This window comes from Melospiza melodia, chromosome 30 (assembly GCF_035770615.1).
Source record: "Melospiza melodia melodia isolate bMelMel2 chromosome 30, bMelMel2.pri, whole genome shotgun sequence".
Classification (NCBI taxonomy): domain Eukaryota; kingdom Metazoa; phylum Chordata; class Aves; order Passeriformes; family Passerellidae; genus Melospiza; species Melospiza melodia.
In genome coordinates, this window is record NC_086223.1 from 11,078 (window position 1) to 112,459 (window position 101,382).

At 53.2% G+C, this 101,382-nt stretch overlaps 7 protein-coding genes, 1 long non-coding RNA gene and 5 other non-coding genes across 15 annotated transcripts; 7 read left to right on the top strand and 6 right to left on the bottom strand.

Moving 5' to 3' along the window:
• Positions 1–9,013: 9,013 nt before the first annotated feature.
• Positions 9,014–14,458, bottom strand: LOC134430928 (uncharacterized). The gene is made up of 3 exons (XR_010030919.1): positions 14,159–14,458; positions 9,357–9,475; positions 9,014–9,093 (listed from the first exon to the last, which is right to left on the bottom strand). It is a non-coding gene; the product is annotated as an uncharacterized LOC134430928 (long non-coding RNA).
• Positions 10,683–10,754, top strand: TRNAC-GCA (transfer RNA cysteine (anticodon GCA)). The gene has a single exon. It is a non-coding gene; the product is annotated as a tRNA-Cys (tRNA).
• On the top strand, positions 11,153–11,224 carry TRNAC-GCA (transfer RNA cysteine (anticodon GCA)). Its single transcript has one exon. It is a non-coding gene; the product is annotated as a tRNA-Cys (tRNA).
• On the top strand, positions 12,110–12,181 carry TRNAC-GCA (transfer RNA cysteine (anticodon GCA)). The gene has a single exon. It is a non-coding gene; the product is annotated as a tRNA-Cys (tRNA).
• TRNAC-GCA (transfer RNA cysteine (anticodon GCA)) lies at positions 13,088–13,159 on the top strand. The gene has a single exon. It is a non-coding gene; the product is annotated as a tRNA-Cys (tRNA).
• A 48-nt stretch (positions 14,459–14,506) lies between the features above and the next one.
• On the top strand, positions 14,507–21,795 carry CWC25 (CWC25 spliceosome associated protein homolog). The gene is made up of 10 exons (XM_063178893.1): positions 14,507–14,568; positions 15,218–15,390; positions 16,219–16,449; positions 17,168–17,237; positions 17,755–17,882; positions 18,090–18,159; positions 18,589–18,716; positions 19,444–19,530; positions 20,575–20,736; positions 21,103–21,795. Exons 1-10 carry the CDS (start codon positions 14,551–14,553, stop codon positions 21,215–21,217), a joined length of 1,182 nt encoding a protein of 393 aa, XP_063034963.1. The 5' UTR covers positions 14,507–14,550; the 3' UTR covers positions 21,218–21,795.
• A 766-nt stretch (positions 21,796–22,561) lies between these two features.
• Positions 22,562–43,775, top strand: PIP4K2B (phosphatidylinositol-5-phosphate 4-kinase type 2 beta). The gene is made up of 10 exons (XM_063178937.1): positions 22,562–22,751; positions 30,259–30,356; positions 31,535–31,631; positions 34,037–34,189; positions 34,989–35,135; positions 35,529–35,567; positions 36,704–36,817; positions 37,593–37,851; positions 38,303–38,406; positions 39,205–43,775. Exons 1-10 carry the CDS (start codon positions 22,572–22,574, stop codon positions 39,283–39,285), a joined length of 1,272 nt encoding a protein of 423 aa, XP_063035007.1. The 5' UTR covers positions 22,562–22,571; the 3' UTR covers positions 39,286–43,775.
• Positions 43,776–44,195: 420 nt separating this feature from the next.
• Positions 44,196–47,365, bottom strand: PSMB3 (proteasome 20S subunit beta 3). The gene is made up of 6 exons (XM_063178938.1): positions 47,219–47,365; positions 46,647–46,831; positions 46,018–46,125; positions 45,280–45,457; positions 44,889–44,983; positions 44,196–44,301 (listed from the first exon to the last, which is right to left on the bottom strand). The coding sequence occupies exons 1-6, from the start codon at positions 47,219–47,221 to the stop codon at positions 44,253–44,255; spliced, it is 618 nt and encodes a 205-aa protein (XP_063035008.1). The 5' UTR covers positions 47,222–47,365; the 3' UTR covers positions 44,196–44,252.
• Positions 47,366–48,622: 1,257 nt separating this feature from the next.
• Positions 48,623–48,696, bottom strand: TRNAN-GUU (transfer RNA asparagine (anticodon GUU)). Its single transcript has one exon. It is a non-coding gene; the product is annotated as a tRNA-Asn (tRNA).
• Positions 48,697–50,642: 1,946 nt separating this feature from the next.
• On the top strand, positions 50,643–58,794 carry PCGF2 (polycomb group ring finger 2). 2 transcript variants are annotated; one of them, XM_063178774.1, is made up of 10 exons: positions 50,643–50,698; positions 53,160–53,346; positions 53,541–53,637; positions 54,456–54,511; positions 54,923–54,973; positions 55,186–55,294; positions 55,466–55,514; positions 56,064–56,180; positions 56,753–56,833; positions 57,198–58,793. In XM_063178774.1, the coding sequence occupies exons 2-10, from the start codon at positions 53,235–53,237 to the stop codon at positions 57,522–57,524; spliced, it is 999 nt and encodes a 332-aa protein (XP_063034844.1). In that variant the 5' UTR covers positions 50,643–50,698; positions 53,160–53,234; the 3' UTR covers positions 57,525–58,793. The 2 variants fall into 2 exon arrangements, with proteins under 2 accessions (XP_063034844.1, XP_063034845.1); XM_063178775.1 differs by lacking the exon at positions 50,643–50,698 and having other exon boundaries at positions 53,227–53,346; positions 57,198–58,794.
• Positions 58,795–59,163: 369 nt separating this feature from the next.
• CISD3 (CDGSH iron sulfur domain 3) lies at positions 59,164–60,542 on the bottom strand. The gene is made up of 2 exons (XM_063178776.1): positions 60,288–60,542; positions 59,164–59,915 (listed from the first exon to the last, which is right to left on the bottom strand). Exons 1-2 carry the CDS (start codon positions 60,498–60,500, stop codon positions 59,736–59,738), a joined length of 393 nt encoding a protein of 130 aa, XP_063034846.1. The 5' UTR covers positions 60,501–60,542; the 3' UTR covers positions 59,164–59,735.
• Positions 60,543–61,523: 981 nt separating this feature from the next.
• MLLT6 (MLLT6, PHD finger containing) lies at positions 61,524–81,936 on the bottom strand. Of its 2 annotated transcripts, none has more exons than XM_063179131.1 (20): positions 81,785–81,936; positions 79,223–79,302; positions 78,265–78,319; positions 77,588–77,697; positions 76,797–76,900; positions 76,308–76,401; positions 75,644–75,748; positions 75,368–75,466; positions 73,793–73,967; positions 72,737–73,327; positions 72,254–72,432; positions 71,565–71,682; positions 68,953–69,019; positions 68,493–68,635; positions 68,046–68,234; positions 67,815–67,903; positions 67,153–67,490; positions 66,622–66,730; positions 64,974–65,291; positions 61,524–64,777 (listed from the first exon to the last, which is right to left on the bottom strand). In XM_063179131.1, exons 1-20 carry the CDS (start codon positions 81,891–81,893, stop codon positions 64,733–64,735), a joined length of 3,117 nt encoding a protein of 1,038 aa, XP_063035201.1. In that variant the 5' UTR covers positions 81,894–81,936; the 3' UTR covers positions 61,524–64,732. The 2 variants fall into 2 exon arrangements, with proteins under 2 accessions (XP_063035201.1, XP_063035200.1); XM_063179130.1 differs by having other exon boundaries at positions 75,644–75,751.
• A 4,027-nt stretch (positions 81,937–85,963) lies between these two features.
• On the bottom strand, positions 85,964–92,005 carry EPOP (elongin BC and polycomb repressive complex 2 associated protein). Its single transcript, XM_063178655.1, has 2 exons — positions 90,000–92,005; positions 85,964–87,093 (listed from the first exon to the last, which is right to left on the bottom strand). The coding sequence occupies exon 1, from the start codon at positions 92,003–92,005 to the stop codon at positions 90,032–90,034; it is 1,974 nt and encodes a 657-aa protein (XP_063034725.1). The 3' UTR covers positions 85,964–87,093; positions 90,000–90,031.
• Positions 92,006–101,382: the final 9,377 nt, after the last annotated feature.

The window sequence follows — 101,382 nt, forward strand, 5'->3', positions numbered from 1 at the left end:
GTGAGGAGCAAAAGGAAGAGACAGAGAGGAAAGAAATTACAAAACCACACCAAAAAAGACAGGAGCCATGGGGGGGGAAATGTTAGGGAAGGGTAGGGGGTATCTTTATTAGGGGTGATTCAACTTTATTACATGACTGTTGCTATTTAGAAACCAGCAAAAGACATAGAAACAGTGCATACAAATGCAAGCGCACATACAAGCCATAGCCACACTGGTGAAACCTAATCAAGGCAATACAAGGCAATACAAGGCAATACAAGGCAATACAAGGCAATACAAGGCAATACAAGGCAATACAAGGCAATACAAGGCAATACAAGGCAATACAAGGCAATACAAGGCAATACAAGGCAATACAAGGCAATACAAGGCAATACAAGGCAATACAAGGCAATACAAGGCAATACAAGGCAATACAAGGCAATACAAGGCAATACAAGGCAATACAAGGCAATACAAGGCAATACAAGGCAATACAAGGCAATACAAGGCAATACAAGGCAATACAAGGCAATACAAGGCAATACAAGGCAATACAAGGCAATACAAGGCAATACAAGGCAATACAAGGCAATACAAGGCAATACAAGGCAATACAAGGCAATACAAGGCAATACAAGGCAATACAAGGCAATACAAGGCAATACAAGGCAATACAAGGCAATACAAGGCAATACAAGGCAATACAAGGCAATACAAGGCAATACAAGGCAATACAAGGCAATACAAGGCAATACAAGGCAATACAAGGCAATACAAGGCAATACAAGGCAATACAAGGCAATACAAGGCAATACAAGGCAATACAAGGCAATACAAGGCAATACAAGGCAATACAAGGCAATACAAGGCAATACAAGGCAATACAAGGCAATACAAGGCAATACAAGGCAATACAAGGCAATACAAGGCAATACAAGGCAATACAAGGCAATACAAGGCAATACAAGGCAATACAAGGCAATACAAGGCAATACAAGGCAATACAAGGCAATACAAGGCAATACAAGGCAATACAAGGCAATACAAGGCAATACAAGGCAATACAAGGCAATACAAGGCAATACAAGGCAATACAAGGCAATACAAGGCAATACAAGGCAATACAAGGCAATACAAGGCAATACAAGGCAATACAAGGCAATACAAGGCAATACAAGGCAATACAAGGCAATACAAGGCAATACAAGGCAATACAAGGCAATACAAGGCAATACAAGGCAATACAAGGCAATACAAGGCAATACAAGGCAATACAAGGCAATACAAGGCAATACAAGGCAATACAAGGCAATACAAGGCAATACAAGGCAATACAAGGCAATACAAGGCAATACAAGGCAATACAAGGCAATACAAGGCAATACAAGGCAATACAAGGCAATACAAGGCAATACAAGGCAATACAAGGCAATACAAGGCAATACAAGGCAATACAAGGCAATACAAGGCAATACAAGGCAATACAAGGCAATACAAGGCAATACAAGGCAATACAAGGCAATACAAGGCAATACAAGGCAATACAAGGCAATACAAGGCAATACAAGGCAATACAAGGCAATACAAGGCAATACAAGGCAATACAAGGCAATACAAGGCAATACAAGGCAATACAAGGCAATACAAGGCAATACAAGGCAATACAAGGCAATACAAGGCAATACAAGGCAATACAAGGCAATACAAGGCAATACAAGGCAATACAAGGCAATACAAGGCAATACAAGGCAATACAAGGCAATACAAGGCAATACAAGGCAATACAAGGCAATACAAGGCAATACAAGGCAATACAAGGCAATACAAGGCAATACAAGGCAATACAAGGCAATACAAGGCAATACAAGGCAATACAAGGCAATACAAGGCAATACAAGGCAATACAAGGCAATACAAGGCAATACAAGGCAATACAAGGCAATACAAGGCAATACAAGGCAATACAAGGCAATACAAGGCAATACAAGGCAATACAAGGCAATACAAGGCAATACAAGGCAATACAAGGCAATACAAGGCAATACAAGGCAATACAAGGCAATACAAGGCAATACAAGGCAATACAAGGCAATACAAGGCAATACAAGGCAATACAAGGCAATACAAGGCAATACAAGGCAATACAAGGCAATACAAGGCAATACAAGGCAATACAAGGCAATACAAGGCAATACAAGGCAATACAAGGCAATACAAGGCAATACAAGGCAATACAAGGCAATACAAGGCAATACAAGGCAATACAAGGCAATACAAGGCAATACAAGGCAATACAAGGCAATACAAGGCAATACAAGGCAATACAAGGCAATACAAGGCAATACAAGGCAATACAAGGCAATACAAGGCAATACAAGGCAATACAAGGCAATACAAGGCAATACAAGGCAATACAAGGCAATACAAGGCAATACAAGGCAATACAAGGCAATACAAGGCAATACAAGGCAATACAAGGCAATACAAGGCAATACAAGGCAATACAAGGCAATACAAGGCAATACAAGGCAATACAAGGCAATACAAGGCAATACAAGGCAATACAAGGCAATACAAGGCAATACAAGGCAATACAAGGCAATACAAGGCAATACAAGGCAATACAAGGCAATACAAGGCAATACAAGGCAATACAAGGCAATACAAGGCAATACAAGGCAATACAAGGCAATACAAGGCAATACAAGGCAATACAAGGCAATACAAGGCAATACAAGGCAATACAAGGCAATACAAGGCAATACAAGGCAATACAAGGCAATACAAGGCAATACAAGGCAATACAAGGCAATACAAGGCAATACAAGGCAATACAAGGCAATACAAGGCAATACAAGGCAATACAAGGCAATACAAGGCAATACAAGGCAATACAAGGCAATACAAGGCAATACAAGGCAATACAAGGCAATACAAGGCAATACAAGGCAATACAAGGCAATACAAGGCAATACAAGGCAATACAAGGCAATACAAGGCAATACAAGGCAATACAAGGCAATACAAGGCAATACAAGGCAATACAAGGCAATACAAGGCAATACAAGGCAATACAAGGCAATACAAGGCAATACAAGGCAATACAAGGCAATACAAGGCAATACAAGGCAATACAAGGCAATACAAGGCAATACAAGGCAATACAAGGCAATACAAGGCAATACAAGGCAATACAAGGCAATACAAGGCAATACAAGGCAATACAAGGCAATACAAGGCAATACAAGGCAATACAAGGCAATACAAGGCAATACAAGGCAATACAAGGCAATACAAGGCAATACAAGGCAATACAAGGCAATACAAGGCAATACAAGGCAATACAAGGCAATACAAGGCAATACAAGGCAATACAAGGCAATACAAGGCAATACAAGGCAATACAAGGCAATACAAGGCAATACAAGGCAATACAAGGCAATACAAGGCAATACAAGGCAATACAAGGCAATACAAGGCAATACAAGGCAATACAAGGCAATACAAGGCAATACAAGGCAATACAAGGCAATACAAGGCAATACAAGGCAATACAAGGCAATACAAGGCAATACAAGGCAATACAAGGCAATACAAGGCAATACAAGGCAATACAAGGCAATACAAGGCAATACAAGGCAATACAAGGCAATACAAGGCAATACAAGGCAATACAAGGCAATACAAGGCAATACAAGGCAATACAAGGCAATACAAGGCAATACAAGGCAATACAAGGCAATACAAGGCAATACAAGGCAATACAAGGCAATACAAGGCAATACAAGGCAATACAAGGCAATACAAGGCAATACAAGGCAATACAAGGCAATACAAGGCAATACAAGGCAATACAAGGCAATACAAGGCAATACAAGGCAATACAAGGCAATACAAGGCAATACAAGGCAATACAAGGCAATACAAGGCAATACAAGGCAATACAAGGCAATACAAGGCAATACAAGGCAATACAAGGCAATACAAGGCAATACAAGGCAATACAAGGCAATACAAGGCAATACAAGGCAATACAAGGCAATACAAGGCAATACAAGGCAATACAAGGCAATACAAGGCAATACAAGGCAATACAAGGCAATACAAGGCAATACAAGGCAATACAAGGCAATACAAGGCAATACAAGGCAATACAAGGCAATACAAGGCAATACAAGGCAATACAAGGCAATACAAGGCAATACAAGGCAATACAAGGCAATACAAGGCAATACAAGGCAATACAAGGCAATACAAGGCAATACAAGGCAATACAAGGCAATACAAGGCAATACAAGGCAATACAAGGCAATACAAGGCAATACAAGGCAATACAAGGCAATACAAGGCAATACAAGGCAATACAAGGCAATACAAGGCAATACAAGGCAATACAAGGCAATACAAGGCAATACAAGGCAATACAAGGCAATACAAGGCAATACAAGGCAATACAAGGCAATACAAGGCAATACAAGGCAATACAAGGCAATACAAGGCAATACAAGGCAATACAAGGCAATACAAGGCAATACAAGGCAATACAAGGCAATACAAGGCAATACAAGGCAATACAAGGCAATACAAGGCAATACAAGGCAATACAAGGCAATACAAGGCAATACAAGGCAATACAAGGCAATACAAGGCAATACAAGGCAATACAAGGCAATACAAGGCAATACAAGGCAATACAAGGCAATACAAGGCAATACAAGGCAATACAAGGCAATACAAGGCAATACAAGGCAATACAAGGCAATACAAGGCAATACAAGGCAATACAAGGCAATACAAGGCAATACAAGGCAATACAAGGCAATACAAGGCAATACAAGGCAATACAAGGCAATACAAGGCAATACAAGGCAATACAAGGCAATACAAGGCAATACAAGGCAATACAAGGCAATACAAGGCAATACAAGGCAATACAAGGCAATACAAGGCAATACAAGGCAATACAAGGCAATACAAGGCAATACAAGGCAATACAAGGCAATACAAGGCAATACAAGGCAATACAAGGCAATACAAGGCAATACAAGGCAATACAAGGCAATACAAGGCAATACAAGGCAATACAAGGCAATACAAGGCAATACAAGGCAATACAAGGCAATACAAGGCAATACAAGGCAATACAAGGCAATACAAGGCAATACAAGGCAATACAAGGCAATACAAGGCAATACAAGGCAATACAAGGCAATACAAGGCAATACAAGGCAATACAAGGCAATACAAGGCAATACAAGGCAATACAAGGCAATACAAAAATTAACACAAACTGATAACCTTTTGCTATTTCCACTACATGTTAATTTATGGTTACAGGAAACCCAAAACAACAAAACCACAGAGAAAACAACACTCACCCACCACATACACTGGCTTCAAATAGCACACAAACCCACCAGCCCTCTCACCAAAACTACTAAATTAAACCCCAGCAATCATTGGTCCTCGGAAACGTGGTTCCCGGGAGCCTCCAAAAAAATCCTCCTGCCTGACGAAAACCCCGGTCCCTGACCGTTTCGTGCCCAAACTTTGGCGATGAACGTCGCCTCGCGGACCAACCGGGACCGAGGAAAAAAAAACCCAGCCGGGGGAGAAAAAAAAAAAAAACCCGGCTGGGGATTTTTTATTCTAAATTTAAAAATGAGTTGAAAACCTGAAAAGCAAAAGTCACACACACAAGGTTAAATCCACTCACCCTGTGCTCACACACACAGAGACGAGCAGACACAGACAAACACAGCCACAGGCTCTCACACATGCTCACACACTCTTCCCTCTTACACGCTCGCTGCGGCCCTTACCTGAGACGCTGAAGAACATGCTTCGACACATCTTCTGGCTGCCCCTCCCTGACATCAAACGCTAGATTAGGGAAATCGGTAGCCTCGGGGACCTGTGAGACAACAGAAAGTGGTCAACGAGTGCCCATCTGACAGCCCGGAATTGTCCCCTCTCTGAACCGATAAGTTTTCTACCCAAAATCCCACAAAACACAGATCGACAGGAAAATTTCTATACCTGTTCCACCTAACTGTGACTAGCTGCCAGGGCAGGGCAGCTCCGACCATAAGTGGTACAACATAAGTACACACAATGTAAGCCAATGCATACAGTGCAAGTACAGACAACATAAGGCAATGCACTTATATACATTATAAGTACATGCAAGATAAGCCAACACAGGTACATGCAAGATAAGCCAACACAGGTACATGCAAGATAAGCCAACACAGGTACATGCAAGATAAGTACATACAGTAGAAGCCAACACAGGTACATGCAACATAAGTACATACAGTAGAAGCCAACACAGGTACATGCAACATAAGTACATACAGTAGAAGCCAACACAGGTACATACAGTATAAGCCAACACAGGTACATGCAACATAAGTACATACAGTAGAAGCCAACACAGGTACATACAGTACAAGCCAACACAGGTACATGCAACATAAGTACATACAGTAGAAGCCAACACAGGTACATACAGTATAAGTACATACAGTATAAGCCAACACAGGTCCATGCAGTATAAGCCAACACAGGTACATGCAACCTAAGTACATACAGTATAAGCCAACACAGGTACATGGAAGATAAGTGCATACAGTATAAGCCAACACAGGTACACACAATATAGGTACATAGATACAATATAAAACAGGACTTAAGATAACTCCGCAAGATGAATTCCTGAGACCTATACCCTTTCAGAAGATGGAACCTATAGAACTACTGCAGTCACGTGAGGAGGGTATAAGACACCCCTCTAGAAGTCCAAGAAAACCTCATGGGGAAAAAAGGCACTACCAAAGCTGGTAGTGAGAAGGAAGACCGATGAGAACATCTTCTGTAATCCTACCTGGCTCAAAGAGTAAAAATATAAAGAGGGCAGAATAAGGAAGATCCAGAAAGGCACATGAGTAGATTATAGGCAATATGGCACAGAATAGTGCCGACAAAGCGTCGAGATGTAAGAAAGACAATGGACACAGACTACGTAACACAGACACGGACAACATAACACAGACGCGGATGACCTAACACAAAGACAGGCGGGAACTTTCCCCTTAGGGATCTGAGATTGCAAATGCAAGATGAGCCACAGGCTGATAATGCCAAAGGAAAGGAAGCCCTATGATCATGGCACGTGATGATGAAATGTAGCTCGCAAAAAGAAGTTAGTGTCAAAGCAGTTAGGAAGACGCTCGAGACGCTCGGCAAGACTAGAGAAGGAAGCGGATGGCCGGATGACCGTGGCGATAGCTCCGGACCCGAAGACGAGCCCCTCGGGGGAAAGAGCCGTGACGATGCCGAGTAGAGGAAGGCTGACGACGCAAAGTCCACGAGAACGTGGAGATGGGTCGGAACTGCCCTGCCCAGCAAAGGCTCTGGTGAGGCTGAGGACAAACCCTCTCTAATTCCAGAGAACCCGGCCCGCTACAGACCTCTCCGCTAAGCTGACGTGAAACTGCCCCCTGTGATAGTAAAGGCTTTTCCCCTTCTCCCGGCCGCTGACCCCGACACTTAGCTTTTGAAAGACGAGCGGACAAAATCCGTCCTCGGTCGGACGTGCGCGTTGAGATGTTCTCTGTGTGTGCTTCGGTGCTATCGCTTCCGAGCTGCGGCTACGAGCCTCCTCAGGGTACCTAAGACGCAACAGAAAACATGACTTGCCCTCAACAACAGTAATCCCCGGGACTCCTCCACACCGCTGCCCCAGCTCACCTCAGAACTTGATTTGACTCTGGAGGCTGCCCAGAAGACACCTGCAAAAAGAAAATGTACACGCTTAGCGTGCTGCTGCGTAACGCTCCCCTATGAGTCAGCCTGCCTAAACACCGACTCACCTGCCCTCCTCTGTTCTTTGGTCATGCTTAGGGCAGCGAGAGCACCTGCAAAGAAACAAAGCAAAAAAGCATGCTGAGATACTGTGAAAACACAACCTCCCTGCCGTGACAAGTATGCCACACAGATACCTTAAGCTTGCACCCACCTGGCATGAGCATGCTCGGCCAGGATAGATCGCAAGTGGACCACCTAAAATAATAAAAAAAAAAAAAAAAAAAACAAGAGGAACTAGTTAGAGCTGCACCAGAAACTGAGACCTCAACAATAAGACTGCTTGTGTACGGTACACAATGCTCACCTTGCCCACTGGCCTGGACTGCAGCTCTCTGCCTTGACTTCCTAAAAGGAAAGGCAACAGAGCTGTGACAGCCATCATTTATGCTTCCTCTACCAAGGAAAACAGTGACTGACCTGCTTGGGCGAATCCCCTCACCCGGGATGGGGGCCTCTGCGCTGGATTCTATCCTTCTGCATCTGAAAGAGAGTTAGGATAAAATTGAAAGGGCTGCAGGATAACTTATGGGCTCCAGGTATCTCGTGTCCATCTACAAATCCCACCTAGAGTCCAACTACACCCCACATTACAAATTACAAGCCCCCGAGACGCCTCCGATTGCACCAGGCCATGCGGCAGGGCAGAACAGCTCCGGCACAAATGAGTGCACACACCCGTGACACAGAACGTGACAAACAGGGGGACGTTAAACACGACACATCATGCTTGTGGTGAGGGGAGAAGGCAAAAGGAACCCCAAAGACACACTAGGGAACACAGAACACTGGACAACAGGACACAGACCGGAGCTGTTCTGCACTGCCCGCCTAACATCTGCCATCAAAAGTAGAGCCGCTCCCTTTAGCTGTCCTAAGAGGCCCTTGGAGAAGATTGCTTTTCCTTCTGCTGATTTTTAAATATATCTCAAGAACTCCCAATCTGCTACTCTCCCATCATCCCATCTCCAGGCCGTGGCCCCCAATTTATCTTTTGGATGATCAGTGATGTGAATCCATGTTGCACCTAAAATGAGTCTGCCTCAGAGGGCCCTGTGATTGATTGCCTGTTAGCCTCTTGGTCAGCTACAATTAAAAAAACCAAAACCAAAGTATGAGTTCAGACTTACGTGGGCCAAATCCTAGCAAGTCAGCTACTTGCCCTCTCCTGAGTGTGCCTGGCTCCTTCAGGCTCCAGCTTCATCCTGATTCCAAGGCTGAGGCCTTCATTAGTGGCGGCACCTGGGTTAGAGAAAGGCAAAGTTAAATGGCATTCCTGTGAGTGCAGTGGATGACCTTGTGTGCTGTAAGACATGGCAATGCCTCTGCTAGACTTCTGAGAAGCCTTGGTGGGGGGGGGGGGGGGGGGGGGGCGGGGGGGAGTGTCCTCAAATAAACACCCTTTCCCAACCTGCTGTCTTCAAACCTCCCTCCCCCTGCCCACAATTAACTCCTAACTGTATACCTGCTCACCCTCCCTCTCTTAATCGCAATCCTCAACTCACCTGAAGCCACAATCTCAAATATCTTTGACACTGGGCAGATCCCTCTTGTTACACAATGAATCTGCTGAAAAAAGTGTTATTCTTAACACAACCTGAAGTCTCTGGAAGCTGTGCTCCTCCTAAAAAAAAAAAAAAAAAGACAAAACAAAATAAGAACGAACCCAAAAAGACAAATGTGCTTTATCACCCCTAAACACAAACCCCAAAGTTATGAACCTAAGTACTCCCTGCATTCCATGGTGTTCTCTTCACAGAATCTTCCAAGCCTCTGTTGCTTTAGATGCCCAGAAACCCCTACTGAAAACAAGCTGAAATAGCCTCTTCACTGAAATGAGAGGAGAGCTCTTACCCCAGCACATCCCAGAGAGGGAATAAAGCCCCTCAGCCACGGCTGGGGTTAATATATCCCTGATGATGCCCGCCTCTCGTTCCCATGGCACCCAGGAAAAGGGAGGGGGCAAATCCCACCGGGTATAAAAGCCCTCAGAGCAGCTGCAGCTGTTTGGCCTCTCTGACTTGAATTCAAGGGGTGTAAGGGGCTTGTTATAGAAGAAAGCTCTTCAGAAAAATAGCAGTGCTTTCTTTTTACATTGACTGCTTGGAGCAGAAGAACAGGAAACTGGTAAGACATAAAACCTTTTTTAAAAGTTCCTAAAAATACCCTGAGTAGTCTTAAAGGGCCTCTGAAATTACCCTAAAAATCCTCAAAGTGCCCTGATGAGACCCTAAAAATACTCTACTGTATCTGGGCTGGAATGCAGAATTGGGAAGATCCGGGACAGGATTAGAGGCAGGATCCCAAAACCCAGACTGGATCGGGGTCAGGAAATGGAAAAGAGGAACGCCTGGACAGGATTTGGATGTGATAGGAATGGAAGAAAACCCAGACTGGATCGGGGCGGAGACCTGGAAAACCTGCACTGGATCATGCCTGGAATATGGATTTTTTGATGAAAACCTGGACTGAATTGCAGCCGATAGATAGAATGGGTGAAAACCTGGATTAGATCAGGGTGGGATGTGGTCGGGAGGAAAACCCGGAGGGGAAAATAGCCAGTATACAGAATGGGAGGAAACCTGAGCTGGATCCAGGCAGGAGATGGAATGGGGGAAATCCTGGACTGGATCAGGAATGGGAAATGGAATGAAAGCAAACACTCTTGCCATCTTTTATCCCATTTAACTCCCTGTACCTTCACCAGGGACATTGGGCTGCACAGGAGCTGTCAAGGACAGGGATCCAACCTACATAAGGAAGGAGTTTCTCTCTTTTCCAGGAAATGCTTTTTAATCTTTCTAGTGAGCCCCCCACCTCTCCTAACAACAGGGGGCATAGCTCAGTGGTAGAGCATTTGACTGCAGATCAAGAGGTCCCTGGTTCAACTCCAGGTGCTCCCTCTTCTTTTCCTTCTTTCCACCTGCCTTTTGCCAAAAATTTGCCACGGGAAAAATCGATGGAGAGCTCTGAACTTGTGCTGTGCTCTCTGAGTTGGTTCTGAGCTCCAGCATGTAAGGAAGGAGGGCCGGAGTGTTGGGTGAGTGCAGGGGTTGTTGTATGTCTGAGTGACCACTCGCTGTCTGTGTGAGCTTTGCTGGTCTTTAATTCTCTACAGACACCAGATCTACCAGAATTTCTCATTTTTACCCCCATTTAGCACATTTAACTCCATGTACGGCTTTTGGTAGGTACATTAAGGTGCACAGGGGGGTGTCAAGGAAAGAAATCCAGTTTGTGGGCAACAGATTTTTCTTTCATAAGAAACATTTTCCAATCTCCCAGCGGCAGTTGCTGTGTTGGGGGTATAGCTCAGTGGTAGAGCATTTGACTGCAGATCAAGAGGTCCCTGGTTCGACTCCAGGTGCCCCCTCTTCTTCTTGCTGCTTTTCCCTGGGGATTTTGGGGGTGTGGTTGCTGGAATGGCAGCTCAGCGTCTTCTGCTCATTCTTTTCCCTGTTGCAGACTGAGATGAAATCTGGGGGAAAATGTCAGGGACTCCAAGGTTCAGAGCACTCAGGGGACAGACTGGGACGGTATTGGAATAAACCACTCAGGACTCCATTTTCTTCATGATGGAAAATGCCCATTCTTCATTCACGTAACTAATAAAGTTATGTTTTTATAAATTTTATACATTTTTATACTACTTTATATATTTAATACAGTTTTTATACAGTTTTACAGACCTCATGTGTGACTAACTGGTCAGCAGCTCTTTTGCCAATTATTGGTTAGTATCAAGTTGTTATTCTGTATTGATTGGTAACTTAAACCCCCAGTGGGTACATGCAGGAAAAGTTGTTTGTGAGACATAATTTTCATTTTTCTAACAGTGTAAAAACAGTTTATTCAGGTGTAGGTTGTTTTTTCACCCAGGAATAGGTTGTTATGGTAACCAACTGCTCACAGAGGATTGCTTTGACATGGGAACCTGCAAGGCGTAGGCTTTCCTCGGAAGAAATTACAACATAACAGAGCAGACCTGATTTTATGAGGCCTTTTTCTTATAACTTTTCCACTTTTTTTCTACTACTTATATTTTTTGCCCTTATTTTTCATTGTTTCTTATGTTTTTTCCCAGGAAGGGAAGGAGCTAGGAAGGAACTGGGCCAAGGACCTATGCTGGAGTGCAGTGACTCTGTGGCTGCTGCTGCCCCACAGGTTCTGCAGCACAAACCAAATCCTCAGGCACAGAAAACTCAGGGATTTGGGGAAAAACATCCTTGGAGTGTTTTATTTTGCTAAGCACAGAGGAGGGGGTATAGCTCAGTGGTAGAGCATTTGACTGCAGATCAAGAGGTCCCTGGCTCAACTCCAGGTACCCCCTCTTTTTTTCCTTCTTTCCACCTGCCTTTTGCCAAAAATCTGCCACAGGAAAAATCAATGGAGAGCTCTGAGCTTGTGGGGAGCTGGTTCTGAGCTCCAGCATCCAAGGAACAGAAGTTCAGCTGGAAAAGTTTTGGGATTCTGCTCTAACCACTCACTGTGTGTGCTCTTCTCTGTCCTTAATTCTCTGTAATCACCAACAGAACTACTTTTTTATCTTATTTATTATTTGATTTTATTTCTTAATCATTTATTTTATTTATTAAATTGTAAGTAAAATTTCGTTTTTACCATCATTTATCACATTTAACTCCATGTAGCTTTATCAGGCGCTCCCTGGAGCTGTCAAGGAAAGAAATCCAATTCATGGACAAACGAAGATTTTTCCTTCCCAAGAAATGTTTTCCAGTCTCCCAGGTGTAATAGCTGTGTCAGGGGGTATAGCTCACTGGTAGAGCATTTGATGGCAAATGAAGAGGTCCCTGGTTCAACTCCAGGTGCCCCCTCTTCTTTTCCTCTTTCCACCTGCCTTTTGCCCAAATCTTTCCCAGAAAACACGTGGAGAGTTCTAGTAGGAGCCGTAAGCTGGCTCTGTGCACTCGGAATTGGTTCTGAGCTTCAGAATGCAATCCCTGAGTGTTGGGGAAATGCAGGGGTTGTGCCATGTGTGAGAACGACTCCCTGCCTGTGTGAGCTTTTCTGTGTTTGAAATTCACTGCAGGCATCAGATCTACCAGAATTTCTCATTTTTACCACCATTTAGCACATTTAACTCCCTGTAGCTTTACGAGGCACTCCCTGATCTGCACAGGGGAGTGTGAAGGAAAGAAATCCAATTTGTGGACAGCAAAAGATTTTTCTTTCCCAAGAAACATTTTCCAATCTCCCAGGTGCAATAGCTGTGTCAGGGGGTACAGCTCAGTGATAGAGCATTAGACTGCAGATCAAGAGGTCCCTGGTTCAACTCCAGGTGCCCCCTTATCTTTTGCTGCCTTTTCCCCCTTTTTTCTTCCGCAAATTTCTCATTCACAAAGCACAGAGAGCTTTTCTTGCCCCACTCCTCTGAAGTGTTGGAAATCATTTGGCAATGTTTTGCCAAACCTGAACTCCCATTTTTCCATTCTGTTTGCCTGAGTTGTGCAGGAAACACACAAACCCAACAGCTGCAGCTCGAGTTTTTCCTGTAGGAGTAATTGCCCTTAATTTACACAGTGAATGATGCGCATAACGCGTTCCCTCCAGGCTCTGAACTCCAGGCCGGTTGGGTGGCTACGATGCCACAGCTCGCCATCTAGGCAGCCCCGGGGCTCGAACCTCCGACCCTCCGCCCCGCAGACGGTGGCGCTGCCCCTGAGCCACGCCCCGGCCGCGGAGATGGGGGCGTGGCGGGGGCGCGCCGGGAGGACGGCGCAGGGACAGCGCTCTGGGCCGGGAACCTCAGAGTTAGAGGTTCGAGCCCCGCCTGGCTCCAAAAGGGTAAATGGCAATTCTGTCGCAGGAGATCACAAACTCCAAACTGGGAGATCACGGCTGTCACCCCAGGGAATCAGTGCTGTTGTCCTGGGGCTTACTGTTGTTATTCCAGGCGATCACAAGTTCCAAACTGGGAGATCACAGCTGTTATCCCGAGAGAATACTGCCGGTATCCTGGGGGATCACTGGCTCTATCTAGAGAGGTTCGCCAGCTCTGTCCCGCGAAATCGCCAGCTCTGACCCGCCCCGGCACAGGAAATCCTTCCTTGCGCCCGACGACGGACTGGGAGGTGCCAGATTCTGACCCAGCCGGGCACCACCGCAGTTGACGGCACCGGCCGGGCTCTGCCCCGGGCCAAGCTGTGCGTAACTGGACTCGGGGCCGGAACGCTTCGACCCTCAAGATCTGACCCAAAGGCGCTGCCCCCCCGCTCCGCGCGTCGCCGTGATGGGCACAGCCGGACAGACTCGTCCCGTGGCTTTAAGTGCTTTTGTAATTACTCACTTCATCATTTCCAGGCGTTTGTTTGGTATTGCTGTAACCAGCCCCATTTGAAACAGGCTCAGATCTTGTCTGAATTCCCTGGCAGCGTCCAAGGCCAGATAGATGGGGCAACCTGGGACATTGGAAGGTGTCCCGTCCCTAACTATGGCAGGGATGGAACTGGAGAGCTTTGGGGTCCCTTCCCACCCAAACCATTCTGGATTCCATACACGGAATGAAAACACCTCTCAGGCTCGGCACCGAGGGGCATCTCCGCCGCTTCTTTCTCTTCCTCCCCCTCCACCCGTGACGCACTGAGGAGGAAGCGGCGCAGAAACCCGAGCGGCGGCGCGTGTCGGTGACGTATTTCCTGTCCCGGTAGCGGCGGGGGTCGCGCTCGCCCGGCGGCCGCGATGGGGGGGGGAGACCTGGTGAGGGGAACCGGGGAGAATCGGACGGAACCTGGGGAGGCAGAGGGAAAAATGAGGGGAGACGAGGGAGCTGAGAGGGGCCGGGGGATGTGAGGGGGAATGAGGGAACCGGGGGGGGTTCACAGGGGCCGGGGGAGCGTGAAGGGGGTCGAGGGGCTGACAGAAGGCGGGCGGTGAGAGGGCACTGAGGACACAGGGGCACAGGGGTCCGGGGGGGCTTACAGGGTTCGGGTGGCCTGAGGGGAACTAGGGTGGGGCGGGTGAGAGCGGGCGGGCGAGCCTGAAGGGGGTTGGGCCGGTGACGGGGAGGGAGAGGGCCTGGAAGGGCTGAGAGGAGCTGGGGAGGGGAGAGGGGTCGGGAGGAGGGCGTGGGGCTTCTGAGGGGGGGAGACTGAGAGGGGTCAGTGGGTGCTGAAGGGGCCGGGGCTGTAGCAGGGGTCGGGGGGGGGGGGTTTGGAGGCGTCCTGGGGGGCTAAGGAGGGGCTGCAGGGCCAGGATGTGCCGCTGCCCCGGGACTGAGGCCACTTGCGGGGCCAGTGGGAGCCGCGGGTCCGTTCTCTGGACCCAGCTGCCGGCATTGCTGGGCTGCCCTGGCCCCTCGGTGCCGGTCCTGGTACCAATCCCCTGTGCCAATCCCCTCTTTCCGCAGAACCTGAAAAAGAGCTGGCACCCACAGACACTGCGCAATGTGGAGAAGGTGTGGAAGGCAGAGCAGAAGCATGAGGCTGAGAGGAGGAAGATCGAGGAGCTGCAGCGGGAGCTGCAGGAGGAGCGGGCACGGGAGGAGATGCAGCGCTATGCTGAGGACATGGGCACCGTGCGGTGAGGGCACAGGGACAGGGGCACCGACCGTGTGGTGAGGGTGCAGGGATATGGGCTCAGGGACAGGGGCACCGTGCGGTGAGGGCACGAGTACAGAAGCACCATGTGGTGAGAGCATGGGGACACAGGCACAGGGACATGGGCACCATGTGGTGAGGGCACGGGGACACGGCCACCGTGCAGTGAGCAGGGACACAGGGACATTGGCATGGGGACGTGGGCACTGTGTGTGACAGCACAGGGACTTGGGCATAGGGACACGGGCACTGTGTGTGACAGCACAGGGACACAGGCACTGTGCTGTGAGCTAGGGGACAGCATAGGGACTGCATGGGGACAGTACAGGGACAGCGTGGGGAGAGCATGAGGACAGCACAAAGGTGGAAGGGATGGGTGGGTGGGGGTGGAAGGGACAACAAAGCCCCCCCAGTGCCTCCCCTGCCATGGCAGGGACATCTCCCAGTGTCCCAGTGCTCCAAGCCCCAGTGTCCAGCCTGGCCTTGGGCACTGCTAGGAATCCAGGGGCAGCCACAGCTGCTCTGGTGTTTCTGTTCCATCCCCTCCCCTCCTTGCCAGGGAGGAATTCCTTCCTAAAATGTTATCCCACCCTGCCCTCTGTCAATTCAAATCCATTCCCCTGGTCCCAAATCCTTTTCCAGTTCTCCTGGAGCCCCAGTCAGGCACTGAACAACCCCAAAACTTTCCCAGGCTGAACAATCCCATCCTTGGGGCCATGTCCCACAGTCCAACCCCAAACTGTCCCTGCTCACCTTCCAGCCAAGCCCTGGAGGCAGCAGGAGGAGGAATGAAACTTTCTTTTTGGCACAGGAAGCGTGAGGAGAAGCTGGAGTGGATGTACCAGGGCCCCGGGGGGATGGTGAACAGGGACGAGTACCTGCTGGGTCGCCCTGTGGACAAGTTCATCCTGGACAAGGTTGGGGACAAGGACAGCACTGGGGACACGGGGCTGCTGCCCGGCTCCATCTTCGCCAGGGCAGGGGCCAGCTCCGTGCTGGACATGGCCACCAAGATCCGTGAGGACCCCCTCTTCATGATCAGGTGTGCAGAGACAAGGGCACTCAAAAACTACAAATTAGCCTGTATCAAAAGCACTTAAATTGATATTATGTATTATATTATCCTTTTATATATATATATATCCTTTGATATATATGTCCTATTAATATATATACTGTCCTGTATCAAAAACAGTTGAATTGATTAGAAATATCATATCCTGTATATGTATATATATCTTTTAATATATATATCTATCTTATAAATGTTTTAATATAAATGTCTCCTATGTATCCTATAAATATATATATTATCCTGTATGAAAAACAGTCAATTATAAATATTATACTGTCCTATACATATATATCCTATAATCTATAAATATCCTAATATATGTATCCTATAAATACATATATTATCCTATATCAAAAGCAATCCAATTTATTATAAATATTATATTATCCTATAAATATATATCCGATTTTATATATATCCTATAAATATCCCTATATATATATATCTTATATACCCTATAAATATACGTATTTTCCTATATCAGTAGCAGTTGAATTGATTAGAAATGTTCCTATATCAAAAGCAGTTCAATTGATTATAAGAAAAGGGGCAACTCCTCTTCAGTTTTGCTAAATACACAACATTTCTCTTTGTTCCTGCTTTCTCTGTTCTTAGAGCTTGCACTTGCTGGATCCTCTTTGTGCAAATGTGATTGAAAAAACTGATTTTCTTTTTCCTGCTTTAGGAAGAGGGAGGAGGAAAAGAAAAGAGAAGTTTTAAACAACCCGGTGAAAATGAAGAAAATCAAAGCCTTGGTAGGTGTGAGGCAGGGGAGGAGCAAAAATCAGAATTTTTATTGTCCAGGACAAGGAGCCAAGCTCTGTTTGCTCCTTACACTCCTCAATTCTGAGAGAAAATCTCATGAAACGAGATTTATATGCCTATTAATTTAAATTTATATATCCATACATTTAAATTTATGTATCTGTAGATTGCAATTTATAAATGGCTATAAAGATGAGTTTCCCCTTTTCTTATAATCAAAAATTCCCATTTATAAATTGCTGTAAATTTATAAATCTCATTAAATGAGATTTTCTGGCTTGAAATCTATAAATGGCTGTAAGTTTTTAGAAGCATCTCTACATTTCTATAAAGATATTTCTCTTGTAAATACTGCAAAAACATTTTTGCACCTTTAAATATGAAAAAATAATTTTTAGAGTTTTGTTTGGCTTCAGGTTTTGTGCTTTTCCACACATTGGAAATGTGTGGAAAATGTGGAATTGTGGTGTTTTCTGTGTGGTCCTGAGGGAGTTTTTGGCTTTGCAGCTGCAGAACAGTTTGGATAAAAAGGAGAGGAAGAAGAAGAAGGAGAAGAAGAAGAAGCACAAGAAGCACCGGCGGCACAGCTCCAGCGTGTCCAGCTCCAGCTCTGAGGAGGAGAGGCCCAGAAATAAGTGAGTTTTATTTTATTTTTTTTTTCTAAGACTGCCCCCATTCCTGCTGGTTTTTCACCTGCTCTCAGATTTTTCTATCTAATTAATGCTTTTAATTAAGTATTTCATTAAATTGTTGCTTCATTGGTTTTGCATCATTAATGAGTGGTAAAAATGGATTTATTCTTTCCATTTGCTTGCTTCAAAAGGGCTTTATTTTCTTTCTAGGTCTCAGAAGAGGGTGGATAGTTCCTCCTGGAAGGCTGCTCCTTCCAAAATCCCGGGTTATGGCTTACAGGTACACCCGGGGGAGGGGGGAGAACCAGGGGTTTTGGGAATAGCTGCAGCAGCTGGAACAGGAATGAATAAATTTTAAATTCAATTTGAGGCCATCTGAGCCTTGCAATTCAAATTATTCCAAGCTCAGCCAGACTTTTACTTGGAATTTGGGATAAGGAATTCAGGATGAGGTTGTTCAGATGCTCCTCATTATCCATGGAATGGGTGGGAAGGGACACCAAAACCCATCCTGTCCCATGGGCTCCCACTGTCCCAGGCTGCTCCAGCCTGTCCTGGGCCACTTCCAGGCATTCAGGAGCAGCCACAGCTCGTCTGAGAATGCCACCCCAGGGAGGAATTCCCTCCCTCAGCTGTGCCAGCCACAAACTTCACCCCCTGTGCCCTGTGTGGGAGCTGCTTCCACCCCTGTGTTCCCTCTGGATTCCAGGTGAGGGACCCCGAGGCGGGGCCGCGCCCCCGGGAGCGCTCCCGGAGCCCATCCCGCTCTCCCCAGAGCCATTCCAGCAGGAGGAACCCCCAGAGGAGCTCAGCATCCCCCTCCAGGCACAGCAAACAGTGAGTGGGTGAAAGCACGGGAGTTCCCTGCAATCCTGTGGGGTCTCTGCTTCCCTTTTCTGACTCTGTCGGGATTGAAGGCACTTGAGACAATGGTTCACGTTCAGACTCAGGGGTTTATTGTTTATTATCAATGTTACAGTCTCACAGCAGGGAGCTCTGCAGTCTCTCATTAACTAGGCACAAAATGGCCAACTATCTCTTGTTACAAGGTCTTTTAAGGCTAAACTATCCAATTAAGAAATTACGCCTAGATTATTTTCACTCCTAACCCAATAACTGGTCACTCGAAGCCGGCAGTGTGGACGTTTCTGTCCAATTACAAAATACCACCCAAACCCACGAAGAAAGAAAAAGGTGAAGAATAGCTTGCTTCTGCCCTAAAACAGCCATCTTGCTTCATACTGATTACTATATTCTAAAACCCCAAACTCTAATTTTTCACCCTGTGATGTTACACACTTCTAACCAACTCCACACCCATAATCCCAGTGCTATCTATCAGTTTTGGAAGCCTTCACAGCCTCAGGTCAAATGCAGTGCTCTCTTGGGAGTCAGAGTCTGTCAGTTTAGGATTGTTCCTAGAGTGGCCAGGTAACAGCCCTGCAGCTGTGGGAGCCACCTCAGCCTCAGGATGTGTTAAAACCCCCAGGAATGTTTATAAATGTGATCACGATCTAGTCAAATGTGGATTTTGGTGTTAATGAGGGTAATTCTGGGGTTGCAGGCACAGCAGCCGTGAGGAGAAGGGCAGAGCCAGGAGCCCTTCCCCCAAAAAGAGCTTCCGGCGCCAGCACCCCCCGGGCTACACCAGGTCAGTGGCACCCTGTCCTGTCCCCTGTCCCTGTACTGGAGGACAGACCCCTGGGAGGCACCTGGGCACCAGATTTCCTCTGGTGGTTGGAGGGGACAGGTGAAATGCCCAGAAAATCACACACAGGGGCCTCATGGCTCACCTGGTGCTGCTGGCTGGTGGGTGGCACCTTCCCACAGCAGTGCTCGTGGTGCTGCTTCTCCTGCAGGGCGGGAATGGGAATTGGTTAATTGGTGGAGTCACCATCCCTGGAAGTGTTTAACAAAGCCTGGATGTGGCACTGGATGCCAGGGTTTATTGAGGTGTTGGGGCTGGGTTGGACTCAATGATCTTGAAGGTCTCTTCCAACCCAGTGTTTCTGTGAATTCTCTAATTAGGAGGTTCTGTTCTGTCAGGCGAAAAAAGGATCCTGACAGCATCATCTTGGAATTAAAACCAATTAGGAGATCAATTAAATCAAAGAGGGATTAAAATTAAATCCAAGAGAGAGAAAAGAGCCTCCTGCTGGGATGTGGGGAGGTGGAATATTTTAAAAAAGAGGGAAATTTTTAAAATGTCCTCAAAAGCTCGGCTGCCAAAGGCAAACCTGTGTTAAATCCCCCTCATCTGGGGAATGTGAACCAGCCTTGGTTGATCTGAGCCTTTTCCAACATGAACAATTCCACCATCCCAAAGTGAGGAAGATGAGGTGCCTGGGGTGCTGCTACTTCACAGAAAAATATCTCCAGAAATGTTTTCCTGTATAGATTATGTCCTATAACCTTTGACCTCTCTTGTGGCTACCGTCAATTACTCTTTTATTTTGATATTTGCATCAAAATAAATCCCGTTCTCATTAGGATATTAAAGGGTGGTGGAAATTCTCTATGTGATGGTTCTGTTCCCTCTCAGAATCTAACTAAACAATCGCTGATTTTCCTTTTTTAATTAATCTTACTCCTGCAGGTGCCTTACTTCAATTTATAGCTTGGCAGAATTTTGTCTCTGCCAAACTCTGGTCGTTGTGAAAATGGTTTTATGAAGTGTGTCTCTCTCTCCAAACAGAAAGATCTCTCCTGAGGAGCTGGAGCGAAAACGTCAGGAAATGATGGAAAATGCCAAGTGGAGGGAAGAGGAGAGAGCCAACAACCTCAGGAAGCACCGCAAGGAGGAGGAGCTGGAGAAGGAGCTGGAGAAACTCGACTCCAGGGATGGGAAATTCTTCCAGTGAGTCTTTTACCCCCTCCTCATCCAAGGGGAATTCAGCTTCTGAGGGATGGCCTCAGTGTTCAGATCATGGGATTGCATATCTCCCCTGTGGCTGACAGAGCTGCTGTTCCCGAATTTTCCCCTCTGCCCAAAAAATGGCTCTTGCTGATTGGGAGTCAGACCCAAGCTGGGCATTGCTGATGTTCTGCCACTCTGGGAGTGTTTTATATGCAGATAATAATTCAGAAATAATATAAAATGATATATTATATTTATTTAAATATATTTATTATTATATTTATAAATTATTAAGAATAATGTAGAAATTGTGTGCTCTCCTTCAGTCAGGGTTGTGATTTCTGTCTCTGCTCCTGTTCCCTGCAGCCGTTTGAAGCTGGAGAGTGCCTCCACCTCCAGCCTGGAGGATCGGGTCAAGCGCAACATCCACTCCCTGCAGAGGACTCCTGCTGCCCTGGAAAAGAACTTTATGCAGAGGTGAAGCCTGTCCTGGTCCTACCCTGGGCAGGAGCTCAGTGGATGTTTGTTCCCAGAGGTGAGAGCTCTCCAGGAACAATTCCAGCTCCCTCAGAGGATCCCGGAGCTGAGCCCTTGGAGCCCTCTGCATTTGGGGCCTTTGTGTTACATTTCTAACCTATTGCCAGACCTTCTCCTCCTCTCCCCATCCCGACTGATGTCACTTTTGTACATCATTACCAAGCTCTGCTTCCTCCTGTGCCAGAGCTGAAGATCTACTTTTGCTAATCCTTAAAATCCAGAGCAGAACCGATGCACACGTGAGGTAATGCCATGGAATTTGACAGAACTACACCAACCCTGTTCCACACTCTCACCCTTTGCACCCACACTTCACAGTGGGGTGTCTGTGGCTGGCATTTGGTGGCTCACAGATTTATTTCATTGATCTCTGACCCAAAGGAAGCAGTTTCTGAGGGGGAAAAAGGGAATGAGCAGAGCGTAGCTGACACAGCAAACATTTCTCTGGGATTTTGTAATGTAAGTAATATGTACAGCAGTGTAGATTTATTTTACCTTTTTGATTAAGAAACTTCACTGTCATTTGTTAAATGTCCTTTGTGGTCTGGGGGAGATGGGAGGGGCAGGGGTGGATTGGCTGTGGGAGGGAAGGGTCGGTGAGGGTTCGGGAGGCCGCAGTAGCCCCTTCCCGGGTATGTCCAGCCCGCAGGCCGCGCCCCGGGGCCGGGGGTGTCCCCGTTGTCCCCCCGAGGGTCCCGGCGGGGACCCCAAGCGGCTGCGGGCCCTTTAAACGGCGGCGCATGACGTTGTAACTGCCCATTCATAATTCCAGCCGCCTCGCTGCTGAGTGGTCCGTTCCCAGAGGGGCGTGGCGTTGGCCGTCGCGTCACGCCGACTGGGCGAGACCATCTCCGGGAGCAGGAGGAGGAAATAGGGCTTTTTCCCCTCTGTCTCCTCCGTCCGCTATCCCTCTCCGTTGTTCCCTCTCATAGCCCAGTGCGTGCCGCGTCTCTCCCCGCTCCTGCCGCAGCCCAAGCCGAGGCTCTCCCGCCGCCAGCGCCCGCCGTTCCCCCGGCTCGGGCGGGACATGGCACCTTCCGCTCCCCACCCCCTCAGCCCGCCGCCATCTTGGCGCCTCCTCGGCGCGAGGCCGGAGCGAACCAGAGCGGGGGGGGGGGGGGGGGGGGGCAAGGACCAAACCACCGTGGCAGCGGCGGGGGGGGCGGGGGCAGAGCCGGCGAGGGGAAAGCTTAAGGGGCCGGGCGGTACCACTGCGGGAGGGGGGGCGAGCCGGGCCGGGCGGAACCATGTGGAGGCGCTGGTAGGGGGGCGCGGGGAGGGGGTCGGTCGGGTCCGCCATGGCCGCGAACTGCGCGGGGGCCGCGGGGACGGCGGCGGGAGCCGTCGCCGCCGTGGGCTCGGCCCTGAGCGCCAGCAAGACTAAGACCAAGAAGAAACACTTCGTGTGCCAGAAGGTGAAGCTGTTCCGGGCCTCGGAGCCGCTGCTCAGCGTCCTTATGTGGGGGGCGAACCACACGGTGAGAGCGGGCGGCGCGGCCCCCCAGCCCACCCCAAACCCCCGCCCCGCAGAGCACCCCGGGAGCGGGGCCTCGCTCCCTCATCCCCCTTAGCAATGCTCGACTCCCTCAGATCCGACCCTTCCCCGCTCCCCCTCGGTCTGGGCCTTTTCCCTCTCAACCCCGCTGAATCCCAGCCTGCCTTCCCTTTGCATCCCAGCCCTGATCCAGCCCTCCTTGGGCTCTGTGGTCCCTTTTTGCTGGTTCTGTGTCTCCAGGCGGTTTGGGGATCCCCAGGTCGGGGTGTCCCTGCCAGGCACGTCCCTGTGTCCCCACCCCGACACCTTCTCCACACCCATTTTCCCGGACTGGGCAGGGGGACTGATACCTTTTTGTGTGATATTGCTGTGGCACAGTCTCCCCTCTGGCACTGGGGTGGACGCGAATTTGGCACCCACAGCCCTGTCCCCCTGCTCCAACCCCCGGGTGTCCACCAGGACTGTCCCTATGGCTGTCCCAGTGAGGGATTCCCCTGTGTCACAGCCCAGAGGACATTGGACAATGTGTCTCCCATCTCCATCCCCCAAAATGAGGGGTTTGGCCCCTTTGATTGTAGGACTCGGGCCATGCGTGTCCTCTTGGCCTCAGTTCCTCTGGGACCTAGTTGTGAGAGGATCCCTTGGGAATGTCTGTGATGGCTCAGTTCTGATCCACCTCCTTTGGGAATTCCTAAGACCATCCCTGTCTTTTCTCTGGAAACTTCTCCCGGGTTTATGATGGCAGGCACGAGGATTGATCTTCGGATGTGGCTGCTGGGTGCCGTTCTTGGACAAAGAAGCCAGAAGCCTCATCCCTTCCTCAATTAATCCACTTTTAGGGCTCAGACACACCTATTTCTCCAGTGGATTAGTGAATGTTTCCTAGAGAGTGAAAGGATTCAGGCTCATTTTTTTTTCCCCAAAACAAATAACACATCAAGAATAAAAAAAAAAAAAAAATCCTCCTGGCCTGCCTGGCTGGAGTGAAAACTTGCAAATGTGGTTCAGCACCGTGCTGGCTTTGAGGCAAAGGATGTTCCAAGTGCTCCCAGCCTTGCCCAGGAAGCAGGATAATGACTTTAATCGGCCTTTGATCAGTGGTGCCATTAGCAGCCCTGAAGAAATGGAAATTGTGGGATTTTTCCGAGTTTAATTTGTGGCCTCATTGTGACGGTTTACTTGCTGGTAATTGGCCTTTTGGGGGGGGGCTGGGGGTGTGTTTTTCTTTGTTGTAGCTGTCTGGGCAGTAGGAGCCTGGCAGGAATTTGAGGCCCCGGATAAGGACAGAGTAACTTTGGGAGCATTTGGCTGTGAGATATTTGGGCAAAGGGAGGAAGGCAAGCTGACACTAAGCTGGTAATGAGATTATATCGGATGTGTATTAGGAAGAAATTGCTGCCAGGAAGGAGCTGAGGGGCTGGGAAGGGGGGTGAGAAAAGTTCAGCTGTGACCTCCTGACTTTTGGGAAGGCGTTTAGGATTTCCCAGTAAATCCCTCCACCTCTCTGCCACATTGGGGTGAGAGTTTGGTGGCAGCTGTGGATGGGAGATGATTCCAGTGCCTTGCTTAGGTGGGAATTGGAATTAGGTGCCTCCAGCTAAGGGGTTTGGAATACCTTTAAGCTTTGCTGGAAATCCTTGAATTTGTTTAATATTTGGCTGCTTTGGACAAGGAGGGGTGGGTGAGTGAGGAGACTGTAGGCTGTGTCCGTGGAGTTCTGCCCTGGGATCCTTGCAGTGGGAGGAGGGGAAAACAGTTCTCAGCACAAGCCCGGGGCTGTGCCAGGAGGATCCTGTCAGAATTGTTTGGATATGGGGTGAACTTTTTCACGGAGAAATCAAACAAACAACCGTTTTGTGCAATGTGCTGCAGAAATCCCCATGGGCCCTTCTCCCAGTCTGGAACAGCCTTAAAGAGGCTGCTGAGCACAGGCAGGGCTGGCTCTGGAGAGGATCCAGGAGTACCCCGAGAGCAGGAGCTGCCTTCTGGAATACCACTTTGGAGCGTTTCAGTAACTGGGTCCTGGTGGTCCCAGCCAGGGGTGGGATTTGGATTGGGGTGGGGCTGCTGTGAGCAGGGCCAGACAGGGGTAGTATGATGCAAACAATTTGAATTTTGGACCAGAAAACCACGGAGGGGAGGGGAGAACTTGTGTAATAGTGGAGCCACCATGGCTCAGCCTCGATTTCTGAGTTTTCTGTTAGACCCTTAATCCAGCAGATGTAGGGATGGTTCCTGGGGAAGCTTCTCCTGCTGTTGTCATGGCACTGGGAGAGGAGCTGCAGCTCCTGGGGGTAGGGTCTGTGTGTGGTGCTCCAGGTGTGTTTTCCATGCCCTGGATGGATCCATGTGCACAGGATGGGAAAGTTGGGACGGTTCTGGAAGGGAGCAGCCACCTCCCAGCCAGAGAGATGAACAGAGTGTTGTGTGATGCTCTGGGAACCATGGAAACAGTTGTAAGGTGCTGCTGATGAAAGGCTGTGGGATCCCAGGGAGGAAATTGAGGATCTGTGTCTGTAGGGATGGAAGGCTCTGGGATCCCAAAGAGGTATTTGGGATCTGTGTCTGTAGGGCTGCCAGTTCCTAACCTGGAAAAGATTCCAGTGGCTCTGGCAGGGGAAAGGCACAAACGTCCCGTTCTTGTGGGAACGGGGAGATCTGTTGGCTGCATGGATCTTGCTCGAGGCAGCTCCAGAGGCTCTAGTTCCTGGCTGGAGCAGCAGCCATCTCCCAGGCCCTCAGGAGCACTGCCAGCAGGAGCAGAGCTCGTTAGTATTCCAGGGAAACAGCAGTGCTGGGAGTGGAGCATGGCGCTCCCTGCTTTGCAGCCTTGCCTTCCGTGCTGCCAGAGCAGCATCTGCCACATATCAAACACTCAGATCCCAGAAATTGCTCCTGGCATGGTGGGAACAGCCTGGATCTCTCCCTTCCCAGCCTAGCTCTAATTGACCTCTGGAAAGAGCAGCATATGGCCAGGGCTGTGCCAGCCCCTGGAATGACCGAGGGCCTGGCTGCCAACTGCTCATTCAGGAGCCCTTTCCTGTTCAAATCCCCATTGCAGGAGCCCTTTTCCTTTTTGGGGGACAAAGGAGGATTTTCCTGGGTTGTTCAGTGAGGAGAACAGGGCTCATTTCTGCTGACTGCCATGACCATGGGTTGGTTGTTGAATTTTCCCATTTCTCAGCTTTTTTGGACCGAGGGATGCATCAGCTCTGCTCACCTGTGAGAGAACTGGGAGCATGGATAACATGCTCCCACAACAGGGAGAACAGTGACCCTGAGGCTGACAGGACTGGGGACAGGAGAGTGGCACTGCCTGGTCCCTGTTATGCAGCCCGGAATCCTTTCCAGCAGCTTTCCGAGTACTTTTTTTTTCAGGAATACATGGGTTTGCTCTCACCAGGGGATGCTTTTTTTTTTCCATCTTAAAGCATCCTGGTGTCCCCAGAGGAATTATTGACTGCAAGATTCACTCTTCCCTCACTTTGCACAGGGGGTTGTTAGCATGGATACTGATTAATCATGCTCTAATTCATGGAAAACAGGTTTTTTTTGCTCTGTGCTAAGCAGCAGTGAAGTTTTGCCACAGCTGTGGGTTTGTCTCCATGCTAAAGTGATTTTCCCATGTGTCTTTCACCTCCTTCCACAGTGCATAATAAAGTTTAACTAATACTTACCGAGATGCCTAATAGGAAAGCTTTGAGGGGAACAAAGTATCTTTATTTTCCTGAACAAATTCCTGTTGCTGAGAATCCCTGAGAGTGGGCTCACACACTCCATCAGCTGCATCTTGTTAGTAAACAAATCGCATTTTCCCATCAATTTACTAATGCTAATTGCCACTTTGAGGCTACAGTCAGGTTTTGAAACAAAATTATGCCTGGCCCATTCCTCCCAACAGCTGTCCCTGAATGACACAGAATATTGATGTGGCTTTTATTGGGAAAGGAATAGGCTTTGGTGGTGAAGAGAAATCTTCAGCCTAGAATCCTGAGTGGTGCTGCTGGGCCACAAAGTGAAGTGGGTTTAAGAGCAGATCAGGACCACAGATCAGATTCTGTCCACACTTTGGGGACCTGTGATGTGGTAGAGGTGTGGCACAGCCTGCTGCTCCTGCGCCTTGCAGTGTCTGTGATGCCCAATACAGCCTGTCAGGGTCCATATATGTTTGTGGTGCTGCTGCATCTCTGCCCTCTGTCCCTGTCTCCTCCAGAACCACACCCAGCATCTCCCTGGTACCCACAGCCCCAGAGATCCTGCTCCAGGCAGAGTTCCTCCTCTTTTTGGGCACAGATCCCTGGGAATGTGCTCCCCAGGAGCTCAGCACCTCCCTGCCATGCACCTTGCTGTGACCTTGCCTCCTGGAGCATAAATACCCCGGGACACACACTCACACACACTCTGCTATATATAATTTGCTGCTCCACGCCTCTCTCTGGGGAGAAGGTGAGAGAGCAAACATGTGCCTGGTGTTTGTCACGTTGCTCCCTCCAGGAGGCTGCTCAGATTCCCCCAGGATGAGCCTGAGGAGAGGATCCCTCTGGAGAGGTGATAGGTGCTGCTGGCCAGGCTTTCCTTTGGGAAGGACCCCTGGTGTTTCAGGATTTGGCTGGATAATCCTTGGGAAGGGGGCTGGATGCTGAGGCTTGTGCTGTGAGAAGGGAGGGGTTGGGATATCCCTTTCCCGAGGTGTGTGGGGGCTTTTTGTTCCTCTCTCTTGGGAAAGTGTCAGGCATGGGTGTTGCTGTGGGAGCACACAGTGCTGAAACAACAAAAAATTTAAATTTAAAAAACCTGATGGAGCAACAAAACTAAACTAAATAAATCTGTGTTTTCTTCCAGACTGGTGCCAGGAGCAGAGGCCCAGTGACCACTGGCCCAGAGCTAACATGGGGGAGGGTAGGTGGGGAGTGCTGGGTCTAAAAATGAGCAGTCCAGCCCTTCATCCACATCTTGGTGCCCAGCACACCCCCCCTTCCTTTTCCCTGTCTCCTCCAAAGCCGGATCCCAAAGCATCCAGCCAGCTCTGCTGGAAAGGGGGAAAGGCTTCCACAGGGAGGATTTTTTGGGCTCTTTTATCTTGTGAGGAGTGATAGCGCTTCTGAAACGATTCAGAGCTATCCTGGTGCACCATTTCTGCCACTCAGGAGCCTCGCAACAGGTCCCACACTCGCTTTGAGGTTTGTGCCGTTGCAGAAACGAGGGCACCCAGCGAGGCCTCAGGACATTTGTGTCGGAATTGCTGCCAGCGAGGAGGCAGCCTCCGAATCGCTGTTCCCTCTCAGCCGTCAGCACCCTTCCTCCGCTTGGCAAGGAGCTGATAATGGCTTGTTTGTGCCTTCCCCACGGCGGGAAGAGGGCTGGGAGCAGGCTGGGATGGGAGCAGGCGTGTGGCAGGAGCTGTCAGGCTTCCCCTCCTGGCAGACAGCAATAATTAGTGGCTGGAGGCAGCACCTCTGTCTCAGTGCAGAATGAGCTGTTTTCTCCTCTCCCCGAGGGGAAATCTCTGCGTGGGACTCTGATGCAGCTCCCTGCAGTGGCTGCGAGCTGGGAGATCCCTTCCTCACCTGGAGTCTGTTCCCTTTTCCCTCCCCTCTGGCTCAGGGGTTGGCTCCGTGCAGGATTGAGCCAAACCCGGGGAGGCGTCGGGCTCTCCCTGCTCGGGGATGCTGCCGGTGGGGGATATGTGCCGTTATTTATTCATTCGTTCGTCTGTGCATCCTTTTCCATACATCCCACAGGGTTTGTGGCAGCGCTGTGATGCCTTGGGCTGGATACCTAGAACAGAGGCTAGACAGAGTTGGAGAATAAAGTAGGTATTTATTAAAGGCTTTTACAGATATACCTTGGGCAGTGCAGAGGCTACACCTGAGATGGATGACAGTCAGGAGTTTTTCGGGATATCAGGGGTTAATTGTCCAATTACAGCTTCAGGTAATGAAGTCACAGTTTGCTCTCCCCCTCTCCCATTAATTCCTGTTCATACTTTTCAGGCCTGAGGCTGTGATGGTGGCTTTGGTTCTCAGGCCTGGAAGGATTGTTTTATCTGATCAAACTGTGATGAGAGCTTACACTCTGTATGGAGTTCAGAATCATACCCCAATCTAGCACAGGATCTGAAAAATATAAAAGCTAAACCTTAAGGCATCAGCTGTGTGCTACAGAGCAGGGCTTTGCAGAGCAGGGCTCTGCAGAGCTGCAGCTCCGCTCCCTCCAGGAGCCGCGACCGCTTTGCTTCCCGCTTCTGTCTGTTGCGTGGGATGGCTGGCTCTGAAAATAGCCACCTTCCCTCCTGTCACTGGGATGTGTCTTTCTTCCCAGTCTGACGTGTGTTAAATCTGGTCTGGATTTTCGTGGTAACGATGGAGAAAGGGTGGGATAAATATGGGCTGCATGGAATTGGCTCATGGCACGTCCCCAGGGCTGAACCCTGTGGAGCCCAGCAGGGATGTGGCAGCACTTTGGGCAGTGCTGTGTGTCCTGCTGCACGCAGGGAGCAGGGAATCCCAGAGCTGGATCCTTTTCCTGAGCCTGGCCCCTGCTCCCAGCCAGCAGGGAAGTTTTCCAGCAGCTTTCCCAGTGTGCTGGGAGTCACTTGACCTGCTGGAGGTTTTGGTGCTGGGAACAGCCCCCAGAGCTGACTGGGAGCCAACCCCCGCTGGTGCCAGCGTTGTCCGCCTCCCTCTCCTGCACTACCTGCTTGGCACAGCAGTCATGGGAACAGAGCTGGAATGAAATTGTTTCCTGAATCCAGGCTGTTAACAGGAGTTCAATGAGATGGGGCTGTGGGGAGTCCCTGGGGGAGGTGGCACTAGGCCATCTTCAGAAAAGGCAGCTCAGAAACTTCTTGATTCTGGCATAGTCTTCTCAGTGACTGGAGCAGGGCAGCCAGACACAGTCCAGAGGTGGATCTTTATTATTATTATGTTGTTATTATTATTATTATTAATGCTGGCACTGGGCCCACCTGTACAATAGTAGCTGAGCATTCATTCTTCTGCTACCCCGTGTTCCTGTGGCTGCCCCACATGACTAAGGAGCAAAAACAATCTAGTGAGTGACTCATCCCTCCAGAGAGGGTGGGATGGGAGCAACAGGAGACAGCCAGCATGGAAACAGCATCCACGGGGAGCTGTGCAGGGCTGCAGCAAAGGCTTTGGTCATCCTGGTTTGTAGCAGGAATAATTAAAATTGGAACATTTTCTCAGTGAGGTGGTTAGAACATGAAATATGCTGGTTCTTAGCCTATGGGTTTGTCTGGGTTCTCAGCTGTGTCTTGGATGGTCAGTGGAGGGGGAAAGGTTGTCTCAGGAGGATTGACCATGTTGTGGAACAAGGTGCTGCTGTGGCTTGTCACCACAGTGTTCCCCAGCTGTTTCTGTCTGATGGGTCACGGTGCCCCAAACCCATCCCCTGAGGTGTTGGACATCCCTGCAGGTCCCCAGGGCAGTGGGACGTGGGTTTGAGTCTCCCTTTCCTCTCTCTTGCAGATCAATGAGCTCAGCAATGTTCCCGTCCCCGTCATGCTAATGCCCGATGACTTTAAAGCCTACAGTAAGATTAAGGTGGACAATCATCTATTCAACAAGTAAGTAGGAGCTTCCCAACCTCTCTGTGGTCAGAGCTCTGTGCTGTGAGGCAAACTGGCCTCGGGGAGGCCTTCTGGGTTGTTCCCAGCTCTACGGCCAGGAGGATCCATGCCCTGTACCCTGCCCAGACCCTGGACAGGCCATGGTGTGGTCAGTCTGTCACTGAGATACTCTGTGGTGGTTGGTTTGCATCCTTTGAGGGATTAAACTGTTCACAGGAGGCAGCTCTGTAGATGTGCTGTGCTCATGGAGTCTCTCTGGAGTTGCCCCTGTCTCCTTTTCCCAAAAAATCCATTTTTGGAAGCTTTTTTGAAGTCGTGGTTGTGGCTGGTGCTCAGAGCTGTGTTCTCTCTCCATCCCTGCTCTGCAGGGCTGCAGTGTTCCCTGATTAATCCTTCGTTTTCCCCAAGCTTCACAGGGATCAGCTTTGCAGAGTGGGAGGTGATTGGGAAGTTTGTCTCTCCTGGCACGTCCAACATGCAGGATCTGCTGTCTCCCTTCTCCTCCAGAGAAGATCTGAGCTCCCCACCTGTCACTGCCTGGGTTTCTCATTGAGAAGGAGCTGCCAAATTCTCCCACTGTGTCCAAGCAGGACCAAACTCTGCTTCTCTCCCTGTGCAGGTTCAGGGCTGTGGGAGGAGCAGATGCAGCTCCCTCAGTGACAGGGAATGCTGTCATTGTCCCCTGTCCTGTGCCTGGGGGCAGCAGAGCCAGGCTGGAGCTGATCCCCCCTCTCCTGGGTGCTGCGGCTGAGCTGCTCTCTGGGGCCTTGACCCTTCTGGTGCTGTGGTGGGAGCTGAAGCCAGAGCCCAGCCCCTCTGCTCCTGCAGCTCTGCCTAGTGTGCCGGGACAGTGTGTGCGGGGACAGCTCTGTGACAGTGGTGACAGCATGTACAGGGACAGCTGTGTGCCAGTGTGCCAAAGCCACCGAGGAGGGCACAAGCAGGATGGCTCCCTCAGAGTTGCCTGTGGCAGGGTTGCCCTGGCAGCCACACGAGCTCCACGCTCCCTGTTAGCCAGGATCTTGCAGAGTTCCCTGTGAGAGATGGGTTTTGTGGACATCCAAAGCAAGGAGCTGCCCTGCCGAGGGCAAGGCTGGGGTGTCCTGGGGGGCTGGCAGGGAGGGGGAGCCAGCATGGCATTGGGTGGCACTGCTGACATCTCTGCCCTGCCCTAGGGAGAACCTGCCCAGCCGCTTCAAATTCAAGGAGTATTGTCCCCTGGTGTTCCGGAACCTCCGGGAGAGATTTGGGATCGATGACCAGGACTACCAGGTACCCTATCTTCTCTTCTAGGACAGAGCAGCCATCCTGGCAGAGAAACCATGCTGCATATGTTGCTGCCAGCAGCTTTTCTGGGTTTATAATTGGTGTTTGAGTGGTTCCACCAGAACCACAGCAGTGCAGTGCATCTTGCTGTGCCAAGCAAGGGCAGTAGGAGGAGATGGTGATCCCTGCTCCCAAGGCATGAAATGGGGGCACAGGTGGCTGTGGACCAGCAGGAGGTGGAGAATAACAATGATCCAGCCTGGAATATCTGCAAGGAAAATGAGTGTAGTGTTTGTACAGATTCAGATGAATCTGCTGCTCTCAATCAAGTGTGTGTTGTTGAATTGGGTGTATCAAGGTGGCTCGTGCTTTGGGATCCATCCCCTAATGCTAGAGGGGCTGATTTTCTTGGGGAGGAGTCTGCTGTTAACACTGCTGGGCTCAGCTCTGAGGACTCTGGGGATGTCACAACTCTGGCTTGCTGCAGCAGGGCCGCCCTTCCTCAGCCAGCTCTGAGCCCTGAGCACAAGGAGCTGAGCAGAGGCAGCTCAGGGCTGGGAGATCACCCAGAGCAGGGCCAGGGGGGCAGTGGTGGCCACGTAGCCCTGAGCAGGCTGGGTGTCAGGGAGCTGGAGTGTCCCCAGCAAGTGGTGACAGAGCGGGAACAGTGCCAGGGGCATCCCCTGGAACACTCTGACTGCAGAGGCACGTGGGGGAGTGCTGCAGCCTCCCTGTTCCCTCCACGTGCTCCCTGCCTGGTGGAGAGAGCAGCTGGAGCAGGGCTGGTCCCACACTGCCTCCCCCTGTGCCCGTGTCACAGCCCTTTGTGATGACACCCTTCCCAGGTGTGACCCACACTCTCTGTAGTTCATCATTTACACTCCCCCTCTTGTTCTGAGGAATTGCTTCCCCCATCTCTGGGCTGCTTTGGCTTTTTTAAAAGTGTTTTCTGTTCAGCTGGAACAGAAAATGTTAATTGAGCTAAATTCAGGTGGGTAAAGTGTGATGGTTTGAGTGGGAACAGAGCCAGGAGGCTGAACTTAACACCCCAACCGTGGGAAAAGTGGGAGTGACAGGAAGGGAGCTGAGGGCTGTGAGTTTGGTAATGCTCTGTGTGGTCACGATTTCTGCTTCCCAGCTCCAGAAGAAAACCTCTGTGGTTTTGATGTGAGGGCTGATTAAACTGCCTGGCACAGACCCCTTTGCAAATGTCAGCAAGCAGCAAAGGGGATTTTTCTGTTTGCCTTTATTTTCCTGATGCTCTCTAAAGCTGTTGGCAGCAGCAGAGTTTTTCCCCTGCTTCATTAAAGTTTTACAAGCTTTAAATGCTTCATTCTGAAAGGAAACCTCTAGGCTCACTTGCAGCATGACGTGGTAAGTCTCTCTCTCAGAGCAGGCTCTGCTGCAGGCTCCCTCTGCTGCCAGAGCTGAGCAAGGGGGACACAGCAGTGCCACTGCCACCTAAAAAAACTAAATAATCCAGCCTGAAACACAATGTCCAGCGCAGAAATGGTGGAAAACTTAAGGACCAGTGTTGGTGCTGCTGTGTTTCATAGCCCTCCCCAACAGGAAATGCTGGTGAGAGGTTGCTGGTTGATAAAATGACTTGTGGGCAGGTGGAGAGGACAGACAGGGGACAGGTGACAGCTTGAGGTGTGAGCAGCAGTGACTGGGGCTGAGGGAGAAGCTCGCAGCAGGCCCTGCTACCTGGGGAGAGGCATTAGAACAAAGAGCTGGTGTTGTGGCTCAGTGAATTGATCCCTGCTCTGCTGTTTTCCTGGGATTTTCCAGCCCTGCTGCACTGTCTGGTTGCTATGGGTGGAGACAGGGATCTAAAGGCAGATGCTGCTGGTTGTCAGAAGAACAACCAAGCTATTTATACTCATCTTGTAGGTCCAGGAGTAAGAATAGCAGAGCCTGAGGGTGGCTTTTGGTGCAGGATGACCTGTGAAGAATCCCCAAACACTGAGGTTTTGGCCTGACTAAGCTGCTTTTTGAGGGGAATTTCAGTTTGTTTTGGTCTGGTTTTCCTTAAGCCTTAGGAATATCCTGACTGTTCTTAAATCCCTGAGAGGAAATGCTGAGAGCTTTTGGCCTATGTATCCTACACCTGTAAAAAACCTTCTGTAAAAAACACCTTCCAAAAACACACCCCAGGTGTTGGAGTAAAACCTGCCAGCAAATCAGAGGGCCATCTGGAAGCCCTAAAAATACGTCCAGACTTTTAAACAATTGGATTTTACCCTCAGCAGCACCAAATCTGGAGTTCACAGCCAGAGTGGGTGGTTGAGCTGGTCCTGTGGGGCTGGCCCTGCTTCCCAGAGCTGCTCAGGGGTTCCTGTGGGGCTGACCCTGCTGCTGAGGGAGGTGACAGCTCCTGGCACCATCCCCACACCATGTCTGTCCCCCAGAACTCGGTGACACGCAGCGCTCCAGTGAACAGCGACAGCCAGGGCCGCTGTGGCGCGCGCTTCCTCACCACCTACGACAGGAGGTTCGTCATCAAGGCCGTGTCCAGCGAGGACGTGGCAGAGATGCACAACATCCTCAAGAAGTACCACCAGGTACGGTGAGTCTGGAGACCCCCGTGCGCACCTGGGGATCTGCTGGGGGTCCGAAGCTTGGATTCACAGCTGGCAGAGCTTGAACGCAGGTTTTGTGGGAAAAATGGTCTTTAGGGTCTGAGGGACAAAAATCTGAGGGACGAATGTCTGAGGGACAACCCAGCAGCTGTTTGTGGTGCTGAGCCCCTTCCCAGCTCATCCTGGCCCTTGTGTCAATAAATTATGGATCCCTGGTAGATCAGAGCTGCAAACAGGCTCCTCATTTGTTGCCGCAGACCTTCCAGAGGGGCTGGAGGGAAGTGGGGTCACAGTGGGACAGCTGGAAATGTCCTGGTCCAGGTGCTGGTTTCCAGCCCATCTGCTCTGCAGGGATTCTGAGCAGGGGGTGTTTAACAGGCCCTGAGTTCCAGGGACAGCGAGGTAACCACGAGAAGTGAAGCTGGGCAGTGCCAGTGCACACCTGCCTGTCACAGCAGGCTGGACACACACAGGGTCACAGGATCCCAGGATTGGAAGGAGCCTTGGAGATCTCCCAGCTCCATACACAGAGTTACAGAATCCCAGGATTGAGAAATGCCTTAGAGATGTCCCAGCTCCCTGCCATGGGCAGGCTGGCACTCCCTGGACCAGCTTGCTCAGGGAATGGGATGTCTCACTCCTTTCCTGGAGACCCCAGGAGCTGTTCCAATCCTCCTTTCCTTTCCTGTGGGTGCCTTGGCTGCAGCACCTCAGCGAGTTTGTGTCCTGTCAGAGCTGGGCTTTGTGTGACAGAGCTCTGTCCTTCCCTGCTGTCCCCCAGTTCATTGTGGAGTGCCATGGGAACACACTGCTGCCCCAGTTCCTGGGCATGTACCGGCTCACCGTGGACGGCGTGGAGACCTACATGGTGGTCACCAGAAACGTCTTCAGCCACAGGCTGACTGTGCACAGGAAGTACGACCTGAAGGTGAGGCCCTGGGGGACTGGGGTGAGGCCTTATCCAGCCTGACCTACAGCAGAGGCCAGGCAGAGTTACAGAATGGAGAAGGAATTCTTTTGTCTCCCTGCTCTGTGAAGAGAGCTTACCATCCCATAATATGGAGCACAGACCCACACACTAAAGCATAACAAAATCTGAAAAATATAAAAACTAAAACCTGAGGTATCAGAACTCTGGGGGCTGGACTTGGAACCCCCCTTGTCAGGGTTCCGGGCTTTGGGGACTGCTCAGGGGATCAGGTCTAAGGGGGCTGTGCATGGTGGTTCAATGTTGGTCCATTGGCAGTGTGACCCAGAGTGCAGTAATGATATTTTCTTTTTTTTTTTTTTTTTTTTTTTTTTTTTTTTTTTTCTTTATTAGGGTTCAACAGTATCCAGGGAAGCAAGTGATAAAGAGAAGGTATGGAGGCATCCCTGGCCAGCCTTTCGTTTCTCCTGGTGCTTGGAAGCAGACAGATCCAACTGAGTTCCCTTTTCCATTTCCTTTTCCTGGGGTATTGAGCACGGGAGGTTCCTCAGGCCCTGAGTTCCCCCTGTCTCTGTCCCCCCTTTCAGGCTGGGAGGGAGCTGGCTCTGCCTGCCCTACTGTGTTCTGGTGGCACTACCAGGGCTGGGGGACAGTCCCAGCAGAACCAAACCCCACCTGAGGGCAGTGCTGTCCCTGAGGAAGGGTTTCCTCACAGCACCCTAGCTACCAACCCCAGGCAGGTCAGGGGTAGATCTTCCACCAGAAGATTTATAAATTAGATCCTTGGCACATTCCTAAAACTGGCTTGCGTGGGGGAATTTAGGGCTAAGCTTCCTTCCCCTGCAGGACTTCTATGCTGCTGCCTTGTAATCCCTGTGGAAATCCCAGCAGTGCCCCGTGCTGGTCCATGTTCTGCACGTAGGATTTTCAGGGTTGGAGTCTGCTCCAGCCTGCCCTAAAAGATGCCAGCCAGCAGCCAAGGAACTCCCATTTGCCCTAAATCCCCTGATAACTCCTTGGCCCATGCAGTTGGGTGGTTCATGTGAGCTCACAGAGCCACGCTACCCTCCTGTGTCACTAAAGAATTGAAACCCTGAGGCTCTAAGTTCTCCCACATGCCCAGAATCCTCAGGGCCTGCTGCAGGAAGATCCTTCAAAAAACCATGGCTTGAATGCTTTCCTCAGATCTTTAGGAAGAGAAGATTTGTTTGTTTTTGTTTTTTTCCCCCAAGCCTTCACCCCTTTCCCCCTGCAGTCAGAAACCAAGAAAATTAATTTATTTCATGAATTTCATTTCAATTCTGGGAGCTGCTTGGAGCATCCCTGGCCCAGCTATGCAGTTTTTGAAGCTGATTTGCTCCACGTCTCCCTTGAGCTTCCCTGTAGGACCAGCTGAGCCCACAGATTCCCTGACACTTCCTGTGCTCTGCCTGATGCCCTTTCCATCCTCAGTGGACTTGGGGCACCCTAAAAGCCCAGAGTGAGCAAGGGCTTTTGCAGCCACACCTATGTGCCAGCCCTCCCCTGGCAGCGGGCTGGGGAATTTCACCTCAGGCTTTTTGTTGCAGGCCAAGGACCTCCCGACCTTCAAGGACAACGACTTCTTGAATGAGGGTCAGAAGCTGCATGTTGGAGAAGACAGTAAAAAGAACTTCCTTGAGAAGCTGAAGCGGGATGTGGAGGTAATTTCCTGGGGGACAGCTCTGCTCTGTCTCCCCTCACTGCCTCCCCTCACTCCCTGAGCTACAGAAAAGTCTATCTAGCAAGATGTTAGGAAGTTCTAAGTTTAATAATGGAGCTCTGTGCATTGTGTTTGAAGGCTTACAAGCAGGTATTGTATTCAAAATAAGCAGGCATTATTTAACCAAAGGTATGTGTGCTTATAGTGGTTGGATAGAACTACTGTCAATGTGCTTTTGCTTTGTGTGATTGGTCAAAAAACTTTTAAAGTAAGTTGTTACATTGAGTTCTTCATCTACTACCAAAAATGTGAGCTGCTGGCATCTTCCCATTGTCATAACCATGTAATGAGACTGATGCTGGAAAATACAACAGCTTGAGAGATGTTCCACAGCAGTTCCACCCCATTTGTGATTTGTACAGACCCCCAGCCAACAGTACACAACAACAAGTGGAACAAGTGAAGATAAGAGTTATTTACCATTCTTTTCTCTAATCTTCTCACAGCCTTTCCCCAGAAAGGCCTGGGAAAGTTGTCTGCTGCTCCCTGTGGCCAGAGAGCTGCTGCCACGTGTATCCTCACTGCTGGTTCAGGGCTGCAGAGTGACTCCTCCTGCACCAGCCTTGTCCTGCTGAGGGCAGGGGGCCTGTGCAGACTCCTCTGGTGTCTCAGGAGAGTTTAGCTCTCAATGCCAGCCCTAGGGAGGCACTGCAGGGTAGGGCTGAGCCTCCCCCACCCCGTGTGGGTGCCAGCTCTCACTGCTGCCTCTCTCCCAGTTTTTAGCCCAGCTGAAGATCATGGATTACAGCCTGCTGGTGGGCATCCACGATGTGGACCGGGCCGAACAGGAGGAGATGGAGGTGGAGGAGCGGGCAGAGGATGAGGAGTGTGAGAATGATGGGCTGGGGGGGAACCCCATCTCCTCCTATGGGACCCCCCCCGACAGCCCCGGCAACCTCCTCAACTACCCCCGGTTCTTCGGGCCCGGGGAGTTCGACCCCTCCGTGGATGTGTATGCCATGAAGAGCCACGACAGTGAGTGTGGGGAGCTGGGGAGGGCAAGGAAGATGTGATGGAGCTGTGGAGGGTAGAGGGGATGTGAGTGAACTGTGGAGGAAGGATGGAGGGCAGGGAAAGGGGAGGTGTCCCAGGCTAAGTGAGGTGGTTCAGTACTGGCAGCCAGGGTGACACCCCTGAGGCCATTCCTGTGTCGTGGCAGCCACGCTGAGCTTTCCAGCTGGCCTTGGGAAAAGCCCAGCCTAGCAGGACAAGGAATCAGCTCATTGCTGAGGTTGGAAAAGACCTTTAAGGTGGAGTCCAGGAGACAGGAGGACTGTCCCTGCTTTGCTGGACAGTCCCTTGTGTTGGCTGGAAGGGGGTGTTTTTGGAGGAGGAGGATGAAGCTGGGTGTGCCCAGGGGGTTTTTTTTGAGGGGGTTGGTGCAGTTGGCTGTTCCCAGGGGACTGAGCCCCTGCTGTGCCCCCAGGTGCCCCCAGGAAGGAGGTTTATTTCATGGCCATCATCGACATCCTCACACCCTACGACACCAAGAAGAAAGCTGCACACGCTGCCAAGACAGTGAAACATGGGGTGAGCCTGGCCCAGGGGGGCTCTTGGATCTGGGGCTTCTGCTCTGCAGCATCTCCTGGGGTGGAAGGTGTCCCCAGCACTGATCTTCCTGCCAGGGTGGGAATTCTCCAGCCCCGGGGTTAGCACTGCCCTCCATATCACCTCAGGGTTAGGTTTTCCCTCTGCTTGATTGGGGTAATTTGTATTTTCATCCCAATTTGAGAGGTGCTGGAGGGATGGACTGCATGAAGGGTGACACCCCTGGGTCACCTCTGTGTCCTGGCAGTCCCCCTGGGCTCGCAGCAGGGCTTGGGAAAGCCCAGCCTAGCAGGACATGGAATCAGGGCGTTGCTGAGGTTGGAATTATCTTTAAGAAGGAGTCCAGCCCAGCCAGCACCCTGGGGAGTTTGTGTGGAATGCTGGAATGTGCTGGCGTGGAGGGGACCCATCACAGACTCCAAATCCCACCCTGGCAGCCCTGAGGCCAGACCATTCCCTGGGGAGCTGTTCCAGTGCTCAGACCCCCTCTGTCTGAAAAACCTTTTTCCTGAAATCTTTCCTCACCCTCCCTGACTCAACTCTGGGAGCTCTCATGCTCCTAAACCTGTGAGCCATGAAGGTTCACAGTGCCCTGACTGGACACGCAGCTGGAGCCGAAGTAATTTTCCTTGGAGATCTCTCCAGACCTGCTGGGTTTTCCCTTAGCCATGGGTCCTCCCCAACAGAGGGGCTGTGCAGCTGCCCCCTCCCTGCCCCTCTGACCCTTTCTTGACCCCTCCTTGACCCCCCGCTACCCTCTGACCCGCTGTCTCTCTGCAGGCCGGGGCAGAGATCTCCACGGTGAATCCGGAGCAGTACTCAAAGCGCTTCAACGAGTTCATCTCCAGCATCCTGACATAGGGGCACATCCTGCTGCAGGGCTGCAGGCAGGCCTGGGGGCTGCTCCTGCAGCCTGAGACAGCACAGACACTGCAGCAGCACCGGGGCACACCTGTGGCACCGTGTGGGGCACGTGTGGCACCGTGTGACAAAACCCATCCTCATCCTCGCTGCGCCCGCTGCACCTCTGGGTTTGGCGTTCCAGAAGTGCCCAGATCTCAGATTTGAGGGCTTTTCCAAACAAGCCAAGTGCATTGTTCCAGCACTGCTCTTTCTGCCCAGTGACGTTTTTTCCTCTCTGCTGAGGGGCTGGGACACGTGTGGCACTGTCCCCAAGGGGTCACATTCAGCAGTGCCTGACTCACAAACCACTCCTTGTTTTTTGTGTTGTTGTTGTTGTTGTTTTATTGGACTGGCTTGGCCAGAAAAAGAAAAAAAAAAAAAAAAACCTTTATTTCCCTCTCGGTAGGAATTGGAAGGAAAATAGCTCACCATTTCAAGGATGGAAAATATAACTGATAAAAAGGAGGAGTCGCTGAACTTTAGGTAAATTCAGACTGGGACACTTTCTATTTTTTTGGTTAATTTAAGTAACGAAAAAGAAAAGGAAAAAAAAAACCACTTTTTTGTAACTGCACTTGATTTACAAGAAAGGTGAGGGAAATGAACATCTACCAAAGATGATGTCTGAAAAAAAAAAAAAGGTATAACTCAAAAACAAGCAGAGAACTGAGAGAGGCATTGACCAACCTCAGCTCATTATGTGCTCGGACCTGGGGTGATTTTAATTGGCCAGCTCTGAAGATTTTCTTAAAAGAAGAGGAAAAACAAATATTTTAAAAAAGGCATTTTTGTACCTGTAGATCCAGGCTAAGATTTTGGGCCACTTCCTCAGCCAGGAATGGCTCTGAGGTCACCATCACAATCCTGCCAGTGTTAATTAGCTAACTAATTATTCAGTCTTCCTTCCCCACCTCACCTGCAACAGGTACTTGAATCTGTGTCCTGACAGAGGTTGCTGGGTTGGTTTTTTTGTGTTTTATTTTTAAAAAATGTGACTTGCACAGAAGGAATTGGCCTGGCTGCCAGGGGGGAGTGCTGGAGGCTGGGCTCATCCTGCTCCCAACCCCCTGAGTGACCCTCCAGGAGTGGAAATGGTTGAACTCTCACACCAGATTTCTTTTCCAGCCCCCCCCTGAAGGATTTTGGGACTGATTGGAGTGACTGAAATCATCCTGTTTTGTCTACTTTAACCTTTTCACAGCCAAGCTCGGCAGCCTCGCTGTGGGTTTCGTTAGCTCTGCTGCACAACAAAACTTTTGGTTCTTTGTTTTGGGATTTGTTGTTTGGATTTTTAATTTCCTTTCTCTTTTTAAGCAGGATTTAGAGTCTTGAACAAACCTCTTTGCAGTTGAAACATGTTGCTTAATCTGCCTTGGAACTGTTTTTCACACACGCCTTTGTTTGGGGAATAAGCTGTTGGGAGTGTCTGTCCTGTGCTGTAACAGTTCTTGCTGTGCGGAATTTTGGTCCTTTTTGAGACATAACTGGTGCTCATCACACCCTGGTAATTCCCCTAAATTAACCCTGCCTCTGGCTGGATTCTGAATGTGGGGTTTGGGGGAATTTTTTGGTTTTTATTTCCTCATCACCCCCTCCCCATTTCCCCCCCTGATGTGAATCCCCCCACAGGCCTTGGGAGGGGCTGAAATTGAAGCCCCTGAGGGTGCACTGTAAATAGAATTTTGGAGAAATGAAAAATTAGGGGTCCTGATGGGATTTGAGGATTTTTGGTCCTTCCCTTTGGCGTGGCACAAATTTCTGCTGCCCCTTTGGTGTGGGAGGCTGGAGGGGTTTTAAGCTGTGGAGCTGGAAAAGCCACGACCCAAATGCAGCTAAAAAATACTTTAAAAGAAAAAAAAAAGGGAGGACTTGGAGGGCATCATCAGCTTCATTTTGTGGGCATTATGTTGGTTGCTTCTCTCTTAATAAGCACTTAAGTTTACTGCTAATTAGGAATTAAACACCAATCACTTTTTATTCCTGACAGTTAAAAAAAAAAAAATCTGCATTGAATCTGCAACTTTGACCTGGTAAGTTTGCCCTTCTCCTTTTGGGGAGAGTATCTTGAAATCATCTATTAAAAAAAAAAAAAAAACAAATGTAAATAAATAAAGAGGAGAAAAAGGGGAGAGGAAGAGAGCAGGAGGTGGGTGAACACCACAACAGAGCAAACCCAGAGAAAGGGGAGTGAAGATGGCAAAAAAATCTCCTTTAGTGAATTCCAGAATAATGAATCCAATCAAAAACCAGGGAATTCCTGCAGAAATCCTTACAGAGTTCTGAGAAAAATTGAGAGCGGGAAATAATTTCTTACTTCAAACTCCTGCTGGGATTAAATTTGGCTGTTCCAGGTGAATCTGGGGGTGTCCCACAAAGATTCTGCCCCTTCTGTCCAGTTGCCATATTGTGTATTAAAGTGATTAAATGCAATTTTCTCACCTAATGACGTATTACCCAGGTATGTAACTTCGTTTAACAGAAGCATTTTTGTATATTGTTTACATGTGCAGAAGTAGCATTACCTTAAAAATGCTAAATTTTGTTTCTAGACAGTATTTTTTACTACCAGAACAAGAAGTGAAGCTGCAAATATTTTGATTTGTTTTTAAAAGGGACTTTTTCTTTCTGTTTGTTTTGGGGTTTTTTTTCTTTGCTTTGTTTTGTTTTGTTGGGTTTTTCTTTTTCTTTTAAATCTTTTTAGGTCACTTTTTTAACTCAAGTATTTAAAAAACAAAAAAAAAAAAGGAAAATCCAGCACTTTCAGTTCTGGTTTTACAACTGCTTGTGCTAGTTTGTTGTCTGTTTTTGGTGTGGATTTAATTCTAGTTTTTGCTGAATGTAGATGTCCCTGTCCTTAGCATGAACCCTGCAGAACACATTTAACTGACAGGATTTGCAGCAGAATTCAGGGTTTTTTTGGCCAAAATAAAGCAAAATTTGGTTGAGTGGAACTCCAAATAATCAGTGAGCAGCATCTCCCCCTCTGCAGTGCCTGAGGCAGGAGGAGCTGCAGGATCCACATTCCTAAGGGATTTAAAACCCCCGAAATATGCTTTGAGTTGGGAATTCCCATCTTCCCTGCTGAGACAGCCCTGAAATCAGAGTGGGAGAGGGGAGGCAGAGCCAGCTGTGCTCCAGGAGTGCAATAAATGCACTGCAGAGCTGCTGGGCTGGGAACTGGGGGTTCCAGGGGCTCCCCAGGGCTGGGATTTGGGGAACAGCCCCAGGAGCTGTGGGAGCCTTCCCTTGGTCCCTCCTCATCCCTGCCTGGCCCGGGCTCCATCCTGAGCCACAATCATGGAATTAATTGGGAATTTACCCCATGGGGATGGAGTTCATCCTGTGGGGATAAAATTTACCCCACTGGCGACAGAAGTCATCCCATGGGGACCAAATTCACCATGTGGGGATGGAATTCACCATGTGGGGATGGAATTGATCCTGTGGGGACAGAATTCATCCTATGGAGGTGGAATTCATCCTGCTGGGATGGAATTTATCCCACAGGCATGGAATTCACCCCACTGGGGACAGAGTTCAGCCCATGGGGCAGCAGGAGGAGGCCATACTCAGACAGTCCCAGCTTGGAATCTGGATCAGCACAATCAGCAAGGAAATCGGAACCACTCTGAGTCTTATTTCCTTTTGTTGGTTTTTTTTGGGGTTTTTTGAGTTTTTTGTTTGCTTGGGTGGTTTTTTGTTTATTTGGTTTTGTTACTGGTATTTTGGGAGGAAATCCCTGCTTTCCCAGCCAGGGCAGGCTCAGGGAGGTGAGGAGGTTGTGGTGGTGGATATTCCCAATCCATGACTACTATGCAGTCCTTTCCCAGGCCTCCCTTCCAGCTGCACCTGGAATTTCACCCCCAGCTGAAGAATTTCCCCCCAAAACCAGGGGAGTGTCCCCAGCATGGCCACAGCCCCAAATTCCCAAATGTCCCCTTCCTGCAGAGCCACTCCCAGTGTCCCCCTCAGCCCCCACCCCTTGGTCCTGGCTCTGTGGTATGGATCCCATGGATAACTGGGATGGCAGAGCTCTGGACACATCATTTTTAGTGGAAACCACTCAAAATTTCTGCTGCTCTGGGGCTGCCTAAGCAGCTGAATGGGAGTGGAGAGAGCAGATTCCACACACAGGTCATGAGGGTGGGCAGGGCTAATCAGTGCAACTGAATTGAAAAGAAAAAAATGTGAATAAATTAAGTTTAATCTAAAAACTAAACAAAATAAAAACCTAAAAAAAACTAAAAAAAATATTTAAAAGTAAAAAAAAGAACATTTTAGGTTTTTTCACTGCTGTTTTTTAAATAGGAATTTGAAGTCCTCTGTGCTTGTCTGTTTGCTAGGAGCAGTTTGAGACACTGTTACTGTTTTGAAATGCATGCATGTTACAAGATGAGTCTCCAACCAGAGAAAAAAAAAGAAATTAAAACTTTGTGTACATCTGGGTCCTCTGGGTCCTCCCTGCTGTGCTCTTTGAGGGGTCACCCTCAGCTGCTCCTCCAGCATGGGGAGGCCTGGGGGGAGGCAGGATGGGGGAAAACTGGGAGAGGGGCTGGGTTTGAATGGGATTTTGGGAAGGAATTCCCCCCCTGGGAGGGGCTGGGATGGAATTCCCAGAGCAGCTGTGGCTGATCCATCCCTGGAAGTATCCCAGGCCAGGCTGGAGCACCCTGGGACAGTCAAGGTGTCCCTGTCACTGGACAGGGTTAGGTTTTCCCTCTGCTTGCTTGGGATAATTTGTATTTCCATCCCAATTTGGGAGGTGCTGAAGGGATGTACTGGATGAAGGGTGACACTCCTGGAGCCACCTCTGTATCCTGGCAGCCAGGGTGACATCCTGACCCTGCTCAAAGGAACCAAAAGGGAAGTTGAGGGCAGAGTTTTATTTTAAAAAGTCCCAAGTGGCACAGAGCAGCTGGGCTGGGCTAATCCATGCGAGCTTTCAGGGTCCTGGTGGTGATCTTGTCTTTCTCTCTGGAAAGAGAAAAAGATGAGATTATTTACTGCTAAATCCAGGTTTAAACCCTTCCTAGAGCATGTCCTGCCTTGAGAAGTCCCACGTTCACAGGCAGGAGCTCAGGTGATTGTGACAACAATAAATAAACCCTTCATTGTGGGGAGCTTCCAGGGTTGGGCTGCAGGGGCAAAATGGGATTTTCCAAAGGCAGCTGGTGACAGAGGTGAGAGTTAATGCTGTATTCATGAGGGGCAGAGTTCCTCATTCCCATGGGAATGCAGCCACAGAATCCCTGAGCAGCAGGACTCAAAATTCCAGGATTCCATCCTCAATCCCATGGGAATGCAGCCAGGGAATTGAGCAGAGGGACTCAAACTCCAGGAGTAATTTCTTGGCTCCAGCAAGGAACTGCTCCAGCAAAATCAAACCCTAGGAAGGAACAGAGCCTAGCTGAGGAGGGGCAGGATTTGGGGGATCCCTGAGGGAACGGAAGGGTTTGGGGATCCCTGAGGGAAGGAATGACAGTGCCCAGGCCCTGGATTTGGGGATCCCTGAGGGAAGGAAGGGAAGGCAGTGCCCAGCCCCCAGGAGCCCCAGCACTCACATGACGTGCACCACCACACCCATCCCAGAGATGGCGTCTCTGTCCACGGCGTTGAGCATGGCCTGCGAGATGGTCTCGAAGAGGTGCTCGGGCTCCTGGGGCACAGAGGAAGTACAGGGCTTCACCTGGGCTGCACATCCCCCAGAAATTTCACCCAAACCCCCCAAAACCCTGCAAGCTTCCTCTCTCAGGCTGCACAAGGCACAGCTGGAATGAAGCGTCTCCAGTGAGCACAGGAGGGAGAACTCCTGAATCCACGGACCCCAGGAGACCCCAGGTGACTGCAAGCTATCCCAGGTGATCCCAGGAGATGCCAGGTAGGGGACCCTAGGTGACTGCAGGCTATCCCAGCTGACCCCAGGCTATCCCAGGTGACCCCAGCCCCACTGACCATGTCGGGTTCCCACAGGGACTCGCACATCCCATACATCTGCTCGGAGCAGGTGCCACTGACCACGAAGTCATCAGTGACCATGGGGCAGCCGATGAGGTCCAGGGAGCAGATGAAGGGCTCGTGGCTGAGCGGGTCCAGCCCCGCGATCACCGGCTCCGTGTAGTAGGGACCAAACCTGGGGACACAGCTGGGCTCAGGACAGCCCTGGGGACAGGGACAGCCCAGGAGGAACCACAAGGATCACCCTGCTCTTCTGGGATCATCCCAGCACAGGACAATCCCCAAAATCCCAGCCTGTGCCCAGCAGCAGTGTCCAAACACTCCTGGAGCTCTGACTCTGGAGCTTTGGGATCACCATTCCCAGAGCTCACCCTCTCTTCCCAGAATTTCCAACCCAGACATTCCTTCCAGTCCCCAGAGCTGTCCCCAGTCCAAGCCCTGGTGTAGTCCCACATCCTCAGAAATGTTTTCCTGGCACAGAAACCATCCCACAGCTCCTTTCAGGGAGAGGCCTGCAATGGTTTTGGCACAGCAGACCACCCTGAAGCAGCAGGAGTTCGTTCTGCTTTGACAACTGATTCTGTTTGAATTTGGGGAGGAAATGTCACCCCAAGAGAACAAAAACTGCTCAGGGAGGGGGTGGTGACAGCAGGAAATGATCCAGGCTCCTCTGGCCACCCCAGCACCCTCAGCCCTCCCTGGCACCACACAGATATTGCAGCTTTGCAGTTTTACCTCCTCTCGTAGAGTAGGTTGGACACCATGCTCATGAAGGTCTGGGGCTTGATCTGCCTCCCCTCCTTCAGCTCGTAGAGGTTCAGCCTAAACTTCAGCCTCTGGGCCCTGCAAGAGATCAGAGCTGGGCTTAAAGCAAAGCAGGGTCCTGCTGCTTCCCCTCAGCCAGGCCTGGCTGCTTCTGCTGCTAACAGACACCAGCACCAAAGGCTGCACACACAGCTGCTGCTGGAGCTGAGCTGGAACTGTGAGAGGAAAAGCTGAATTTCAGGGGTGAAAGTGGAATTTTAGCAGTGAGAGTTCAACTTTAGGAGTTAAAATTGAATTTTAGCAGTGAAAGGTGAATTTTAGCAGTTAAAGTTAAATTTTAGTAGTGAAAGTTCTGTTTTAGCAGTAAAAGTTTCGTTTCTGCGGTGCAAGTTGAATTTTTGCAGTGAAATCCCAACTCCAGCCGCAAAATCCCAAGTCTAGCAGTGAAATCCCAACTCCAGCAGCGATGTGATACCAAGCACGCTGCTTTATTTTCAAACCTCTCCCAGCAGCAGAACCTGGCACAGCAGCACCGGCACCGTTAATTCCCATTATTTCCCATTAACCCAAATCCCCAGCCCTGCCGGGCCCTCACTTACACGGTCTGCACGTCCGTGGCCAGCCCGGCCAGGCCGATGTAGAGCCTCTGGCCCATGGGGAAAATCTTCTGGAAGTCGGTGGTTACGGTCTGCGCCTGCACGCCGAAGCGCCGGTCCGCGGCGATGGCCACGCAGCCCCGGCCCCGCATGGCCATCACGGCCCCGCCGTTGTACGACATGATCGACTGCACAGAGCGGCGGCTCAGGGCACCGGAGCGGCCTCCGGGGTGTCCCGGTATCGCCACCCCGAGCTGGGGTTCAGCCCCCGCCGCTCCTTGTCCGGCTCCCCACGGGCCTCCCCTCACGAAGCGGCGGCTCAGGAACACTGGAGGGACCCCCAGGGTACCTCCGGTACCGCCCGCCGGGGCTGGGGTTCAGCCCCGACCGCTCCCTCCCCCGCTCCCCACGGTCCTCCCCTCACTGAGCGGCCCCCCCGGGCACCTCCGGTACCGCCACCCCGAGCTGAGGTTCAGCCCCAGCCGCTCCTTGCCCCGCTGCCCACGGGCCTCCCCTCACGGAGCGGCCTCGTCCCGCGCTGTGCTGGGCCCCGGAGCTGCCGTCCCGAGTCTCACCATGGCGGCGGCTGTTCGGTCACCCCTCGGTCACCGTTCTGTTACCGCTCTGTCACTGCTGTGTCACCGTCGTGTCCCCGCACCGCCCCCGCTCCGCTCCGCTCCCGGCCCGGTCTCTGCCCAGGCCCCGCTCCGGCCGCGCCGCGCCGCCGCCACTCCCGCCCTCCCCGCCTCCCATTGGTCACTGCCACTGCCGCTCTCACCCCAACGCTTTCCATTGGTGGCCGCCCCGAGTGATTTCGCCTTCCACGCTCGCCATTGGCCGCCGCCGCCGCCTGGAGCCAGAGGCTGCTGGGGATTGGCGGGAGAGGCTGGGGCGCTCAGGTGATTGGCTGAGGCAGGGGGGGTGGGCGGGGCGGGAAAGTGACGAGTCACAGTGAGCGCGCGAGGCATGACGGGAGTGCGGGAGGGGTAACATCTGGAAAAAGGGGGAAACAGCTGGAAAATGGGGAAACAGCTGGAAAAATGGGGAAAACTGGAAAAAATGGGAATGTCTGGATAAACGGGAACGGCTGGAAAATGGGGAAACAGCTGGTAAATGGGAACAGCCGGAAAAATGGGGAAACAGCTGGATCGGGGCAGGTCTGAATAAATGAGGGCACATCTGGATCAGTGAGGGAACAGCTGGAGCAATGGGGAGCAAATGGATCAATGGATGCACAGCTGGATTGGGGAACAGCTGGATCAATCGGGGCACAGCTGGATGCGGGCCATAGCCGTATCTCCAAGGGTGGGGACACAGCCCCGAGCTCGCCGATCCAAAGGGGATTCTCCCAAAAATCTCCTCGGGAAGCGCCGGCACGGGGAGGGGGGGTTGGGGTCACTCTGGGGTCACGGCACATCCCGGCCTCAATGTGCAGGCGGAGCCCGGCCCGTGCCCGCTGCAGTTTTAAATCTCATTTTTAAATCCTAGTTTTAAAGTTCATTTTTGAGGGGTTTTCCGTCACAAAAAGTACCTGGCGGGAGCCGGAGCCCGCGTTCCGCCCGGAGGGAGCAGCCCCGGGCAGAGCCAGGGGAGAATCCTCGGGATCGATCCCAGCATGGCCTCGTGCCAGGGGTTTAACAGGAATTCCGGCAATTCGGGAATTCCATCGTCTCAGGGCAGAGAAATGGAACTTACTGGAGTTTTCAGAGAGAGGAAGCTCGATCTGGCACCCTTGGGACCCCCTTCAGTTTAATTTTGAGGCAAAATACGGGATTTGGATGGAAACAGAACACCAGGTGCGATCTTAATGTCCCAAAACGTCCTCGTGGAAGCACAGCGGGGATGGTCTGGGGACACCGGGAGCTGCTTCTGCAGATCGGAGGGAGCACCGGGAGCGGATCCCTGGCAAGAGAACGTTCTCCGTGTCCAGTTCCGTTCCTCCCGGGAAAAGGAGCGGCGGGGGCAAAAATACGCACCTCCGTCCCTGGGTGGGCTCGAACCACCAACCTTTCGGTTAACAGCCGAACGCGCTAACCGATTGCGCCACAGAGACGACACTGAGTAATCTTTGTGCGCACTGCTGTCAGTGTAGGAACTGGAACAAAACATCGGGAGCGGAATACCGGGAACGGGACACCGGGAATACCGGGACACCGGGAACGGAAACGGGATACCGGGAACGGGGACGGGATACCCGGAATACCGGAACCCGGACACTGGGAATGGGAACGGGACACCGGGAACGAGACCGCGACAGCGGGAAAGGAACGGGACACCAAGAACGGGACACCGAGAATGGAAACGGGATACCAGTGATAGGAATGGAACAGCGAGAATATCGGGACACAAGGAACGGGACACCGGGAACGGGAACGAAATACCGGGAATACCGGGAACGAAATACCGGGAATACCGGGAACGGGACACCGGGAATACCGGGAAAGGGAACGGAACAATGGGAATGGGACACTGGGAATGGAAACGGGACACCGATAATGGAATCGGGACACCGAGAACGGGATAAGGGGACAGGATACAGGGAAAGGAAGAACGGGAATGGGGAACAGGCACCGGCAACGGACAGCGGGAACAGGACACCAGACACCGGCCCCAAGCACAGGGACTCGACACCGGCACTGGGACACCGGAACCGGGGCAACCGAGCACTGAGACCGGCACCGGTAACAGCTCCAGCAGGCACCGACCCCGCGATCCCGGGACCGAGACAGCGGCACGGAGAGCGGCTCACCGGGAACACCCGGGCACGGGGCCACCAGGACGGGGCCGGGCTGCGAGCGCCGGCAGCGGGCGGGGAGGGGAGCTGCCGGTAATCCCGGGCGTGCGGGAGCAGCCGGTGATCCCGGGCATGTGAGAGCCGCGCTCGCTCAGCGCCTCCCGCTCCTCCTCCTGCCCCTTTCCCCTCCTTTATTTCCTTCCCGGCTTTTCAATTTTTTTTTTTTTTCTCTTCTCTTTTCCTGCCTTTTTTTCTCTCCCTCCTTCCTGTTCTTCCTTTTTCCTTTCCTTTTGTCTTGTTCTTTTTTCTTCCGTTTCCTTTTTTTTCCTCTCATTTTCCCAGTTTTCTTCCCTTCCTTCTCCCTATCGTTTTCCATGTTTCTCTAATTTCCCTCCATTTTTTCTTACCTTACTTTTTTTCCATTCCTTTTTCCCCGATTTTCCCGTTTTCCCTTTCTTCCCTATTTTTTATTTTCCTTGTTTTTTTCATCTTCCTTTCCCCCCTTCTTGTCCACTTCTCCCTTTTTTCTAATTTCCCTGTTTTTCTTCTTTTCCTCTCCTTCTTTTCCATTTTTTCCCTTTTCTCTAATTTCCCTCTATTTTTCTTCCCTTTCTTTTATTTCCTCCCTTTCCCCCCTCTCAGTTTCCCTTTTCCTTTTCTTTCTTTCATTTCCCCCCTATTTTTTCCCTTTTTTCCCCCTTTTCTTCTGTCCCCTTCCTCCAATTTTCCATTTTCCCTCTTGAAATTCCTTTTATTTTTTTTCTTTCTTTCTTTTTACTCCTCTTCCCTTTCCTTCCCCCGAGGGTCCCGCAGAGGATCCCGCTCGTCCCGGGTCACAATTTGGGGCCAAAACGGCGTTCCCGGTGAGGGGGACACCGCGCCCGGAGCTTCCACCGGAGACCGCATTTTGGGGCCGTTCCAGCGGTTTCTGAGGCTTGCTCTTTTCCCCCCCCGGGGGTGTCTGCGATAACTGGGGCTGGGGGGTTCCTGGGGGGTCTCCCCAGTCTCGGCCCCTCGCTCCCTCCTCCGCAGTCCCCCAAAGGAATGAGGTCACGTGAGGCGGGCGGGGCCTGGAGGCGGCTGGAGGTGGGAAAAAATTAAAAAAAAATTAAAAAAAAGAGGAAAAAATTAAAAAAAAATTTAAAAAAGGAGGAGGAAGGAGGGAGAAAAAAAAAAAGGAGGAAAAAAAAAAAAAAAGGAGAGGGAGAGTGGAGGGGAAAAAATAAAAAAGGGCCGCGGCCGCAGCGCCGCCCGAGCCTTGCCGAGTCGAGCCGCGGGAGCGGAGGGGCGGCCGCGGGGCCGCCGCTGCCGCCGCCACCAGGTAGGGACCGGCCCCAGTGCCCCCCGCCCGGCCCGGGCCCCGCCGCGGCCCCCCCGCCCCGCCAGCCCCAAAGATGGCGATGGCCGCCGCCGCTCCCGCTTTGTGCCCCGGGACCCCCCCGGCCGCACCGGCGGCGGCTGCGGAGCCCCGACAGCCCCGAGGGGGGCCCGCGCCGCCTCCGCACCGCGCCCGGCGCGCCGAGGCCGCTGCGGGGCCGGGGGGGCGCGGCGGGACCCCTCCGGGGAGGGCGGAGGGGCCGGGCCGCGCTGACAGCCGGCCCCGAGTACAAAGGGGACGCCCCGGGGCTACCGGGGCCGCCCCACCCCCGGCCCCACCACGGCCGTGCGGCCCCGGAGGCGGCGGGAGCTGCCGGGGGCGCGGCCGGGCATCCCCCGGGCACAGCGCGGGGCACGCGTGGCCGAGGCCACCCCGTGTTCGTGTCCCCCGTGTGTCAGTGCCATCCCGGGTGTCCGTGTCTTCCGGGTGTCCGTGTCCCCCCCCGGTGTTCCTGTCCCCCTCGGTGTCCGTGTCCCCCCCGTGCCCGTGTCCTCCGGGTGTCACGCCCCGCGGTCCCGTCCCGCCGCCGCTCCCGGTGCCGTGTAGCGTGTCCTTGTCCCCACACGCTCTGTGGTCACTCGTGTCCAGCGGGGCTCCCTCCCCATCCCCGCAGCTCCGGTGCCGCGTCCCGCACGCCGGGACTGGAGGGGGATCCCGGCGGGTGCTGCCGGGGGTGGCAGGGCCGCCCTCCGGGGCTGTCCCCTCGTGTTCCCGGGGCTGTCCCCTCGCCTTCCCGGCGCTCCGGGTCCCGTGGGCGCCGTGCGAGGCCTGGGCCGTGCCGGGGGAGCCGTCCCAGGGCATTTCTTCAGCCCCGCGCTCGCCGCCCTCGGGGTCCCGCGGGTGGGGGCCCGAGTTGGCGGTGACTTTGAAACGCCCTTCCTCGCCCGTGCCCGGCCCGGGAGCTTCGAGGAGGGGGGGACACCGCGCCGGGCCACCGCCCACGGAGACAAAAGAGCCCGAAAGTCGCGGCCGGGGATGCGGGAGCCACCGGCGGAACGCGACGGCCCTGGGCGCTGCGGCGGGGCCGGGGTTCCGGGGGCTCTGGGGCTTTGTTCCCCCTCTCCCTGGCATGGGAAAGCGCGGCTGTTATCGTCCGGGTTATTAGAACCGGTTCGCGCCGGAGGCTCGGGCTCCCCCCTCCCGCCGAGCCCCGGGTCCGCCATTGGCGGCTGCGAGCGCCGAAAGCGGCGAAATCCCCCCAAAATACAGCCGTGGCTTCCCGCTGCCTGGCGAGGCTGCCCGGTCCCGTGCGGGGGGTACTGAGACAGGGCACCGCGGGACCCCCGACACGGGGAGGGGCTGGCAGCGCCCCCCTCCATCCCCTGGGGCTGGGAGCAGCGCCCGGAGGAGGGGGGCTGGGCTGGGAGGGGGTTCTGGGGCTCCCCAACGCCTCCGGGGCTCCTGGGCCCCCCTTGGCTGCTGTCCCTCCAGCACGGTGATGTCCCCATCCCGGTCTCAGCGGTGTCCCCATCCCTGTGGCACCTCCATCCCAGTCCCAAAGGTGTCCCTGTGGTGTGCCCACTCCTGCAACACCTCCATCCCAGTGCCAATGGTGTCCCTGTGGCACCCCAATCCCAGTCCCAGTGACATCCTGCTCCTGAAACATCCCAGCAGTGTCTCCATCCCTGGTGCTGGTGTCCTTATGCATGTGTACTGTAGCCCGTACGTGTCCCTGTGTGTCACACGTGTGTCCCTGTGTTTCAGACACATGTCCCTGGGTGTCACACGTGTGTCACGGTGTATCCCAGTGTGTCACATGCGTGTCCCTGTGTGTCACATGTGTGTCACTGTGTGTCCCTCTCTGTGTCTCCGTGTGTCACACGCGTGTCCCCGCAGCCGTGCGGTGCCACCGCCGGTGCTACGGCCCTGCCGCCCCCGTGTCCCGCTCATCTCCACGACCCCGGGGCTCCTCGCGGCCTGTCGCCTGGCCTCGGGCGGCAGTGACAATATCCCGACTGCTCTCCAAGTGTCGGGGTTACCATGGAAACAACGAAACCACGGCGATCCCGCGCTCCGGCGGCTCCCGCTGGAACCGGCAAAGCGCCGGCGGCTCCCGGTGTCACCCGCGTCCGCCGTGCCCACCGGGCCCCGCTGGGCGTCCCTGCCCGGGGGAGGTGCCAGACACAGGGCTTGGGGATTTTCTGTAGGAAAACCCATGGAATTTTGGCTGGAAATGCCTTTTCCATGGAAACAACCCAAAATGCACTTTTTTGGGGGTGTGTGTGCACAGCCACAGGTGGGGATTTGCTAACAGGGAGGATTTGTCGCTGCTCGGAGATGTCCCAGCGTGTTGGGGACCTACTTGGGGGCGCCCAGGGGTGAGGCAGAGGGGGCTGGGCGGCTCCTGGAGCCTGGCTGCAGGACTGGGAGTGACAAGTGACAGTCCCCACCGCGTCCCCTCCAGCGGTCCCTGCAGGTCCCACCCGAGGGGACCGCGGGGGTTTCCCGCAGGGAGGATCCGCCCTGAGGCTGCTCCAAGATGCACAGGACCACCCGGATAAAGATCACGGAGCTGAACCCGCACCTGATGTGCGCCCTCTGCGGCGGCTACTTCATCGACGCCACCACCATCGTGGAGTGCCTGCACTCCTGTGAGTGTCCCGCGTGTCCCCAAGGACCCTCTGGGCGTCCCAAAGCCCCTCTCACAGTGCCCACCCTGTGCCAGGCCCTGTGGAGCTGCAGGGGGCTGCACTGGGCAGGGATCTTGTCCCCACGCTGGTGTGGAGGTCCCAGGGGCTCTGTCCCCTTGTCCCCCCACTCACAGAGGGTCCCTCTGTCCCCACAGTCTGTAAAACCTGCATCGTTCGTTACCTGGAGACCAACAAGTACTGCCCCATGTGCGACGTGCAGGTGCACAAAACCCGGCCCCTGCTCAGCATCCGGTGAGCCCGGGGGGCTCCTCTGGGGGAGCTCGGGGGGCTCCTTTGGGGGGCCTTGGGGGGCTCAGGAGGCTTGGGGGCTCGGGGGACTCAGAGGGCTCACAGGGCCACTCACTCCTTGTTCCTGTTCCAGGGGACAGCCCCAAGCACTTGGAGCAGGGGGACCCTGGGGCTCTGCTGCCAGCCCAGGAGAAGTTCCATCCTGGTCCCACTGGTGTCCCCATCCCTGTGACACCTCCATCCCAGTCCCATTTGTGTCCCAGGTGGGAGGGGAGTAGGGACAGGGAGAGACGCCACCACAGAGAGAACAGCACTTGGGGACATCTGTGTGGCAGCAGAAAGATGGTGGGATGGGTGCCCTGTGTCCATTCCTGAGATCCTGGACCCCACTGGTCCATCCGTCTGTCCATCCATACATGCATCCATGCATCCATCCATCCTTTTTTCCCTTTTTTCCCCATTTTCTCTGGCTTGCTATAATATTTACACTCCCATGGCTCCTCTGGAGTCTCTATCTCCTCCTGCGGGGACAGAGCCACCACTGTCCCCGAGTCCTGGGGGGTGGTGGCACCTCCACATGGTCCCAACGTGGGGAAAAATGTGGGAAAACTGGGAAAAAGTGGGGAAAACTTGGAGATTTGAGGCTTTGGGGTGAGAAAGTGGGGATTTGGGGTTTGGGGGATTTTGAATGGGGAATTGAGGATTTAGGGTTTGGGATGGGAAACCCAGAGGGGAGCTGGGGGGAGTTTGTGCCCAGAGGTGCACAAACTGCTCCTGAATCCCACTGATTTCTCCCACTTTTCCTGCTTCCCCCTGTCCAGGTCGGACAAAACCCTCCAGGACATCGTGTACAAGCTTGTCCCGGGGCTTTTCAAAGGTACAGCCAAGGATGGGGAGAATTTTGGAATTTGGGGTCTTTGTAACTCACTGCCATTCCCCTGAATTCCCGGGATCTTCCCAGGGATTTCCCATTCCCACGGGGACAGCAGGACACATGGACATGGCACCCATCCCAAACTTTGGGACAGTCTGGGAGCAGGAGCTGTGGATTTGCTCCGAGTGCCTTAGGAATGGGAAAAAATTCAGGATTTGGGGTGTGGGGACCCAAAACCCCTCAGGATTGGGTGCCACTCCAGGGTTTATGGGATGGCTCCTGCTGGAGCTCCCACAGGAATTTCCTGGGCATTCTGGGGTGTCCCCTGTGCCCCCTTGCTGTCACCCTCCCCAGGGACAGCTGTCCCCACTCATGTCCCTGTCCCTATCCCTGTCCCTGTCCCTGTCACCACAGATGAGATGAAGAGGAGGCGTGATTTCTACGCTGCGTACCCGGTGGCCGAGGGTGAGTGTCACATGTCTCAGTGTCAGTGTCACATGTCACAGGGTCACAGGGTCACAATGTCAAGTGTGAGTGTCAATCTCACAGTGTCAGTGTCACAGTATCTGTGTCAATGTCACACTGTCAGTGTCAGTGTCACAGGGTCAGTGTCAGTGTCACACTGTAGGTGTCAGTGTCAATGTCCCCATGTCCCAGCCTGTGTCCCTGTCCCGCAGTTCCCCTGGGCTCACAGGAGGAGCATGGCGAGGTGGCTGAGCGGGACCAGGGCATGGGGCCCGAGGATGAGATCGTCAGTCTGTCCATTGAGTTCCACCGGGACTGCAGGTATGGCCAGCTCCGGTACCACCCGGGGCTCTGGGTGCTGCCTGGAGCCCTGGAACCGCCTACGGCTCCCTGTCCCCAGCAGTGCCATCCCTGATCCCAGTGTGATCCAGATCACAGCAGTGCCATCCCTGATCCCCCTTTCCCCAATCCCTGTCCTGTGTCCCGCTCCAGGGAGGAGCAGAAAGGCGCCATGGAGAACGGGGACCTGGACAAGGACAAGGTGAGCAAGAGGTGGCACCTCGGTGGCACTGTGGTGGCACAGAGCCATTGGTGCCCAGCTGCCTAGGAGGGGTCCTGCGGGGCACAGGGAGACAGCCCAAACCCAGGACACCCCAAACCCCACATACTCCAAACCCAGGTCTCCCCAAGCCCCAGGACTTTCCAAACCTGGGACACCACAAACTCTAGACACTCCAAACTGGGACTTCCCAAACCTGGGTCACCCCAAACCCAGCACTCCCCGAATTGTGGACACCCCAAACCTTGGACCCCCCAATCCCCAGGACTTCCCAAACCTGGGACATCCCAAACCCGGGTCACCCCAAACCCGGAACACCCCAAACCCAGGACTCCCCAAATCCTGGACTCTCCAAACCTGGGTCATCCGAAACCTGGGACACCCTAAACCCGGTGCTCCTCAGGCCCCGCCATGCCCGCTGAGCCCTGGGACACGCCAAACCCGGATCCCCCCAAACCCAGGACACCCCAAACCCGGGTCCCCCTAAGCCGGGTCCCCCAGACCCGGTCCCCCAGAGCCGTCCCTCCCCAGGCGCCGCCGTGCCCGCCCAGCCCTGGGCTGCGGTTCCTGCGCTGCCCCGCAGCCATGACCGTGCTGCACCTGGCCAAGTTCCTGCGCAACAAGATGGACGTGCCCAGCAAGTACCGGGTGAGCAGCACTCCGGAACCTTCCGGAATGGTCAGGAATGTTCAGGAACACTCAGGAACGTTCTGGAATGTGTGTTTGGGAATGGTCGCGAATGGTCAGGAACGTTCCGGAATGTTCCAGAATGGTCGGGAATGGTCAGGAATGTTCAGAAATGATCAGGAATGTTTGAGAGTGCTTCTGAATGTTTGGGAATGGTCGGGAATGCTCAGGAATGCTTGGGAATGCTTTGGAGTGCTTGGGAATGCTTTGGAGTGCTCGGGAATGCTCGGGGGGCATTGCCTGGATTCTGCCATGCTCGGCTCAGCTCAGAGGGGCCGTTTTGTCTCCTCAGCGTTGCCTCCACTGCTGATTCCTGCTTGTCCCAAATATTCCTGCTGGGCTGTCCCTTCCCTGGGGCTAGAGCCTTCTTTTTCCCATGGCCAGATCCATCCTTTCCCTGAGTCTGGATCTTTCCTTTCCCTGGGTTTGGATCCCTAATTTCTGGGGGTTTGGATCCCTCCTTTCCCAGGGTCTGGATCCATCCTTTCTTGGAGTTTTTTCTGGGGTTTGGATCCATCCTTTCCTCTCTCCAGGTGGAGGTGCTGTATGAGGATGAGCCCCTGAAGGAATATTACACCCTGATGGACATTGCCTACATCTACCCCTGGAGGAGGGTGAGTAAACGGGGAAACTGGGAAAACCAGGAAAAGCTGTGCTGGGAATACTGGGAAAACCTGTACTGGGGAAACTGGGAATATCTAGACTGGGAAAACTGGGAAAATCTGATTTGGGGGGATAAAACAGGGAACCTGTCCTGGAAAAATCTGTCCTAGAGGAAAAGTGGGAAAATTGGTCCCGGGGGAGCTTTTCCCATAACAAATCCCAGAGGGGGGGGGAAATGGTGGCAGTGCAAGCGTTCCCAGGGCATCGGCAGTGGCAGTGCTGGTGTCCCCACGGTGTCCCCAGGGAATGGGGGGTGGCAGTGCCAGTGTCTCCACGGTGTCCCCGCGCACTGCCAGTCGTACCCCGTGTCCCCAGAGTGGTCCCCTGGCACTCAAGTACCGCGTCCAGCCCTCCTGCAAGCGGCTCAAGCTGTGCCCAGCGCTGCCATCCGAGGGCACCAACACTAGCGGCGCCTCCGAGTGCGAGTCGGGCAGTGACAAAGCGCAGAGCCCTGGGCTGGTGTCGCCCCCCGGGCTGGCATCGCCCCCTGCCCTGCCCAGCCCCGGGCACGGCCCCCCTGGGCCTGCCCTGAACGGCTCCGCCTCGAACTGTCACCAGCTGCCACCCAGCTGCCACCCGGTGCCACCCGCCCGCGGCCGCAAAACTGCCCTGAACGGCAGCGCGGGCTCGGCCCTGAGCTAAAAACCTCCAGGCGCTGCTGGAAACCCTCCTGGAACTCTGGAAAATCATCCTGGGATTCTGAAAATCCTCCTGGCACTCTGGAAAATCTTCCTGAGACTCTGAAAACCCTCCTGGACTCTGGAAAATCCTCCAGGGACTCCCACAACCCCTCCAGGGACTCTGAAAAACCCTGCAGGGGCTGCTAAAAATCCTCCTGGAACTACTAAAAATCTTCCTGGAACTCCTGCAGACCCTCCAGGGACTGCTAAGAACCCCCAGGGATTCCTAAAAATCCTCCTGGGATTCCTAAAACCCCTCCAGGGATTCCTGAAACCCTCTGCAGACCTCTATAAACGTGAGTGTGTACATAGGGACACAGCAGAGTTCTACAGAATTATTTTCTAATTTAAAAACATAGAGAAGATGCAGAAATGGCGGCAGATATTTTTAAATGTGCTTTGGGTTGGTTTTGTTTGGTTTTTTTGTTTGGTTTTGTGGGTTTTTTTGTGGGGCTTTAAGGTTTGGCTTTGACTTGTGGAAGCTGCAGGCCCCTCCCTCATCCCACCCCAGGAGCTGGGAGCTGCCACACTCCCAAATTCCCACATTCCCAAATTCCTAAATTCCCACATTCCCATGTTCCTCCATTCCCACTTTTCCCAGAGGTTTTTCCCTCTCCTCCTCCTCCCTCTCCACCAGTGCCATGGCTGCACAGGTGAGGGCCAAGCACAGAACCCAAAATCCCAAAAGGCCCAAAAACCCAAAACCCCAAAAACCCCAACCACCCCCCCAGCCTCCCTGGACTCTGCTGCAGGGTTTTATTTCCCACTTTTGGGGTTTTTTTGTTTTTTTCATGGGCTTTCACACCCCACCTTGGAGCACTCAGCTCCAGCAGCTCCAGCTGTTCCCAGATCTCATCCTGGGTATTTTTGGGGGGATTTCTTTGCTTTCCCTGTGGGCTCTGCCCTTCTGCACAGTAAATTCGGGGGTTTTGGGGATATTTTCCTCCAGCTTGGTGGTGGCAGCACAAATCCCCTGGATTATTTTCTCTTCCCAAAGTCCTGACGGCTCCAGGAAAATTTGGGGGCACCCAAAGGTTGGGATGGAGCTGCTCCCTGTTTCCCATGATATCAATTTTCTTTTTTTTTTTTTTTTTTATTTTGTTTTGTTTTGTTGGTTTTTTTGTTTGTTTTTGGTTTTTTGGGTTTTTTTGGGGTTTTTTTTTTGTGTATCGCCCTTCTCAGCCTCTCCTCCTGCCCTCACGGTGCGTTTGTAATAAAAGAAAATAAAAATAAAAATCAGGTTTCAGCGCTTTTGGCCAGGAGGCTCCAGAGAGGGGCGAGCATGGGAAGGGAGCAAATTCCTGCAGGGAATGAAGCAATTCCTGCATGGAATTAATCAATTTCTCTGCGAAATTCAACAATTCCTGTGTCTAGTTCAACAATTCCTGCAGGGAATCCAACAATTCCTCTGTGGAATTCAACAATTCTTCCATGGAATTCATCAGTTCCTCTGTGAAATTAAACAATTCCCGTGTGGAATTCAGCCATTCCACTGCCCGGCCCGGGGACACTGCCCGGGCTGGGCAGGGCCATGATTTGGGTTTGGGTTAGGGGGCGTTTTGGTGTCCGGTTTCCCTCTCAGTACATCCCAGACTGCTCGGTGTGTTCAGGTCACGTTTATTGTCCTGTTGATGATCCCAATCTCTGGAAACGATCCCAATTCCTGGTAATAATCCCGTTCTCCAGGGCTTCTCTTCGGTTCAACCTTTGCAAACCGGCTTTGGAAATGAACAAACACCACAGGGGCAGCTGCCCAGAGCCTCCTGAAAGATCCCACAGAGCTTCCTGCCAAATCCCATTGGTGTCTCCATTCCAAATCCCACAGATCCCACAGAGCCCAAATCCCACAGAGCCTCCTGCCAAACCCTACGTCCTGCAGGTCCCTTCATCTCAAACCCCACAGGCTCCTCCTGCCCAAATCCCATTGGCCTCTGCATCCCAAATCCCACAGGTTCCCCCATTCCAAACCCCACAGGTGCCCCACCCCAGGGCTCTCACAGCTCTAGGCCCCTCCCTCAAATCCCACTGTCCAGGGGCTGGTTTGGGGTCCGGGGCGGCTCCCGGCGTTCCAGAATCAGGATTTCATTGGGGTTTGGAGCCTCTCCTCCCCCCCGTGCGGCCATGACGAGGTCGGGATGGGGATCCCAGTGCTGCCGGTGCTGCCGAGCCCCGCTCAGGAGCGGGGGGGCAGCGGCGCCGCCTGCACCGCGTCCTCCCGGTGGGAGCCGTCGCAGTACGGGGGGCTCCGGGTGCGTTTGCAGCCGCAGAGCAGCGCGGGGCCGGTTTGGGTGGGGGCGAAGCGCAGCGAGGACAGCCCCGGGGCCTCCTTCTTGTGGGAACCATCACAGAAGGGCTGCGGACAAACGGGAACGGCGTCAAGGAGGGGTTTGGGGGTGGGCGGATGCTCCCGCGGGGCCACTGTGACCATCCCATCCCATCCCATCCCATCCCGTCCCGTCCCGTCCCGTCCCGTCCCATCCCATCCCATCCCATCTCATCCCTGGACCCGCCAGAGCCCCCCGGGGGTTCCCAATCCCAGATCCCCCGGAGCCCCCCGGGAGCCACCGCGGAGTCCCCGACCCGGGAACGCCCTGGAACCTCCCGGAATCCCAGTTCTCCTGTCCCCCCCACCCCGGTTCTCCTAGACCCCCCGGTTCTCCTGGACCTCCCCAGTTCTTCCACCCCCCTCCCCACGCCCCGGTTCTCCCGAGTCTCCCCGCCCGACCTGGCGCTTGCTGTGCCCGCAGGCGCACCAGCCGTAGGTTTTCCCCGCCTGCAGCTCCACCGGGAACGGCTCCTTGGCGGCGATCACCGGCTGCGGGGGGGGCGCGGAGCAGAGCGACGGAACCCGCGCCCCCCGCGAGGGGTCCCGGTACCGACGGCCGCCCCCTGCCGCCCTCATCAGCGAAAGGAGAGCGGCCGCTCTGGGCCGCAGCATGGTCCCGGCGCCGGTCCCGGGGTCGCTCCCGGTGACCTTCCCCGTGCGGCTCCTCCTCCTCCCGGCGCCACCGGAAGAGCCGAGCGGGCTCGGCGGGAGCGCGGCTGCCCCGTGCGGGGCCGTTCCGAGCCAGGCTTGGTACCGCTGCCTCTGCGGGCGAGTGGTCCCGGGGCTCGGTACTGCCGCTCCCCCCGTCACCCGCCGCCGGTCCCGCTGCTCCATCTCAGTGCCCGGTCCCAGTGCCGGTCCCGGTTCCCGCTCTCAGTCACGGTGCCCGTTCCCACCACCGGTCCCGGTCCCGCTGCTCCATCCAAGTGCTGATCCCGATTCCCGATCCCGGTCCCAGTCACGATTCCCGATCCCTCTGCACGGTCCCGGTGCCCGGTCCCCCCGTGCCCAATCCTGTTACCCACTCCCAGGGCCCCAGTCCCCGTCCAGATCTCAATCCCAGTGCAGGGTCCCAGTTCCCATTCCCGGTGCCCACTCCCACTGCCCTATATCCCAGTCTGTCCTGATCCCGGTGTGGCTCCCTTTCCCAGGCAGAACACCTGGCTCAGGAGCACATCCCTCCCTCTCTGTGCCTCAGTTTCCTCCCTGGAGCCCCTCGGGCCTTCAGGCTCGGCCCTGGGAATTCCCAGAATTCTGTCTGAGAGTGGCTTTTCCAGTGGGAATTCCCGGAATCCTGACATGGGAGTGGCTTATCCCATGGCTCCAGACCCGATTTTGGGCAAGAAAGAGGCCAAAGCAGGGGCTGGACAAGCCTGTGGATTTGGGGCTTCCAAGGAATAAATCCTTGGAAAAGAGGAGGATTCAGGAGCTGCTCACCAGCACAACAGGAGGATTTGGGATTTAATGGGGGCAATCATTGGGGTTTCTTTGGGAAAACTCCTCCTTTTTGCACTCATTTCTACCTGGGTACCATCCCTGGCTTGGGATTCCTTCACACATTCCCAGCACCAGGCAGGGAAATCCCATTCCCATTTAAATTTGCCCCCTTTATCCTTATTAAAAACCAACTCGCAATTAATATTAATATTAATATTATTTATTATAATAAAGACCAGTCAAGCAGAGTGAAAAAAATATATCTTAGCTACATTACCTTAAATTCACAAAAATATACACATTTTTCTCTTTCATTTAATATTAAAAAACCACCAAACAACCTAAAAATGAATAAAATAAAGAAAAAACACAAAAGGACACATGCAACAATCCTAAATGAGAGCATCAAAATGGGTAAAGAAACGTACCCCAGTGCAACTGAAACACAGATCATCTTTAGCTTTTCCTTTTTTCCTTTCCCTTCCCCCTGTTATCCCGTTTTTTTTTTTTTTTGTTTTTTTTTTGGTTTTTTTTTTTTTTTTTTTTTTTTTTTTCCACAGGGATTCACCTGGAATTTCCCCGCTCCCCCTTCTCACTCTGCCCAAGGGACATTTGGGGTGGCTGGAGGTGACAATTCCCGGGGTTTGGGAGCCTTTGGAAGGTTGGGCACAGGGAGAGGTGTAAGTGCTTTCTGTCTCTGATCCCCGAATCCCAGAATTCCTGGGGAGCCAGAGGGATCCAGCTCTGGGAACTCCTGGATCCAGCTCTGGGAATTCCTGGAGAACCAGAGGGATCCAGCTCCCCTGGTTGTGATCCTGCCTAAAAAAACCCAAATTCCGAGCTTTCCTTCCTCTTCCAAAGCCTGGGCTCCCCAGCATTCCCGCAGGAGCCAATTCCAGCATTTCCAGCCTCTGTGGAAACGTGCCCTAAGTGCCTCTCACTGACCCCTTTGGTGCCTTGGGCTTGTCCAGGGATTTGGGCACCGACCCAAAATCGGGGGTGATCCCAACTCGGATTTTGGGTGTCCTGGGGGAACAATTCCCTTCCCAGCCCTCCCTCCCTGCTCCTCACAGGGATCTCTAATCTCCCGAGGCTGGATTTTGCAAGAACTGGGACATATGGGCACAACTTAGGGGTTTCTGGGGCTGCAGATGGGGCTGGAGGCTGCGGGCAGCACTCCAGGGATTTGGGATCCCAGAGCAATGCGGGGATTTGGGATTTGTGATAAAAAGCAAAAAATAAAATAAAATAAACCCCAACTCCTGGCTACACCCAGCTGGCAGAGCCCCCTGCCCATCCTCCTGCTGGCCCAAAGCTGGGATTTGGCAGTCCCCAAATCCCGAGGATCTGCTGAATGGCAAGCACAGCTACCCCACACCAAAACAGGCTGGGGGACAGCCCCAAAATTCCACGTTTTAGCCCAGTTTGTGCCTAAATTTGCTTTCACCATCACTGCCAAGCCCGAGGCTCCTCAGGAGGGAGGTGGAGGGGACCTGGGGTCCCCATGCCAGGGGTGTCCCTGTGCCAGGGGTGTCCCCATGCCAGGAGGATTTTGGGTGGCACCTCCAGGGGTGCCAAGGAAAGGGGAATGACCCAGCTCAGGGTGGGGGGAAAAAGAGAAAAATCCAAAGGAATTTCAAAGTGCAAGAAGGGAATTGTGCCAGAGCAGGTTTGGGGACGGGGATCCCAAAGGATGGGGCTCCCCAACAGCTTCCAAAGCTTGTTATAACTTCTGGATAGATAAATCCCATTATATATTTAATATATATTTCTATTTCTGAGCAGCCAGCAGCTCTGTCCTGTTCAGAGCTCCAAGCTGGGAGCAGAAAGGGTTTGGTATTATTTTTTCTCTGGTTTTTTTTTTGTTTTGTTTTCTTTTTTTCTTTTTTAAGACAACCCTTGTGGTGTGAATCTTAGAGAAAAGAAAAACAAATAAAATAAAATAAACGTTTAAAAAAGGAAATTCAGTGGAGGATTTCTCCTGGGGCGAGCTTTGCCAGCACCATCAGCGCAGCCCCACTGCTGATAACAGGAATAGTGCAAAGCAGGAAGGGCAGTGGGGATGTGCTAAACATGCATGAAGGTCCAAAAATTTGGGATTTGGGGTTCTCCCAAAGGAGTTTCCATCAGCTGGAGCATTCCTAGGAGCCCTGGATTTACTAGGGATGAGGGAAGGAGGGGCATTGGTGCATTTGGTGTTGGTGTTCCCCTTCCCAGAGCTGCTCTGACTGTCCTTCCTTCCTTCCTTCCTTCCTTCCTTCCTTCCTTCCTTCCTTCCTTCCTTCCTTCCTTCCTTCCTTCCTTCCTTCCTTCCTTCCTTCCTTCCTTCCTTCCTTCCTTCCATCCATCCATCCATCCCAGCTCAGAGGAAGCTGATCCCCAGTGGACATTCCAGACTGGAGATGGAATCAAGGTCAAAAGGTGGAGAACAATGGAACTTCTGCCATCCCAGGCTCAGGACTGTGGTCACTGTCCCATTCCTTGGAGATCCCTCTTCCCAGGACCAGTGGAAGAACGTGGTTTTGTGGGAACGATTTGTGGTGGGTGGGAAAACGCAGGGACCGCATTTGGGATTCTCCTCCCCACAAAGATTTTCATCTCCAAACTCTGGTCCAGAAATCCTCTCCCAGGTCCAGGAGCTCCTGACCTTGGACAATTCCAGCTGTGGCCCCAGCTGAGATGTTGGCCTTCAGGAATTCCAGGAGGGAAGGACAGCCCCGCCCCTCCGGCAGCTGGCACAGGTGACAACATCCTCCCAGGTGGTGCCACCTCCTTCCCACCTCTGTCCATCCTCATCCATCTGTCCTTCCAGGCTGGATCGTCTTCCAGCTGGAGCAAAGCCCAGTGGGAAAAGCAGGGAAACCTCAGCTTGGGAATTCATCTGGATGTCCCCACCTGGGCATGGCCACCACATCCTCCCTTGGCAGTGCCACATCCAGGGCCACAACCTTGGACACCACCAGGTGACATCACATCCTTGCCCAGCAGTGCAACATCCAGTGTTGGCTCTTGGGACATTGCCGGGTGCCACCATGTCCCTTCTCCAGCAGTGCACATCCTTGGACACCTCCAGGTGTCACCACATCCTTCCCTGGCAGGGCCACATTGAGAGTCCCATTCTTGGGCACCTCCAGGTGCCACCACGTCCTTCCCCGAGGCTCTGGGGGGTCTCTGGTACCGTGGGCGCTCCCCACGCTCCTGGCAGGATCCACTGGAGTCCCCTCCAGCACATGGAGCAGGGGACAGGTGACCCCACCTTCACTCCTGGTGGCACTGGGGCAGTGACAGCCGCTGTGGCTCCCGAGGCTCCTCCTGGGCCATTCCTGGAGCTCCGGGCTCTGCTGGTGCCGCGGGGAAGCCGCGGTCCCCGGGAGAGGATTGGCTGCGGGCTCGGGGCCGGGGGGCTTCTAGCCCTTGTCCTGCGCCAGGGGAGCGCCCTTGTCACCCAGGGGCTGTGGGGACAAACGGGGACACGGCTGGATCAGAGGGGACATGGACTGGTGGGACAGGGACTGGGGGAGGAAGGAATTGCATCCTTCCCCAGCTGTTCCCATGCTGTCCCCAGGGCTGTCCCCAGACTATCCCCACACTGTCCCCACCCTGTCCCAGCCTGTCCCCAGCCCCAGCCCGTGCCAGCCCCCTACCCACCGTTCCTTTCGGGGCGCTGCCGTCGGGCTGCAGGCTCAGGAAAGGGTTGGGGGCCATGGCCGGCCCCGAGCCCAGCGGGGGGGTGGCCTGGGGGGCCAGCAGGGCCCCACCGGGGTTCAGCTGCTGCGGGGACAGCGAGGCCAGCAGGGAGCTCCCGCTGGGCGCGGCCGAGGTCAGCAGCGCGCTGGGGCTGGGGTGCAGCGGGGCCGAGGTGGCGGCCAGCAGGGACAGCTGGGACGAGCTCGACATCTGCAGCCGCTGCAGCTCCCGCTTCTGCTGGATCTGCTGCATCATCTGGAACACCAGCGCCTGCTGCTCCTGCGGGAACAGCCGGGACACGGCTCAGAGCAGGGACAGAGCGGGGATAGCACGGGGACAGAGTGGGGACAGAGCGGGGACAGAGCGGGGACAGAGCAGGGATAGAGTGGGGATAGAGCAGGGACAGAGCAGGGACAGAGAGGACAGAGTGGAGACAGAGTACTCTGACACAAATCCTCTACAATTCCAACCCATCAATGCAGCAATTTCAAATCTGTGGAATTCACCGTCCCGAAATCCCAAACTGGCTCTGAATTCCTTCCTGAATTCCAATTGAGCGGGACCCAGGGGAAGCAGGCTCAGAGCTCACTTGCATCCCAAGGGATGCCCTGAAATCCAAGAAAACCTCCCTGAAATCCGGGAAAACCACAGGAATCACTATGGCAACCATTGACCCTCGTGGCAGCTGGAGCTGCCATTGTCCTGTCCCCGTGGGTGACACGGTGACATCAGCTGCCCTCGGAAATTGGCTTCTCCTGGGATATAAAAATAGCCTGACCCAGAAATGCATCCAGAGCAGCGGGCTGGGCTCCTGGGTGGAACGGGCACAGCCCAGCCCTGGTGATAGCGCTGGTGGCACTCCCGTGTCACCCCAGGCAGGGTGGGGACAGCGCCGAGGTCTCTGCAAGGCCAGGGGCTGGGGTTTGCACCTCAGGGACCTGTTGCCACCTCTCCATCTCCATTCCCAGGACAGGGGGTGCAGGCAGGGAGCCAAGAACCCCAGAGCAGCCACCTTTTGGGGGCCTTTCAGTAACCCCAAAACCCTGAGCCAGCTGTGGAGCCCCCTGGGCACCTCCAGCTCTCTGTGTGGATGTGTTCACACACGGCTGAGCTGCCTGGGATTGAAACAATTCAGGTTTTATCTCTCTCTAACCCCCAGCAGGGTCCTTGGCATGTTCTGCCTCTCCTGTTGGCCCAGGACACCTGGGAGCCCGGGGCGAGCTTGGGATGCATCTCCAGGGGAAAACGGCTCTCCCAGTTTCCCCTTCTCGATTTCCCGGAGCTCCCACCTTCTCACCCCCTCAGGATGTGGCAAACTCAGATTAAACTTCTGTCCTTTGGTATAAAAAGAGCCCAAATCCCACCTCCCCTCCCTGGGAGCTGCCACACCCCCAGCCCGGAGCTTTGATCCTCAGGATTTGGGATGCTTCCTCATCCTAAATTCCCAAACCAGCTCTGAATTCCCTCACCCAGCCCATAGTGGGTTCAGACTCAAAAGGCTCAGAGGATTCAAGGACAGGAGAGAACCTCCAGTTTTAATTTCAGATTTTCCTCTCTGTTCTGAGTTTTTTCCCAGCACCACCAGCCTCCCCCCCCCTCCGTCCCTTACCGGGTTAAGCGGCTGGGAAGTCAGGAGCTGCTGCAGCTGCTGCAGCTGCTGCTCGTGCTGCTGCAGGACGTGCCGCTGCTGCTCCGTCAGGGGGCTCAGGCTGGTCACGCTGCGGGAACACAGAGAGACACAGCAGCTGAAAAGATTTCCTTCCATGCCCAGCAGCATCCCAGGTGCAGTAGTGAGGGAGGATCGTATTTGTGAGAAGCAACATTTGGCAAGAGCTGGGAAACGCCTTGGCTGAGCTCTCCAGCTCTCTGCTGGAACACGTGCAGGTAAATTCACCAGGGATACATGGATAATTCCGCAGCTTGTGAAGGACCAGGGGTCCAATTTAGTGGCTGCTAAAATTCCTGCTGGTCCTCTCCCTATGGACACAATGGCTGGTGAACACTGGGCACTAAGCCAGGCTCCCCAAGCCAGGCTTGGGGACAGCTCTGCAGAGCGGCCAGCGCGGCCAGAACCGCTCCCTCCCTCCCTCCTTCCCCGGAGCTGAGCTGGGCTGCAGAGGGCAGCGCCGCCCGTCCTCACCTGCTCAGGCTGGTGGAGAGCTGCAGGGCCGGGGCCGCGCTCGGAGGCGGGGCGGGCTGCGCTCCGTTCAGGCTCCCCAGGATCCCGTTGAGCGGCATCTGCTGGGCTCCGGCCAGGCTGCCCAGCAGGCCGTCCACCATGGGCACCGCCGAGAGGCCGTGGCTGCCCCCCGAGACTCCGGCCAGCCCCCCGCCCGCCGCCCTGGCCAGGCCGTTCACCTGCTGCGCCCCGGGCAGGGGCAGCGAGGCGGGGCTGGGCTGCAGCATGGGCAGGGGCGGGGGGGTGCTGTGGAAGGACAGGGAGGAGCTGCTCCTGCTGGGACAGCCCGAGTGAGGGTCCTGGGGGAGAAACGGACACAGAGCATCGGGCTGGGGCAGCTGCCCCGGGGCAGCTCGGGGTGGGAAGGGGGGAGCTCGGGTGGCTCGAGTACGAGGGGTCCCAGAACTCAGAGGGGTCCCAGAGCCCTGCTGGATGTCCAGGATCACCTGGAAGCGCTCTCACCTGGCGCTCCAGCTCTCAGCTACTCTATCCGCTGCATGGAGAACCTGATCTCTGAGCCTGGGCTAGCAGGATTTACCAGCTGGCTACCGAGCCCTGGGGCTGCTGCGCTGCCCCTGCCCGAGGCCCTGCCCGGCCGCCGGTGCCCGCAGGGGCCGCTGTACCTCGGAGGACGTGGAGAGCGAGTTCTCGATGCCGAAGCTATTCTTGCACGGGGGGCTCTTGCTGATGCTCAGGGAGTCACCGCCACAGACTGGGAGGGGAGAGGGGCGAGGCAGCAGAGTCAGGGCTGGACCCTGAGGTGGCCGTGGGACAGATCCTGCCCTCTGTGACCCTTCGGCCACCCCCGGGGCAAGGGACAAGTCCCTGGGTGCCCTCAGCCCTGGTGCCCTCACCATTGGTGGGCAGGATGTACTGGGACTGGCTGCCCGGGCCGTTGCTGCTGGTGACTACGGGGAAGGGGACGGACAGCTGGACATTGAGCAGCTGCAGCCGCTCCTTCTTGGCCGTCAGCGTCATGATCTGCTCCTGCAGCCGCTGGTTCTCCTTCTGCAGCGAGTGCAGTGCCTTCAGCATCTCCACAACTGCAGGGGATGGAGGGAGGGCAGGAACAAATGGAGGAGAGGGAAGGGAGGAAAGAGGAAAGGGGATCACAGGATTCCCAATCAAACCCCAGAGCGGGAGGGACCAGCCCCACAGCGCTGCACCCCCTCTTCCCCCTGGCACACACTGGGGCTTTGTCGACGCCCGGCTCCGCTGCCCGCGGGCACAACCCCAAAATCCCAGCGGCTCCCACCCCGAGAGCCCCGGGAGCTGCCCCACCGCCCCCCGGCCACACTCACTGTTCACCCCGGCCTCGCCGTTGCCCTGCTTCTCCAGGAGCTGCTCGATGTTGGGGGTGGCCTGCGGGACATTGTCCAGCTGCCCGCTGCTGCTGCACGACACGGTCTGGTCGAAGAGGGTCGGCAGGCTGCTGATGGGGGACCTGGGGGGGCCGGGGGCGTCAGGGGGACCCTGCTCCACTCCCGGCTCCATCCCGGCTCCATTCCTATTGAATTCCCGCTCCATTCCTGTTCCATTCCCTGCTCCCATGGCTCCTCTGCCTGGCGCCGAGTGGCCGCAGCCCTCCGGGTCCACCCATCCCATCCCATCCCATCCATCCCATCCCATCCCGTCCCGTCCCGTCCCGTCCCATCCCATCCCACACCCCAAGGAGCGGGGCAGGAACTGTTTCAGACCCCCCAGGCTGTGCCCTGTCCCCGCTGTCCCCATGGTGTCCCCGCTGTCCCCAGGTACACTCACATGGAGGACAGGCTCTCCTGCGGGGACGTCCCTCGGCAGCCGAAGCCGCAATCCTCCAGGTCGGGCTCTGCGCGGGGACAGGGACAGAGGGCCCGGGGTCAGCGGCGCCTGGTGCCCGGTGAGTCCTCGGTGTGTGCCCGGTGTGTGCCCGGTGAGTGCCCGCTGGGGAGCACCGGGTGGTGCCGAGCGGCACCAGAACCCAGCAGTCCCGGGAAGTACCGAACTGCACCGAACCGCAGCGAACCGCACCGAGCAGCACCGAGCAGCACCGAGCAGCACCGAGCAGCACCGAGGGTACCAAGCCTCACCGAGCAGCCGCGGGCAGCACCGCACCGAGCAGCGCCGGCCCCGCGCTGCGCAGGGCGGCCCCGCCGGCACCTCCCTCGGGGAGGAGCCACTGGCACCGCCTGGCACCTCGGCACGGTCGGGGCGGTCACCCCGGCAAGGTCACCCCGGCGCCGCTCTGCGCCCGGCCCGGCGGAGCTCTGCAAAGCCTGGAGCCGGTTTTGCCGGAGCCGCCGGGGGACGGGGCCGCAGGGAGGGAAGGAGGGACAAATCCCGTGGCAGGCCCTGCCCCCGGCCCCGGCTGGATGCGGTAATCCCAGGGGATCGGCTGTCAGTCTCCAGGGAGTGACAGAATCAGGTTGGAGCAGAGCTTTAATGTCAGCCGGGATTGAGGATCCTTCCCCCAGAGCCGGCCCGGGTTCCTGGAGGTTTCCAAGTGCTCCCTAAGGAGCTTCAAGGGAATCATGGAATGGTTCGGGTTGGAAAAGCCCTCCAAGGTCAGGAGGGCAATCATTAACCCAGCCCAGCCCTACTCCCACTCAGCCTGTTCCCAAGTGCCACATCCACGCGGTTTGGAACACTTCCAGGGACGGGGACTTGTTCCAATGCCTGACCACCCTTCCCATGAGGAAATTTCCCCAACATCCAACCTAAACCTCCCCTGGCCCAGCCTGAGGCCATTCCCTCTCCTTCTGTCCCCATTCCCTGGGAGCAGACCCCAGCCTCCATGGCTGTCTCCTCCTGTCAGGGACTTGTGGTGATCCAGAAGGTCTCTCCTGACCCTCCTTTTCTCCAGGATAAACATTCCCAGCTCCCTCAGCCACTCCTGGCACTTCAAACCCTTCCCTGGCCACGCTCCAGTCCCTCCATGCCCTTTTTGGGAGGATCACAAAACTGCCCCCAGGATCTGAGCTGTGCCCTCAGCAGTGCCCAGCTCAGCTTTGGCATCCAGAACCTTCCTCCAGAGCCATCCCTGTGCCCCAGGAAATCTGGGATGGGGCTGCTGTGCACATGTGCAGGATATCTGCCATTCCAAGGGTAATCCAGGATAAATCCCTTATTTATCTTCCCATCCCTGGAACGCTCACTCCCCTTTTCCGTGAGCCCTGTCAGATGTGGTGGCTCCAGCCTCAGCTGCCTCCCTGCCCCTCCTCTCCTTTCCCACACACTCCCACGTGCAGGAATCCGGGAAATCTCCTGCAGGGAATGCCGGGATTCCTAACAGGATACCCAGAGCAGGGATTTCCTGCTGCTGCTGGGAATGAGCAAACCCAGCTGGGGCTGGGCAGTTCCTCCAGACAGGGCTAGGGGATCCTGGCTCTTTGGGAATGTCCTACTGAGACACTCTTCCAGGCAGGAATAATCCATGTTATATCCATAATTCCTGGATGTGGCCAGAATCTCCCAGTGCAAGATCCTGGAGTAGCTTCCAGTGCTGGAATTGGTTCCAGGAGAGCTGGAGAGGGGTTTGGGACAAGGGAGGGATGGATAGGACATAGGGAATGGGTTTATACTGGAATAGGGCAGGGATAGATGGAGTCTTAGGAAGGAATTCCTCCCGGTGAGGGTGGGGAGGGGCTGGGATGGAATTCCCAGAGAAACTGTGGCTGATCCATCCCTGAAAGTGTCCCAGGCCAGCTTGGAGCACCCTGGGGTAATGGGAGGTGTCCCTGCCCATCTTTAACCCAACCCAAACCACGGGCACGCATTCCCCAGGAACACCCAATTCTCCAGGGACATTCATTTTCCAGAGTTACTCCTTATCCACGGATATTCATTCTCCTGGAACACCCAATTATCCAGGGATATCCATTCTCCTGGGCCACCCAGTTATCCTGGGACATGCATCATTATCTAGGGACACTCATTATCCAGGGCCACCCAATTCTCCAGGGCCACCTATTGTCCATGGACATTCATTCTCCTGAGACATCCATTTTCCAGAGATATTCATTTTCCAGGGATATCCATTCTCCAGGGTCACCCATCATCATCCAGGGCCACTCATTATCCAGGGACATCCAATTATCCTGGGACAGCCATTATCATCCAGGGACACTTGTTATCCATGGACATTCATTCTCCAGGGACACCCATTTTCCAGGGGGCACCCATGATCCAGGGACACCCATTCTCCAGGGACACTCCCGAGGTGCAGTTGGCAAAGACACCATCCCTGTCTCCCCATGGCAGCCCTGGCTGTCACCCCGAGGGACAGCAGCTGGAAAAGCTGGGAATGCAGCAGCGGCCTCCTGTCCTGTCCTGTCCTGTCCTGGTGGGAGAGCCCTCGGGAAAGCCGACCCGGACATATCTGGGAGTTCACATACCTGCCCGGCTGCTCTCCGGCTGGCTGAGGAGGGGGTTCAGGGACAGCCCGGACGTCAGCGGGCTCCCGAAAATGTGCGAGGAAGGGAGGCTGAAGGTGGAACCCGCCAGGGAAAACACCTGCACGGGAAGCAGGAAAATATCCTGGTTATTGCAGCTCTTCCCAGCTCCCGTGTTAAAAATATCTCCTGGAAGTCTGGTGAGCGGCTTGGCACATTCCCAGAGCTGGCTGGGAGCCAGGAGCCCTGGGAGTGGTGTGGACCCAATTGCTCTTCCCAGTGGAAGTGTTCCAAATCCTGAGTGTTCCCTGTCCCAATTGTTCCCATTCCCAAGTGTTCCCTGTCCTGAGTATTCCCATTCCCAACTGTTCCCAGTCCTGACTGTTCACTGTCCCAACTGTCCCCATTCCCGATTATTCCCTGTCCCAACTGTCCCCAATCCTGACTATTCCCAATCCCAAATTTACCAATCCTGAGTGTTCCCATTCCCGACTGTCCCCAATCCCGACTGTCCCCAATCCCGACTGTCCCCAATCCTCACTGTTCCCAATCCCGACTGTCCCCAGTCCCGATTGTTCCCCATCCCGACTATTCCCCGTGCCAATTGTCCCCAATCCCGACTATTCCCAATCCTGACTGTCACCATTCCCGCGTGCCCCCAGTCCCGAGCCCCGGCCCGTCCCGGGCCTCACCTGCGTGGTGGATCCGGCGGAGGAGGAGGCGGGGATGGAGCTGGCGAAGGGCGAGCGGCTGAGCTGGGGCAGGGCGGCGCCACCTTGGTGCGGGAGCAGCCCCGAGGGCAGCGGCGTGCTGCACACTGCCCGCAGCGCCGCGCCCAGCGGGATCGGGTCCTTGTTGCTCGTGTAGATCCCTGCGGGACACAGATTCCAATTTATCCCGCTAATCCCCAGGGAGAGATCCCTTCTGATCCCGCCTCCTCCCAGGGAGAGATTCCTTTTGATACAGCCTCTCCCAAGGGAGAGGAGATTCCTCAACTTTTGGGAAGCTGATCCAAGGGAGATTCCAGGGTGAAGGAAGAGGATGTGGATTTTTATGGATTCAGGAGACAGAACCCTGTGCAGGCAGGTCTGGACATGGCTAAACGCACTGGAAAATTCTGGAAAAGGCGGGAAAAGGGATCTGAGCACACCTGAATCCCTCAAGGGGGGACCCACCTGACCCCAGCAGTGGCGACTCCATGCTGAGGCTGGGCAGACTCCCGGGGTGGCTGAAGCTCCGGGAAGAATTCCCGACGCTGGAGCTGATGAGGGATCCCCCGGAGAAGGGAGAGGAGGAGGTGGAGGTGGACCCAGCCAGCTGGGCCCCCAAAACCTCTTTGCCTTTGCCCGCCTTGGGCCTGCCGGGGCCGTGCTTGTTCTTCTTGCTGCCCTTGTGCTTCTTCTCCTTGAGCACCTCTCCCTCCTCGGCGCCCAGCGACGGCATCCGCTTGTGGCCGCTCCCGATGGCGCCAGCCGTGCCACCCGTGCCACTCGCGGGGCCACCAAGGGTGCTGGAGGCTTTGTAGTCCACGGGCGAGGCGTCGCGGGCTCGCGGCTGGCCCACGGCCGAGGTGGAGAAGCGCATGATGGAGCCGAAGCCGGAGAAGATGACCTTCTGCTCGAAGACATCGGCCTTGGGGCCCTCAGAGAGCGGCGAGCAGTGCGAGGAGGAGCTGGAGCTGGTGGCCTTGCGGAACTTCTCGTCCTCCTGCTCCAGCTTGGGGAAGGGCACGAAGTCCTGGGAGCCGGGCAGGCCGCAGGAGGAGCCTGGGGACACGTGGGGTCAGCCCGAGGGGCTGGGGAGGGGTCCTGGTGCTTTATTGCTCTCCTCCTTCTCCCTCATTCCTCTGCTTTTCTCCTTCATCCCTTGCCTCCTGTACTTCATCACTCTCTTCTTCTTCCTCCTCCATCCCTCTCCTTTTCTCCATCCCTCCCCTCTTCCTTCCTCTCCTCTCCCATCTCTCCTCTCCCACCTTTCCCTCTCCCTCCTTCTTCTCCTTTTCCTCCATATTCATCCTTCCCCTCTTCTCCATCACTCCTCTTCCTCCTTCATGCCTCTCCTTTTCCTCCTCCATCCTTCTCCCTTTGTCCTTCATCCCTCCCCTCTTCCTCCCTCCCCTCTCTCCTTTCTTCTCCTTCCTCTCCCTCCTCCTTCTCCTCTTCCTCCTCCTCCATCCCCCTCCTTCCTCCTTCCTCCCTCTCCCTCTCCCTCCTCCTCCTCCTGCCCCTCACCGGCCGTCTGGAAGGTTCCCCCAGCTGGGGCAGATCCAAAGCCTGCGGAGCTTTTCCCGCTTCCCGTCTTCTTGCCCTTGTGGCTGCTGCCGTGGCTCGAGGATTTCCTGCCCTTGGCCTCTGCCCTGGCCACCTCTGAGCTCTCCTTGGTGGCCTCGTGGTGGCTGCTGGAGCCCTGGGAGGGGACAGACACTGGGGTGACCCCAGGGACCAGAGCTGGCTGCAGGGGAAGGAGCCGGGGCTCCTTTTTTCCCCATTTTCCTGATTTTCCCATTTTTCCCAAATTTCCCAATTTCCGCAATTTCCCCCCTCTGAAGTGGGAATTGCCCCTCTGCCCACCCAGGGCTACTCAGCTCGGGTCGCTCCAGGCACAAAAGGGACTTGGGGACATCTCCTGCTGCTCAGTGGCGCCGAGAATTCCATCCCAGGGATTGGGCTCATCCCAGGAAACCGCAGGGGATTAAAGGGGGAAGGGAGCGGAGTTTCCAGCTCCAAAAACCTCTGGATTTTGGAAAGCTCCCAGTTCCATTGGGGATTTCAGATTCCTGCCTCAGGTGTGCTGCTCCCACCACTCCCATCCCACCTGGGGGATTTCCTTGGGAATGGGGTGGGATCAGAGATTCCCTGGGAGAATTTCCTCATCCTTGGCATGGGACAGGAGATTCCCTGGGATCCCTGCAGCCATCCCAAAGCTCTGGCTGGGAATATTCCCAGGGGTTGGAGCAACACCAGATGTTCCCAAATTCCAGCTGAGCTGCAGGAGCCAGGGGAGACAGGAGGGTGAAGAACCTGGGCAGATGCCAGGAAATCCAGAATTTTGGGATGAGAGGGAGAATTATGGGAATTCAGCCGGGAAAAGCCAGGGGGAAAGCCAGGGGGAAAGAGGGATGAACCCAAACCCAGATCCCTCAAATCCCAATTCCCTTCAAATCCAGACCCAAGGGCTCCAAAGTCACCCATTTTAGGTAACATTACAACCAAAATTAAAAATATTCCTGTAATTATGGGATAGCCCAAAATGTGGGACCTTCCTGACATCCCTGACCCTGACTGAGCCCTCTTTGGGATGAATCCTGGGATCCAAGTCCATCCCTGGATTTAATCCCTCGACAGCTGCAGGCGCCAGATGTGCCCGGAATTTGAGGGGATGAGAATGGGGGAATTCTGGGGAGAGAGAATTGGGATTTTCTCCTGCCAGCCCCAGATGCGGGAATTAAACCCTCCTGGATTTATGGGCTCAGCAGGAGAAATCGTCCTGATTTTTCCTCAGGAAGGGAAGGGGAGAGGGGCCTGGGGGTGGGAATGGCCTGGTGAGAATGCCCTTTTCCCAGTTTTCGGGGTGGATTTTCCTGCCCCTTTTCCCTGGTTTTTTTTGGGTGGATTTTCCTGCCCTTTTCCCAGTTTTCTGGGTGGACTTTCCTGTCCCCTTTCCCTGGGTTTTTGGGTGCATTTTCCTGGCCTTCCCTATTTTCTGGGTGGATTTTCCTGCTCCTTTCCCCGTTTTTTTTTGGCTGGATTTTCTGGGTGGATTTTCCTGCCCCTTTTCCCAGTTTCCTGGGGGATTTTCCCCAGTACCTTCTCAGCAGCCACGGCCACAGGTGCTGGGGGAAGGCTGCTGGGGGACTCCGGCCGCTTTTTGTGCTTCTGCTTCGGCCTCTCCTTGTCCTTGCGGCTCTGGAAAAAAAAACCAGGAACCTCTGGAATGCCAGAATTCCCAACACTGGGAAGGGCAGTGCCAGATCCCATAAAGAAATTTTAATAAATCCCCATTCCAGCAGTTTTCCAGCACCTGATCCCATAAACAAATCCTGTGAATTTGGGGGATTTTGAGAGTTTTGGGGGTTTTCTCACCTTTTTTGGCCGCTCGTGGTGGGACAGGTGCTTTTCCTGGGCTGGGGATGCTGAGCGGCTCCTCCTGCCCGGGAGGAAGGAGCTGCTCCCGGAATGGCGCGAGGTCTTCTGGGGGAAAACAGGAGGAAAATGGGGAAAAGGGGGGGAAAACAGGAAAAAAAACCAGAGGGAAAGGGGGAAAGGAAAGAGGGGAAAGGGGAAAAAATAGAGGGAAAAGGGGGAAAATGAGGAAAAAGGGAAAAAAGGGGGAAGGGGAAGAAAGAGGGAAAAGGGGAAAGGAAAGATGGAAAATGGGAAAAAAGAGAAAAAAGGGAAAAAAGAGGGGGAAAGGGGAAAGAAAAGAGGGAAAGGGGAAAAAAAGGAGGAAGAGGGGGAAGAAGATGAAAATGGATGAAAAAAGATTGAAAAGGAGAAGAGAGAAAAGGGCAAGAAAAAGAAATTAATTTTTTTAAATAAATGAAAGTTCCCTAAATAAATAAAATTCCCTAAATAAATCAAACCCACCAAATAAAATAAAAATTCCTGAAATACATGAAAATTTCCAAAATAAATTAAAAATGTCCTCAAGAAATGAAATTCCCCAAACAAATGAAATTCCCTGAATAAATAAAAGTTCTCTAAATAATTGGGAAGTCCCAGAATCCCTGGAATTCCTGGATCTCACCATTTTGTTGAAGTGGTATTTGCAGTAGCCGCAGTATTTGACATTGTCGACCTCCAGCACCTCCTCCTCGCACAGGAGCCCGGCCATCTGTGCACTGATCCCAGGAAAAACAGGGAAAGTCCAGGAAAATCAGAGGGAAAACAGGGAAAAAATGGGAAAATTGGTAGGAAAACAGGGGAAACTCGAGAAAATCAGCAGGAAAATGGAGGGAAAAAAAAAAAGAAAAATCAGCAGGGGAAAAAAAAAAAAAAGGAAAATCCATCAGATTCCACAGGTTCCAATGGAATTTCCTGAACTTTGGGAACTTCCTGGAAAAACCTGGAAAAATCTCCTGGGTGAGGAGGAAGAAGGGGCAATTCCAGTCCCAAATAACCCCATGGGGGGGGATCAACCCCAAACCCCACGACCCTGAGGGAGCGAGCCCCCCGAGCCAGGGCAGGGAAGGAGCAGCTGGGGGCACATTCCAGAGGGAGCTCCCGGGGATCTCACCAGGTGACGTGGAAGGCCTGGCGGCAGCCGTGGCGGTTGCAGGCCATGCAGGCCCCCGAGGCCGCCTTGCTCTCCCGCCCTTGCTCCTCGCAGATGTAGCAGGTCTGGGAAGGGGGGAAAAAAACGGGGAAAAAAAACACATTTTCCAAGAGGAAAAGCCTCCAAGGATTCCCAAATCTCATGGAATGTGTTGGGTCAGGAGGGGTTTTGAAGCTTGGTGAGTTCCAGCCTTTCCCACCTTCCACTCCTGTCAAGGAATTTCTGGTGCATCGAGGAAATTTTGAGGGATTTCTATGAAAATTCCAGGATACTCCCCAGTGGGATACACAAAACTTCTCCTTTTTCCCCAAAATCCCAACCATCCCATCAGAATCAACATGGAATTCCATGGATTCCTTTGGTTCCAGTTGTTCCACCATGAAATTCCTCAAATTCCCATTTTCTCCCCCAAAACCCATCCAAATATGGAGGATCCAACACAGAATTCCATAGATTCAGTTGGCTCAAGTCGTCCCACCAAGAAATTCCTGAAATTCCCATTTTCTCTCCAAAAATACGGAGGATCCAACAGCGAATTCCATGGATCCAACTGGTTCCCATCGTTCCACAAAGAAATTCCTCAAATTCCATCAATTTGGGGAAGATAGATGGGGAAGACCAAAAATGTCTTAGCAAATCCAGGGATTTCCTTGATTTTTAATGGAATCTGAGCAGCTGTGGGGTCAGGATAATCCAGGAAGGAGCCGTGTGGAGACGGGATGATCCCAAAATCCCGAAATCCCAGATTTTACCTTGTTGAAGCGGTCATGGGGGACGTACTGGAGCACGATGGGCTCCATGGTGAGCACGTTGGCAAACTGCACCTCGGGGATGTACAGGGCACACACCACGTGGGCCCAGCCTGGAAAAGGACGGGAAAATGGGAATTCAGTCCAGGAACCACCCCCAAAAAAAAAATTCTGTGCCAGAAAAATCTTCTGTCCCCAAAAACCCCATGCCAAAAAAACTACACGTCAAAAACATCTCTGTTGCAAAAAATATCCTCCATCCCAAAAAAAGTTCCATGCCAAAATAGCCTGTATTTTGGCATGGAACCCAAAAATTCTTCGCCCCCCCAAAAAAGCTTCTGTGCCTAAAAACCCTCCATCCCAAAATCCCCATCCCAAAAAACCTCTGTCTCCATAAAAACCTCAATCTCAAAAAATTCCATCCCCAAAAACCTGCAGGAAAATCCCGCATGGAAAATCCTCTGGGATGGGGCCTGGATCCCACTGTGATCCCACAGATTGGGAAATTCCTGTGGGATCAACCCCAAAATCCCACAATTTTGGGCTCATTTTTATTCCAATCCAAGCTCAGGCAGGGAAAAAAAACACCTCCTTTGGTGGAGGCTCCAAAAAGGGAATTTTGTGGGCAAAAGGGGGAGGGTGGATTTTGGGATTTTCCAGGTGGGAATTCCATGGCTCACCCCCATTGTCTGTGCGCTTCAGGGCTCCATCCTTGTGGGGACACAGCTCGCACCTCTGGAAGGGAGAAAAACCACCAAAATTCGCCCGATTTCATTGATAAAATTCAAATTTCATCAGCTGTAATTGATAAAGTTTAAATTTAATAAATAAAATTTGTCAGATTTCAGCTATAAAATTCAGATTCCGTCAGGTTTAATTAGGTTTCATTGATGACATTGAAATTTCATCAATAAAATTCAAATTTCATGGATAAAATTGAAATTTAATCAATAAAACTTGAATTTCAATCCAAATTTAATCAATAAAACTGAAATTTAATCCCAAAAATGCAAATTTCATCAATAAAATTAAAATTAAATAAAATTTAATCTATAAAATTCAAATTAAATCTATAAAATTCAAATTGAATAAAAATTAATCAATAAAATTCAAATTTCATCCATTTAATTCCAAGTTTAGGACCAGAAAATCCCTATTTTTGCCCCAAAAAGGAGCTGCTGCCAGAACAGGGCTGTGGGAATGAGGACTGAGGAGGTCATGGGGAACAAACATCTCAAAAAAAGCCCTAAAATTTTGATTTAAATGCCCAGGGCAAAGTTTTGCTTTTGGGGCTTTTTTAGGGCCAGTTTTAGGGGCTGTGGTTGAGGAGTAAAACCGAAAGCGGCAACTCGGAGTAAAAAAGAAATTGAGTTTTTATCTCTCTCTGCTCCTTCCTTCCGCCTCTCATGAGGTTTTTTCCCTCCAGTTTTCAGGAGAAGTTTTGGTTGTATGGTCGTAGTTGAGTTTGGTGTCACCCCAAATCCAGGCTGAGAGGGTGTGGGGTTGTTTTTGGGGTGCCCCAAAATCTGGTGTAGGAAAATCTCTCCTGTGATTTCTTTTTGGGGGCTTTTGAATTTTTAAAAAGGCCCCACACCCAAAAATCTTGGAGAACTCCATCCATTATTTTTCCCTACTCACCACTCGGGCGGCTCTTTCCTGGGATTCGCATTTCCGGCAGAACCAGGGGCCGGTGGGAACCTGGACAATTCCATAACAAGCTGGGGGAAAAGGCAAAAAAACCCAAATTAAACAATTTTATATCCATTCATTTATGATTTCTTGGGGGTTTAAAAATGTTTGGAGCAGGCTGGAAATAAACAGGAGGAAAATCAGGGAGAAAAACAAGCTTAGCAGAAAGAAATCTTGAGAGAAAAAAAAAAAACCAACAAAATAAACAAAATAAAATAAAATAAAAATGTAAAATATTGAGGAAACCATGAGTGGTAAATGTAGGCCCCTAAAAAGGATTAAGAGCATTTATAAATTGTATTTTTTGCTCATTTTTGACCTTTTTTTCCCCCTTGTTTTGGGGATTTTCTTCTCTTTGGAACACAACTTTTCATTAAAAATTCAGGATATTCACAGAACTATCTGATGGAAAACAAGAGCTGTATAAAGGAGTTAACGCCATTAATGATTTTTATTTTCAGCTCATATTCTGCATTTTCCCCTTGTTTTTCCCTGTTTTCCCCTGGCAGCCCCTACTGGCTCCAGCTGAGCTCGTTCTTGGCTCTCAGCCTGGGCTAAAGATGGACCCGGGGCTTCCCGGGAATTTCACTCTCCCTGTTTACTTCCCACTTTTCTTCCCAGTTTTACCCCATTTTCCCCTGATTTCCCCATTTTCCCCTGCTCTTTCCCTGTTTTTTACCATTTATCCCTGTTTTTTCCTCTTTTTTCTCGCTGTTTATTTCCTGTTTTCTTCCCTGTTTTTCTCTGAGTCCCCAGGGTTCCTTTTTGGGGTTTGAGTTATTTGGGGAATAAAAACCTCCCCAAAGCCGCAGGGGCTGGGCTGGGCTCCAAAAGGGGAATCACCACATCCTGCAGGGCCCCCAAAAACCCCAAATAAACTCCTTGAACTTCCCACAGGCACAGACTGAGACTCAAACCAGGCTCAGAGACTTTTCCTGACCCTCTGGAGCTGGTCCTGCACTTCTGAAACTCCTCTTGAAAATCTGAAACTCTTCTTGATGGTCTGAAACTGTTTTTGAAAATCTGATACTGTTCCTGACCCTTAAAAGCTGTTATTGAATATTTGGAACTCAACCCGACACTCTGGAACTGCTCCTGACCCCTAAAAACTGTTCCTGACCCCCTGAAATTCCTCCTGTGCTTCTGGAACTCTTCTTGAAAATCTGAAACTCTTCCTGATGCTCTGGCGCTGTTCTTGAAAATCTGAAACTGTTCCTGACCCTCGGGAGCTGCTCCTGCACTTCTGAAACTCTTCTTGAAAATCCAGAACTCTTCCTGACCCTCTGGATCTAGTTTTGAAAATCTCAAACTCTTCCTAATCCTCTAGAACAGTTCTTGAAAATTTGAAACTGCTCCTGATCCTTAAAAACTGTTCCTGACCCTCTGGAACTTCTCCTGTGCTTCTAAAACTCTTCTTGAGAATCCAAAACTGTTCCTGATGCTCCGGAACTGTTCTTGAAAATCTGAACCTGTTCCTGCCCCTCTGGATCTGGTTTGGAAAATCCAAAACTCTTCCTAAGACTCTGGAACAGCTCTTGCCTCTCTCAAACTGTTCCTGACCCTCTGAAGCTGTTCTGGACACAGGATCACAGACAGGGCTGGACCCACGGACGGAGCCGGACTCACGGACACCCAGAACCAGAAGCGAGCACAGGGAATGGACGAGAGCGAGCAGGAGGAGCTGGAGATGCACCGGGACGGGAATGGGATAAAAACAACAACGGGGACAGGGATGGGCAAACAACAACCGGGATATTGATGGGAAAAAACAACAACTGGGAAATTGATGGGATAAAACGACAACTGGGAAATTGACAGGCTAAAACAACAACCGGGACAGGAACGGGATAACATCAGCCGGGAAAACAGCGCGGCCCGAGCAGCCCGGAACCCTGGGCGCATTCCAAACAAACTGAGCAGGGATCGCCACTCCTCCGATGCCTCGAATACCGATTTTAATCCGGATTTGTTTTGTTCACCGAGCCGAGGACAAACTTTCCGGGCCCGCTACCGAGCGCTGGGGGCGGGCTCGGAGTCATTTAAAATGCAAATCGCCCGTGTCGCCGGGAGCAGCGGGCGGAGGAGGCGGAGGAGGAGGAGGAGGGAGGCTGCCTTCCTCCCTCCCTGCCCTCGCAGGAGGCAGCTCCGGGCCCCGCCGCCCCCTCCGGTTTTTCCCCGCGCCCCCCCAGCACCCCCGGCCCGGGCTGGGGGCGGCAGCGCCTCTTCCCCCCCTTCCCCTCCCCGCTAAACCGGGGGGGCAGCGGAGAAATCCCCCCGCTCGCCACCCCCGGGGGGGGCTCCGCTGCTGCCCCAACTCCTCCCCGGCCGTGTCCCCGCCGTGTCCCCCCTCCGCGGCCGCGCCACCTCGGCGGCGACACCGTTATTTGGAACAATAGCGCTAAAACAAAGCGCGCCCCCCCCGCCGCCGCCGCCCCCATCCTCACCCCGCCCCGTCCCCGGGGGGTTTCGGGGGGCTCGGGGAGGGGCTCGGGGGGGCCGTGCCGGGCTCACCTTGGTGCACGGCCACATTGCAGCCGTGGCCGTCGCAGTAGACGAGCGGGTTCTCCGCCCAGCCGCGCTCGTCGGAACACACACAGCAGCCTCCCACCATCTCCTTCATACTTCCAGGAGGGTTTCCTGCCCCCCCGCCTCCCTCTGCGCGCTCCTCCTCCTCCTCCTCCTCCTCCTCCTCCTCCTCCTCCGTGCTGCCCCCTCCCCGCCTCTCCCGGGGGGACCGCCGGGGGGCACAGCGGGGACAGCGAGAAGCCGCAAGGGCGGGCGGGGCGAGGGGCTGATGAAGGGACCGGGGGACAGCGCGGGGACAGCGGGGGGTGGCGGATGTGGCCCCGCACCACGCAGGTCCCCCCCCTCTCTTTCTGCCTGTCCCCCTCTTTCTGCTCGTTCCCCTCCCGTTTATTCCCGTCCCCCCCGTTTATTCCTGTCCCCCCCGTTTATCCCGGTCCCCCCTCTTGTCCCCGTTCCCCCCGGTTCGTCCCCATCGCCCCCAGTTTGTCCCAGTCCCCCCCAGTTTGTCCCCGTGTCCCCGTCCCCCCCCCTCCCCGGTACAATCATGGCGGCGCCGCCCGCACGCTCCGGTAAAATTTGCGGTTCACGGATCTCGGCGCGGCCGGGCGGGCGGGTTTGCGCGCGGGTGATATTTTGGATTTTTTGTGGATTTTTTGAACCATTCCCCAGCGCTTTGGGATGAGGATTTAGGGGTTTTTTCCCCCTCCAGCCTCCTGTGCCCGGCTGGCATCGCGCTGAGGATGCGTTCCCGATGGAGCGCTCCGCAGGGATGAGCCGGCAGCGCTCCGTAAATCCCATTATCCCGAAATTCCCGGATCCCGGCTCCGCCAGCGCCACCGGCTGTCCTGGCCCGAGACTCCTCTAGAAAAGGGATTTAACCCCTTGGCACCTTGGGAACAAGAAAAATGTTCCTTCCCCCCTTGGGGGTTTGTGAGAGGCAGGAGGGGCGGTGGGAATCAGCGGGAAAGCAGGGAAATTATCCTGGAATATCGGGAATATTTATTTATGGGATTGTGTGAGCAGGGAATGAGTGAAGAGAAAGGATCTTGAAATATTGGGAATATTCATTTAGGGGATAGCACCTGTATGAAAGGAGTAGAGAGAAATTATCCTGAAATATTGGGAATATTTATTTAGGGAATTACACATGCTGGAAATGAGTGAAAAGATCCTAAATATTTGGAATATTTCTTTTCTGGGCTCTTTTATCCCCCCACCCCTTATACTCCTGGAGAGTTTTGGGATGGATTTCCTGGCACAACATTCTCCCCCAAACACTCCAATCCCAAATCAGCCACAATTCCTGAGGAGTTATAGGGTTTTCCCACCATTCATCCTTCCTGCTCTGAATATTCTATAATTTTAACATTTCCAACATAATCCTCATCCCAAAAAACTTTGGAATCTCAGCCTGGCCCATCCTGCGATTTCTTTCAACCCAAGCCCAAAAATTCTGATTTTTTGAGCACCCCTCAAGCATTCCACCCACGATTTTCCCTTTATCCCAATCCCTGAAAATCCATGCAGGGGCAGGAATTCACTCAGCCTGAACTCCCTTTTTTCCAAGGATTTCCCCCCTTTCCCCCCCCCTTTTCCCCCTTTTCCTTTTATCTTTTGTGTTTAAGAAATTCTGGCCTTTGTATCCTGAAGATTTGGGATTGTCCCGGTATCAGATTCGGAATTTCCTTCCTTCCCTTGTCCGTGGAAATCCTTGGACTTGAACTTTGAAAGGATTAAATTTCCATTTAATGGAAATTAAATTCCAATAAATTCTATTTAAATTCCATTTAAATTCCAGTGCCCAATGTCTGCTGCCTCTTGCCCAGTGCCCAGTGCCCACTTTGCTGTGGCCAGTACCTGGTGCCCAACACCTCCTGCCTGGTGTCCAGTCCCCAGTGTCCACTGCCCACTGCCCGTTGCCCTGTGCCCGTTGCCAGGTCTCTGGTGTCCTGTGCCCATTGCCCTGTGCCCATTGCCAGGTCTCTGGTGTCCACTGCCCACTGCCCGGTGTCCTGTGCCCATTGCCAGGTCTCTGGTGTCCTGTGCCCTGTGCCCATTGCCCTGTGCCCGTTGCCAGGTCTCTGGTGTCCACTGCCCACTGCCCATTGCCCTGTGCCCGTTGCCAGGTCTCTGGTGTCCTGTGCCCTGTGCCCGGTGTCCTGTGCCCGTTGCCAGGTCTCTGGTGTCCTGTGCCCGGTGTCCTGTGCCCTGTGCCCGTTGCCAGGTCTCTGGTGTCCTGTGCCCTGTGCCCGGTGTCCTGTGCCCTGTGCCCGTTGCCAGGTCTCTGGTGTCCTGTGCCCTGTGCCCGGTGTCCTGTGCCCGTTGCCCGGTCCCCGGTGCCCGCTGTGCACGGGGCGGGCCCGGGGCGGCGGCGCGGGCGGGCAGGAAGCGTCCGCGGCCCCTCGGGCTCGGAGCCGCATCCGGCCCGGGGCTGCGGGGGCGCAGGAAACGGGGAGGGGAACGGGGAGAGGGGGGAGTGGAGCAGGGAGGAGGGGGGAGGGAGGAGCAGCCCCGGGCAGTGGAGGGACACAGGGGAACCTCCAAGAGGCACATCTGGATCCTCAGCCATCCATCCATCCATCCATCCATCCATCCATCCATCCATCCATCCATCCATCCATCCATCCATCCATCCCTCCATCATCCGTCCATCCATCTGTCCATCCATCCATCCATCTATCCATCCATCCATCCATCCATGGATCCCATCCCTCCTCTCTCAGGACAAGTTGGAGATTTGGGATTCTCCAGTCTGGCAAGGAGAAGCTCCAAGGACACCCCGGAGCCTTTCCAGGGCCTCAAGGAGCTCCAGGAGAGCTGGAGAGGGGACAGGACACAGGGGTGGAGGGACAGGACACAGGGAATGGCTTCCACTCCCACAGGGCAGGAGTGGATGGAATTTTGGGCAGGAATTCCTGGCTGGGAATTTCAAAAGCCGCTGTGGCTGCTCCATCCCTGGAAGTGTCCCAGGCCAGGTGTGACAGGGTTTAGGCCATCCTGGGACACGGGGAGGTGGCCCTGCCATGGTGGGGATGGCACTGGAGGGAATTTCAGGTCCTGTCCTACCCAAACCGTCTAGGATCCTTCAGTTCCTCAGATCCAGAAAATTCCTAACTCGGAGCCCCCCCAGAGCCCCAGCAGGAGGGGACAGGGTGGGGACAAGGTGGGACAGATTTTGGATGAGTTGGAATTTTCCACTCCTCTCAGTTGTTCATTAGGAATTCTGGGGCTGTGACCCGGAAATTAGTAATTGCTGAGTGATTGACTGATTAATTAATTAATTAATCATGACTAGGCTTTTGGCAGACAAAAAGCAGCCAAATTCTGGCATCTTCGAGGTTTCCCCCCAAAAATATGTGGAAGAAGTCACTGGCACTGCTCCACATGGATCAGAACAAACTAATGAGTCATTAACAAGTAATTAATGAGTGACACCAATCAGCTCAGCCCTGACTCACATCCGTCCTGAGGCTGAAATATATTTTGGGGCTTTGCATGTCCCAGGAATGGGAAATTTTGATGAAACTACCCAAAATGGATGTGAAGGGGTTTGGGATGGGCTTGAGGATTTCCCACGGGTGCTAAAACCAGCTCTAATTAAGCTTCACATTAATTTCATTAGTGGATAAATTGAAACCATCGGTCCCGAGCAGGGTGTGGAGCAGTTGTGGCCCTGTTCTGCAGATTTTTGGGGTGATTTCCTAATTTAGACAAACCCCCGCTCTCCCCTTCCTCCGCTCCGCCCTGCCTTGGTGACAGTGGCAACACCAAAATAGCGACGGGACCTGAAACTGAAACTGAGATTAGCGGCACCAAAGCTCAGCTTAAAGGGATCTGTGAAGGGTCCGCTCTGCCAGGATGGATTTGGGGGTTTGGGGGGCATTTTCTCCTTTTCTGCTGCTAGGTTATGATGTTGGGGTGGGGGCATTCTCCCGCGCGAGGGTTCTGTCACTTCAGTAACCTCAGGTGTCTTCCCCAAATTTTAAAACAAATAAATTTATTTCTTTCATTTCCTTCCCAAATAAAGGATGTGAAGTGGCAAATCCCTGAATCCCGGGACACGGAATGTTTATTTATGGGGCTGCACCTGCAGGAAAGGAGTAGAGAGAAATTATCCTGAAATATTTTGAATATTTATTTATGGGATTACACTTTCAGGGAATGAGTGAAGTGGAATAATCCTGAAATATTGGGAAAAATTTTGTTTGAGATTGGACCTGCAGATCCCAAAATCTGTGTCCTGACACCTTTGGGATATCCCAGGAAACTCCCCTTGCCTTGGACCCAGAAGAAAACCCAGGAGCAGTTTCCTGGCCACATTCCTCTTTCTCTTTGGGAATAAATTTTGAGGATAAATTCTAATTTATGGGGAATTAGAAGTTCCCCGGGAATTCCATTCCAGCCCCTCGGGCCGGAGGATTCCCCCGAGACCCGGGGAGCGCCTCTGGGCAGGCAGCCAGGGACCTCTGCTGGGAGAAACTTAAAAATGCCCTTTTTTCCCCCAAAATCGCGGCCGGGCAGGCGGTGGGAGGGAGCCCTGCGGAGGGCGCCGGCAGCTCGGGTGTCCCCACAGCCCCCCGGGGCACTGGGACGGTGTCCCTCGGTGTCCTCCGGTCCCTCGGGTCTGCAGGGGAAGGGAGGAACGTCCCGGAACTGGGAATAACCCCAGGAGACTGAGCTTCTCCAACAGCTCATGCCAGTGGGATCCCCATCCTAGAGCTCATCCCAGTGGGATCCCCATCCTAGAGCTCATCCCACTGGGATCCCCATCCTAGAGCTCATCCCAGTGGGATCCCCATCCTAGAGCTCATCCCAGTGGGATCCCCATCCTAGAGCTCATCCCAGCTGATCCCACTGGCGTCCTGCAGTTCATCCCTTTGGGATCATCATTCCACAGCTCATCCCGGATTCCCATTCCCCACCGCATCCCATTGGGATCCCCGTCCCACAGTCCCAGTGGGATCCCCATCCTGCTGCTCATCCCTTTGGGATCATCATTCCACAGCTCATCCCAGATTCCCATTCCCCACCGCATCCCAATGGGATTCCCATCCTGGAGCTCACCTCAATGGGATCCTGCAGCTCATCCCATGAGGATCGTCATTCCTGCACCTCATCCTCCTGGGATCATCATTCCCGCAGCTCATCCAGGATTCCCACTCCTCACCACATCCCATTGGGATTCCCAGCCTGGAGCTCATCCCAATGGGATTCTGCAGCTCTTGCCTTTGCCATCATCATTCTCCAGCTCATCCCGATCCCTCCCTGCATCCCAGATTGGAGCTGGGAATTCCCTCAAAAAAAAAGGGAAATTTTTAACAAAAAAAAAAAAAAAACAAAAAAAGAAGAAGAATTTTTAACCCAGAGCAATGGGAATTTTTAATTCAAACATGGGAATTTTAAACTCAAAGAAATGGGAATTTTTAATCCAAAGGAATGAGAATTTTTTACCCCAAAGAAATGGGAATTTCCACTCCAGAGGAGAAAAGTTGGGGTTTTCCATTATTTTTCCCATCTTTGTTTTGCTTTCCTCCAACCCCAACCAAAAATGAACACAAGAATGGATTTTATGACCAAAAAAATCCAATTTTTTGCTCCTTTCTCCCACTTAATGAAAATTCCCCTCCCTTTGGCTCTCCTGGAAGTGAAATTTTACCCCCAAACCACCCCAGATTTGCTGATTTTCAGCCCAAACCAAACGATTCCAGGCCAAAAATTGTATTTTCTTTTATTTTTAAATTTATACTTCTTTTATTCTGTTTATTTCCACTGCCACTCTATCCCCCTCACTCTATCTCATTTAAAGTTTATTTTTTTTATTCTTTGGTAGCTTAAATTCCCTTAAACACCTCAAAACCAAAGCAAGAATTATCATAATTAACATCAGGATGATAATTCTTATTTTAATGATTATTGTTTGGGCAATTCTGCTGCTCCAGGGGCCTTTTTAATGAAAACTTTGAGGTATTTTGAATTTTTTTTCTCAGCCCCTCAAATATTTACAGAACATTTACAGAGAATTTATTGAGATTTACAGAATATTTACAAATATTCAGAAATATTCACAATTATTTACATCCGAACCCCATGCACGAACAGAGAAAATGAACAAAATCTCTGCCCAAAAAGTGAATTTTTAGCCGTATTTACTGGGATAAAAATCTGGGCCACTCCCCCTGCAATTCCCGAGGTGATTTTATCCCTTGGAAAAATATTCCTGAGTTTTTTTGGGGGGAAGTTGTGGGGTGTGAAGGTTGCTGGATTTAAATATTTATATTTATATATTTATATTTATACTCATATAGGATTCTTAATATAGTTATATTATTTGTAATATATATTTATATGATTTTTATAGGATTATAAACATAAATATAAATATTCATTCCCAGCGTGCATCCCGGAATTTGTTTTCCAACCCCACCCTCAAATTATTTTAAATTCCTTTTTTTTCAATAGAAAATACATTTTTAACCCCACCCGGAATTCCATGGGAATTCCATGGAAAACCTCCCCTAAAATCTTCTTTTCTCGCCACGTTTTCAGGTTGTTTGGGGGATTTTTTGGGGGGAATAACTGCTCCAAAATCCCAATATTTTGCCGAGGGAATTTCCCGCTACTCTGCTCAGCGGGACGGGGCGAAATAAACAACCAAAAAAACCCCTATTTAATAAAAAAACCTGCTAAACCCCCAAATTAAAAAACACCCCCTTTAGCACCAATTCGCCACTTCCAGAGAAAACGGCGCCCTGCAGATCCTAAACATTCCTGGCCTTTAAAATCCCTTTCCCCTCGCCGGCCCTTTCGCCCTTATTTTCCTTATATTTTAAGGCGCTGATGGAATTTAAAAATGAAATTAAAAATAGGAATAAATCCAGCAGGCCGCGTGTGAAGATTTTCCTTTCAATCCTTCCCTTTTCCCTCTCAGCGATTTTTAATTTTGAATTTTTTTTTGTTTTTTTGGTTTTGGGCCTAAATTTTGCAGAGAAAAGTAAGAATTTTCCGAGCGGGACCCCCGGAGAGAGCCGGGAAATTTTTTTCCTCCTGAATGAAAAAAAAAAAAAAAAAAAAAAAACAGCCCAAGAAAAACAAAACAAAACAAAACAAAACAAAACAAAGAACCCCAAAATAGCTTTGATTTTGGGGGTTTTTTTAAGTTCCCAAAACAGAGATTTGTGGGCCTTGATGGACTGCAAATTCCATCGGGAATTTCCAAAGGTTTGGAAAAGTTCAAGCAGGGGAGGGAGGGAAATTCCAGCGAGGATCAAATCCTTTCATTCCCGATTTTCCCGGATTTTCTTCCCGGGATTCAAACCTTTTCCAGGGTTGATTATCACACAAATTCCTCGCATTTTTCCCCTTTTCCACCTCTTTTTAAAAAGATTCTTTAGATTTCCATGGAGCAGCTTCAAGTTACCCCCTCTCCACCTCTCCCGCTTTCTCCTGACCTCTCGAAATTCCCGATTTTTTTTTTAAAGTTGGCGTTTCCTCCCTGCCCCTCCACCACAAAAACCCCGCTGGAAAACCGGGATTTTCCGGATTTTCCAAATTTTCCCCAGGATCCACTCGGCCCTGAAAGGAACGGGAATTTTCCCTTTCCTGCGTGGAATTTTTATTGTTTTAATCCAATTTTTATGGAGGAAAAAGGAGAAATGAGGTCTGGGGTTTGGGACTTGCTTTTTGTAGTAGGGTCGGGAGGTCAGGGCGGCGGGAGCTCCTTCCCAGTTTTCCCAGCTCATTCCCAGTTCTCCCAGCAGCCGTTTCATCCCTAAATCCCTTTCCTGGGAATCACTCCCTCGTTTCCAGCGGCGCGCGGAGTTTTTAGGAATTTGTTTGGGTTCCATCGCGCGCTTTAACCTCACCCTAAAACTCCTCCCAAACCCAACATCCCGCAGCGCACGCGGCCCAAATCGACCCCAATCAGCTCCAAATTAGCCCCAAATCGGACCCAAATCGTCCCGCAATCAGGCCAAAATCAGCCCCAAATGAGCCCCAAGTCGCACCCAAACCAGCCCCCTATCAGCTCCAAATCGGGCCCAAATCAGCTCCAAATAGGCCCCAAATCAGAGCCAAATGCGCCCCAAATCGAGCCAAAATCAGCTCCAAATCGCCCCAACTCAGCCCCGAATCCCCGCGCGGCTCCTCCGGGCAGCCCCTTCCCCACGCGGGGCTGGGCTGACCCCGCTCCCATCCCGGGCACCTCCCGCAATCCTGGGGTTTTTCCTGCGCTGCTCAGGGATCCTCCAGGCTGGCGCAGCCGCGGAATTTGAGGCTGGGGGGCACGGGGATGGCGCTGCCCCCCAGGTGCCACCGCCACAGCGGGTGCGTCTTGGACAGCGCCCAGGAGTTTTTGCCACCCAGCGACGAGGCCGGGCACAGGTCCCCGTCCTCGCCCACCACCAGCGAGGGCGTGCAGGGGAAGTTGCCCATCAGGCTGAAGGAATTCCGAGGCGGGCTGGCTTTGCAGGGAGCGTTTCCCTTCCTGGAATTCCTCCGGGGAGTTTTTGGCGGCCTGGCTTTGGAGGGGCCGCGCTGCCTCTCGCTGACCCTGGCCAGGCGCCGCCGTTTGGCGTTGCCGTCCTGGCGGCCCCGCAGCGCCGCGGGGCTCTCGGTTCCTCCGCAGGGCTGGAAGCGCAGCTCCGCTCCCCTCCAGGGCTCCGGGCTGCCCCGGCCGTGCCGCAAACTTTTCCCGTCCACGTTGAATCCCTTGGCGTAGCACCACAGCTTGGACTGGCGGATCAAGCGGTCGAAATGCTCCGGCCGGGGCTCGGCGAGGGCAGCGGGGCTCGCCCGCAGCTCCGGGGCCGGTTCGGGGGAAGGCGCCGGCCCCGGGGAGGCTCCGCCGGGCCGCTGTAACGAGGAGCTTTTGTTCGAGGCATCTTTGTGCAAATCCTTCCCTCCGGCGTCCCCAGAGCCGCGCTCCTTTTGTGGCGGGGCCCCCCCGGGGGTGCGGGTGCTGCTGCTGCTCGGGGAGGGAGGAGGCGACGAGGAGGAGGAGGAAGAGGAGGAGGAGGAGGCAGGGGAGGCCTCGTGCCTCGCGTAGAGCCCTGGCTGAGCCCCCGGCCCTGCGGCCGCGCTCAAACTTTCCAAAGTTGACGCTCGCAGGGTGCGGGCCCAGAGGTGCTGCGAGAGGAAGAGGAGCTCGGGGTCGGGGCGCAGCGCTTTGCTCGAGGGGGGCTCCGCCGGCCGCTCCTCCCCGAGCGGCTCCCGGGGGGGCTGGAAGCGGGGCAGGGCCGCCTGCCGGTACCGCGTGCTCTGCACCGAGTCCCCGCTGCACAGCGAGCTGCTCTCCGACTCCGAGGAGCTGCCCTCCTCGCTGCTACACGAGCTGTCCCCTTCCTCTTCCTCTTCCTCCTCCTCCTCTTCCTCCTCCTCCTCCTCCGAGGAGTCGCTGGAGGTGGCGGGGCTGGACGCGGCGAGGTCCAGGCTGGAGTCCGAGTCGCTGGAGTAGCCGGCGGACGTTCCCTGGCGCTTGGAGGCGGGGAAGCCGCGGCACCGGCCCTTCCTGGCGGCCGCGGGCCCCGCTCCGTGCGGGAGCAGCCCCCGGGGCCAGCCCGGGCCCCGCCGGTGCCGGCCCGCGGGCACCGGGAGCGCGCAGGGCTGCACGGCCGCGGGGCCCAGCAGCGCCAGGTCCCGGGGGGAGCCGGCCAGGACCCCCCCAAAGAGCCCCCCCCGGGCGGGCTGGAGCTGCTGCGGGCCGGGGGGCGGCCCGGCCCGGCCGGGGGCACCGCAGCAGCCGCCGGCTCGGCAGGGCGGGGGCCGCGGGCAGGGGAAGAACTCCCCGGGGCCCGGCAGCAGCAGCTGCTCCCTTCTCCTGCTCTTCCTCCTCCTCTTCCTCCGGCGGAGGCTCTTGCAGGAGGTGCAGAGAGCCTCCAGGTCCGCCTTGGAGATGAGCGAGCACTTCACGGCGCGCGTGGGCACCGAGTTGATGGCCTTGAGGGTCCGCAGCTCGGCCAGGTCGCAGCGGCGGCTCTTGATCTTTAAGGTTTCCATCTTCTTGCTGATGGTGGTCCTGGGAATGTCCTTGAACAGGTCGCTGAGCACCTGGGCCAGCGCGAACATCTGGGTGCCGTTGATCTGTAAGTAGCCCAAGTTGATGCCTTCGATCTGTTGGTAGCCAGCGTGGAAATGGCCCGGCCGGGCTTGCACGTTGTAGTCCATGGTGGCCGGAACGATGCCCAAGGTCCCCTCGCAGGTCAGGAACATTTTTGCGAGGTTGTTTTTTTGTTTTGTTTTTTTTTTTGTTTTGTTTTTTTTTGTTTTTTACTTTGTCCCTTTCAAAGAGGGGCAGGGAAAATCAGGAAAATCAGGACATTTGTGTTTCCACTCGCTGATCACACACATCCCTCCAGAGAGGGGCCAGAGGGGGAGGGGAGGTGAAAAAAAAAAAGGGAAAAGAGAGGAAAAAAACCTCCAAAAAACCCCCAAAAATCCGATCTCGCTTTCAAACGCTCCGGCTGGGGACTGGCAACAACTCCCGATCACCCAATTCCTGCTCCGGGGCTCGGCTCCTCGTCTGCCCCCTCCCCGGCGAGGAAAAAAAAAGAGAAAAAAATCAAGAAGTCAACCATCTCTCATCGCCCGGGCCAGCCCCGCACCCACCTCCGCCCCCCAGATAATCCCTTTTTTGGGGCGGGGGGCGATCGGTGTAAATCAACCGAGAGCTGGAGCGGACAAAGCTCGGGGGGCGCGGGGGCGTCCCGCGGTCCCTCCGGGCGCACCCCCGGGAACGTCCCCGGCTCCATCGGGTGTCCCCAAATCCCAAATTCCCCCCGCGCCCCCTCCCAAACCCCGTGCACACAATGGGGACCCCCCCGCACCGCTGTTCCCCCCTCGAAAAACCCCAAATGAAAACCCCAAATCACCGAGGTTCCGAGGTGGCGGCAGCGCGGGCGCCTCCGCTTTGTTTCCGCGGTTTAAATGGATTTTTCGATGGTTTTTTGGGTTGGTTGAAGAGGTCGCTGCGCCTTCCCAAATGTGGATTCCTCTGGGATGGGTGTGTGGAGGAATATTTTTAATAAAGCATGAAAAATGTTCCTTCTAGGCGGCTTGTTCGAAGTCATCGCCTCGGCCACAATTCATCCTGCAGCTTATTAATTAATTGCTAATTAATTGTATTTATTAGCTGGCGTCCACAGTAACAGCGGTGGAGAAAAAGAGAGTTAGGAGAGAGTTGTATTCTTCTTTTTTTTCCCTTTTTTGTATTTTACTCCCACATCGTCTTTATTCACTTCGTGTCTTTTTTTTCCCTTCGAATTCTTTGTTAAAAGGAAAAAAAAGGTAAAAAGAAAAAAAAAAAAAAAAGAAAAAAAAGAAAATTAGAAAAAAAAAAAAGAAAAAAAAGGAAAATAAAAATTTGGAAAAAATACCCCAAAAAAGGAAAAAAAAAAAAAAAAAAAAAATAAAATTAGGGAGGGGAAAATAAATTTTCAAAATGGGAAATAATAGAGGGAAAAAACAGGGAATTCTCTCTCACACCTCGGAGCTGCTAAACTTTATTTCCAACTTTAAATCCCAAGGTTCTTTTGGTGTTTAGCAACTCTCCCGCGGTGCTTTCCCCCCACCCCAAAAAAAAAAAAAAAAAAAAACAAAAAAAAAAAACAAAAAATCCCGAAAAGAAAAGAAACCCAAACAAAAACCCCTGCAACAACCCCAGGCTGCAGATTCCTCTTTGCAAAAGGGGTGAAAATGGGAAAAAATAATAATAAAAAAATCCAATTTTAAGCGCTGGGCTCCATTGTGGCGGGTCCCTCTGAACCTGAGGCCGCTGGAGCGGGGTCTGAGCTCCTGCTCAGGAGGCGAATTTTGGGGAAACTGTTCCCAGGGAAACCTTCCTGGGGGCAGGGAAGCGGCGGCTCCGCTCCCTCCCCAGCCCCTTTTTTGTCTCCTGCATGAAAAGTTGGGTTTGTTCTTCTCCTTCTGGGCTTTTTTTTGGGTTGTTTGGATTTGCCTTTTTTTTTTTTTTTTTTAATTTTAATCTGAAATTTGATGATAATGATTTTTTGGAGCACGAGAGATCCCAAATTAGCAACGATCCCGGAGGAGGAGGAGGAGGAAAGGAGGAGGAGGAGGAAAAGAGGAGGAGGAAGCGCATTCCTGAGCGAGAGTGTAAAAAAAGAAAATTTAAAAAAAAATTAAATAACTCCAATCCGCGAGCGGGGATCACCTGATCGCTTTTCCTGCTGATCCCAGAGGGATCCCTGTGGCATGGATCTCCCCCTTTTTCCAGCACCCATGGGCGCTCCCCTGCACCAAAAAAATCCCAATTTTCCACCCCAATCCCCCACATGTCCCCCCTGGTATCGCACAGGAGAGAATTTCCTGAAAGGAATTTTTCAACAAAAACCCCCAAATCCTTCTTTGTTCGGGAAAAGGGGTGTGGGGGCCACCAAGATGAAAAATTCCCGAAATTTTCAGCGGCGCTGGAGCTTTTCTGGGAATCCTGGGGTTAAATTCCCTTTTCCACACCGAGCCAGAGCCATTTTACCTTTGGGCTGAGCTCGGCCGGGAGGGAGGAGCGGAGCGGGGAGGAAAATTCGGGAATTCTGCCCCTCCCAGGGGATCCCGAAGGGCTCCGGGAAAACCCCAAATCGCAGGGAATTCTCCCCAAACTCCCGAGGGGGAATCTGGGGGAGCAAGCGGAGCCCCCCGAGCGGAAGGGGGCTGGGGGATGAGTGGAGACGTCATTTCCCAGGAAATCTGGGAGCGCCAGGAGGGGATTTTTTTGGGAAAAGGGTGAAATTCCGCTCGGGATTCCACGCGGGGTGTATCTGTAGGGACGCGGTTTGAGACATGGAAATGCTTTCTATTTATAAATATATTTATTTTTAATTCATGTATTCTATTTATGTTGCAGTGGGCAGGGTACGGGCGGGAGGTGCTTCCCGAATAAACTCATTTTAATCCCAAATAAACTCATTTTAATCCCAAATAAACTCGTTTTTATCCCAAATAAACTTATTTTAATATCAAATAAACTCGTTTTATGTCAAATTCCCAGCGTTGCGGCCCCAGGACTCTTCCATGTCCCCTGCACCTCCTGTTATCAATGCACGGCTCACTCTTGGCTGGGGTTTTTTACTCTTTTAGGGGTTTTTTTGGAGATGGGAACAGACAAGGATTGGGATCTTCCAGGATCCCACTGAGGGATCCCTGGGGTGGACTTTTTTGGGGAACGAGCTCGGCCAGAAAACCTGGAAGTGTCTGTACTGGAATATCCCAATATCTGAATATGGGAATATTCGAATATTGGAATATCTGAATACCCAAATATCCCAATATCTGAATATCGCAGTATCTGAATATCCAAATATCCAAATGTCTGAATATCAGAATATTGGAATATCAAAATACTGGAATATTCAAATATCCAAATATTCAAATATCTGAATATCCGAATATCAGAATATCCAAATATCCAAATGTTTGAATATCCGAATATTGGAATATCCAAGTATTTGTGTTTATTTATGCATGTAATTGAGTATTTATTGGTGTGTGCATCTGGGTGTTTCTGAACTTCTGTATTTGTATATTTGTTTATATATTTATATATAAGTTTATATATTTGTATGTAATTTATTTTTATTTATTTTAAAATCTAATATGTAATTAATTTTATATATACGCTTATGCATTTATGCATTATTTATTTTTATATGCATTTATTTATATATACATTTATGCGAATTTATACATTATGTGAATACATTCTGTATTCACACATTCCCAACCCTCCCAGGCCACAAGAAAACCGCTGAAATATTCCTGGGACAATCCTCACCTGGGAAATCCCCCCCTTAGCCATTTGGATCCCAGGAAAGAGGAAATTCATAGAAATTGCTCCAAATCCAGGGGTGCTGGCATTCCCTTCCCACCCTCGAGGGGGAAATGAAAGATTTGGGATAAAAAAGGGAGAGAAATCCTGGAGGATACACGGATTTGCCAGGAAAACCCCCAGAAACTGGATTAGAAATGAATTAGTCCCATCCCAGTTGAATTATTCCTCTTACAGGGAATGGTTTTGCCCACTCCCTTTCCTTGCGGGAAGCAAAAAAATATCCCTAAAAATATTTGGGGTAAAATAGAAAACTTTGGGATAAAACAGAAAGATTTGGGATAAATTTAAAACCCCCTTGGGACGTTTTTAAACCACAGCAAGTTTGGTGCTACCAAACCCTAAAAGGGTGGGAAAAATCCCCCCCCCCCCTTTTTTTTTTTTTTTAACCTTTTCCCAAGTATTTCCGGTGATTGAGGAGTTTATTCGGGATGCGAACGGATCCTCCCGAATTCCCGGGATTTTCCAGGGGATTGAGAGCGGAGCAGCTGCTCGGTGACCCGCGGCGACCCCGCTGACCCCAGAGCGACCCCGGCCCCACCCCGGAGCGCTCAGAAATGCAAACTTGGAGTTTTCGGGAATTTGGGCAAGCGAGGGGGGAGGGCTTTTGTTGTCCAAAATGGGGGGTTTGGGGATAAAAGAAGGGAAAATCCTATTTGGAGAGTGTCGGCCCTAAAAGGATCACGGATTGCCTTGGGATGGGAAGCCTTGGAAAGGTTTTGATCCCAAAAACCAACGGATTGGGTACAAAAAAAAAGGGAGCGGTGACGAACGCTTCTGCCTGGGAATGCTCAGGGAGCAGAGATTCATCCCCAAATTCCCGGACTTGCTTGAATTCCCCATTTTCCTTTTGGGGTGACACAAGGGAATCCTGTGGGAAGATCCCTCTTTTTGGGGAAAAACCTGGAAATCCTATGGGAAGGCCCCTCCTTTTGAGCTGGGAAAGATGGGAATCCTGGGAAAAGGTGTCTCACCTTAGGGGGAAAATATGGGAATGCTGTGGAAATGTCCCTCTTTTTGGGGGGAAAACAGGGAATTCAGTGGAAATTCTCTTCCTTTTGGGGAAAAACCTGAAATCCTATGGAAAGGCCTCTCATTTTAGGGGAAATATGGGAATCCTGTGGAAAAGTCGCTCTTTTGGGGGAAAAATATGAGAATCCTGTGGGAAAACCCATCTGTTCTTGTTGAAAGGGACATAAAAACCCATAAAATCCCATCCCATCCCAGGCATCATCTCGGGGTTATTTTATCCTAAAACAATCCGAATTTGGGACTTTGGTACTCCCTGGCGCTGCCGCCCTGTCCCCACACGGTGGCAATGTCAGCCTGACTGCTCCAGGAATTCCCAAAAAACTTTGGGAATTTTTCCTTGGAGGAGCTTCAGGTCGGATTTTAGGGATAATTCCTGCCCTGGAGGGCGCTGGGAGGGCAGTGGGGGAAGGAGAATTCCTGGGAAGGTTCGGGATGTGGCGCTCGGGGACGCGGGACCGGGAAAGGGTCGGGCTCGTGGGTCTTGGGGGGCTTTTCCAAGGGAATAATTCCAGGATTTCGGGATTCCATGGATCCTTTCACCCCGGAAGTGAAAGGGGGTGACCCTGGGGGTCTCTCCCGCCCCATTCCCAATCCCAGAATGTGCCGCTGGATCCCCTTGGAACGAGCCGCGATCTGGACCCAGAGGGACCCTCGGGCACAGAATCCAGAGGGGGAAAATCCTGGAAAATCCTCATCCAGGCCCCACACTGCCCCTCCAGGGTGGCCGATCCACAGGGGGATCCCCATCACCCCAAACCTGTCCCTGCCCCAACCCCGGACCCCAAACTCGGATCGGCCCCTTGGGCTGCGAACACGGAATAAAAACCGGGAATAAAAACCGGGAATAAAACCCGAGAATAACAGCCGGGAATAAAAACCGAGAATAAAAACCGAGACTAAAACCAGGAGTGAGACCCGGGAACTGGACCGAGAGGGGGAGCGGGGATCGCGGAGAGCGCCGGGGCTCCCAATTGCGTCTCCATGGCAACGCCGGGCGATGCCGCGGCTCCGCGCTCTCCCGGGGCTGGGCCGGCCCTTCCCGCCTCCGTCTCTCCTCTTCCATCCTTTCTTCCCCGGTTTTTCGTCCCCCTTTCACCCTTCTGAAATTTGCCTTGGTGACTCAGCGCGGGCAGAGGGATCGGCGCCCTCTGTTTGTCCTCAGCGCCCTCGCAAATCCTGCCTGGAGCTGGTTCCTTCCCAGGATGGAATTTTGGGCAGCGCCAGGAAGGACCCTCAGCACATCCCGAGCTCTCCTCCGCTCCCGGCTGCAGGTGGACCCAAATGTGCCTTAAAAAACCCCAATCCCAAAAAATTCAGGAGGGATCCAGGGCCCAGGAGGGATCCCAGGGCCAGGAGGGCTCCGAGCCGCGGCTGTGGCGGGTCCGGCTCTGTCGCTGTCCCCGATGTGACCCGGGGTGGCCTCAGCGCCGTGTCCCGGTGCCAGCCCGGGCCCGGGCCCTCAGCCGAGGAACGCTTCATCCCCGCCCGAGCGCTCCATCCTCCTCTTTTTTTCCTTTTTTCCCCCTTTTCCCCCTTTTTCCGGCAGCGAGGTGTGAGCCGTGACTCAGCTCCCTCCTCCCGACGCGGCTCGAGCTGCACATCCCTGCCTCGGCTGGGCACGGAAAATCCCCCAAACCCTTCTCTCTTCCCCATTCAGATCCCATCTCCCGCAATTCCGGAGCTGTCCTGGTCCCTGTCCCATCCCTGTCCCCATCCCCGTCCCCGTCCCTGTCCCATGGAGCCGTGCCCAGGAAATCGTGGAATTCTGGGGGATTTAGGGATCAAAGTGTCACGGAGCACAAAAATGTGACAAATCCGGTGTGGAAAGGGACATTTAACCATCCTGACCCCTTTCCTGCCCATCCTCTTCCTCCTTCATTGTGCACCAGCAATTTCCACGTCAGGGAAATTTTATTCCCATACAATTCCTATAAATTCCCTTTTATTCCCATAAAACTCTTCCTCCTGGGCCTCTGGAGAAGCCCCTGGAATTTCCCAGGAATTTTGCTCCCCAAACCCTTGGGGCTGGGGGGTGACCAATGAATTTAAGCCACTCCCATGTCCCTGCCGTGTCCTTGGCACTGTCCCTGCTGTCACAGGGGTGTCCTATGACACCATCCGGGTGCATTTTCCAACCTTTCGGCCTTTCCCAAAATATCCTGAGGCCATTTCAGGGGTTTTGGGGGGATCTGTTGCATGGATGATCCCACAATTCCCGCCTGTTCCTGAGGGAATCCTGGGAAGGAGAGGAAAGGAGGGATCGAGCCCAGCGTGGCCGGCCCCAGTTTGGGGTCAGCACGGGATTTTATGTGGGATCATGGAAATCTCGGTCACCCCCCCAAAGCTGCTCCTTCCCCCGGGAAAATCCTCTTAGGGCGGCCGGGAGGAATCCCAAAGCCTTGGGAAGCAGCTGGGGTCCCTTCCCGGCTCTGTCCCCATTAATGGCCAGGATTTGTCCCCATTTAGGGACAGGATTTGTCCCCATTTAGGGCCAGTTCTGTCCCCATTAATACCCAGGGTCTGTCCCCATTTAGGGCCAACTCTGTCTCCATTTATGGTCAGGATCTGTCCCCATTCATTCTCAGACTCTGGGGGCCACCCCTGGAGTGGCCAAAACCCCATGGAGCAGAGGGAAATAATGGAATTCTGTGGGGATTTAGGGATCAAGGTGTAACAGGGAGCACAGAGAGGTGACAAATCCAGAGTGGAAAGGGACATTTGACCCTCCCGACCCCTTTTCCACCCCTTTCCTGTTCCCCTTTTCCACCCCTTTCCTGTCCATCCTCTTCTTCCTCCATAGTGCTCCAACAGTTCCTTGCCCACACCACATTTTGGGATGAAAAACCCAGATTTTGGCTGCTGAAGGATAATTCCTCCCCCTTATCCCAGCCCAGGAATGTGACCTGGAAACCTGGGACCACTCCCATCCCATCCTCCTCCTCCTCCTCGGGGGGTTAAAATCCATTAAAATTCCCCGTTTTCCAGGAAATTTGGGAATTCGAGACCAAGGCCATCCCCCCGAGGGATGGCAGCGCCCAGCTCAGGGGACCCAAAACCCAAAGCTGCGGCTCCGGTTCCCGGTCCCTGTGCCGGCTGTCCCCAGTTGCCATGGAGATTTTCCCTCTTCCTGATGCCCGCAGGGAAGCAGCGGGGATGGGGAGGGGACAGGGAGGGGACACTGTGGAGCGCTGCCACCACCGGGGCACTGTCACCACCAGGGTGTTGCCATCATCAGGGCACTTCCACCACCAGGGCACTGCCACTATCAGGGCACTGCCACCACCACGGCACTGCCACCACCACAGCACCCCAGAGATTCCCAGGAGCGGGGTTGGGTGGTGACACCACAAATTTAGGGGATTGCGAGGGAAATGTCCTGGCTTTTCCCAGGATTCCAAGCGGATTTTTTCCAAGATTCCAGGTGGGTTTTGGGAATATGAGCAAGGAATAGGAGGAATTTTGGAGATATGACTGAGGAACATGAGGAATTTTGGGAATATGAGGATGGAAAAGGCTCATTCTCGATCCAGCATTACAGACAGGACCCCAGAGGAGCAGGCCTGGGGGGTGACCCCACAGATTTAGGGGATTGGGAAGGAAATATTCCCAATATTCCTGCAGGATTCCAGGTGGGTTTGGGGTTGGAAAAAGCGAATTTCCAGGATGGGCTGCGAGGGCCGGAGCATGACTGGGAGCGGTAAAAACGGGAGCGGGGGCGCGGGGCCGGGCCCGGTGGGGACACGGAGCCGCTGCCGAGGGACAGATGGCGGTGGGAGGGATCCGTGAGGAGCTGCGGCAAAAATCCCAGCGAGAACAGCTCGGGAGAGGATCGGGATTGGCTCGGGAAACTCCTCCCGGGAGAGGGAGGGTGAGGAGGGAGAGGAGGGCTGAGCCTGGGGAGCAGAAATCCTCTCCTGGTTGTGGATTTGGGGTGGGATGGACAGGACTGCAGCCCTGAATTCCCGGGAATCCCAGTGGATGGCTCTCAGTGGCACTGGTGGCACTGGGAATGTCCCAGTGTTGTTGGAGTGGCACTTCCCTGCCCGGTGTGCACCCCAAAAAAACCCCAAATCTGCTCCTTGGCAGCGTTTGGTGCCCCTGGTTTTGGGATTCTGGGACAGTGCTGCCTCCACAGGGATGGAATCCCACTGGACCCAGGGAGAGATCCGGGATCAGCCCCGGGACAGCCCAAAGCCTGGGAGGGGGATCCGCCCCAGGGATGGCACATGGGGTGTGGGATGGATCCATGGGATTTGGGATGCCCCCATGGGGTGTGGGATGTGGGGTGTGGGATGGGCCCATGGGATTTGGGATGCCCCCATGGGGTGTGGGATGTGGGGTGTGGGATGGGTCCATGGGATGGCCTCATAAGATGGGGGATGGCCCCTGGCACCAGGAAGCCCCAAATTCCCTGGTGGCACCTCCAGGAGAGCAGGATTTGGGGTTAATGAGGGGTTTTTAAGGCGCGGGGTGGAACTTCATCTCCACACCAAGACAGGGGCCCTGGGAGATGGTGGGGAGCACTGGGAGGCTGTGGGGTCACCCAGGATCACAGGAGGAGCCACCCGTGCCCATCCCAGGGCAGGGACATGGGGACACGTTGCGGCGGGTGCTGTCCCCGTGCCAGATCCACCCCCCCACCCCCCCCATGTCCCCCGTGTCCCCCCCGGCTGGCTGTGGCTCCCCGGGACGCGCTGGGCCGGAAAAGGCCCCG

Bases quoted from the DNA above. Each gene is read 5' to 3' on its own strand.
- CWC25 (XM_063178893.1), top strand. The intron at 18,717-19,443 runs GTGAGTGGGTGA...CTGGGGTTGCAG, and splicing joins CCCTCCAGGCACAGCAAACA to GCACAGCAGCCGTGAGGAGA. The intron at 19,531-20,574 runs GTCAGTGGCACC...CTCTCCAAACAG, and splicing joins CACCCCCCGGGCTACACCAG to AAAGATCTCTCCTGAGGAGC.
- PIP4K2B (XM_063178937.1), top strand. From the start codon at position 22,572: ATGGCCGCGAACTGCGCGGGGGCCGCGGGGACGGCGGCGGGAGCCGTC. The intron at 22,752-30,258 runs GTGAGAGCGGGC...TCTCTCTTGCAG, and splicing joins TGTGGGGGGCGAACCACACG to ATCAATGAGCTCAGCAATGT. The intron at 38,407-39,204 runs GTGAGCCTGGCC...GTCTCTCTGCAG, and splicing joins CCAAGACAGTGAAACATGGG to GCCGGGGCAGAGATCTCCAC.
- PSMB3 (XM_063178938.1), bottom strand. The intron at 45,458-46,017 runs GTAAAACTGCAA...CTGTGTCCCCAG, and splicing joins AACCTACTCTACGAGAGGAG to GTTTGGTCCCTACTACACGG. The intron at 44,984-45,279 runs GTCAGTGGGGCT...TCTGTGCCCCAG, and splicing joins CCCTGTGGGAACCCGACATG to GAGCCCGAGCACCTCTTCGA.
- PCGF2 (XM_063178774.1), top strand. From the start codon at position 53,235: ATGCACAGGACCACCCGGATAAAGATCACGGAGCTGAACCCGCACCTG. The intron at 53,638-54,455 runs GTGAGCCCGGGG...CCCCCTGTCCAG, and splicing joins CGGCCCCTGCTCAGCATCCG to GTCGGACAAAACCCTCCAGG. The intron at 55,295-55,465 runs GTATGGCCAGCT...GTCCCGCTCCAG, and splicing joins GAGTTCCACCGGGACTGCAG to GGAGGAGCAGAAAGGCGCCA.
- CISD3 (XM_063178776.1), bottom strand. From the start codon at position 60,500: ATGCTGCGGCCCAGAGCGGCCGCTCTCCTTTCGCTGATGAGGGCGGCA. The intron at 59,916-60,287 runs GTCGGGCGGGGA...GTTTGTCCGCAG, and splicing joins GCGGGCACAGCAAGCGCCAG to CCCTTCTGTGATGGTTCCCA.
- MLLT6 (XM_063179130.1), bottom strand. From the start codon at position 81,893: ATGAAGGAGATGGTGGGAGGCTGCTGTGTGTGTTCCGACGAGCGCGGC. The intron at 79,303-81,784 runs GTGAGCCCGGCA...CTTTTCCCCCAG, and splicing joins CAATGTGGCCGTGCACCAAG to CTTGTTATGGAATTGTCCAG. The intron at 67,904-68,045 runs GTGAGGGCACCA...CTCCCCTCCCAG, and splicing joins GTACATCCTGCCCACCAATG to TCTGTGGCGGTGACTCCCTG.
- EPOP (XM_063178655.1), bottom strand. From the start codon at position 92,005: ATGTTCCTGACCTGCGAGGGGACCTTGGGCATCGTTCCGGCCACCATG.